We start from the raw sequence: 144179 nt of genomic DNA, 5'->3' as shown, positions 1-144179 counted from the left end.
CTCTGACACAGCATATAAAGCATATGACTAACATCCATCATCTGTTTGTCCCTTCATTCCCTCCCCAAAGCCAGGATTTCACATGGCAGAACCTTTTGTTTTCTCTGGAGCAGGCTGACAAGTTGTCTCACCAATGCACAAGTCACCTTATTGAGACACGGCAAAGCTGAAATCAACTTTAAATTAGCAAGGCTGTTGACTTCACAACTCTCAACTGACAACTGGTTTAAAGGCAGCTCCTTCCCCACATACTTTTTTCCAACATTATCTGCATCTACTCCTACTCTTTGTGTCCCTCTCAGCTTGGCACAGGGATGTAAAGGATCAAAGCAAGTCCCCGAAGAGTCACATGTACATTCCTTTCCCTCTCAGTATCTCTATGCAATTAGCATAATCACTACAAATAGACTTCACTTGTAATTTTGAACCTGCTGGCCTCACATTGGATTATCCTATTCAAGGCTTTAATATAGTAGCACTCTTACATGAGACTATAGCAATGGTGAGGCAGAAAGTTAGCGTGTACTTCAGGAAACCAACTTTACTTCAATCCAAAGCAGCTAAATTCAGGAGCAAAGGGTTCTTCTACAGATCCATGGAGAGAGGTATGCTTCTCCAGAGAGCCAGTCACAGTCCTGATTTTATAATTTTATACACCTGAATTCACGCTCCTCAGTTAACAGCCAAACAATCCTTCCAACACGTTAAGCAAGGGAGTCAATCTCTGACTGAAATGGGACCTATAACGTTAGGTTCCAGAAGGTCTGAATGAGTTTTGGAATAAAACAGTAGAGAAGCACATTGCAAAGCCAGCAGATCTTCTGCATTTTCCAAGGGAACAATTACTGTGACAACAGCACATTTACGAGACTTAGACAGAAACCTCAGTATCTCAGTGCTGCCATAAGCTGCACTGAAAAAAACCCCAAACCCCATGACTTCAGGCAGCAGACCCATACTTTTGCAGCTGACTTTTCCAGTAAGAGAGCTCTCTTTATCTATAATGACACAGTGTAACTCAACCAAGTAGGTGATTCGTTGCTGGACTGGGACAGTGGGTACTCGTTTCTCTGGATGCTTTATAAGGAACAGAAAAATAAAACACAACCACAGCATAATTCCTGACTGCAGAGTTCTTTCACCAAGAAGGAGCTGTATTTCTCTGGCCATGAATCACCAAGAAGCTGTATTTCTCTGGCCATGAAAAACAGCAGCTATTTCAGCTCTGAAGTGTAGAAGCACTCAGACATCACTGCAATACAACTAAATGTGCAGACCCTGCTGGTTAGAAAACCAATTCTGCTGGCTAATTAGTACAGTACTATGTGCCAAAAAAAATTCTTCCAGGTAAACTTTTTACCTCTTACACTTCTTACAGTCACTTTATTACTGCTATGAAAGTTAGATTGTTCTACACTTGGAGCACTGCAACTCTCCTCCAATTGTTAATTCTACCCTGTACAGTCATTAAATGAATGCTAACTATATCAGATACTTTCTCAATGCCATCCAGTGTGTACAGGAGAATGCATGCTGAACATAATGCTTTAGAAATAAGATTTTCCACGTGCTGCTTTAAGCAATGGAACCTAAAGGAGTAGCTTCATGGTGATGCAGTAATCAAAATCCACAAGATACTCAGATTTGTGCCACCTTGGAAGTACGTAATGTTTTGCAAAACCTGTAGACAGTGTACTTTATTTTCTCATGCACAATGAGAATGAAGTGTAATCTATCAAGGCTTAAAATTAAACATCCCATATTGATCGTGCAATGAGACAGAAACTAGTCGAACTAGTTCAAAAGTCACAGGTCTTTTCTATGTAAATTTAGCTTCACTCCTAAAATCAACAGAGGAAATAAGATCAGCATTCAAACACAGTAGAAACATCCTCTTGAAATTCTGCAACACAGTTAGCATCAGAAATCTCCCAGGTGTGAAATGAGAAACTAATGGAGTTTGCTAGCAGTGAAAAGAATCCAACCTGAATTGCAGGGCAGGAAACTGCTGCCATTAAACATGCTGATTATCATTTTAGTGACATTTTACCTACTAAATCCTTCATGAACCATAAGAATACATAATGCTTTTCAATATGAGCACTGTATACCTATCAATTTCAGAATAGCAGAAAAAAATTACCTAAGGCCAACCTGTAAATGTGAGATGTGCTTGTGTTAAAAAGTGCTTGAAATTTCTGGTAATTATATACCTATTCTACCTATGGACAATCAGGACCTATTCCCTTGGCATAACAGTGCTCCAGTTCCTATTCCTGTATCACCTCCTTCTTCTTCAAGCCAGGCTATTGATAAATGCCCACACAGTATGAAAAGCCCCTAAGGATACCTGCATAAAATGCACTTACAGACAATAGTGTCCTGGTCAGCAAGATGAAATTACCTCACAGAGGCTTACAAACCTTCCAAGGGGGACATATTGTCCTAATGTAATAGGAGGCTGTGGGAACAAACAAGCTGAGAACAAAACAAGACAATTATACAAAAGCAACTTCCCAGCTAACATCTGAGAGGCAATTACAGGATATCGGCGTGCTTCCTGGCCCCAAGCTGAAGTGCCATCACTGTTTGTCAGCAATAGGGGAAAAGGAAAAGAGAAAAAGCATAAACAAGCATGGATAACTTAAAACTCATTCCTGGAGAGCCCCAACTGCCCAGAGGTCCTGGCTTAAAGCAAGGAATTCAGCTCAAAGACACCTACTTTCAGGCAGACATTTAATTGCCTTGAGCTCGGGGTCCACAATCCTATTTTAATCAGTGAAATCCAGTCACTGGAGTCAGGAGTGCCCTGCTGAGCTTCCTAAACACAGGCACATAGCACTGCTTGGGATGCCTCAGGCACCCGCCTCATCCCCAACTCCTGTTCCAGATGGACATGTGCCTCCTGCAGGTCCTGTTGCACATTCCAGGGCTGTGCGGACCTCCTCCAGTGCCCAAGGTATCTCAGATGGCACAAAAAGTTAAGAGCATTTGTCTTCTCTTTCCCATGCTGGGAGGGCAGGAGTTGCAGGCAGGAGAAGGAAGTTATCTCTGAATCAAGGACTGGTCTGTGGCATACAAGACAAAGGACTCTGAATGAAGGTTGTGTACATGTCTGAAACACTTCTGGAACACTCAGCTTTGTCACCTCAGCACACGCTCCCTATACACAGGCACTGAATTATAGCATGAGCAAAGCCTGGCTTATCACCCTTCCACAACAGCAACTCCCACACAGTAGGGCAAGTTTTGGAGAGCGCTCCAGGGTGTCATCCAACACGTCTTCCAGAGACCACTTACACCACCTAGAAACTCCTCAGATGATGAAGTCCAGGCCAAACACTGGGATGTGCCTCACAGCAGGAGATGTCAATGCAGACTTCCATATCCTACGTGTGCAAGACAATTACAGAGGATACAAGAACTACACTCAAGATTTTTTTTCTCTCAGGTTGCCTTTTTTTAACTAAAAATGCCAAGCACAGAAAGTTTCCAGACCTTCAAAGATAATTCAAATAACTTGTTGCTTACAGAAGCGAGAAGAACACTAGCATCTTTGCAACATAAATCTATTAGATAATTTTTCTAGTAGTGAGAAAACAAAGAACCTCAACCTTTGCCTTCCTCACCACAACTTAGATTTGCTTAAACTGGTTTCCCTTGCTGCTGTGGAAAAGACTCTGAGAACCAGCAACAATTCCTGCACAGGCGAAGCACGTGTAAGCTGTGCAGCACCCTGCTGAGCTCTTCTACAGATCACTAAATTCTTCTCCAGCCTTCTCCAGCACATCCATGTCAGAGGCTGTAGGAGCAGAGGGTGCTACAGCACCAGCAGGCTTCGTCTGGAAGGAACACTCCTCCCCTCTACCATGGTGAAAAGCTAATGAGGGCATGGTGGGAAAGAGGAGAGCACCCTTCTCACCACGCTTGTGCTGCCCTGGCTCTGCAATGAGAAATGAGTGTTTTCACCAGCCCTGGGCTCCACAACTACACAGAAAATCCTTCTCAAACTCATGACTGTTGGCACAGGCATGGGATTAGAAAATATAACATTCGTCACACGGTATAAGAGTTGGAGAATATATTCTGATTTGGAGCCAGCTTTACTATCATTTCAATGCACATAGCTAAGAGGTGACTTGTACAGACTGATGAGTAGCTTTTCAGCAGTTCTCAGCCACATTGTCCCTTTGCAAAACCAAGCCAAGTGTTCAAAGGACTTTAAAAAGAATTTGCAGGTTGCAATCCTGAACTCGATCCTATATTATTAGGTGGGCATCTAAAGACAAAGTGTAGCACTACCAGCTGGCTTTGTTAAAACACCTGTAGATCTACTTCCCAAGTTTCTCGTTGTACAGATCACCAGGAATATCTATACAGAGATTAGATTCCTTCTTCGATGCCAGAAAGACACGTCCAGGCAGGACTCACAAAGGCTGATGCATTATTATGTTTCCCTCTCAGTTGGATTAAGCCACAATTTAACCAAGCAGAGGGGTTGATGGTTGCTCTCCCCTCCTTGTCAAGGTGTTGTCAAAAGCTCCAAACAAAGCTTCCAAAATAAATGCTATTACAACATTTTCAGGGTGTCGGCACACCCCTAAACCTCATAAACCAACAAGAGGGTTTTTGTTCTCTTGACTGAAGGCCAAGTGTTTCCATCTTTCCCAGGCTCTCAACAACACTAGCAAAGGTATCCAACCATAAATCAGACTGCCTACTAACACATTGCAGCATGGTATGCAGAATGCAATTTGTACTGGCAATCAAAAATAAAAAAAGCATAACTCTATTCCATATGCATTTCTATTAAAAAATAGGCATTTTGCTTTATTGCAATAATTCTGAAGAGGATAAAAAGGACAATTTTAGACCAAAATAAAGCTGTATACATAAGAGACACATAAAAATCCCTCACAAAATCCAACCATCATCGAGGAAGAAGTCCCAGATTTTAATTCCTTTGTATGCTTGAAATCTGTGATGAAGTTAAACATAGGAGCAATTAACTTTTGTACCAGTAACACATAAGCTTTACTGTGTATACAATTAGAAAACCTTGACAGCTTCCTACAGAACAGGCATTCCCACAGGGGCTTTTAATTTCTTTTAAGTACAAGTACCTCTTGTGAGGAACAGAAAACAATACACAAACTTCACGACAGTTTGAGAAGCAGAACACAGCCTGTGGCAGACTGAGACTTTTTTAAACCTTTTCGGTTTAGAAAACTTGCATATACTTCTAGTTTTCCTTGATTTTCACAAGTAATATAGCTGCAATAACAACAATCACAGGTACTTAGAAGTCACTAGCAAGCTGCATACTCCATACATTTTTTGTCTTTTAAAGCAGAAAACATGTTCCCAGTTTAAACTTGCTCAACTAACTCTGTTTTCTAGGGCTAAAATTTTTCCTGTGTGACGTGAGACACCATTTAAATACACAGGCAGGATTTGTCTGTGTTTTGCTGATAAAGATAACATACCTTGAACCATTAGCATTAAACTGAATGTCTCTTACTTCAGGAAGGAAAACCATTATTTTCAAAATTGATACAGTATAAGCATAAATTTAGAGTTACTTATTTTGGGATAATTTCCCCAACAGCAAAATCCTAAGGCTGCTTCTGACAACAGGAAAAAACAACATTATTTTGTTGGAACTACTGACAGAGATGTTCCCTCTTTGGCATTTGTAATGAAATTCACCTTGCCTGGGTTGAACCCACAGCACAGGTAATATTACTGTCCTCGGAAGAAGCTTTAAACTATGGAAACCTGTTCTTGATCGTTACTGATAAGAGAGGAAAAATAAAAGTTCTGTTGAATCCAGGCTTTAGTATATTCCTCTAAGATTACAGGTTGCTGAAACACTGCAGCCAAACCAGAGAGATTTATTTCCCCCCCTTAGAAATAATTAGGGAAAAAAAAAAAAAAATTAGAGCAGAGGTAGGCAACAAACCTATCTTTATATTGGACACTAATTGAAAAAGATACAAAACTAAATAAGTTTAGGAAAACATTAACCTTTAATTATCCTGTGAAAATCCATGGCTGTTAAACAATCATCCATATCTGATACTTACCTTATTATGTGCCTTAAGTAGAACTGAGTACCTAGCTCAAGGGAATCCCTGCTTAAAAATTAAACATAAGTAAACTGAAGTACAATACAGCTTCATGATTTAAAGGCATACTCTTAAGTACAGTCATGAAAAAAAAGTCATACTACAGCATCTCATTTGAGATTGCATTTAGAGAGACCCACTGTTAAGAGGACTGAATCTATTAGCAGAGAATGCAGCAATTCCTGCCAAGCTGCTTGATAGAAACCAGGCACTGATATAACCTAATCTGTACAACTTCCCATTAGCAATACCACTTCCTAAAAGGAAGGCATTAAGGTTGAAGGGCTCTCACAGCAGTCACCACGATTCACTATACAGAGCAAAGCAAATCTAGCAGAATTACTTTTCTAAAAGGTAAAATGGTCATCCCAAGATGCCTTTCCAAATCAGAATTACTTAGCGCTTCTTACCAGAGACAGACTTGTAGCATACTATAGAATTTGCAAGTAATTTAGTTATTTACTTTTTATAGGCACTCAAATAGGACCTGTTATCCAGTCACCCTCCTTCTACCTGAGCTCTTGGCCATGCTGAAGGTAACACTGCTGTCACTCCTGGTTTAGATAAAGAGACCTCAGTGCTCACTCAGTGCTGTGGCGAGAAATACTCTGGCACAGCACGGATCTGTATTTTTATCTCTCCACAATCTCACTGAAGACTACAACTTTCTTTTATACAGCTGAAGTATCAAGTTTTAGCATGCAGGCCATAACACCAAGCTCTTAGTACTCACCTCTCCTGAAACTCAGATTATCAGGAAAAAAATGCTCCTCTCTATTAGCCTTTTATTATGAAATAGCTATTCATAGATTCCTGAAATACCTGCAATTCTTTTCATTCACTATGAAGAAACCCTTACAAAGCCTAATGAATTGCAGAAACATTATACACTAACAAAGGCAAGATGCTTCAAGAAACAGGAGGAATGTTCATCCAGCATCACACAACACTGAAGAAAATGACAGAGGAAGTTAACAACGTTAAAACAAGTATATTTTTATTAAAACTTCCCATAGAGTATATGTAAAATATATAAGATAATAATAAACAGAAATAATAATAAAGATAATAAAAATATAATAAACAGAAAAAAACCACTATAATTAATGCACTTTCAAAAACTGAGCAGTTCAAGGTGAGTTATGGGAAAACAGTGAAAAATACAGGGCTATGGTAAAATACTGTTGTTTCTGTTTACACGTCATAAGCTATAAATTATACTTTCTGCAAAGGCTGATGAAGCAGGGTGAGGTGGTGAGGTGACACGCTAGCAGAAACCCCCCACTGCAGATTATACTCGGCTTTCAAATTAACACAACACCTTTGTTGAGGTGTACTCCCTTGGCGTATCTGAGAGGAGAGTGAGGTCCAAAGCTGGAGCTTCAATTGGAAAAGGGGAGGGGGAAAAACTTCCTCTGAATATTTTGCTTTTATCAATATTTTACATCAGGTGTCACACACCTCAAGGGACAAACACAGGTAATTTCAACTACTGGCACCAGCCAAGTCATTGCATCAACACGATGTAGAAACCAGCTTCCCCAAGACTCATGCACAAAGCACAGCTGATGGAATTTTGGTCAAATAAAACAGAGCTGCCAAAAAGAAACACACTTTGCCATGCAGCCCACACCAGTTTCTTCTGCTTTCCAAGACACGACCCTCCCTTTGCTGCTGGTGAGGCAGTATCAGAAGGCCAGCCTTCTACCATTGGACAGGCCTGTCCACAGAAGAAGCAGATACTATAGCAAGCACCTTCCACAGTGCTTCATGGCCAGGCCAGGGTTTGCTCTGCAATGTGTGAGCACTCAGGTGCAGGTTGCTGCCTGCCAGATACTCCTTAAACAGGAGGAAGATCTCACTAACAGAGAGCAAAAGAGGTGTCATCATCTGAGCTCCAAGGCTGAAGTAGTATGAGAAAGAGAAAGATGCAGAAAGAGAGAATGGAAGGAAAGTATATACAAGGGGAGGTGTAATAAAGGTGTAATTTCCCAGTACAGCTTCTCTTCAACAGAGCACCTCACATTTTACAGAAGCAAAAGCCACCTACAAGCAAAGATAAGCAACATAAAGGCTGAGCAACTGCAGAAACAAAACATGATTAATTAAACTGTGACTGCAGAAAGGTTGCTTTTCATCGCTAATACATAACAGGCAGATAAATTGTGGTGAAAGTCCTATTACATGGAAATGCAGACACCTGGGAATTAAGTTAGTGGCCAGACCTATTTTAAAACACATTCATCTGCCAGACCTAATGGTCTAACGGCTTTGCTAAACTCCCCAGGACAGAGCAGAACTGACTATGGGCTTTGGAGGTATGAACTCACTGGACTCACCACAGAGTACGTGCCCGCACATTCTGCCCACTCCCCAGTCCAGGGGACACAGGAGTGAGAACAGTTTCAGCAAAGTACCCCACTCCAATAGACCAGACCCCGTCTGTGCCTGATCTATACAGGACATGAGACCAAAGCATCTCTGGCAGAATGAGAAACACTAATAACTTCCAAGAATGGTGACTGTGTAAGAGCAGAATTAAAGTCTCAGTCCATGTGTAACATGTGGCATCAACTTTGAAGGACTCAACTCTGCAACATCACTGAAGTTCACATGCACAACCTCTGCTGGACCAGCGCCTACACCTGGTATGAGCTGGCCAACTCAGTGCTAAACCAAAGTCTACAACTGCAGATTCCCAGGCATTACAGTGCAATTCCAGTCTTTGCAAAGATCCACTCCTTGTGCCGTGTAGAATATCCTCGAGCAGGAGCAAGGCAGTGGCCCCCCAACAGCCTGGGCTTCAGCCAGGCCTCGGCTGCAGAACCAGAGACACAAAAGATGCCACAGGTTTATCCCTACACTGCTTAGTAATTTGAGTTTGGGGCAGGGGGAGGATTTGGGAGGAGAGGAGAGCAGCCAACTGTCAGTTACCAAGTAAGAAAAACAAAACTGCTTCACAAGTAAGTATGATTATGCTTCCACTGGGATGGAAAGTATTACTTAACTGAAACAGGGACATCACACGTGTTGTGCTTCAGTCACGCTGAGGAATGACAGGTAACAGAACTACACAAGCAATGACCACCACTGCTTTCCTTCATGTAAGGCACAGAAGAAACACCCTTTTTTCCATTTAGCATGGTGGAAACTTGTCAAGATTCACAGACTTAGGCCATTTCAGTTCCCTCTCTGAATGGTTGACTGAAATAAGTGAGCCACTTGTACAGGACTCTTTTCTGGAGTTACTCATCGTTCCCACTGAGACAATTCCATGCTTGTCTGCCGTGATCTGCATCCTCCCTCTCAGCTGCATTCCTAACTTTAATTGCCAAACACAGCACATAAACTTCCTTCGGTACATATCATTTGATTTATTTTTTATTTTTTAAAAGAAGCAACTGTTCCTAGGACAAACTTCCAAGGCAACCAGCTGCCTCTTCTCTGCATTTGTCAGCTCCTCCTGCTCAGCCTGAGTCTGCAGACTGCTCCTCCCAATGCAACACCTGGTGGGGTTTGCTTCCTTCACAGTCTTTTCACCAAGATACGGTGCTGAATAAAGCAAAGTCAAAGTGTTCATGCCATTCAGTGCTTATACTGAATTTTGTACCACCCTTTCCTCCCTCCAGCGCATTAGAACTGCCTACACCCTTTTGTAAGTTTGTAAATAAATAAACAAATCTCCAGCATGCTCAGGCCTGTCTTGGCTCAATCCAAAACAGTGAAACCACTATGTGGAGCATTTTAATGGAGCAAACAAACCCGTTAAGGAACACACCGGGTCAGTTCTGGCCCAGTATCCTGTTAGCACTTTTGGATTAGGGTTTGTCCACAACCTGTGATTCTGAGCTTGGACCACCAGATGCCCCCACACATGCCTCACTCACAAGGAGTCCCACCAGGGAACACATCTGGCCTTGCTCTGCATGCTGAATTTGGAGCATGAGCAAAAGTCATGGATTGCAACCAATTTGCTATTTTTCCTTTCTTTTTTTTTTGTGTTTGTTTTTTTGTTTTGTTAATTCAGGCTGTAAAGGACTGCTCTGAAAAATACAAGTTCTCTTCATTTTTGTTTTATTTACTTATTTACAACTCTAAAGGACATCATATATGTTTGCACTTTAAACACCTACGATTTTTTTTATTTGGCACTCTTAACAACTAAGAGGTCCCAGAAAATGAGGTAGATGCAAGAGTAACAAAAAAGTAACACATGGGATCCATCTAACTCAAGCATCACCACCACACTCCCGAGACAGCATCTATTATGCATATGAAACACAAGTTACATATGTACCAACTGGAGCCCAGCTTATAGCTGTTACTACATGAACTGTAACGCAGTCACCCGAGGTTTTATTTAAAGGTGGACAATCACCAGAACCTGAAGAGAGCCAAGTGAGCTGATGGATCAACCACTATTTAGTGTTATGCAACCAAGACATTTTCTTCAGCAGCATCTAGTCATGGAGTAAATTAGAGACTGGGGTTGTCCTAAATCCCAGCACAATAAAGACCATCATCCAGTAGAGCAAAGCACACACACTAACTGATGTTGACACCTGCAACAAGGAAACATTGCCAGCTTGACCTCTCTACCTTGATGCCTGAAATCCTCAAGCCTCCTGATTTAGCTTGGCTTCAGTCACTGAGGCCACATGGCCAAGACATGGCCCCTGGCCCACAGGCAGACCTCACTTGTTTTGCATGGCCATCACATACCAACAGCAGGGCAGTCCAGACCCTCAGTTACAGGAAGAGGAAAGGGTCAGTGGGGCCACCAAGCAGGGACACACTTCCACATGGCAGCATGGGGCTCCCAGCTGTGTGCCCTGCCCACCTGCTCCCCAGCAAGAACACAGCTGGCAGAACCAGGGAGTCCCTGCATCTCCCCAGTTGTAGAGGTACCATGAGGGGCGCGGGGCACAGCTCTGCAGTAAGCTGGCAGTGGGTCTCCGGCAGGAGGGCTGCCCACCCCGTTTATTTGCTTTGCTTTCAACCACGACAATGTTAATTTTCCCCACAACTTCAGTGGCTGCAAGGTCAGCCTTTACTTCACCAAAAGCAGAGGGGTCCTTGGGTGCCCCAAAATGGCTACCATATCATCCTTAGGGCACCTTGCTCCCCAGGTGCAGGATGGCAGAGGCTGAGCTGGGAATGGGCACGTGTGTGGAGACACGGCAGCCCCGGCGCTGCTGCTCACCCACAGCATGCTCAGAGAAGCCACGGCCATCCACTGTACTGCACGGATCCCTGCTGGCTACGGGATGAGCTATGCATTTGGGATAGCCCCAGTTCCTATTTCCACGGCACTGAGATGGCTACGTGCAGCTGTAGGACTGAACTCTGTTTTCTTCAGAGTAAGAAACTTAAAATAAGTTTGCTGCCTGAGGGTGGGAAAGCAGCTCATGCTATAAAACAAGAGCCTTTTCACTTTGTTACTGGAGCTTCTAATTTAATGTAACTGGGGTAATGGGTAGCCAATTTTAAGCGTGTGGTTTGGTTTAAATATTAACCGGTGGTACATAAGGCTTCATTCAAAGGGTAAGTTCAGCTGTATAGCAACAGTTTACAAAACAAGTGTAATGCAGCGGAGAACTGCATTGTAATTACACCCTTGGAAGGTACTTTTAATCCTCTAAGTTTCATATGCTGTGGTCTCTTTAAAAAAATATAAATAAAACCTCACACAGAACACACTGACTGAAAAGGAAATTCATACAATATCTGGAGTTCCTTATACAAAATTGCTAAGAAGCGCTGACTTTTTAAAATGGTAAAAGCATATAGCTAAATCCAGCTCCATAATCCAGGCAGATCATGCTGATACACAGAAATCTCTGACCTGCTAGGCAACTGAAACTTTTACATTTGAAAAAGTAAAGTCCCTAACTTGTTTTGATTCCCCAAGGCAGTTCTGCAGCAAACCGCCACTTAATGCACCAGCAAAATACCACTTAGCAATCACTTCTTTTTAAAAGGCCCAGCAGCGTATCCCAAGCTGTTGTTTGAGGCTAGCCTGCTAGGCCCTCACTGATCATGGTAAAATCAGTTACACTTTGGCATGGATCTTTTATTTTGTTGGGTTTTTACCTAGTCTGTTGTTTGTTAACAAACAAAACAACACATTCTGGACAATTCTTGTTAGTTCCCCCTTGTCCTGCCTGTTTCCCCCCTTGGGAACATACAACACTTTCATATAGAGGGAATTTTACTCTTGCCATTAAAGAGCCATAACGCATACAGATTAATTACTCCTTTCCTTCTCTGTAGAAAATCCTTCATTTGCATGGCCCATGGTGCCCTGGAAAATGGCAGCCATAGCACCCCCAGACTTGTCATCCCTTGACACTAAAGCTTTATTTTAGTACTGCCTTCCTACTTGCCTCTCACAGACTGTCTAGTCCTAAAAACACACCTGTCAATTCTGGATGCTTAAGCTTCAGAAATGAGTATATTGACATTTAAAAACTGACTTTCCAAAGAAAAAAATGTGTTCAGAAACTCAGCTGTGTGACATGCGTAATATCTACCTAAATTCCACATTTTGGTAGATCACAGCGTTGCTTGAACAGATGATCCATTTCAATCCTCCCTGCAAAGCAAACCAATTCACGTCTCTAAGAGGATTTGTCCTGGCCCTTTTCTGACTGCTAGGAAGTGCAAGATACCCACATCTCAATCCAGACTCGGTGACAAGCACTGAAAAGGGAAATTCCAACCGCAGGCAAAAAGCAGCAGGTGGGAAAGATGTCGCTTAATGTGAAACCGTGCAGAGAGGGCAGGAGAGAGATGCCTTCCCAGCTGAAGCTGCCTCCTGCAGAACCTCACTGATCAGCCAGGAATGACTGACATTTAGCAGCTAATAAATATTTATTAGGTAAAAGCTAAATAAGTTTTAATAGCTCATATAAAATATTAGCTAATTTTCATCATATAAGTAAGCATGTTATAACCATATGCACTGCGATCTACAACCTTGATCTTGGTTAATTCATATGCTGAAAGCTCTGAATCATATATAATTTCCAAAGATAAACCAATAAATACAGGTACTTTATTTCAGGTACTCCACTTACACAAGCATCACAGAGCAGCAACTTACTTGTTGGCACTACAATAGGAGCTAGAAATTTATTAGGTTATGCTGAATTATTAACATATCAGCAATACAAGATTTATATTTTCACATCAGTTCAGATGTGAAATAACACAAGGAGTATTCAAGTGTTTTCCACCTGAATAGTTTGCTCCATCCTGCCACTATATCCCACTTTTCCAAGTGAAAGTGGTCCCTCTGCTTTCACAAGAGCAGTTTTAGTGACAGGCCTCCACTTCCCCAGATCAGGTGTTTTTTTGGAGTCCCACAAATAAATCCACCACCATCTTTGCCATCACTCTCACACTACATGCAACACTTCCATGCTTCCCTGATGAAGCACTGGTTTGGAGGAGGTGAGCATTGCTGAGGAAACGCAACTTCTTCAGCTCCTGCCACTTGTGCTGGGAGCAACAGTGCCAGGTACCTGCTCACTCTCCATCAATGCTTTGCTTGGCTGTTAGGCAGAGTACAGTGAGGAACTGACTGTAATCACACCCTTCACGTAATGAAAGAAAACAACTAACCACCAAAAGTGGAAGGAATCAAAAGCTACACCACATGGGTTTTCTTAGGTTTTTTTCCTCCTTTTCAAGGAAAGTTGCATCTCTTCTGTTGCTGCAGCCATTCCAAACCACTCACATTTTCTGGAATGACGTTTGCTGGTTGTGAAAAATTACAGGATGATTTTGAGCATGTAAAGTCATCCTGTAGCTTTTCTCTCCTCTTTACCTGTGTTTCTTTGTCTGACTTTCACTATGCCCTCCATATCCGCAAGAGATCAGCAGCAGCAGCAGCTCAGCATTACTTCATCCTCTCTACCAAATTTTCAGCAGCGGAAAGTTTGACATTTTTCATTAGTTCAGGGCAGATCCTTCCACACCGGAAATAAAAAAGCACAAATAAACTCTGCTAGCAACAGTTTCAGCTGAGAGGTAAAAAATTAATAGAAGCTGGTAGTCTGCTACCTTTTCCTTGACAGGAAATGCTGAGACACCACTACTGGAGTTCTGGGATACACCATCCCTAACTTCTGTTATTATACTAGAAACCCCGTGCATTTACTATGCAGGAATCCAGACCTTTATCATAGAATTTTAAAGTAATTTTAAAGTCATTAAATATGAAGAAAAAAAAACAACCAACAAACAAACATACTTGGATTTGACATCTGTGGTGTCAATGACGGACTGACTGGAATTAGAAACACACTAAGGAGAGCATGAGGGGACAGATCCATAGATGTTTTCAAAATTAGGCACCTTACCAAAATACATATTTACTTGTTTGACCACGACACTGCCAAAAGAGACACACTGTCCTTTGGGAAAATGTCATTCATTTCACAACTTTCCCAAAAATACTCTTTCTTATTCCTTTATGAACACCTTAACATACAAACACGGGCATAAAAATTACAAGAACAAACTTAAGAGTCACAAACAGCCAGAGTTTCTTAATAATGAGCTGCTTCTCCCAACATCAGAAAAAATAAATCCTGCTTCGCTTGGCATGCCAGTATATTATTTTAAATAACTATAAGGGCTGAAAGTCCCCTTCATCTCCCAAACCCCAAAAGAAAATTAAGGAGTTATTTCCAGAGCATGTACTCAATGACCATCCAGAGAAGCCTATTCATTTTGGTCAGGCTTCACAAGTCTTGCACCACACTTAATGAACACACTGCCTTCTTCTGATGCCTCTCATGCTACCAGCAGGATAGCATTAAAAATAATTATGGAAAAAGAAAACAAATCAGCCCTAAAAAGTTAGTATTGGAACACTTTTCCTTTCAATTTCCTTGGTGTCTGTTTCTTCTCCCTTGGAAGAAGCTGTCACCTCATGCAAAAGGTCAGCCTTACAGTTTCAGCCTCTACCTAAATTGTAAGGAAAAAACCCTCAAGAATTTTGAAATGGAGCCATACAGGATCTCTGCTGCATGAGTGGGGACTTGGCACACCCCAGCCTCCCTCTTGCAAGGGTTCATGTTAACTAGTCCCCCTGGGAAAGCCTGGATGTAACCATGCCTGTTGGATCCGCCACTGCACAGCGTTCTGCTAATGGAAGATTTGTTACCAGGGCACCTAGTGCTCCAGACCTTCTAAGAATAAAAACCATGAGGTACACAAGCCATCTGTCAGATACTCACACTTCCTCACTACCAAGCAGTTTCTCATGCACATCTCCCAACATGGTCTCCACACAGCATAGGCTTCCCCCCATTTAGGTGCAACTTGGAAAAGGTAAAAGGCTAAACTAGGTGCTTTGAAATAACCAAGCAGCTGCAAGCCAGGAAATGCAGAACTCATGGTCTACCAATACCTTAATTCTCACCCCATTTCTTTGCCCTGTTGGGAGTATCAACACTGCGCAGGGCGTACCCTCAACTCTGGAAACATTTCATGCCACTGACCACAAATTAAGTGATACAGACATGCTGTTCTATATGCTGGAGAAGGCTCTGTGGCCAGGCAAAGTGGAGATTTCCAGTTGCACTGGAAAGAGAGGGCTGTGTGGAAGGAGCCTCCTGCAAACCCTGCAGCTGGAGACTGCCCACCTTCCCACTTGCTGCACCTCCACCTGCCTCAGGATTTTCCAGCCATCTCTTAATAACAGTGAAATTCCTGGTGCATTTTATCAGATCTATGTGAGTCAAGTTTAATCAAGATTATTTTCTCGGAGTCCTTTCACTCCTTGTTCTTGCATTTTCTAAGCAGAAAAGAGATGTGGCAGTTGGCACGTAACAACTAATGCTACACTGAGTACAGTAAGGCTCAACAACTGGATCACTCCTGCCTCCCCCCGCTGCAATTTTTAAGCTCTCATCTCTCCTGTCTTCACAGATTTCAGCTTCCCAGTTTGACCTCCCTCTTCCTGATGCTGTCTGTTGTAGCAGACCCCTCCATAAGTGCCTGGGAGAAGGTCCTTCTGCCTTGAAGGAAACCCAGGCTTCCACCCTCTGACTACTCAGAGAGCATGCCTCTGGCAATCCAAAAACTAAGCCCAAGACTAGTTTTCTCTGAAAAGAAGCCTATTAATAAAAGACTTTGTACCAGAGAATAACTCCTAAAATTTTAGTCACAGTCCCACAAGAAAGCCCTGGACTAGTGAAACTCTTGTGGTCTTCATTTATCTTATTCACATAAATCTCTTCCCCTCACACACTTGCCCTTCACCACTGGAAACACACTGCACCCAAAAAACAGCAAAGTATTTTTGTATTTATTTTTTTCTCTGGCTAAGACACCTACAGGAGGTTTTGTTTAAAATTAACTGGTATTATTAGGAGTGAGGAATAAATAGAGCTCAGAGAGGCCTCTCACAGTCTGCTCCTCAAACACGCTTCTCCCAAGAAGCACATCAGGGCTATTAAAAGTAGCATCTCCCATTCTTTCACTCCCAACTGTGTCAGCTTAAGTAGCCAAAGAAAGAGATGGTTACTTAAGGGCAAGTGTAAATACCTCAGAAGGGGTGGGAGTGAGAAAGGATTGTGGTTAGCAGGTTACTCATCATGCAGGGTATGGAGAAGTGAGCATCCAGACAGCAGCTGCTGAGCCACAGATAATCCCCCGGGGCATGCTGGAGCCCACCCTTCCTCTTCCTCTCGTGCCATGCTCAGCACCTACTGCTGGTGCACAAGCATCCCAGAGAGAAACTGCTCCCCTCCCTGCCCTGCCTGCCTTGAAATGTTCATTGCTACAATCACATGCCCATGCTCTTGAGGTAGCAATACTCAACATTTTCCCCTCTGGTATCCATGGAAAGAGATTAGCACTCCAATACTTCATTAGACAACAGTGCTAAGTATTCCACCAACTTGTGGAAAGAGTAAAAGCACTGAGGTTAATGTATTTGGTAAGGCTCCGTTGAAGGGATTGGGATATTTTGTTTCAGTATAACATAAGGAAAGCAGCTGTCACCTTGATTACAGTGCCCTCAGGAACCTGATACTTCTCCAACTAATCCTAACTTCAGCTCCCCTCACTCTCCATTTGAGCGGGCAAAGTTATTGACCAGGTAAAAAGTGAAATGGTGATTTGCACAAATACACGTTTTGAGGTGATGTTGTAGGTCAGAGGAGGAGCATCAGCTTCATCAGCACCTTGCACCCACCTTTCCCGTTCTTCCTCAGTCTGAGAGGAGAATACAAAGGCTCCCAAGAAAACCAGAAGAGCAGAGAGATGCCAAACTTTCCAGTTTGGCTCCACACACTCACTTTCCAAAAACCAAAGAGGACGAGGGATGCGGTGCTCAAATCATCCACATCTGTTTAAACACTTGGCTTGCATGCTCCAGTGCTGTCAGACACAGCTGATGAGCCAAAGATGGATCTAGGATCCCTGACACAGGGACTCTTTTCCACCCCTGATCAATCACCTCCAGGTTTTTCCTTGAACTATGGTCTGGCCCAGATGTGCCAACATCTCCTTCCCACCAAGAGTTCTGCCAGTATTTCAGTCACTCCCAACCATCTCCTCCCCACTGCCCTCTTTTTGCTGCCATGAGCTGAGCAAGCAGGATTCCTGAGGGTGGGCAAAGGACCAGAGCAGGCCTAGATTTTCATCTACCTTTTCTTCTGCTCTTGGATCTCGTACTTGCAACATGAGACTGAAGTGTGGTGCCAATGCTAATAGTTACCTGGCTCGCATGACAGCACAAAAGCAGCAGGGAAGGCAAAAAACCCCCAACAGTCTGAGGTGGTAAGCACAAGAGGTGCAGAGAAAAGGAGCAAATACAGAACTTAAGATACAAATTACAATTAAGTGCACTACAGTTACCATGTACTGCGCAGTATTGCTCAGAAATATCATTAGCACAAGTTGAAAAATCCACACTGAACAAAAAGCAACATTTCTGGTTGGAAACCTGTAGTCTTACACCACCACTGCAGTGATAATGGCTTGAGAAAACACACAAGTGAGAAGTTAGGCAGAATTTAAAAGCCCTCAGTTCAGGATGCTTTGTTTGGTTTTATCTCCTGATACAAACAGGCTACAACTACACAGACAATAACAGAGCACTACCCTTCACTGCAGTACACTCTATCGTACCACTGCTGAAAGACTCCTTTTTTTCCCCATTTTCTTTTGAAGACAAAAGTTCATTAAGACATAATATCATCACAGCTGCTTTGATTTATCCGAAGAAAAATCAAAGCACTTATGCTATTTGCTTCAGCTGATAAATGTACAGGGCTCCATGGACAATGCTTTATAATTTAATGGTTTATTTAACTGGAAAAGAAAGAAAACTTTTCTTTATAACCTGCTTCACATTTTTGAGATGTTCACTGAAACAGGACTTCAGTGTAACACAAACTCTGTACTTGTATACTCAGAGCCAGCATTGCACTTCAGGCTTTGCAATTAGTCACAAAAAGACCCAGCAAATTTAAAACAAAACAAAACAAAAAAGTCTTAAGGAAAGCTAACTGACAACTGCAAAGTGCAGAAGGGCCCGCCTCTGCGTAACTGAAGGTCATTTCTGTTAAGCTGCATGCTATTTTTACCACCTGGCTTGTAACGGCTGCCTTTATCCAAACACTCTGTGGTAAAATATATGCACGTGTAGGGGGTGAAAACTTCATCACTGAAACCTTCTGCAAGACATTAGGGGAACGACGAAGGCTCACACGCTTCTGCAGTGAAATTAGGCCAGGACGCCTTTGAACGGCTCCATCTGAAGGCTGTGCCAGACTTCAGATCAAATACTTCTCAGTGCATTAGAGCCAACGGCTTAAAAGATGAACTTCTATGCTGCTGGTAATTATTACTAGTACTGTGCACTGTTGCCTCCCTCTCTACCTGTGGATAATTATAAATAGCCCACATTTTCCAGTCCCTGACACAGGCCACTTGGTTAACAGAACTTCCAAAAACCATCCTTTATAACCAGGGGTCACGCATTTCAAATATGATGACCACATAACTTCACACAGATTGAGAAACTATGACTTGTCCTGCACATACTCTTGTCTAAACACTCCCTGAATAAACATGCATGGCTAAATGACATTAGCATCATGGTAATTAATCATGTGAAGCTGGAAAGTGCCAAGCTGGTGATTAAAATGCAAACCTGTCTCTGCCCTCTGGTGCCTTTGTACAGCCCTGAATCATGCGGCCAAGGAGCATCACTGCCACCAGCTCCACCACCATTTTGCCCACCTGCAACACAGCCAGCCCTATGGCTGATGCTTTCCTCCACAACAGATCCTGCTCTTGACGGGCTTCAGGGCTGTCCCCAAACAAAGCACAGTCCAGTAACCAAGCTGAGAGGGCAAAGGCCAAAGAACTGGTCCCGGATACATAAATCAGTTAAGGAATGACCAAGGAATGAATAATAGAGCCTACCAGCCCCCCCTTCCATTCAGTCAAGTTTATGTAAATATAAATTATAAATTTCATTTAAAAATTAATCTGTAACTTAACTATAACAATGTCCAAGCCCCAAATCTGAATGCTTCAGGGGGCTAGAGGGGGTTACACAGCCCAAACAGTAACTCTGAGGTCCAATACACCTTGTGGACTGGCAGTAAGAAAATTGAGACATTCAGAATTTTATGCCTCTAAAAACTCAAAACCTTTTTTTTTTTTAAGCTCTTAAAAGTCGCAGCTGAGTTTGTTCTAGCAAGCTTGGTTGTTGGGAAGGTTGTTAAGATACACAGAAACATCCACCTCCAGTTTCCTACCATTCCTTGTTTTGCACTCCTATTAGGTGACACTACTAATTGTACAGCTGCTACAGCTAGCTGCCAGAGACTGCTCTAAGGAGGCTTTCCAATTAAGTTAGCTGAATTAAATAACAAGAGAGAGAGATTAGCTTTTTCTGTGTATCTCTAGGAAGCCACAGAGAAATTAAAAAAAAATACTCTTGCTAATCCTCCCTCAGGACCCCTTCATCTCTGATCACAATACAAAAATGCCATGTGAGCTACTCTACTACATGGGAACTGTGCCAGCTCTGACTGTCTGAACAGCCACAACCTTCATGGCAAGGAATCCTACCTACTTTTTTGGAAACTGACAGTGTCTGCCAGAAGAAGTTTTCTCCTCAGCCTTCCTCAAGATTCCTCAAGTCAAATACCTGTACACATTTAAATCAGTGGAGACAAGATCTTCAGATGTTATGTGAAACAGCAAGAAGTAATGTGTTACGACAGAGACTCCTATCTGTGTATTATAGAAGGATCACATTTTTTCCCAAACTAAGACTTTTTTGTGTCATAACCCAAAGTTACCTAATTCCTCCAGTGCACATACAGCAGATCAGAAAAAAAAACAAAACAAAAATTATAGGCACATGACCTTGGTAGCACTACTAAATATTTACAAGCCCAGAAGACTTCTCTAACGCACAGACGCAATTCATGGTTCTCAAAAAAAGTATCAGAAAACCTTCATCACTACTAAGTTTATCTGGATTTTGGTACACAATAATTCATGCCACCAGACAGAAGACAAATTACAGGTGTCCACCAGAAGAGACCTACAACAAGATACCAAGACACCAGCTCTTGGTTAAGTGGGAGACATACAGTCAAGAATGCAGCAGTAGTGAAAGCACAAAACCCCAAACCAGCCAAGGGTAGAATAAGCTTTTCAGGATTTGAGTCACAGTAAGAACAGGAACAAAAGGAAAGAAAGGTCATTTCCCCTTTCTAATGCCCTACAGTAACAAAAGAGAGAAGTGGCATTTTCAGCACAGCAGTACAATTAAGAGCACTGTCTCAAACCATTTTAGACCTGATGCTCCTGCATTATCAGGAGCTCAGAAGTTCCCTCCACCTAGTGAGCCCCAGTACTGTGGCAGGGCACACCTCTGCCGCCCCAGCCCAGCAGAAAGGCTGCTTATCACTGACCCTAAGCCTCGGCAAAGGCACAAAGATCTTCCCTTGCAGAACATAGCTCTGCTCTTCAACTGGGCATGGCTGCTTGGGCTAAATGCCACCAGAGAGAAAAGCATTTGATATGCAACACAACTGGAGACAGTCATACTCAACTTTAACATCCTGTCTCCTCCAATAACTTGTACCTGCACACTTTAAGGAGACAGGTCTATTTTTAACAGGTGGCCATGATACATACTTCTTTCACCCCTCAAATCCTGCACAGCTAGAACATGCAATGAGATTTCCAATCATTATTCAGTATGTTGGAAAGATGGCTGTTAAATGGTATCAGTGTATTTTTATATAGTCAGTTTTCAGAGTTGCCAATTGTTCAACACCCTCATATCATCTCCAAACTCCAACAGGTGCTCTATGCCACTCTACAGGGAGGACCACCACTCCTACAAGAGCAGAAACTATCTCATGGTTTGCCACAGGGCTTCCTCACCGACCTCTCACAGAAACACAGAATCCTAGGGGTTGGAAGGGACCTTGAAAGATCATCTAGTCCAACCCCCCTGCCAGAGCAGGATCACCTAGAGCACATCACACAGGAACGCGTCCAGGCGGGTTTTGAATGTCTCCAGCAAAGGAGACTCCACAGCCTCTCTGGGCAGCCTGTCCCAGGGCTCTGTCATTCTCACAGGAAATAAGTTTTTTCTGATGTTTACATGAATGGTGTGGTGTGGGGAGTGGCCGGGCGAGGTGCAAGGTGGGGAGGATCGCGGCTGCAGGTGAGGCTTTGGAAATCTGCCTCACAGGCATCGCTGCAGAGCCCTGAGCCGCTGAGGGGCCCCGAGAGAATTAATGCATCTTTGGACTCCTGAAGGAAGAACTTTCCTGATGGGACCACTTTCAAGGGTGGAGTGAAAAGCAGATTCCCAGAGATCCAGCACTGACGCTTGAAAGGCATTCTGTGTGTTCAGAGATGGAAAAAGATGAAAACCAAGCTGGTTTCCTGGAGAAGGGAGGTGGGAAACACTTAATGGAACTTTATTACTGTGGAACCATGTTTTAAGTGCTTCTCCTAGACATCTTTCATAAATACTCTAGGTACTAGCAGGTTGATACGATTTGAAACCTGGCTTATCAAACAGTTTATACTGGAAGAAGACTGCTTGGAATATGACATTTTTGTATTGTTTCTGAAAGTCTACCAGAAAATTCCATAGACATCTACATGTTACTTCTTAACTCCACATCTCAGTTCAACTACAACAAAACTAGTTTTTGAAGTGAATAGAACCAGAGCCCTTTTGGAAACTTCTATTGAACATGAATCATGGAGAAGAGCTTGGCTCTGAGATGCAATTCTCACTCTCTGTCAAACCCTCTAGAAACTTCTGGAGACCTCTGCTATGTTTTCATGCAGCAGAGAGACGTGTCCACCAAAGCATTTTGGTCAAATTTGGACTCGAGGGTGTCGGTTGATGAAAAGCTCAACATGAGCTGGCAATGTGTGCTTGCAGCCCAGAAAGTCAACCATGTCCTGGGCTGCATCAAAATAAAGCAGGTCAAGGGAGATGATTCTGCCCCTCTACTCCACTCTTGTGAGACCACACCTATCCGGTTTTGGGGCCCTCAGCACAAGAAGGACATAAAGCTGCTGGAGTGAATCCAGAGGAGGGCCATGAAGATGATCAAGAAGGCTGAAGCAACTCTGCTATGAAGACAGGCTGAGAGAGTTGGGGATGCTCAGCCTGGAGCAGAGACAGTTCCAGGGATACCTTGTATCAGCCTTCCAGTATCTGAAGTGGCCTAAAGAAAACTGGGGAGGGACTTTTTACAGGGGTGTGTAGTGATAGGACAAGAGGGAACATTTTTAAGCTGAAAGCAGGTAGACTGAGCTTAGATTTTAGGAAGGAATTCTTTAGTGTCAGGGTGGTGAAAGACTAGAACATGTTGCCCAGGGAAGTTGAGGATGCTCCCTCCCTGGAAGTGTTCAAGGCCAGGTTGAGTGGGAGGTGTCCCTGCCCATGGAACTAGATGATATTTAAGGTCCCTTCCAACCCAAACGATTGGGTTGGACTCTACGATTCTATGAACAAAGGGAGGGACAAGAGCAGACATATCAGAGAGGATCCTGGGAAGGCATGGAAGGAGAGATGGAAGACCTCATCAGGTTATTCATTCACATGGCAGGAAGTACATAACATTTTAAATTCTCTCTTGAAACATTCTTAGTCTTGAGGCCACACCAGTCATGCACCCAGCTGCTCCCCGAGTTCACCTCCCAATCTCCATTACTTTAGCAGCACTGCTTCCTACAGCTTTGCAAGACCATTACAGTTACAATTCTGAAATACACTTCAAAAAATAAGGATGGGCCACTTCAGCCTGATCTGAAAGGTGACAAGTGACCTCCATTAGTGTGGAAGCACCTCTGGAGAAAATTATGCTTTATTATGGTTAATCAAGCAGGAACAAAACACATCTGACGACATAACATTTAAATACAGACAATACATTCTGGTTGCTAACCACAATGCTCATTTCTGAACATTTTGATTCAGCTCCTGCGTATACCACAGGCTGCTTGACCTTCTGCAGTCCCTCTGTCTCCTTGCCATTAATAAGAGCACAAAGTACGTATTTATCTTCATGCTTAGAACTCAAACACAGCCAAACAGGTTTTTATTTTAACTTTCCCAAATGAATTTACCTTTGGAACAAAACAATTTCACTTAAAAGGGAAATTTTTTAAGTTGTTTAGATATAACCTAAAAATAGTTATTTCAGATGGAGAATCCAGCTCAGGCTTTAGTTAAGCACAGCACATGTAACACACTAATAGCCTATCTACAGACAAGGCCAAGTTCTGCAGATTCATCACCACCTTATTAGTCATGTCACTTCAAATGAACCCCCTACTTGAGACATCAACAAAAAATGGTGCAAAAATACTTGTTGCAAATGCTTGGTAAATGCCAGGTTTTCTACTACTGCAATAAGTTTTCCAGTATTTTGTATTTCTGCCTAAATATCTTGTCTGCTTTTAAAAGCATCCCTCAGGGCTGAGCTAATCAAGGAAGCAACATAAATACATAGAACTGTCATTATTACAGGGTCAAACACTGATGCAGTCTTTACTCAAGAGACTGCAAATTACACTTCAATGTGAGCAAGAAAAACCTTTTTCCCAAATCACTGAATAGTGCCATGTAACCTATGAATAAATTGCTAGTCCTGAAAAGATTACAGACAGCAGTTTACTATAATCTTGTAAGCATCAACTGAAGATAACGAAACAACGAGCTGTTTGTAGAGCAGCCTACAGTAATTCTCTCATGCTTGCTATACAGTATGGAGAAAAAACAACTTGCATATGGACCCAACTGCTTGCTCAGGACTTGTGCATCCTCCTGCAGATGCAGCAGCACAGAGACCATCTTTATGTCTTGCATTCAAGTAGGGTCTTACATAGGGCCTTGAATAAGCCTGCCAGTCTCAAACACAACATTTCTGTTAAAAATCATAGCCAGTCAAGTCTATTGAGAAAATAAAAGAGTACTTTTCCATAACTGGACAAGAGCCCTTTGTTCAGCCACCAAGCCTTACTAAAGCCTGTAATTCTTAGCTATAAGGAAAATGTTTAAACTGGTCAATGGCAAAAGTCAATTTGGTGAGCTAATGGAATTAATAAATGCCATCCATATGCCTCTGCTTGACATTTTATAAAGACAATTGGCCATGAAGAGGAGAGCAAATGGAGAGCTCTGCAAGCAACTGGCTGGTCCACAGGGAGCTCAGCTGTTGCAGAGAGAAACAAACTCTTATCTAGATTCCCTGGCAAAACTCTGTGCTCCCCACAGGGATGGCAGGTAGCTTTCCACCATCCTCTCTGGAGGCATTAGATGGTAATTGTATATTTAAAATGGGGCTTCTCGTAACTCACACCTCTGCTAGCCAAGAAATCAGGCTTAGACCTCTGCTAGTCAAGAAATTAGGCCCTGATCTGGTCATCCTGAAATTATGTCTAAGATTAGGACCACAGAGACTTATATCCATCACAACTTAAAACAAATGAAAGGCTTACAGCTCATTCTCCAAAGTCTACCATCTTTATCCCATTAGCTGCAGCAATTGCCTCAAACTTACCACAGAGGTATCATCCGCCCAAGAACCACAACCCCAGTACCTGACTTCAAACCCCAAGATACTTGTTTCAACTTGTTCCTGAAGACAAGGCTCTCACCTACTCCTCAATTAAGGATCTAGAAAAAAATGCAGAGAAAATATCTCTGCACTTTAGGCCTGAATATTAAGTCAGTTCCAATGCAGACCTCGGGGTAAGATACTAAAAAGAGAAGCTGCTTCAGTGTTTGATCTCGGGTCAAGAATCATCTGTTCTTTAGTTTTTTTTAAAGATAAGCTAACCCAGGAGAGAAACCTATTCCCAGAAAGTGGCTCCTGAAAGCATCCACATATGGAGCAGCTTCACTGCAGCACCAGAATCGTGATAATGGAGACTGATGGCAAAACCCAGAGATCCTCTGAATTTCCAGTGCATGGCAGAGCAGGCAGCTGTTGAATGGGAGCACCCAGATGCTCAGCCAGAGCAAGGGAAGCAACCATGGCAGATACTGCTGGCTGATTCCAGGCACTGCCAAGCCACAAACAGCAATGGATGGATATTTATTAATTCTACAGTGAGAAGAAAAAGCTCAAGCGAGTTGGAGAAGTGGGAAAATAAATCAAGGCTAAAAAATTCCCTACTTTTTTTTTGAAATTTGCTTGGCAATGCAGGTTTAACACACATAGGAGACACATGCATGGCACATAAATCTGAAATGCCATCCATCTCTTCAGCCCTTTTTCTCTTTTCTTGTCTAATTACTATCTCCAAAGTCTAGATGCACTAAAAAAACCCAACAAACCAACATTCCTCCTCTCCAACACACAATTTTCCAAATTCCAAAAGCGAACTAACCACTAGAAACTAATCAGGAAAATTACAGCATCATGCTTCTAAAATACTAAATATTTCCGAAAAATGTACCAAAAATTATCCTTGGACCATCCTTCAAACTATATTTATGCCAACAAACCAGTACTCAGAAGCTTCCAGAAGAACCAGAAAGACCACCTGGTAAACACTGATGGCCCAGTGCTCTATTTTACTGAAAGCTTAAAAAACAACCCCACACATGCATTGCTGATATGAAGCAAAGTCTCCAGACTCCAGAAGCCTCACTGAGGAAGAGGAGAGGGGCAATTAGCCTTCTGCTAGGAGGGCAGCACCGTGACGCTGTGGTACGTAGCATGACCTCCTAGCCAGCAAAGTTTCCCACCATGCCCTTGGGGTTGCAGAGAGGATTAGACCATCACACAAGCTCTGGAAAACCATTCGTCCCACTGCTGCGAACCAGGATGAAACAGAAAGGTTTATCAGCCTCTTCTGAATGGGAGCTGACACATACAGCTGGATGCTTGGCGCTGCTCCCTGGTGCTATTAAAATCAGCAAGAGCTGACTCCTGCTATCATCAGCACCAGACCCAACCTTTTAAAAGGCACATTAGGCCCCTCACAGAGTTTGCCTTTTCTTTCCAGCAGTTTTATGTTGCTCTCTTTCTCCCTCCTAAAAGCTAACCAGGAAACCTTTAAAAGGTACCTAAAAAGCACATTTATTTTTTTGTCATTCAGCCAAGCCTGAGTGAACTCCCTACATCTTTCCAGGCCTGCCAGGTTTACTAGTCCCCACTCCAACTCAGCATCTCACCTGTGCTGCCCTGATGGCAGCAAACCACCTCACAAGCCCTGGCTATGATCTGCCAGCTTTGACATGGGCAACACTTGCCACCACGCACAGGTTGGCATGAACAGGTTCAGCTTCCCCTCGCTGTGTTCCCACCATGTTCCCAAATAGCTGTTCCCTCAGGGGTGCTGGCACAACACACCAGAGCACATCTGAAGTCCAACAGGCCATGTTAGGGCACACAAAGCACACACCCAGCATGGACAAACCCCTCCCAGGTTCAGTGACAGGTCTCATTTCCAGTACATTTTTAACACAGCTCTAACATCTACTTGGCCCACCCAAAGATGTTTGCTGGTTACACCAAGTGAACACAGGGAACTCCCTGCTTTAGGAAACAAAATCTGTTGCTTTCACTTCCCCAGCTCAAAAAAACTCTGGATAATTTACTTCATGAGAAACAAGATTTTTACCTTAAAGCTATGCCAAGATAATGATAAAAAGAAAGCAGAACCAAACAAAGGGGAATAAATTTAGAACTAAAACCATTTGACAGTACTCTGGAGAGCCAGCAGGTATTTTTAAGCATCCATTCAATTTTCTCTTATGACCAAGACAGCCTTCTACAGAGACGACAGATTTGCCATCTATCTTTTCCCAGGGACTGGTCTACAAAACCCTACTTCAAGGGACCACGTAGCTCCTGCACAGTGAAAGAAAGAAAAAAAGGAAAGAGAAAAGAAAGGGGAAAAAGCCACCTTTCCTTTACTTTTCCAACCTCTCCACAACTTCCTGGCAGTAGTGAGGGCACCACACCAGGGCCAGGCTGGCTCCCCCTGCCTCACTCTACCCCTGCCCCCCAAGCCATGCTGGCCCCGTTAACCCTGAGAACCTGCCTTCTGAGCTGCTGCGGCGCCTCCATCCTGAGGCAAAAAACCATAAAACTTAATGCTTTACTAATTACTGTGGCAGTTTAATAGTTACTGCACCATCAGAGAACTTCGTGATAACAGCATTTCTACAAAATTAAAGCATATTGTACCTCATTAGCCAAGGGTGTTTCTGCAGTGCAGTCGCATTTAGCGGAAACAGGAGTTGGTGTTCCACACAACCCTTTTTTAATTAGTCCTGAAGAAAAGTGTTTTGCACTTGTATCCTTAGAAATCCCTAATGATGAGCCAGGTTTCACGAAGGCTGTGACTGGGCTAATTTATACAATAGCCAGGCGACTTCAAAAGTTAACCCAAGCTAGTGACGTTATTTAGTTCAGTGAAGCGGCTCATTTTAATTGGATTAAATTGTCATGGTTTTTTAATTTCATCCCGAAACCTCAATTTATTATTTCCTAATATTTGCCCAAACACTGCAACCGTGTCATATGCATGCCCCCTTCCCTGAAGACAATCTCAGATCCACCGATGGAAAAGCCTAAAACCCCTGACCGGCCTTTCCCGGCTCCCTGCCGCGCCAGGGTGGGAGCGCTTCGCCGGAGAGTGGCTTTTTCCCAGAGGTACAAATCCGGGCAACGGAGTTAATTGCAGCGAGCAGAGGTCCCCGCTTCGTAAACACACTGTGGCTGGGAAAAAGTGTAAACAGCGGCATTACCCCGAGCCCCTCGCAGCGAGCCCGCAGGGGCCGGGCCGCGGGGCCAGCGGCGGGGTCGGTCTCCGCAGCCGGGACGGGCGGCTGGCTGGGAGCGCGCAGCGCTGCGCGCCCGCGCCCGGAGAGGCAATGAACCCGAAGATTGTTTAGGGGTCCTGACTACGCAGCCAAGGCAAGTTACAGCTTTGTTTGCCTTTCCCCCCCCCCCCCCCCCCCCCCCCCCTCGTCTTAGCAACGGGCCGGGTCGGGTTGATTTTACAAGAAGAGGCTCCGGGGAGCCGCGGAGCCGTTCCTCGTGTGCGGCCGCTCGCACACGGCGCGGCCCGGCGGTTCCATCGCGGGGCCCGGACGGGTACAGAGCCCCGCGGGATGCTGCGCCCCGAGGGCTCCCGGACTCAGCCCCGCGGCCGCCGGGCAGCCCCCCTCCTCTGAGGAGGCAGGGAAAGAGGCACCGAGGGGGCTCCGGGACCGGCAGGCGGCTGGGTCGTCGCGGCAAACTTTCTGTGAGGCTCGCTGCAGGGCGGCAGAGCGCTCCGCTTGGCTTCCTGGGTTTTTTCTTTAGGGGCAGGGGGTGTATCTTGTTTTTAGAGGGTCTTTGCTGTTTGCAGAGCGCTCAGCTATCAACAGATGCCCCCGCCAACCCGCCCTCCGGCCCGGCGATGCCGCGGGGCAGGGCCGGGGTTGCGCGCCCCGCGCTCTGCAGACGGAGCCGAGACGGCCGCCCCCGTCCCGTCCCGTCCCGTCCCGTCGCGTCCCGTCCCGCCGTCTCCCCGCTCCCCTCCGCCCGCCCCAGCACTCACCGGCTGCCCGGAGGCGCAGGCCACGAAGCTGACGGTGAGCGCCAGCCACACGCCCCGCATTATTCCCGCGGAGCCGGCGCGGCGGCGGCGACCACCTGGGCCGGGCACAAAGGAGAAAACCGGGGGGCGGCGGCGCTCGGCAGCGCCCTCCGCCCGCCGCGCTCCTTCCGCTCCTCTCCGCGCTCCGCTCCGCCGCTGCCCGGCGGGCCCGGTGCTGCGCGGCGCTGGGGCGCCCGGGCTGCAGGCTGCGCGCTGCCGGCTCCGCCGCCCTCCTTCCCTCCCTCCCTCCTCCTTCTCTCCTTCCCTCCGCCCCGAGTGCGCGGCGGCGGCGGCGCGGCTCCCAGTTAAACCCCGCAGAAATTCCTGCAGGATTACAACACAGATTGGCAGCTCCCCCAGCCAGTGGAAGGAGGCGGCGCGCCACCGCCGCCGGCTCTCGCCCCTCGCAAATTCAAGCAACTTTCCCCCCCCCCCTCCTTCCCTCCTCCTCCTCCTCTGCCGCGGTCTCCCCTCTCTCGTCCTCCCCCCCAGTGGAAAACATGAGCAGCGCCGCGGGCCGACGGAGCCAGGGTTAGCCCGGCATAAAATCAGGGACGTGGAAAAGCTCCCGCTTTTCAAGGGAAATCTGGCCGCGGCCGCGTGTTTTTAGCGCTCTGCCGCCGGATTTCGCATCGCTGCTCCGGGCCACCCTCCCGAGTTTGACCGGTGGCAGCATCAAGTGTCGGGAAAAAACAGGACGGAGGAGCTATAAAATGACGGGGAGAGGGGATATCCTAAAATACCAGCCCATTTTGGATCGCCTCTTGGCTTTCTTTCCCAGCATTCAATGTTTTGGACTTTTCTCCCTCAACAAGACTAGAAACTTGAAGGGTTGAGGAGGTGGCAAGTGTGAGACAGCTGTGATTTGCACCTAGTTTCATGGATGCAGGAGCTATGTCTTCAAAATAAATATTGCAGGAGTTGACAGACCCAAGAATGTGTGCTCCAGAAGCCAAAACAGGAAGTCCTGCTGCGACTAGTCCATCGTATTTCTCAACTGGGGAAAATGGTGGTATTGCAGAGCTCAGGAGCCTATGCCAGCACGTTTCCACTGCTGAATGTGCCCATATATTACATCAGTCATTGGACATGGGAAAGGAGCAAAAACCAGGAAAGCAAAATATGTCAGTCTCTCTTGCAAACTATCCCTTGTGATTTAATTCAGAAGGCTGCAGGCAGTGCTTCATAGCCTGAGTCAAGTGGTCACAAGGACTGCAATGGTCTTTTGTTTTAGAAAAACCTATCCCTCGAGCAGGACCCTGGCCCGGAGGGGCCAAGAAGAGCCCAGGGAGATTCCCTGGGCAAATATTTTTCCTACACACATGTTTTTCCATGCCCTTTGCCTTTCTTGCCCTGTGCTCTGTGGAGTGCTTTGGCCAATGGGTGGTGGTGAGATCCCAACTGCCTTCTGTTCCCACTCTGGTTGCCTTCCTATCAAAACAGGAATCCCATGTAAGAAAATAAAATCAAGTTAATTTAGCACAAGCAAACACTCACCCTGCTCCTCACCTTCCTGACCTCTCCCAGGCAAATGTGCACCCCTGGAGACCCCTGTGCAGTGAGGGTGCAGTGGCTGGCTCTGTGCTGGGAAGTGGCAGGACCCTTGCCCCCAGAGGGGTAGGTGGCCATGCCTGGAGTGCTCTTATCTGCACACAACCCAGTCTCAGGAACGTGATACCCCTCAGCAGTTACCACACTTGCTATTTCTAGATCCACCTTCCGGACATGCCATGCTGTTGATTTTTAGGCTGCATTCCCCACTGAAATCTTATCAGATATTCCATGGTCTTCTCCTCGTGGATGTCATACACAGATTGTTTAATATATTCCTTAGATTAAACAGATTGTTTAACAGAATCCTTCTCTTTTGCAGTATGTTGCAAATACTTAGGACCCAATTCTGTGTATCCTCTTCCTTGGTAGACAGCAGGATAGAAATCCAACTAGGCTACAATTCCTGCGCTGTTTGATGTGGGTGAGGGAAATGCAGTGAAGCAAAGAGAGGAAAACTCTGGTTGGGTCAAATCCGTAGGACCTCACATAGGCACAGGGTCTTGCAGGCACCCCCGTCTGCAGGGATGAGAGAGATAAAGAGGTTCCAACTTGCCCCAAGTCAAAGCGGAAACCAGAAATAGCATTCCTTATGCTGGCAGGATCCTTAACAGCAGGAAAACAGAACACCACATTAAAAACAAATAACATAAAAGACCAAATGTGAAGACAGAGAAGCTGACTACAGGAAGTATCCTAAAGATTGTCAGACAGCAAGGGGCAGGTGGTTTACTACAATAGGGTGTTTTTTTCAGCATTCAGACCTTTCAGACACATCTTTAACAAGTAAACCAAGATCACCTTTTATTTCATGTTACAATTCAAGATTATGAGGGATTTATGTACTTGGTAGAATCCATCAAAGACCAAAATACCAGCAAAGGGAAGGCCTTCCTCAGACAAGTACAAGAGCAGATAATGGGCTCCTCACAGACCACAAATGTCCATACAGGCAGTATCTCTGAAGGACTCAGGGCTAAGACCAGCAATACCTCCAAATGCCTAGACGCATCCTTAAACCTGGGGTGGAGGGGGACAATCTCTGATGCCAAGCATGAAGCTAAGCAAATACACTAATACTAGAAGAAGCAGAACTGAAGACCAGAAGTGAGATGGATGATTTGGAAAGATAGGAATGAGTGTGAGGAGGAAAGAAAAGAAATAAACCTTGTAGGCCACAGAAATAACAAAAGTTTGTCTTGAGACCAACTTGTTGCCTCCCCACACTCCTGGAAGCACTGTAGTGCAGTAGAAGCTTTTCCACACACGGTCCCAGGGAGAATGGCTGTGCTACCTTATCACAGCCAAGTGCTCTGGCATTGGCTCCTCTTGTCAACCTGATTTTATAGGGACAGAGGCAAGCGGAAACCCCAGTAAAAAACTGAAACCAAGTGTTTTTAACCTAAAAGAATAATGTCATGAGAACTGCAACAAGAGGGTAATAGGAGTCAGGCGATGAGACAGGGCTGCCAAGATAAAGTACCTGGGTGTTTCTGATGCAGACTGTCAGGCAGCGATCACTGCACTGCCTTTGTGCCACCCCGAGAACCCCTCAGCCCTCCAGTAGGCACCAGCCACCTGCTCACAAGCTTGACACCAAGTCAAACCAGGCTGGAGTGGGATTAAAGTGGGATTAAGGGACAGACTTCACCAAAGGCCATTTAAAAAAAAAAATAAAAATCTGCAATGTGTGCTGGAAGGATCCGAGGGGACTTTGTGTGTAGTGTGTGCCCTGTGGTTATTAAGTATAGAAAAACCCCAATTATAACCCAAATGTCCACCAAATTTGAAAATTCAGCTCTGGGTCTCTCCTAAGGGGAAATAAATCTTCTGGATTTGTACTTTGTGTTCCTGGCTCTGGCTCATTTGCACTGTGCAGTCAAAGCACTGAGTGACTTCACACAAACAGAAACATTTCTGAAGTTAGGAGTACCTCAAAGCACAGACAGGCCTTTGCAGGACCCTTTTAGTGGGATATGCCATGGACTTACTGGAATTTTAGGGAAGAGCCATGGTTAGGAAGAGATGGGAGCTATGCAAAAAGCAAGCTTGGAAATCTTGAGGAAAATTATTTCCATTGTACAGCTGCCAAGGGACCATTAAGGATAAGTGTACTTAACAAGTTCCCAAGAACTTCCCAAGCATTCATCTCTGCATGGCCAACTCCTCCAGGTGACTTGCACAAGCTGCAGGGCTAAGGAAAGAGATTATATGAGGAATAGCTAATAATGCCGTTTCTCCATTAAGATTTGGCCAGTAATACAAGGAGGACACTCCTTGTACTGTGCCCAAAGCATCAGTGAGCACAGCAAAACCCTGAGCCTCACGCTGCAGTCAAGCAGGTGATGAGGTGGCTTTGGCTGGAGCTGACATTTGTTGTATAAATCATCAGTGGCAGTGCTTGCACCCAGGATGGAGATCATAAGAAGTGGCAAATTTTCCCAAATTACTCAATTAGGAGTATAACCTGTGAGAAGGAAGAAAGCAGCTGACATTAAATCTGTTTGAATCCGTCCTGGCAATGGTCTGAAATAAACTTGCTGAAATATGTCAGAGAACAGTTCAGAGTGAGATTTATTACTGTATCCCCAAAGTTCCAAATTTTATGTTTCTAATTTAGCAACAACAAAACTAGCCATCACTTCTATTGAAATGTCTGACTAAATATTTGCAGGTGCAGTCATGTTCATTCTGTATTATAAGCTGAATTCAGGGATGTGTTAGGATGGGACTGGTGTTCGTGGGACCATTGAACCGCAGGAGAGGTGGCAGCAATTTTTGGTAACATGTCACTCAATGGTTCTTTTCCGCATCAGTTCTTAATAGTGTAATTATATGAACATGCAGACTTCTTCAACAGGCTCTTATTCTGTGGATACCTCTTCTAAGCATCCCCCAAATACTCTGGGACATCTTTGTTTCTCTTTGATTCAAAGGCCTCTTCTGCTATGCAGCTTCTGAATCATGGAGTTCTGCAGGTTATTTATATTTTTTCTATCTATCTGTTTGTTCTGGTTAGATATGAATACAAAATATGTCTCTACAGAAATGGGTGCTTTTTCATAGCTAGAACAACAGCATGGCAGGAGCTAAGGGCACCATTAAGCAACCATTGCTTGTTGTGTCTTCTGTGGCACTGCCAGGGCCATACAGTAGTATTGTATGTTGTTTATAATGTGGTGTGTAGCTTTGGTCTGTATTTGAATGCAACAGAAAGTCTGAGCTTGGCCTGCAACTTAGCTGAGCAACAACTGACAACAGAAGACTTGCAAACGAAACTTTTTTGTTCAATTTCTCTGGAAAAAGGATAATGATGAGGAGGGAGGTGAAGTAGGACAGTGAAGACCATATGTTTGTCCCCTGCGTGAGAGGCAGCCTGGAAGGAAAAATGCAGGCATTATGGGCAGAGCAGAAGCAGCAGCCTCCTCAGGGACAGGGAGCAGGGTAAAGCTGGCCAGGAGCAGCCTGGAAATGGGGCTGGTTTGTGTTTGTCACTGTGGAACAAAACGGGTGAGTATCGATACAAAGGCACACAGAGATAAACCCTGGCTGAGGGCTTTGCTTCAGCAATGGGTGCTGAGGGGGATGCTGTAGGCAGGGGGGACCTGGAATTAGCCAGCTTTCCAGGAGACTTAGGTTCAGAAAGTCATTATTCCTGCCTAGAGGGGGACATCTGAACCAGTCACTCATCCAGATTCAAAGGTGGCCTTAACACTTGACGTTAAAGCTGGCCTGTGACAGTGCTCCTAGAGCAGGTCACATTCCCTGCCATTCGTCAAGTCCCTGGAACTTTTAAATACATGCCCCAAGTGCCTTGCTGATTTGAGGGGTCTCTTTTCCAGGAGAGAAGCCTGCCAAAAACCAAAAGCAAAGAGAATGATATAATACTGACAGTGAGCGACACCAAAAATTCATGAAACTTGACTAAAGAAATTCTACATTCCCAGCTTTGGCTCTGGATATTAACTGGCGTAAGAAATTCAGTGTTGCTTTGTGCTGGCCTCCTGAAAAAGGTACAATTTACCATTCTGCCATTCTAGCCAAGGCTATTACATTTTAAATTTTATATTTTTTTTTTATTAGAACAAACTGTACCTTAAAATAGAAAAGATCATTCTTTATCTCTGAAAGTTTCATTCAGAGTCATGGCTCAATATTTGCCTGAGATATTTGCATACCTGGAAACATCTCATATGTGATGATCCCTGCAAATGAAATGCATTGTTGATTTAGTTTATTATCCCAAAAGATGGTATCGTGGTTAAGGTTTGTATGTGGTACATCAGGAGAAAAATATGGAAGAGTTGAATTGAAATGGATTTTCATTCTGCCAGGTATACTGCTGAAGTTAATGAAAGTCAGTTAGACATACATTTGGCTGCTGTTGCTACCTGAATAATACAAGTAATAACTGAGACATCTATTCAATTCCTGATGAACATGAGTAATTTCCATTATCTTAAAACGTGTAGGAGTTATGAATTATAGGTGCAGAGATTGCCCAACACTTTTTCATTATTATATCTTGTTGTCAGTTGCTTATACATTTGCCAAAGTTTAATGCATCAAGCTGAAATTTCTTATGCTGGATATCAGCCTCCGGCTGACTTTTATTTGTTTTGTTTTATTTTTGTTTTGCAAGTTTTATCAAGAATGGTGCATCTGTATCCAAGAGCAAGGTTAGGAGCAAGTATGTTATTTTGTCTATGTTAAGCCAAATTCTTTCAAATATTTCTCTGAGAAGACATTTCACCTCCATGCATGGAAGCAAAAAGCAAAAATGTGGCAAAAGCAGTCAACCAAACACCAGAAATTTGCTTTTCAACACATTTGGGAAACTATTCCCAAATTTGGATGATGTCTAAGCATTACTATCTTTGCAGCTTGTACATGCTCGGTAGTAACTTGTTAAATTCTGACATCTAAAAATCCAGTCTAGGCCAGGCATGTTCCAGCTCAGAGCCACAGAAATGTCTCTGTGGTTGGTCTCCAAATAAAAGGGCTGGCTGTAGATTTCCTCTCAACACTTGCAAGACAAGGTCTGCTGTGTGTGCCTGCACAGTGAGTGGGGAGAGGAGGGTAATTCATTTACTCATGGAGGAATAAAGAGAAGGGCAGTGGCTGTAGAGCTAGAGAGTGGAGAGGAAGAGGGGGGATACAGGAAGGGAGCATCATGGTGGGAGAAGGACAAGAGTGAGGGCAGAGGAAGGCATTGTCACAGAGGGGCAAGTTCCAGGGCATAAGAACCACAGTCTGTGATCCCCACAGGGGAGGGAGGAAGGCAGGGCGATGCAGTGCCTGGGGTGGCTGGGAGAAGGGGTGGGAAATGGTCCTGCTGAAGACAAGATGTTAACTGCCCTTCATTGGGCAACTGTGTTCTCAAAATGACACCACCAGATGTAAGGCTCCACGTTTCTCTGCTGTCAGCAAATAGCGATGGGGAGATGTCTGTCTGCCCCAACACTGCATTGGCTGATCAGCATAAATAATGGCCTGTGTAGTGAGAGATAATGTTGTCAGTAAGATCCATGCAGCGTTTTGTTGCAGAAGTTGAAAGCTATGGAGAGAATGACAAAGACGACTGTAATTAAAGATGGTATCAAAAGGCATTAGCTGCAAGGACAGCTTTAACTCTGATGTTTCTCAACTCCAAGCTCTTTGCTTTGTAGCTGAAGTGTTTTTATAGCAAATGTTTTCTTAATGCTACTCTTAAAATATAACACATGACATGTCATACTTGGGTTAACTGATTTCTGTTTGGCCCTGGAAATTTGTACCCATATTATTGTTTGCACACATTAAAAAAAATCACTGGAATTAACTGATATTGCTTATAAGCTCCTGAATTATGGGAGCAAACAGATACTGCAGGATTTGCCAATATGTTATACCGAGCTAAGGTTAGCCCAGATTTGTGTATAATTGATGAAAGTATGTTAAAACAGTATCTGTTACCTCTTGCCTACTAATACTTTATTGTTCAGATATAAACATAAATATATTTAAAATAAACATAAATTCCAACAGCAAGTGAGCATCTGTCTATGTCAAGCCTTATCACAGTTGTTTGGGTTTTTTTGCATTTCTCTTTCTCTCTCAGTTGGTGTTTTTACCTTCTCAGGATGGAGCTGGATCCAGAGTCAAAAGAATAAAAGATGTGTTCAGGTCATAAAAGTTTTAGCATATTTATTCCAATCTCAGGGTATACATTCTCTAAGCATCAAAACAAATTAGCTTTCAGTACAAGAAGAGTCTTTGGCCTGGCTGTCTCTAAGAGGAAATGCAGCTGGACTTTTCATGCTGGAGATAAAAGCTTAATTTTCATGTTTCAAGCTTTTCTTTTTTTTAAATGTCATTGCAAACTCATAAGGTATGAAGACATTGCTTATTAGGCGTGAAACAAAATAATGACCAATGTCCCTCAGTGCCTGTAGAGCAGCCTCCAGGGAAGTCTGACACACAGGTGAGAAGAAACCATCGCCATGAGATGCATGGTGTGGGGCTTCCCCTGGCTGGAGCATTCTCATTTTGGGTTTCTGAAGTCGAAGGGTAGTACACACATTGTCCATAATGACCAGCTTCCTAACAATAGTAAAATAGGCATTATGTGGTGCTGCAAGCAAAGGACAAATTCTGAATGAGAGAAAGTAAGTTCAAAGCATGTGATTAAATAATGGTAGGCTTAAGGTCTTAATTCTCCTCTCACACTATGTAAAGCAGGAGTAACTCAATTGTACTCAGTGAAGCTACAGAGATGTAAAATGGCATCAGAGGAGAATCAGGCCATTGTTCTCTGCAAAACTCACTGATAAGACATTAATTACTAAAGAGAAAATGCCATCAAAAGGATTTTAAATGCTTTGCAGAACTCAGGAGACAAACTCATTAAGTGCTCTGTCGTACAGGGAATTAGTTCCAAATTTGTGAACGCAGAGAAGGCAAATGCTGCACTACAGATAAATGGATGGTGGTTTTGAAAGCCTTCTCCGGAAGGCCTACTTTCTTTCAGAGAGGGGGCCAACCCCACCCATTACATCTAGAGATGTGAAATAATTCCAGATAAAGTAAATCACCCTGAACCTTGGTCTATCTCACACACTGAATCTCAGCCAACTGCAGTTGTTTAAGGTTTGTAAAAGTTCACTGGACTCTGTTTCCTGACCAGCCTGTCTCCCTTTCCTCCCCTCCGCTCCCAGCTCTCGTCTTAGGTCAGGCCAGCTTGGAAGCAGAAAAGCAAATAGCAGTCTGGCAGCGTCATGTGTGGTCTTTCTGACTGAACACCCAGTTCAAGTGCTAGAAATCTCACTGGGGAAAACCCCAGCCCTGGGGATATGATCAAGTCTATGGTAAAATTCTCATTAGATCTCTCCAAGGGCAAGATTTTACCCTCATCCTCAGGATAGTCCCCAGATAGTTTTGCAGACCCTGGTTGCTGAGATTGCGTGACAAGTATTTGAAGCTTCTGATGTCTTTTTGAACAAAAATCCCAAGCAATTAATTCTCTATTAAATCCATCTAGGAGGAGATTAAGCTTAATATACAAGAAAGAACAGCAGAGGAATTGTCAGTGAAATGGGAAAACATGACCATGTCTCAGGGGATGGCTCTCTGTACCCCAGCCACCACACAGGCTGTGTCCTGCTGGAGAACCCTGGGTGCTGATACTCTCAGTCCAGCATCCTGGAGGTCTTGAAGGCACAGCTTTACCACAGGCTTTAGCAGTGATGAATAGGATGAATAGTTTTTCCAGCTGCCGGTTGCTTTGGACATGGGCAAAAGCCCTGCAACAGGGCATTGGGAGTCAGGCTTCTTGTGGCTGAGGTCCACATCCAGCTGTGTGATGGAATGTGGGAAGTGGGACAAGAAAGAAGATGCACTTGTCATATGAGCCAGGGGCAAAGTGAGGATGCCAGGACAATACGTGCCTAACACATGAGCTGTGTGCAACACTGTCCTGTGATCTGATGGGGTGACTGTGTTTCTGTCACAGGATCTGCATGAAGAAGAGAGTCCTTTCAAATGTCCCCTACATCCCAGCTCTTTCTTATCACCGTTGTTCAAACCCAGCCACTCGAAGCAGGAGAAGGTTCAGGCTATGTTCTTGCCATCACTGCGTACTGATCACACGTTGGGACTGCTGACAGGAGCTCAAAAGGATTATTCACAGTCCCTTGAGCTGCCAAAGAGGCCATCCACTGCAGAGTGGCAGGAGTGGTTCCCTGGCTCACGGGAGGACACGTGTGCCAGGGCAGCAACGGCCTCGGCTGCAGGACCTGCCTTGTCATCCCCATCCAGCCCTGGGCATCTGCACTTTGGATTTCTGGTGCCAAGAAGATTGACATATACATAGCCATAGTAAAAGTGGTTGTGGTAGCACAGTCCCACCCCTCAAAACAGGAACAGCTTGTTCATTGGCCAGAGACTGCCCCAGTCAGTGGATGGTTTGGCTGCACTTGGTTGGAGTGTTGTGGCTGTCAAGCCTGTGGTATAATTCTGAGCAGCAGTGCAGATGTTACACCCACAATTATTTTTTTTAATCTATCCTTCTCCAGTCAAGAAGATCAACTCTGATCAAGTGAGTGTGACCACACAGGCATGTGGGCAGGGTCACCAGAGGTGCAAAGTCTTAGACACAAAATGGGGAATGACCTGGAGGGTGTCCCCCTGCTCAGTTGGAGGAGGGTAGAGGTTTTGGTTGTCCTGTTACAACAGTAGCATTAGCTGTGGGTGCCTCTGTGCCAGGCTCTGTTGCTTACTGGGGTGGCACCTGCCCAGGCTGACTGCAGGGGGTTGAGACCATGAGTGACAGGGAAATCTGTGCCATTGGCTAGCAAGATTCACAGCATGAAGTCCTTCAATGCAGGTAGCCACTGGCTACCTGGAGCACATCTGACCTGCTCCGTGCTGTGTGTAATCCCTGGAGGCAGTAAGAGTACATTGGGATGGATCAAAGAACCCAGAGAAGATGTGAGCCAGAGGAGTCAGCCTGGTTCTAGGCTGTACCAGAAGTCAAGACAAGGTCAGGAAAAGGCTTAGAAGCAACCACAAGGGGTTTATTTCGTTAACAGGTGGATTCATTGCAAACACTGCCTGGGGTAGCCATTTATTGTGTTAACCCTCAGCTCCAAGGCCAGTGAGGACAGTGGCGTTATCCAGCAGCAGGCCAGGGAGGGGGAGAGCCCTAGCAGAAAGAACATATTTTATTGGAGAATGGTATATTTTGAATCCACATTTACAGGGGACCTCTTTTAGTAATAAATTTATACTAATCAGGGAAAATCTTAGAAATCTCCTTTTACTGTTCTTGCAAAGGCACCTTTTAAAAGCGGGCCTAAAAGTGGATTAATAATATATAGTAAAAAAGAACTAAGGCAGCCAACAGCAAAGTCATGGTTGCACTGCTGCAGTGTCCCACCACTGGGCATCAACTTGCTGGGTCTGCATCCGTTCCAGTGTTTTGTTCAAATGCTGAATTGGGAGGCATAATTAAACAGATTCTGATGATGGTTTTTAACACATGCCAGCTGGATCCCAGCCAGTGTTGAAGCAGTAACATTGTGCAAACTCATGGTCAATGATGACTTTGATCTTTGAAGGGCTTTGTAGTGGCGGAAGGAAATGGGAGGATAGAAGGGAGGGAGAAGGGTGCAAGCAGTGGGGAGAAAAAAGAGTAACATGCACTGGAGTAGGAATTATCTCCTGCACCTTGATGAAGGCAGTGGGTGCTTTCTTCCTTCCCCTCTTTCTTTATGTGAGGCAGGAGGCACAGTCATAAATGTTATCATAAAGGCCCAGTTTTGTTAATGGCAACTCATGTGAGCAACAGAAGTCCCTTGAGTATTCCCATCTGTGTCCCATTGGGATTGCCCTCTGAGTGACTTCGTCTGCACACTGGCTTTCAGTAGCTGGCCCTGCCAGTATATTAATATGCAATGGGCACTGGACAGGGTTGGAGTCCTGCATGATAGACCTGAGCCTAAGGTGAAGAAGACATCTTCTGTAGCCAAGAAGATCATAAACACACGTGCTATCGAATCATCTGCTTAGACATTGCCTGAAATGCTACAATAGCTCTTTAGGCACAAGGAGAATTGTTGCTTCTGTCCCACAAGGTTCTCCACTTAGATGTTGCATAAACAAGGATCAGGGATAATGGACAACAACCACTGGCAAGAACGAGCAGAGAAGGATGGTTCTACGCTTCTGAACAGTTACTTTAAATTTGGTATTAATTTCCTGTGTTAACAGTTAGCAGCTGGCATGAAGGAGAATTACATTGTCCTTTTTAAGTCTTAGAGATATACAGATGCTCTAGGTAGCTGATGTTGCTGATTTTCAGGTGTAATTATTGCTGTGCCATTGTCAGCAATGAGCCCATGTTCCTGAGCTGTGTTGGAGGCCTCTGAATATTGGTGTGCTCTCTATCAAGTGAAACTCACTTCAGAGATCGCAGCTGCTTTTACTCCAATATTCTTATGAAATTCTTCACAGAAATAAGATTGGCTTGGCAAGTGCAAGCTGCAGTGCTTCTGTATTGGCACAGGAAAGCTGGAAAACCTTCCTAATACCTTCACTTTGGGAAAAAAAAAAAAAAATCTTTATTTCCCTTCCACATTCTTCGCTAATGTTAGATGATGACACTCATGGTTTTTCCCTCTTTCTTCTTTTCTGTAATGAAAGACATTTTTGATTCATTAAATTCCAACTCTGTAAGGACACATTTAGGAGCCATGGGGTTTTGGTGTAACTCCTAAGAATTTAAAAGAAAAAGTCCTTAATGAGTTCTCCTAGCTTTTGTACTCACAAAAGATGCTGTCAGGGAGAATAACCTTTATTTTAGTTCAAAGCCTCCAGCAGATAACTGAGTTAAGTAACTAACCTTGCATCAGCTCAGCTCCCATAGATATCAATAATCATCTATGCTCACTCCTCACCTGCTCTAATCACAACATGAGGCAACTCAGCATGAATTCTGGGGGGAGTATTTTAAGCTAAAGCATTTCCTCCATGACTGAATGCCGGTAGTTCAGTTTTGTATCTGAGCCACAAGAAAACAATAAGCTGGAGAAGATAAGCATGTTGTTTACAGGATAGTGCCTGGCCCTGCTATGAGGAGACCTTGAGCTGGAATGTAAGTACAAGCAATCTGTGAATCAGTCTTGCATTTTATGCCAGCCAGGTCCTCTGTGTGGACATATTTAATTGATTTACAACTGACTAATAGCAAAGAAATTGATTTAAATTAATTCTAAAGCAATTTAAGTGTGCACAAGGTAGCTCATCCTCTTAATTAAAAATCCTATTGATGAGTGCAGGTTTTGTGTTTATACAACATGTATTGCAGCGTTCTTCAGGTAGCACACCTTGAGGTCTAACAGCACAAATGGCCATGGCACTGAATCCTCCAGAAATACTGAGAAGTACAAGTGCCACGCCCTGAAAAAAACATCCTGGCAACAATGTTCATCGTGGGCTTAAGGTAAGATAATTTCCCAGGTGCCTCTCCAATATGGCTCACACAATTTGAGCGTCTTTGCTCTCTGCTTGTGTTTGGATGTGGAGGCAGGTCTGCAGAGACACGCTAAAGGACGGCAGCAGAATCTCAGAGGTTCTCCCTCAACATCATGGAGACCCTGCTGCACTTGGTCACCCTGTGGCCTTGCCCAAAGAGACCCAAAATCACTGCAGGTCTAACTAAAATGCACAGTCTCCTTGTCGTTCTTTTAGTGCTATAACAAAATCCTTGCTCAAAAACTAGGAAGGAGGAACAGCTCTTGCTGCTGCAGCAGGAAGGACCGAAGCAAGTTGGCAGCCACTGCTGGAGGAGCAGCCTGTTCCCACAGTGCTCTCAGCTCTCAGCTCCTGTCAGGCCCCTGACAGAACAACAGGTCTGAGTTGTTTGCACCCCACAAGGAGCCAGGAACCGGGCCTGCAGCACAGCTGAAAGGGCTACTCTGCTTCAGAGGTTGCACCAGTGCCTTTGCTCTGGTACCACCTGCTCCTGGGATGCTGCTCCTGGGATGCTGCTCCCGGGATGCTGCTCCTGGGATGCTGCTCCCAGCACTGCAGGGAGCCCCTGGCAGTGCAAGGCTGTGCTGCAGCTGAGATATTTGCCACCTGCATTTTTAATTGGATTTTTTCCCAGATGAAAAGACACATGTGCACACATAAAGGTGATAATGCTAAAGAACCACCTTACAGGTCACTGAATGACCTCAGCTTTCACTGACAAATGTAGAACTCTCAGCTTTACAGTAACAACAGAAACCAATAATAAATGCAACATCCTGTAATGGGCACCTGCTCTAACTGCAGTAACACAGCAGCCATCAACAGTACTTCCTGCACTTGCTCTTCTGGGATTGATCCTCCACCTAAAATAATGACACCTTCATTGGTTTGGGACTGCAGGTGACTCAGTCACAGCATGGAAAGGCATTTGTAGGCATTTATCCATCCAAAGCTCTTTTTCTACAGCAAAGTGTATTTTTGCTAAATTAAGATGTTAAGGCAGGAGATCTTGGTTGGAATCAAGGACTTGTTTATGTGCAAAAGGGAAACAGGTCAAGATAACTAATCTTTTACAGCCATGTCCAGTGAAGTCCCTCTCATGCCAGCCAGCTCTGGGGGATGGATGGAGGGAGGACCTCGTACTTGGGCAGAGGTACAGGCACAGTTGTGCTGCACACAGGCAGCTGAGGTGTCACCCTGGGAGAGTGTGCATGGCACAGGCAGGGGAGTGGCAGGCACATGGAACATAAAATAGTCTTGCAAGAGCTCAGCACCTGACTGGGAGTTCTGACCTCCTGCCTTGGCTCTGCCATGGGCACCTTGTATGAGGCTGAGCCTTCAGGCAGCCCGGCTGCAGGTGGAAGGAACAGGGGTGGGAGCACTTCTCCATTGCATGGGAAGAAATTGGGATGGCTCACTGAAGACTGGGAAGCTGTCACATAGCAGGAGCAATTCAGACACAATAAATATAGCCCTGCTTTGTTGAAAGGCCTGATATGTAGGGTACTTGAAAATGTTGTCCTCTATAGATAGGGACTCACCTCTGCATCCCAGAGGAGAGCTAGACCAAGCCTGGTAAGAGTAGCATTTCATTACAATTTTCCTTATGCGGTGAAGTATTATTTTCCGAAATACTTGATTAAACTAGTCACAATTTTCCTTGAAAAACAAGATTACTGCTGTCCTTTCTTTTGGACTGCTGCTGTGTCCCTGTAAAGGTGAATGGGAGTTCCTAGGAGATCCATAGCCATAAACAGACCTTGCTTTTTCAGTTGAGTTTGATGGCTCGCAAAAAGTTGCTCCTCCCTTAATGAGCCTCTGGGAATCCAGTTGTGTATTTTTTTCCGAATCTGTGATGCACATATGTATCTATCTGGCATCCTTCCAAATCTTTTCAAAGATAAAATGTGAGATGAACATCTGGTTCACACTATTACGATCTTTATTAAACACTAATGTCTTCTCCAGAAAAGCACCATCTGCCACAGCTCCAGCCCTTGTTTTCCAACATGATTTTTTCTTCAGAAGTACACAATGAAATAAATCTCCACCAGTTAGAGTCCCCAGAATTTCCTGAGATGAAAAGGCATAGTGACAGTAGTAGGGTCCCCGAGTTGGTTTGATTCAAAAATCCTAAGTTATTCTTTAACTCAGTAAGAAACCATATTATCAAGGATACTAGTTCCATTTCACATTACAAAGAATTCTCTTAAGCATTTTGATAAATCCATTGCCAAAGGGTTTGGTACCTTTTCAAGTGCTTAGAGCACTGCGCCTGCAAGTCCTGATAGTCAAGATACAGATTTTGCAGAATCTCTCTTGCTTCTCACAAAAACTTTGGTAAAGAGAGACAGCGTGTTAGATATTTTTAGGAAGTTAATTTTCATGCCAGTTCAGTCCCTGTATTTATGTCCCCTGTTCTTAAGCCCAGTGGTAGACAAAGGCCAAGGGAGAAAACAGCTCTGAGCTATCATCCACTCACCTTCTTCAGAGGCAACAGGATTCCACCCATTTCCATCCATGGTCAGGACACAGTCCTGAGTCACTCATGTCTTTACATGACATTCAGAGATTCACCTCACTCTGCTAGGGAGCTTAAGTGTCTAAATGGATTATAGTCTCCTGGGCTGTGAGGCCCATTCTTGCCCATTACTAAAGCAAATCTAAATAAATGCTATTAAGAGGCTAAATTCAGTTTGCTGTCTCTTGGTGTTCCAGCATCTCATCAGTAAGAAGCTGTGTGCACATCACTCTGTGCCCAAGGAGCACCGTATAACTGATGACTTCAAAGGGCTTCGTAAAGCTCTGAGTCCTTAACATCACAGCTTTCAGCATCGGCGGTACTTGACTCCAACCCCTGCAGTCAGTCCTGCCTGGAGAAGACAAGGCTGAATGAGCATGTTTATCCTGATTTCAACCCCCCTCAGGTGCTGGCAACTGAAGAGCTTTGCACAGAATGAGCTGCTGCGAGGATCAGTGTTGGTTTTTAGGCTACAGGAAAGGAGGGAGACCAAGATGGACTCAATCCCTCCACCTGTAGTTGACTGAGGGTCTGACTTGACAAACAATGGCCAGGCAAGCTCTGCAGGGAGTCCTTCTCAACTGCAGGCTAGGAGAGGTCACTATTCAGAGGTCGCACTGGAATGGGCTGCCCAGGGGGGGTGGTGGAGTCACCATCCCTGGAAGCATTTAAAAGAAATATAGATGTGACACTTAGGGACATGATTTAAGCACTGAACAGGTAGATTAGGTTATGGTTGGTGGATTTAGGTTATGGTTGGACTTGATGATCTTCAAGGTCTTTTCCAACCAGGATGATTCTGTGATTCTGTAATTCTAAGGTCCTTTCTGTCTAAAGAGACTCCCAAATTCTGAATCTGTACCCGCTGAATAGTTCATGTCAATGGCAGGAGAGAGGGCAGATGAACTCCACCAACACCACAAGAAGATGTTTTCCTTCACTGTGATACCCGAGAGCAGCGCCCGCACCCCCAGCTCTCTGCAACAGCAGCATGCAGCTATGCTTGTATTCATAAATTCTTGCTGTAAAATATATTTAGCTGCCCCTGTACCTGTACTTTGTATGTTCAGGCACCAGCAGTGCAGCATAATATGAAAACAGGCAGGAAGGCTGGGCCTCCTGCCCTTCTTTGCCAGCCTGCTCCTCTGGGGTGCCTTCCCTGCCTCTGTACCTCTCACAAGATTTTGCTGGGGTTTATGATCACAACAGCAACCAAAGGAATAAAGAAGTGTAACCCCACCATGATACAACTCCCCAGGGAAAGTGTTATGGGCTATTCTACATACTATACTTCAAAAATTGCATGTTTCTAGTCTGGACCTGCTTCTTTGAAGAGTGTTAGAAAGATGTACCACATAGTGACAATATACTAGAAAAGGACTATGCTGCCTTAATGGAAATCTGAGATTGATGTCAAACGTGCTGCTGACAAGATAAGAGTGCTTAAAGGAAAACCCTTGGGATGTATAAATGGTATAGGGGACTTTCATCAGAGCTATGACCTAGTGGGTGGAGGTTCACACTTATATTAACCTCACAATAAGTTTCCCAAAAGTGAGGGGTAAACAAGTAGAAACTGAGATTAGAGAGTGGGTGAGAATCATTCGGAGCCAGAAATGCTTTCTCACACCATGGTGGAGGTGGGGAAGGTACAAGTGATGCTGACTTAAGGGAAACTGGAAGTTTTCCTGCAGAGGTTCCCAAAATCTGTACACCTGAGGGAATGGAAAGGTTCAGGCTCCTGTGGAAATGGCTGCCAGTAAAAAGGATTCAAGGAGACCCAGGCAGGCTATGGCTGTTGTTATCCAAGGGACAAATGACCTTTTTTAGTGATTTCTGGATCTCAGTGGTGTTCCCACTCAGATGGTCCTCACTCTGGCCCTTTGGTACCAAAACCAGACCCTGAGTGTCCCCAGGAGGGCAGCTGAAACCATCACACCTCTCCTGTTGGACATTGCCTTGCCCTTGGTGCTGCCCCTCCCCTCCAGACACTGTGCAGTTGCAGAGCATTCCCAGAAGCTTTGTTAATTATCCCAGCTGGAAATGTGGTTGAAATCCCAGTGGGCACAGTGCAGGGGTATCTTTTCCTGCTGTGTACACTGCCTAAAAATTCTCCGGTTGCTCCTCTGGTGATACATCCTTGCCAAACTGCTGGGGGTCTCAGGCAGCACTGGGAGAAAGGACTGACCTGCTTCTAGAGCTGAAACATAGGCAAGTGGGAAAATTTGCTTCAAGATCACTGTACTTGAGGTTGGTACTCGCAAAGCAGCCCAGGGCTACTGGGCTACTGCACAGACCATCACCCAGCTGGGTCCTGTGAAAGAAGGGAGGTCAGAGGTGGAGGTCACCTCTGTGTAGACCTTCAGGTCAGAGATCAATCCCATGGCATTCCTTAAAAAAAAGAAGAGTGAATGTGTAACCTCGGTGATGTCACCAGAATTCCTTCTGACCATTAAAGAAGCTGAAATAGGCATCCAGATCTTTTGGAGCTGCTGTGCCTGGGAATTACCTAAGGAACATGGTTGCATGGCTGCTACCAGCTGATGAATTACCACCGCAGTTTTCTATAGCCCAAGTGGGAAAAATGTAATAAAAGCCAAATTCCTCAGGACTCATTTCACAGCAATTTTAACTTTAAGCATCTCCTGCACCCAAGCAGGGCAGGTACAGAGGCAAACTCAAGGCACAGGTCATGCAGTTGCATAAACACAACTTCCAGCAAGAAGCATTTCCCCAGAACCCATACCTATCGCCAAACACATGCACAGGCTGATGAAACCCAAAGTGACAAACTCTGAACGTGTGCACTGAGTCAGCTGTGTGACCTGCTTCCATGCACTGAGCCAGGAGATTATGGGAACTTGCTGCACTGGATAATTCCAGCAAGGTACAAGGAGTTTTATCCCGCTGCCCAAGGGCAGTTTGATTACTCCGTACTGCCTGTTGCAATCCTCAATCAGAACGTTTCACTACATTCAGTACTCTACATGGGAACATCTGGCAGTTTACAGCAGAATGTCTTGTAGCTTTTAATGCCCAAGTATCTGTTTCCTACAACCTATTTTCATTTTACTGAATAGAGACCCAATTTCCTGAATTTTTAAACAGTCTTGCTAACATAATCAAATTACCATGATTACTTGGCAATGATTTCAAAAAGTCCTGAAAGTGCTGTTCCAACTTTGCAGTGAATTCCTATTACATGTAGAAGATGCTGTAAACACTTTAAATAAAATGCTTTTAATTCAATCAGAAGAGTAAACAGTGTTTGGTTTTAGCTATTCAATGTATTTGAGCCACAAGCATTTTTCCAAGTGAGTGACTATGGGGGTTTGTAATGCAACTCCAAGCAAACACTGAGAATATAAAATCACACTTGTTCAAACAGGATTAGAGAGTTTATTCTAGCAGAGTTTCCAAGAATTTCAAAAAGAAAATAGCTTTTTTTTTCTTTTTTTTTTTTTTCTTTTTCTTTTTTCTTTTTTTTTTTCTTTTTTTGTCAGGGAGGTGGAAAATATGTGATGTCTGGTCAGTGATTGTGCTTGGTAGGATCTCAGTGGTTCTGTGCAGCCCACACTCATCCTGGGCAGCAGGGCAGGGATGCCATTCATTTTTCACAGTCTCCCAGCCCTCTGTGGCTTGCTCTGGTTCTGCCTTTGCTCAGCAATCACTGTCACTGTATTTTTTTAACACAACCTAGAAGCCAGCAATGAACTAAAGCCTATTTCTGGCATGCACACAGCAGTTGATGAAGAACCTAACTTTTTCACATTTGATTTTGCTGGCTGTGTGTAAGACATGGTGGAGGGGTTTCCTTGCCCTGACATGTGGGTCAGAGCCACACAGAGGACACAGTGCCCCAGCCCCTGCCTGGGTGATAGCTCCCACTCGTATGGCCTCATTGCTGAACCTCTCCCTGAATCCCACCTCCCTCAATATCCCTGCCCATGCTTCCTGGTACCTTTTGCCAGGATTTCCCAGCAAAACTGTGCTGGAAGTATCTAAAAGCACAGGGTGAGCATCATCCTTCCTCTGCTTTCAGCTGTGTGGAAGCGTGTGGTGGCTGGCTGTGCTCTCCCCAGAGCCCTGCTCCCCAAGGCAGATGTACATCAGAGGGGCTTTGGAGCTTCGTAGATGACCACAAAACCTTGCCCTATTCAAAATACTAGTCACTGCAGACTCCCAGAGAAGTGTTTCTTAGGTAGCACACTCCAGTTTTTCCATTAAAATAAAGCAGTTGATGCTGGGGGCAGTGACTACTGCTTCCCAGATGGTGATTGCCAGGTCAGTTTGTGACACCCCCTCCATTTCTTCACATGTATTCATAAGTGGTCACTGAATCACTTGGACAGATGATTTGCAGGTTACAGGTTGTGTGCAACCTTGTTTTGTTTCAGCAGCTCCCTATTCAGGACTTTGTTGTGCGACTGGCAATTTAAGTGACACAGTGTCATTTCTGATCCCGGATTAGATGGGTGAAGTTTTTTAAACTATTGAGGCGAGAATGACAGACAGAAAACAACACCTTTCTGCTGTGAAGATACATTTCCTCTACAGTTCATCAGACTTCCATGGGATTTTTGTTGGCATCAACAGTGGTTCAGATACTATCAAAATGTCAGTCAGGTAATTCCATCATTTGTAGCAAACTGAACTCAGAGTATTAAGAGATATATATTAAAAATGTAGATTTCTTTTACCAACTAGCCTTATGCGTGTGCATGTTTTAGGGACATAGTTTCATGGTGAATTGTGCAGCGTGCTGGGTTAATGGTTGGACTTGATCTTAAAGGTCTTTTCCAACCAAAATTATTCTGTGATTCTATACATGCATACACATTTGTTTAGGGACCCCATGTGGAAGCACAAATAGAAAAATAAACTGTTAACCTTGGGGAAATAGGGTGTGCATGAACAGTTTCTAAGTTTTATTGTGAAAATGTATTGCACACTTGGAGTACTGTGTCCAGTTCTGGAGCTCCCAACATAAGAAGACATGGACCTCCTTAAACGAGTCCAGAGGAAGGCCATGAAGATGATCAGAGGGCTGGAGCACCTCTGCTATGAAGACAGGCTGAGACAGTTGGGGTTGTTCACGTGGAAAACAGAAGGCTCCAGGGAGACCTTCTGTACCTGAAGAGGCTACAGAAAAGCTGGGGAGGGACTTTTTACAAGGTCATAGAGTGATAGAACAAGGTGGGAACATTTTTAAGCTGAATGCAGGCAGATTATAGAACAGATATGAAGAAGAAATTCTTTAGTGGGAGGGTGGTGAGACACTGGAACAGGTTGCCCAGGGAAGTTGTGGATGCCTTCTCCCCGGAAGTCTTCGAGGCCAGGTTGGATGGTGCTTTGAGCAACCTGATCTAGTGGGAGGTGTCCCTGCCCATGCAAGGGGGTTGGGACTAGGTGATCTTCAAGGTTCCTTCCAACCCAAGCCATTCTCTGATTCTATGTTCATTTTTCAACCCCTCTTCAAAGTTTGAAGGAAAGCTTAGAATCATCAATTACGGATTTCTGAATGCTGCCCTGATTTAGTTCTTGGTTAGCAGCCCCAAATCCTTGGCAGAAAAAACCCAGAGAGCTTAATTATTATTTATTGTTGATTTCCTGAAAGTTGATGTTTAAAATCAAATAATGTTTAGACACTGTGGTATTACCTAATTATTTCTGCTCTAATTCAGGACGTAGAAGGTGCTCTAGATGATGAAAATTTATGTTATCATTTAAAGTTATTATGATCAATAAAAGCCCTGTTGTAACATAAAACCAGCCATCTATTGGATATTTCCAAAAAATGGTGATATTGTTTCCAGGCACTTTGGAGCAGGGCAGCAACCCACTGTGCCCCCTCTTCCCACCAAGGTTTGGGCAGCTCCCTTGTGAAGCAGGATTTTGAGGCTATGGAAAAGCAGAGCTTCACAGTGAGACCTCCCTGTAAGTCCTTCCCTCACCGCAAGACCCCCCCAGCACATTTTGGGGATAACAAAAATGAGTGTTTGGATGCATTTTCTTTTGAGGTTTCCTTTTCACCTCATTGATGAGCTCATGATCACATGCATTCAACCAAACTAGGAAGGATGTGCTGAAACAGGGAAAGTGAATATCTCCGCTGGAAAATTTAGATTCTGAACAGTTACCAAATATTTTTGTCACATGAGTGGGAGGATTTCCCCATACAGCTTGCAAGATGATATTGCAGAAAGGCTACGTATAAGGGTAATATTAAGAAATAGTCATATTTTTAGCAACCTTTTAAGCAACTGAGCAGCTGGAAGTAAGGAGTGAAAATCACTCCCACGTGACTCATGCTGTAGGATCTGCTTTGTAGGCCAGAGTTTGGGATGCTCTCTGCTACCAGTAGCTATTTCTGCAACCAGCTCCAGTGTGACACCATGAATCATTCGTCACCAGAGTGTAGTGCATTCTCATCAGTGTGTAGTGTTGTCACGACTTCCTTAGAAACCCAACCACAATGGCAAAACTTTCACAATAGGATCTTGACATGTGAGACTGTGTCTCAACCTGGAAAATAGCCTTGTCCCTAAATCAAATGTCAAGGAATTCCTTGACAACTATTACACATCTGGCTGCATGGCATTCCCATGGCACTGGGGAGACACAAGAAACAATGATGACAGAGTGAGTTAAAATGAGATAATTTCTCTCAGTCGAAGCTCTCATGCAGTTTTTCAATCAATATTTCTGTTCTATTTTTATTAAGTAAGCGCAATCGAAATGAACAAACAAATGATTGAGCATTTTGGAAATGGTTTTCAAAACTTTTTAACCAGCTGATACAGTCAGTTATTTACAAAATATTGAAGCAATAAGATTCTCACTGCATTTCTTGAGAAATGGAGGGTTAGGATATTTATGGACTTTATTTTTGTCTTATCAAAACCATGACTCCTCCATGCCAATTTCTCCCAGCACTGCCTGTTCTTGCCATGCGGGGCTGCAAGCAAAAGCTGCAAATGGGACCACGAGCCAAATTCAGCTCTTCTCCCATTAGACCCATACCCTGGCCACATCCAGGTCCTGTATTCTCCTTTCCGTGCATCCTCCTTGCCAAGCCTCTAGCCAGAAACCCTCATGTAGAAGTGGGTGTCTTGACACGACTGTGTGTGCCACGGTAGAGAGCAACAGGCAGTGGGCAGGGGGAAATGTGCAGCAGGATGAAACCTGCATGTGGCCCCTGCCATGGTAGAGCAGTTACCATGTGGTAAATCGATGTGTAGGGAAGACAGAATAAAAAGGACCTGTTGGGGTCCAGGGCTCCAGCAAGTTTTTTGGTTACCTGTGACATGGTGAATTACCACCTCAGGTCCTTTTAAATGTGCAAATGTTAGACCCCTTGCATTCAGGTATTGCTAATATATTTTTTTTAGATGAAAGTCCTGGTAGGATAGGATTGGTACCATATCAAGAGTCTATAAAATAAATTAAACCCTCCTCTTCCACAGCAGGGTGTTTCAGTGTACATGCTGCCCACTGCTAGGGCCTCCAGCCAAGCTCAGTGACTCACTGGCACAAGAGATCAGTTGTGGACACTGGCAGCTAGTTAGGTACAGCTTGAAAGCTTCTTATTCCTGCCTTTTATCATTTTATCCATCACCTTCACATCATTGAGGCAGCATTTTATTGGCAAGCTTTGGCAGCCAGTAAGTAACACTGTGTATAAAAGCAGTATGAGTTAAGTGCTTATCATGCAAGTCAGCTGAGATTTCAAATAACTCTACAGACAGTAGATAGAGGCGGGAGATGGGCACTGGGATGATTGTTTTTTTTTGGTGTTTGTTTCTTTGTTTGTTTAAACTGCTGCAGGTTGTGTAGTTCATTTGCAATTAAAATGCCAAAGATCAAGTGGCCCCAGGAATACAGTCGTTTTCAACTGCAGCAACGAAAGACAAGAATGTTGAAATTTCAGTGAGTGTTATTCACAACCTCTTACTTAGCAAAAGAACCATGCTATTTAAAGGTAACTAATGGATAAAATATGAATAAAGATTAAACGAAAAAGGCTAAAATGGATTATTTAGAGCCCTTCCATTATGCAGAGTCCTGACATTAATATTTAGACACTCACGAACACTTACATAACCACAGTTTATATTTAATGGTCTTCTATCTTGCTTTGTTAACAGACTGACAAAATGTAATTTAGGACTATAAGCTGTGAGCCCACATAGAGAAGAAAAGCCAGTAATTCACATCATGCTCTGGCTTTTAAGACTGAGGAGATGATGGTGATTGTATGGCAGAATGCAGCTTGCAGGGCAATATCCATTCACATGCCATTCAAAACCCTCAGGCTACACGAAGCACTGCAGAGTGCATCATAAAAAAATCTGGGAAGAAAAGAAGCCGGGTTAGTTACAATTGAACTGACATGATGGCAAATTAATTCATAAGGTAAGGGGAAGAAAAGAAGCCCTGGTTCCATCAGCACAGTCATGCACCCACTGTCTCCAGCATGTCTCTCACTTCTTTTTGCATCTTAGATTCACCACTTCAGATTTTCTGCCCTTTCCTTGGTATAAAACTGCAGGAAAGGGGCAAAGCATCAGATCAGCATTTCCATGCAGATAGCGAAGCCAACATTTAAAAAAACCACCCTGTTTCGTGTTTACTAGGAAATCAAGGTTATGAGTTAACATTTGGTTTCTCCTGATCCAGCCTGAAGTTAATAATTATTAAGCCTGTTTTGAGAAAGGCAGGGCTAGGGCTTGACCCATGTTAAGCACAGATGTCACCAGCAGTTAGCCAGGACTGTACCTGACATGCTCCCCGGGGACATGGTGTGGGTGACAAGCTGGGGAGGTGCAGCTGCAGCACCTCAGAGCCTGATCCATCTCTAATTTGCATTACTGCAGTTATTTCCCACTCAAAGGCACTTCTCACCTGTTAACGTCATTAGCAGTTCCCTGAGGGAGACCCTGGACACCTCATGTGTGCTCAGTCTATTTTCTGACTTCTTCCTCAACTGAAATTCCAGTGGAGACCCATGGTGACTTGTAGGTCTGGCTCTTGGATACCATCTCTTGGGGAGTTCTCAGACATTGCTCCTCTCATCCTCCTCCAGGAGCTCCTCAGGGAATTGAGCAAGGCTCTGGTTCATTACCATCTGCTCCTTAGCCAAGCCACAGAGCCTGAGCTGCTGGGACAGCCTCTGTTGTATGGACCACCACCAGTGGCCAGCACCTTCTCCTCCTCATCCCATTTCACGAGTGTTCTCAGATGGAGAGTTTGCTTTGTTGGCTTTGCAATAACTGCTCTAGTCATCATCTTCCTCAACTGTGGCTTGTTCCAGAGAGGTCACAAGCATGATCACAGAATCACACAGAATCATAGAATCATAGGGGTTGGAAGGGACCTCGAAAGATCATCTAGTCCAACCCCCCTGCCAGAGCAGGGTCACCTAGAGCACATCACACAGGAACGTGTCTAGGAGGGTTTTGAATGTCTCCAGCAAAGGAGACTCCACAACCTCTGTGGGCAGCTTGTCCCAGGGCTCTGTCACTCTCACAGGAAAGAAGTTTTTTCTCAGGTTTACGTAGAACCTCCTGTGCTCCAGTTTGCACCCATTGCCCCTTGTCCTATCACTAGACATCACTGAGAAGAGCCTGGCTCCATCCTCCAGACACTCTCCCTTTACATATTTGTAGACATTGATGAGGTCGCCCCTCAGTCTCCTCCAAGCTCAAAGAGAACCAGCTTCCTCAGCCTTTCCTCATAAGGGACATGTTCCACTCCCTTCATCATCTTTGTGGCTCTGTGCTGGACTCTTTCAAGCAGTTCCCTGTCCTTCTTGAACTGTGGGGCCCAGAACTGGACACAATATTCCAGATGCAGCCTCATGGCAGAATAGAGGGGGAGGAGAACCTCCCTTGATCTACTAACCACATCCTTTCTAATGCACCCCAGGATGCCATTGGCCTTCTTGGCTACAAGGACACATTGCTGGCTCATGGTCATCCTCCTGTCCACCAGGACCCCCAGGTCCCTTTCTCCTACACTGCTCTCCAGCAGGTCAGCCCCCAACCTGTACTGGTACATGGGGTTGTTCTTCCCCAGATGCAAGACTCTACACTTGCCCTTGTTGAATTTCATCAAGTTCCTCCCTGCCCAACTCTCCAGCCTGTCTAGGTCTCTCTGAATGGCAGCACAGCCTTCTGGTGTGTCAGCCACTCCTCCCAGTTTAGTGTCATCAGCAAACTTGCTGAGGGCACACTCTGTTCCCTCATCCAGGTTGTTGATGAAAATACTGAATCCCTACATCTAAGGACAAACTATGTGACAGTCACAGGTAAGGGTGGCTGTTGGTCCAAGAGCTTCAACAGAGAGCTGGAAAATGGGCATGACAAGAGATGCTGGGGACTGCACTCATTTTGCACTGTCTCTTAGGAATCTGGCTGTCAGTGCTATTTGTGAAGCTTGCTCATTAAAAGCTTAACGCTGCTGTTAAACGGTAAAACTGTAATTTCCTTCCAATCTACTGGTGTTCTAAGAAGCAACACAGGTTAGATGATGTAAGGAGATCATCCTTTTAACATGACAATACACTGTTCTCGCCAGATACACTCAGCTGAGAAATTCTCTAAGCAACATTGTACAAAATTATACATATTCCTGTTAGTGAACATTTCTGTTGCTTGGGTAGTATGAAACAGGAGAATTGTTTAGGCTTTGTAAGGAAACAGTTATGAAGAATATCAGAAAACTTGCTATGTCTCTTTTCCTGTCGTTCTCTGAGGCTCTTGAAATAAACAGTAAATAATAATATTTATCAATAATATTTAACATTTACCAAGTGGTATATAATAGCATTGCTCTAGGCATGCTGTCAAACAGCCTTCTGCTGCTGCTTTGAATTCTCACTCTACGGTGTGCTCCCAGAGTTTTGAAGTAACCTTGTTTTAAAGAAATGCCTGCTCATGGTCTGCTGTGGTTGGAGGCTTCGCTGTGCAGGCTTGTACCAAAGCTCACAGATGCCCATGGAAACAACCCCCTGTTCTGGCTAATGGACTTAGGAACTGCCAAGGCATGGCTGGAATGAGCACCTTTGGTGATGGCAAAGACTAATTCTGTCCTTGCACCAGATACTGTACAGTGTCATTCAATTTATTTCAGTTTTTTGTCTCCATATTCCTGATGCAAGGTAGTCCATCAAGCATCAGATAACAAAGCAATGATTTGCAAATGCTGTGTGCCACAGAGAGACTTCTGCTCATTTCCTGTGAGAAACTATTTATTTTCTACAAAACCTGTAGTCTGGAAATTCAGGGGTTTCAATTGAACATAATTCTTTCAACACAGCAGGATAGCCACCATATTCCACACAAAACTGTCTGTAGTAATAAAAATACAGCATAAACTCCAAACCTCATAATGAAAATGTCCTCCTCTTTCAATTTTTTAAACCTTCTTCACAATAGTGATACTCTTCACTTCCCTCTCACTTTACTGGTACCATGAGTCCAGATAGATCTGCCGCCACACTGGTTTAATTTTCTTCTTAGAATAAAAATAAAATAAAATATAATAATAATAATAATAATAATAATAATAATAATAATAATAATAATAATAATAATAATAACAACAACAACAATAAAGTAACTATCAGAGATACTTGAGTTATCAACCTGCCAAAAGAGGACTTTTCCATGGTACAATGGCTGCTGCTTTCTTCTGTCAATCTTAATTTTTAACCTCACTCATCAATTGGGATGGGGATTATTTTGAGGTATTGCAGAGTTGGAGGTTTCAAGGATATTTGGTTTAAAATCTTCCTTTCCCTGACATCTTCTCAGTTCCCAGGCCACAGGGCAGTGTGTGGAGCAAGGAAGCCCTGCATGACTCTGGTCCCCACTGTGGACTGCAGAGCACACTCAAAGGTAAGAGCCTTCACTCTCCACAGGTGGCCTGAATGCCTGAGACTTGTCTCCTCTGAAGGTCCTGGACTCAGCTGGGGCATCCTCACAGCACAGGCTTGAAGCTTCACTGAGTGTATTCTTTGGGAAATAAAATAAAAGGGTTTGAATCCATGAACATTCTCTGAGTCCAATTCTTTAGGCTTCTGGTAGGCAATTTTCCCTTGGGTTTCATCAGGCATTTGTCTTGGTGCTCTCTGGGTCATTTCCTTGTCTTTACCCACTCATGTCAGGACTGTGGCTGGAGGCCAATCGATTCTCCGATGTCTTTGCAAATGAATTAAAAAATCATTTCAAATACAGTTGAGAAAGGTTTTTCAGGCTCCTGTGAACAGCCACCTTTCAATGCTAGATGATTCTGGCTCCAGATCTGTTCTGAGAAAACTGAGAATCCCATAAAATTGGTTAACTCAAGTAGGACTGAATGTGTAGTTGCTTTTGCTAATAAATGATGAATCTGATGATGGCAAAGTTAGCATTACCTGTTTTAATTTCCAAAATAGAAAATTAGATCGAATAAGAGAACGGAATGACTTTTCTAACACAGAAGTAATGGGCATGGATTTCCCCCTCCTTTGCACAGGCACGAAGTCCTGAGTGAGTGCAGGGTCAGTAAGAGGAGATCTGAAGTCACGGATTATGCTGCAAGCAGAACCAGGACTGTTGCAGCCAGCAGGACATTGGCACTCACTTCAGGATGTGTAGACTCTGACTTTTAGATGCATATTTTCTTTTAAAGTAATTGCATGCCAGCTAATTGTTTGTTTGTGTGTATGTGTATGTGGGCCAGATGAACAGATTTGTGGACCCCAGAGAATTTCAGTGCTTTCAAAGGATATGATGTAAAATTCTGTACACCAAATTTATTTCTTCCCATGCAACTGTGTACAATCAGTTCTAATAGGAACTAAACACTTCCTGCACGTCTGTTTTTTAATGGAATCTGCTAAGTTTTATAAGGGCCGTATTTAGCTGTACATCCTCTCAACTGTTAACTGTATTATCCTTTTAAGGAAGTCATTAACTGTTCACTAAATACTCTTCCTATAGTGGTTTTACAATGCATGCATGTTGAAATGTGGTTCTCTGTGAGTTAAGTAGTTCTTCACAGTAAAAAAAAAAATAAAATAGTGTGTATGTATGTGATTAGAACAAATGAGGAGAACCTTTATAACCTATGGCCCAATTAGTAAATAATTTCTTCTTGCCTGCCCTCCAACAGTTCCTAACACCAACATCATATATTTAAACAATTTCCCTTTTTTTTACAACTGATCCCTGGACCGTTGCTCATGTTGCCAAGAAATGATATTTTCAGTTACATTTTTGTTTCAGCTCGAAGGAGAGAAATTATTTTCACATCCTGACTGGTTCATCATTTGCAGCTGAAGCTGTTTTCTTCCTTGCATCAGTCTGGACTGGCTGCTACATTTAATCTCACACTGTTCTGTCATGCTTTCCATGTACAAAGTGGAACCATCAACTTGCAGCCTAAAAGGTCTATTTAAGATGAAGGGGAAATACAATGAGGAAGACAGAAAGTGAAATCTCCATGAAGAAGTTCACTGCACTTCCTCTTTATTAAAACAAACTGGAGGTTGCCCCTGACAAAGATGAAGTTTGTTTTAATGTAAATGCACAGTAAAGACCTTAATCCTTGAACCTGCCAAGTCCTGCTTTGTGAATTCAGCACAGAGTTTACATGGGAGTTATAAATCAGAAAGAGGTAGCACAGAAATAAACAGTCTGTACTTCCTATGGGATAAGAGCATAGTACTCTTCTAAACTGCAAGTTTGTTTTTTTGCTGTACCTCTTAGACACTTGAATAATCAAATGTCAAGAATCAAGAAGCTGCCTTCCTTTCTTCACTTAACCTGCATCTGCTTCCTTTACAAAAGAAAAAAACCCCTCAGCAATTCTTACTTTCCAACATGTGTGTTTTCTTCCTGTGGTTTATGGTTCTTTCTCACCTTTCTCTCTTTTTCTAGTCAAGACTGGTGGAAGCACATGAGGAGTTGCCCCCCAAAATTCAGGTGTTCCCAGGTCAGAACTGTCCTTTCCGACTCTGTGGGACTCGGCAGTCCCAGAGGTGGGCTGGCACGTAGGCTTGCACAATCAACCTTCTCTACTGTCCACTTCTCCGGGCTTCTCCTCCCATGGCAGTGGAAGACTGGATACAAAAATAAATGGCAGGAAAATAGTTATTCCCCTTATATTCTGGAAAGTTTTGTTGTTTGGGCTTTTTTCTCCTTTCTGAGTCTGGAGTGGAGAAGGCAAGAATGGATAGTGTCACAACCCCAGTGCAGCGGCAAAATGCTGAGATATGGACACACAGATAAGACCTGCTATCCCAGCTCACTGCCAACATGGATTTCAAGATGAAGAAACAATGGGATAGCCAGGAATGATGAAAACTTGACAATGTGTGTGCTCGGAACAGGCTAGTAATGAGCCTTGGAACGGTATTTGCATGTGTCTAAACAAGGTGGAGGAAAAGAAGAAAAACATGAGCAAGGACATCAACTGAGACCAGCCCAGCAGGCCCAGGTTTCCCAGCCAGTTCCCAGGCACATGGGTACTTACAGTTGGTGCCAGGTTTTCTCATCTTATGCTGGGATTCTGGCAGCATCGTGACCTCAGCCTGACTTGTGATCACTCTGCAGTGCTCTGCCCAGTGGAGGGAATGGGGGAGTGGGAAGAAGGCGGTAGGTCTTGTCTTCAGTCTGGCAAAAGGACACCTCATGTGCTCTCAGGCTATGTGAAGCCAAGGGACCACACCACATCCTTCTTTCGAAAACTGCAAATCCCAGGAGTCTGATAACTGGGAAAATCTAGAGTAAAACATGGAAAAACTTTTTAGAGAGTTTTCCCTTCATCTGCATTTTTAGGAGGCTTGACCAAGCTCTCAAGGTTGTTAGCCTAAGATTTGGCATCCATTTAAAAAATATTTATTTTCAATGTCCATATAAACAGGATCTTTTGTTCTTCCTCCCTTCTGAAAGAAAAAAAATAAATTGGCTGATAGGTTTCCAGGAAGCTAACACAGAGAAGTGTGTACAAAGCTGTATGTGTCCATTCCCCAAAAATCTCTGCTGTGCCCAGGTGTCTGTGGGACTTGGGCCTTTATGAATGAAAACAAGACAAATCCTTGAACCCAACATGCCTCAAAAGAAAGATCCCTGCAGGAATCATGAAAGAATAATGAAAACAAAATATGCCAATTTTTACAGAAAGTAAAGGGGGCGAAACTACTTAAAAAAACCAAAAACAACCCAAAAATCCAAAACCCAACGTATTTTCTTTTAGGAATAGTCAGAGCCTAATTTAAAAAAATATAATAATACATTTTGTTTTGCTAGCTGGGGAATACGTCCCTTGCTGCAGCAAAGGAAAAGGCAGGATGTGCATGTGTGCACCAGACACGATCTGAGTCACACAGAAGGGCTGTCATCGGCACGTTAGGCTTTCCAGGGGGATCCCAGAGGCCTCATTCACAGCCTGGACACCAGCAAACAAGGCCCTGTGTAAACTCCCTGAGACATGCACAGCCAATTTACTTTTAAGAGCAGAAGTATACAATGAGTAGCTATTGTTATACAGTAGGAAATGGATGCGAGGGTACGGTTTTGATTAAGGAGCCATTTACCTCCATTATGTGCGGGAATAAACAACTATTCAGAGAGAGGGGCAATGGGGTGAACAGTCTTTTTGGTGGAGAACTTCAGTCTAAAAGCCAAAATCTGGTGTTTGGGGTAAAGGCAGATCCATGTGTCATAAAGATGCTAGAGGAACTGCTGTGCACTGACAGACTGCCTGGCCAGTGCTCCTTGACCAAAGGCTTCTGACATAACTCCTCGTCAGAGCCCTGGGGAATCTGCTGACTTGGTTACAGGAGAGGAAACAAAACATGACTTCTTGCAATGGAGTAAGGTCACCAAGAGACTTTTGCAGTTTGTGCTGGGACTTGCTGTTCAATAGGCTTGTAAACGACTTAGAGAAAGAAGTGGGCAGGAAGGTGAGAACAATTTCTGACGATAGCAAGTATTCAGGATAGGAAGGCATCCTGCAGTCAGCGGGGAAGAGATGCATAAAACACGTGAGAGAAACTGAACGTACATCTCCTCGTGGCAGTGCTGGTAGCTCTAGACTGCCAATATCATGTTGTATGTATAAATACACTGTAAACCGATTTATTTCAGTTTATCTTTTAATTAAGTTTGTGTCTGTAAGCTGCAAAAATCAAACACTTCCTGGGGACTCAGAAGAGCAGTGCCGGATGCAGTGACATTCTTCGACTTTGAATCAGATCTCGTGGCTAGTGAGAAAGTATGATTAAGGAAGACTAAAACATCTGGAAAACAGCTGATGATGATGTCCCCCCAAGGGACACAATAAAAATATCCTGAAAGAATATTTTTGTTGTGGAAGCAAGGCCATCGTTGCACACAGAGAAGTAATTTTTCTTGGGAAAATAAAAAAATGTCCTGGTCCAAAAGGCTTTTTTCCCCTCTCCTCATTAAAATTTAGAAAAATATTCCTCCTTTTTCGGATAATAAAAATAAATGCTTACTAATATCTCCATTTTTAGACAGGCCAGCATACTTGGGGGATATAGTCACTCATTTAGTATCAAAGGCTCCTTTGTTTGCAGAAGCAGAAATAGCATTTTAACAACCCTCGTGGACACTTCTGCCTTCAAGCGTAACGTGTTTGTAATACAAAACTGCAAGTGATTCAAACGCCTTTGAAATCAATGTCAAGATCCGGCTCTTTAACAAGTGGCTGGAGAGGCTGACTCAGGAGGGCTGTGCGGGCTGTTGAGGTGAGTGTCAGCCAAGTCCCATCAGGTTCACCCCAGAGCTGCTCTGCTGGGCCCTGGGGCAGCTTAGGCGATGTCCAGCAGCCTTCCGCAGGACAGCCTGCTTTGGTCTTGCTTCTGAACTGGATGGAGAGGGAGCCGCACAGCAAAGCTCATTTCCACAAAGGAGTGACCTGCCACTGCCATCTCTAAGGCCTGAACCTATTTCCCCCCAGAAATATTTCCCCCCATCTCTGGCAGAGCCAGAGATGTGCTCTCTTTTGGCGACGCAGGGCTTAGATCTGCTCTTCTTGCCCCATGCTGCACAGGACGTGCAGACCAGGGCATGTCGGTCTCCAGCACAGCTCAGCCTGGGACAAGGAACAGAAGCAATGGATGCTTGAAGGTGACCTAAGACAGCCTCTCACCATGCCACGCTGACAGAGCTCTGTTCATTCCCATCTGCACTGTCAGCACTGTGCCTGGTCTTCTCCCTGAAAGGTGCAGACATCCCCTCCAAGTTTTGATCCCGAGTGCTCAGTCAATCCAACATTTGCATCATTTAGCCACTCACAGTATCATCAAATACTGAGATGTATCAGGGGAGAATCAATACTCAAAGAACTCAGTCTGCTCAAGTTTTCCTCCAAGACCTGCTCTATGAAAGTGAAAATTAGATAGTGATGAGTTGTAGTAAATCCCTCCCATCAGGGACAGCACTGGACAGACTGAGAAATAAGAGAATGAAAGCTCTTTGTTTAAAAAGGGAACAGAGAGGAAAACTGTCTAGGTAATGCCCAGACTATTTCCCTAAATCCCATAAAGTCCAGTTCTGGAAGGCTCTGCACAGCTTTAAATACATTTTGTGGAGAAAGGTATTTACAAGTGTGGAGGTAACTAGAAAATGGGATAAGATGGTAGAGTTAGAGACTTTTTTTTTAATAAGGAACTGACCATATGGATGATGGAAATTTTACAGATCACAGATCTCATCTATCTGGACTTCAGTGAACCAAATGATGGGAGAACACAAGGGGAATTATTTGTTTAATTGGGGAAGAGAGGATTTGAATGAAAAGGAAAAAGAAATAGATAATGGAAAAGTATAAATGGTGAATTAAGATACTAGACTGAGAACTTTTATTTATTTGTTTGTTTGTTTGTTTCCTTTTAAAAAGAAAAATCTTCATAAATGGTTTTGACACAAAACACAGAAGTTGCTTTAAAAAGTCTGGTTGCCATGGAGAGCTCCAGAATACTGCCAGGTTGGAATAAGATATTGGATGGGGAGAACGACGTGACTCTTCTGAAGGCACAAGATGAGACTTAAAGAAGTGAAATGAAAAGTAGAAATGCAGGATTTCAAGGATTACAGATGAGGATTCCTACAATAAACCAGGAATTAAAAGGAACAGACAAAGGGAAAGATGTATGTGCCTCAGTTATTGTCAGGCTATTAATCACCAACGCCATGTGACAGACAGTGCAACAGGCAGTGAGACACTTCCAGTAGAAATAGTAATTGTCAACACAATTTTTCAAGCCACTGGTAAGATATGACCCAGAGGTATGTCTTCAATTCTGGCTAACAGTGGCCAGAAAGGATAAACTGAGCCCAGAAAAAGTGGGAGGAAAATGCAGCAGGACACATCTCACTTGTCCAAACAAGAAGGACTTCAGTTCCTGGACCTGAGTGCATGTTCCTGGTGCACCCTGACTGCAGCAAGGCAGGAGCTGGCATCAGCACCCCTCATGTCCCTGCTGGGGGTTCCACAGGGGTGAAACCCAGGAGCAAGGTCAGGGTGGACGTCGCACAGCTGGGAGGCTCCTTGTCCCAGCTAATGACAGGAATGACACCTCAAGAGCTTCCTGAAGAGCTTTCCCACCTCTCTGGCTTTCTGGCTGCCCCAGTCTCCTCTTACTAGACAGAACCACATGGGGCTGGCTCCTCCAGTGTACCAAGGCAAGGCCTGGGCAGCTGCTGTCTGTAAGTCCTTTTCTAGCCACCCGCGAGCATGGAGGTTGTAAGTCAGCTTCCTAGTCCAGGCAGTGGGGACAAAAGAAGCTGATGAGTTTTTAGAGGGAGCTTGATCCATTTAATAAAGGACTTTAATGAGTTGTTGGATCACTTTTCAGTGACCTGGGAGTCCCAAGTTCCTAGGAAACTATAGGTTCCTTATTTTTCTATCCATACAGTACCAGCTGTGCTCACAGAGGACATCTGGAAGCATCAAACAGCTGATTTCTAAACTGTTGTGCAGAGCTACAGAAATGCTGCCCAGTACTGTTTTCAGATACTAACCTTTGAGGATAGCATTTGGTCAATTCTTGCTCTCACTGTGGTAGCACTCCTTCTAATTCCCGAACTTGAGTATTGCCTAGTTCTGTTCTATTTCTAGGGTATTTTTCTTCACTTCTTTTACATTTCCAAGGAGGAAACCAATGAATCAAACAGCTTTAAAACAGCATTTTTCCAGCATGGCATTTTTCCAGTATGTCTTGTGGGCAGCAGCTGCTATTACCAGCCTCCTGTGTCTGTCTCCCTGGGATTCATCTTTCCCCTCATGGCAGTATTATGTTAGTACAATCCTGCCATTACTTGCAGTGTTTCCAAGGTGAATCAGGTACTTTTGGTGGGATCTCAGAAGCAGGCATTCTCTGTTGCAGTGATTTCTGGCACATGACAAGCACCACATTCCAATGTGCCAGCAGCAATTAGCTCTGCCTGTGCAGTTAGCCTCAGTAACAAATTAAGGGAAGTGAGAAAATGGCAAGGAAATGGGAGAGCTGCAATCCCAAATTTTTGGGTAGTCAGAGCCTTCTGAGATCCCACGCCACGAAGGTTGGGTGAGATATCTATTAGTAAGGCTGCATGACTCAGAGCTTCGGTCCCTCTTCATGTCCTTGTGCAGCTGTGCTGAAGTCTGGGACAGTTCACATTGCTCCACATACTTGGAGTTTCAGGATTTTTGCCCAAGTTTCAGTCACCAAAACGTAGTGGGAAATGTGATCACAAGAAGTCCGGACTTGGTAGTTTTCCTATTTAGTTAATAAGCCTGTTTATTTAGACTTAGCAATTTCCTGTGGTCTATGCCATGTTTCCAGAGAGGAAACCCAAGTATTGCTGTACGACTGCTGTCTACAAGTACCACCGAAGAAAGACAGTGTACAAGCCACTCTCATTTATTTCACAGTTAGGAAGTAATCTCTCTCCTTTGTAGTCATGAGCCTTTTACTCAAAGCTCTCCATGTACTTCCCCTTAATACAGTCACTTTCTGATGCTAAAATTAACGCTTCCTAGAAACTGATTTCATGCCAGAAGAGCTGGTAACACCAGTGACTCAGCACCACCTGCATACGTTGCTCTCCCAAGCCAATGCCTTGGCAGAAGGAGTCAAACTTGCCCCAGGTGCAAGCTGGCCTGGCACAGAGTCCGTTCCCCACCACCCCTACACATGGCTCCTAACGACTTGCTTTACCTTCAACTCCTCAGCATAGTGCTTGCACTGTCTTATCCCACACCAACGTATTCAGAAGAAGGACTGACTCAGCCTGTCCAGCTAAGCTGGGTGTAGGACTGATGGCCTCTTGGTTTCCAACCCCATACACCAGGAGTTAAATTGCCATCTGGCACTACACTGACATGAAAAAAAATAGCAAACTCTCAAAATCATGTAGTATCCTCTTGCTGTCCAAACCAAATCCACTTATGATGAAGAACATCATCACTCCACACTACAAAAATAAATAGAAAAGGAAAATTGAGTGGGATACCTTACAACTGGTTGCCAGTGCCAGGCATCTCAAGCTATCCCATCAGACCCTCTTAAAGCTGATTTCTTTAACAACGATTAAGTCAGTTGTCAGTAACCTGGTTAAAGATGGCCTGTGGGGCCAAGTTAAAACAGAGGGAAAAAAATTACATCAATAAAGGAAAGTGAATCCAAGATAATATGCATAGCAGCAAACAGTAAGAGACCTGGCTTCTCTTTTCAACACCATTAATGGTTATCAAGTTTCTATCTGATCATTGCAGGTGTGTGTGCACGATGCACCAAATAGTTGTAATCCAAGTTCTTGCTGTTTCAGCTGATAATGCAGGGGCTGGCAAAAGTAACCCGAAGTGCTGTGCTGTCCTCCCATGCTGCTGGCCCCATGTGAGCCTACACCCTCCAAAATACCGGGTGGTTCAGCATGGGTAAGTCTGGGAAGGGATCTGGAAAATATGTTCACAAAGTTGTTATTTAGATAGAAATTCTAATCAGCACATTTGTGGTTGGATTTTATCGTAAGCTGGGTATTTATTGTTTACCCAGAAAACTGACTAATAAACAGTTCTTACTACTCAGGGTATGCACAGTGTCTCCAAAGCCAAGCTATAGTCTGCATTTCTAGCCAAGGCTCTTTGCTGAGTCCTTTGCTAATGGGGGTTTTGGAGTGAAACAATCTTCCCATCCTTCTTTTAGAAAAACTGTCTCATAAGCCCTCAAAATCCCATATTCTCTCCTCTTTCCCCTCTTGTTCCCACACGGTATCTGCACATTTTGCACTAAGACCAGTGGTCCCTTGCCCATGGCAGCCAGTACTGATGAGGACTGATGGGAGAGAGTGGAGCAGTCCCCATATGATGGCAAAAATATTGCCCAGGTCCATGCACCTGAGGCCAGCCCCAGCCTTACGCACGCAGTTATAACCAAACAAGACACGTCTCAGTTAGCAGTGAGGTAGGAGGGGTTTAGCCCCCTAGAAACTTCATCAGGCTGGTGAGAATGGCCCCAGCCCAGCAGGTCCTGCCTCCATCCATCCCAGCAGATGCAGATAGCCTGTGCTGGCACATGGGCAGCTGGTGCAGCTCAGAGCTGGGGATAAGCAAGGACACCCAGTGGCCTAGATATGGGAGAAATATTGACAGATGGATGGACTTTAATTTGTGGAGCCAAGCTCTTATGCCAGGGTATTGAGGGTGATTGCACACTGTTCCCGCTTTTCCAGTTAGTCCAAGGTCATTTCATTGGAAAGAGCTTATTGCTTTCTCACATGCCGGTTTTGGGGGCTTACTTTGAAGTGTGGACTTGGGATGACTTTTAACTGGCTGTAAGGGTTTCCCAGAGGGAAAAATGTGCAGAGTCCAAAGGCTGTTGAGCGGCACTGTATGGATGCTGCTTTGTGCCGATGTGGCGTTAGGAATGCTATCCCACCACACACAACAGAACAGGTCATCTTTCATCTGCCCTTCCAAGACATCACAGCATTCTATCTCTGCTTTTAGCCAAGGAACAAACTGGAATAGTTCATTCTGGGAGCAGCCAGTGGCCCTGAAGGCTGGGGTACGGATCTAAACCTAAAACTTCATTCAGTGCAGAAGTCCAACTGAAAGGAAAGTGGCATTAGAAGAAATTTGTTCTGATGCTATCGTTGCTGTCTCCTTTTCCTCCGAGGCTAAGGATTTGTATTTAAGTTAACTCTACTTTTCAGACTGGCTTGTTGATTTAACAGGATCAGCAGGGGAGGGAAAAGCTGTAATAAATTGTTTCCCCATCCTTTTTTTAATAAAAAAAAACCCAAAAACAACAAAACCAAACAATAAACCAAACAAACTCTGAAGGAAATTGTTTTACAAACAAAAAATAATCTCCAATGAAACTTGGAGACCCATCTAGTCCCAATTTCACAGGGATTTCTGGAGCAGTCACTAACACACATAAAAATACCAGTGTAAAATGCTGCAGAGAATCTGGTTCTGGAAAATTTAATCTAATGTATATAATGAAAAGTTGTTTATATAAGAAAATTTTAATATATATATATATGCATATAAGATTTTGAGACAATATTAATGCCCAGAATGTTAAAAGGTGCCTCACCACGTCTATTTTATGCAAGAGGAAAACTGAGCAGTGATTGCTAGCAGCTTCCTCATGCTTAGGTCTGAAATCACCTCCACTCTGTTCACGGATGCGTTGGGAGACATGACTTGAGAAGGTGTGAAGCAAGACCTGGCTTGTAAGACATTAGCACGTATTGACTCCAGAAGAGAAACTACAATGACAATTAAATTTGGCCATTGACAGTGGAGCAGCTAATCACTGAAGCTAAAATCAGATTACCCAAAATGAAAGTCTGTTGCTTGGCTGCAGCTGAGTTTCAGATGTTCCTATTGTAAGTGCACTGAGAGGAATTGCAATCCCGTTATCCAAACAAGGACCAAAAGCCCAAATCAAATGACAAACAGATTAAGCAGTGTCTTCCCCCTGTCCCCTCCACCACATGTGCTCATTTTGCTGCTGTACTTGGAGTGGGGCACTGCCCCTCCTCAAACACCCCCTGCCAGGCGATGCCTGCACTCCCCACCAGCAGCATCCAAGTCAATTCACAGCACCCAACCTTCAGCTCCAGTTCAAAAGATGATGTAGATGTAAACAGAAAAGCCTTCGTATTTTGCCTGGTTGGTCTCTTGAGCTTTTCCACTCTTTGTGTTCACAGGTTGGTCGCAAGATTGCACTTAAATTCAACAAATTTTGTCCTCTGCTGGACATGCGGGCTGTGGTCAGAGGAGGTGCGATATCGTGTTGGCAAACATTTGGGCTCCTTGGTATTTTTGTAAATTTACTAATACTCATCTGAAGTTTGCAGAGGGGTTTAACTGAAAGGTTGAAAGAATATTTGCATATTGTAAATCTAATAATCGAGGAAGTCGTATTTCGCTTAAATTTAGGAAAAAGCCAAAGTACACTCTAAAGAAATCACTCATAGATTTGAGGCTAGCAGTGAGGTAATAAAAATAGAAAATTATGTACACAGGACCTATTGTGGTGCAGAAACTTAACCTCAACTTACTGATTGAGGCAGTTCTTGTCCCTGAATTAATATATGCCTACAAGTGAGTATTTGTTTTAGGAAAGTTAAATAGAAAGGCCATGAATAAATATAAAGGCTGAGATGAAATAGCCATCTGGACTACATTAGACCAAAATGTGTAATTGAAGCAAAGAGAGCATACATCCTTTGATCTGGTCACGCACAGCTGAAATGAAAGTAAATGGGCAATTCCTCTTATCTAATCATTGGAGAAGAGTTTGCAGCACATGTGAGTGAGAAGCACCACTGAAGGGCTGCAGCTGGGGACACCTCTGTGGCAGGAGGACCTCAAGTGTGCCAGCCACAGGTGTCCTCATGTTGGCTGCTATGTCAGGGACAGGACTTCAGCATAAGCCCTCCTGGGTTTATGCTTAAACTGCTATAACCATGTGTCCAGCCTCACCATCTCTGCCATTTCCATGGGATTAGCAGCAGAGCCATAGGGCAGGTCAAGCTTGAGCTTGACTCTGTGCTGTTGGAAGAGTAACTTCACAATCCCCTGCTCTGCCATGGCAGGGACATCCACAGGGTGAGCCAGGGTGGGCTGACCCAGTAGAACATCAGTCCCTTTTAATCCAATTCTGGTCTTGCAAGCAATGGCACAGAGAGAGGACACATACTGTCATCCTCCTGCTTTGAAGTGTCCTCCATTTGAATAAAGGTGAGGACATAGGGATGGGACTGCCAAAAAAATGCTAATTCATACTTCAAGTGCCTGAATTCTGCTTCAGTCTTTGAACCCAGGGCTCCCTTGTGGCTGGCACTGGTCTTTCAGGTGCACAGCCATACTTAGCATGAAGGCAAAGGGGCAAGGCAGAATTGAGGTCTTCTGAACAGATTTTGTAACCTACTGTTGAAATCCCAGCCAGCTCCTGAATGAAACTGCCTTCAGGAAGCTCTGCTTTCCTCAGCACTGCCACCTCCTTACCCAGGCAATATGCTGGCCATCATCATGTCAAAGCCTGCAGCCGGTGGCTTTGCCTCCTGGCCACTTGATCTCTTGGTCTACGATGTATTGTTGGTCAGGTCTGCAGACAGCCCTGATCCTAGATCAATAGAAATCTGGGTGGGTAAACCGAGGAACATCAGAAATTTTTCCTTGATGAAGATGACTCGGATCACGTTCATGTTACTAGCCTAGTGGACCACTGGGCTTTTCCAATAGAGCTGTACCAATATCAGAAATGCTTTTCTCCCATCTCAAGAAGGGCTCATCAAACTGGCGGGTGTGATTCTACCAGCATGGTAAGATCCCCAATGTAAGGACTGACATTTGGAGGCATGGGCATGCTGCTGAAGGAGTGTGGGGGGCCTTGCAATCAGGGCATAGCTTGGGGCCAGGAGGCAGAGGCACCTGCTTGGGGCCCAAGCAGGAATAAGCTGCCTGTTGATCTGGTGATGGGCAGCACATTGCCTGGTGAGGAGGTGGCAGTGCTCAGGGAAGCAGAGCTTGCTGAAGGCAGCTTCTGATTAGTTTTTTGCTCACTCAGGAGCTCGCTGGGATTTCAACAGCTGCTTCAACTGCAGCAGACCAAGCTGTCTCCTAGCAGATCCCTGTCTGGAGTGGGGGAAGAAGAAACCTGTTGAATCCAAGAAATCATTTTTTTAAGATCCCTTTGTCAACTGCCAGCTTCTTGAATAGCTTTTCCATTTCTCCCATGCTCCTTGGTTCTGTTCCTGTGGTTTAGTCGTGTGTTTAATGTGACGGGTTTTGGAACAGACAGAATGTAAAGTCAGCTCTTTTGTGCTGAAAGCAACAGGCTGCATGATAACCTCGAAACAGCTCTGTGGCCAACAGCATAATATTATCTAATAATTTTTCATCATTACTTTCCCAGCTCACATAGCAAGAGAAATCATTTGCAAAGGTTTACACACACACACACACACACACACACACACACACACACACACGCATCTTCTGACATGAAATATTCACTTGGAAATTTTTTCCATTCTTTTCCAAGCTCAAGCAGAAATTTCTTAGAACAGCTTGTCTGACTGACAGTATGTAGGTCATTTCATATTTTTTACAGGAGAGAGATGATAATTCCAGAAAAAGAGGGTGCCAGAGCCTGCTGATTTTGGGAGAGAGTAGGAAGCTTTTAAAAATGTAATTTTCAAATCCTTGAAAAATTCTTCATTGAGTGACTTCCAAGCTGAAACAGACCCATTTCAGCTGGCTCTGTCACGAAGTGGCAAAGCTGGCTGAGTAACTGAGAAATGAGTCTGATATGCCTACCTCAAAGCTACCAAAACTTGTACAAGGACTCCTGTGACATGCTGATCATGATGGATACCCTAACCATCAGTTGAGTGAAGGTGGGTTCTTCCTTCCAGTTAGTCAAGAAAGTCTGTATGCAAGGCCCTTACATCCAGAGCAAAGACAGTCAGACAGGGAGGGCAGCTGAAAAAATATGTTCTGCCTTTGAATAACAGCTCTGAGTCTTGACAGCTCCCTTATTTAAATACAATATCCAAACTGGAAAACAACTTGGAAACAGTATTCAGCCACAGGTTTATACACCAATGTCCTGTCTATCCCCTAACTGTAGGATGTCTTCCCTTTGAGCCAAACATTTTTGATAACTTTTTTTCTTTTTCTCTTTTTTTTGCTCTCTCTCTTTTTTTTTTTCCTTTTCCTTTCCCATTTGCATTTCACCACATCAAATGAGTAAAACTTGCACAAGAGTTCAGAGGAAAAGTGGATACCCCATATCCTGGGCACTCACACTTCCCCATGCAGCCTGGCCACTCTCCTGTACTGTCCATCTGCCAAGCAAAAGTGTCTCAAAGACAAAAAGCAAGGGGAAGATTTTGCTTGAGAAGTGGTGAATTTTTAGAGCAAATATTCATATTTGTCAGGAACAAAAAGTACAGTTTACAGCCACATGTGGCTGAATATAAATTAGTTTGGGCAGCAGAGTTAACCCGTATCCCTGCCGGGGAGGAAAAGATTTAGCTTTAACAAGAAAGCCCTGGTCGGATTTCTCCAGCTGTAGCCCCACACAGCCCTGGACTGGCCCTTTAGGTCACACCACTGCAACTTGCCACTGGCCACCTCCATCATGAAGGGGTTTGTAAAGAAAACACCATACCCTGGGACAAGGGGAAAGAAATACAGTTGAAGACTTTTCCACCACATTGCTCTCCAGCCCTGAATCCAAGCCCTCTGTGCCTTATTTATCCAGATTTCATCATGGTTCCATGAGATCAAAAAATATTGTCTGAAAATCAGGTCAGAGTGACCCATTTGAAACAGGAAGGGTGAAGTCAGAGGGTGAGGCAGATCTTTACATTGATAAACAAACACAATTGCTACCTTTTGTCCCATTTCCAAATGAGTTTCTCAAGGTCTGTAGTTTCTCATCTGGTGATGTGGCTTAAAGTTCCTGCCCCATCCCAGCTGTTCAAGAAGGTATTTCTGCTGGAGCTGGTGTCCCCTTTGGCTGTTCTCAGCTGTCCTTACCCAGCACTCACAGCATCACTGCCCATCCCTGGAGGTAGCTTGGTGGACACAAGACCCTGCTTTTTCCTGTAACCTCCAGCAGGTTTGGAGAGTAACTCTAGCCTGGTTTAAGGCTCTGTGGTAGGACTTCCATCACTGATGTGGCACTGTGCATGCCAGGGTTGGGGAGAGCCCATATGCCTGCGACAGAGGCTGCTTGTGCCACTTGCTGCCACCTTCCCCTTGCTGGGAAGACAAGGGGAGCCCAGGGGTCTCTCTGATGACATCCAAGTTCTGCAGCTTCCTTCACCATTTGGTAAGGACCAGCTGGAGATACTCAGGGCATGTGGTGAGAGGAGTTTAGCTGATGTGGACTTGCTAGCAGTCAAATACAGGCTGCCAGAGGAAAGAATAGGGGATAGAAAGGAGATGGAATGCCATCTGTCTGGCATTTGTCCTCTTTCCATCCCTTCGCATGTTACTTGTGTTGAGTTTCAAGGCTCTATGTGTGCCAGGCCACCAGCTGAGAGCAGGAGAGGCAGCTGGGCCATGACGCCCCGCAGAGGCGCGCGAGCTCCGCGGCAGGGCGGGAGGAGCAGGTGCCGTGCCCTTCCTGACTGGCTGGCTCCGGTGCTCCAGCCTGGCCAGCTCGGGAGGGCAGTGGCTGCTCTGCAAGGAGAAGGCATTCATGTTGCTGTAGGCTGGAGGAGCTGGTTTAGTCAACCCTGTTGAGCTGGTAGGTTTGATATTGCTGGAAATACTGAACTGTGAGATCAGCTGAGTGTCACAGGAGGCAGGTGCCAGCCTCACATTGAGCAAGTCACCCCCACTGAGAATCTGGGATTTGAAACAATTGGGTACACAGACTGTCTCCATTATACAGCAATATTCTAGGTCACTGTTTGAATCAAACCTAGGAAATCATGAGCATAAAGAGGTAACCTGAGTAACTTGGCCTTAGACTAATTCACTTAAATGGACACATGGATCCATCTCTGGTAAAACTCCTCCAGCTTTGGTGGCCTTATCCTAGGTCAGCAGCTGCCCACATCCCCATCCAGCTTGGTGACAACAGGAAAGGCTGGAGCAGGCTGAGACAGGGGAGCTTTTCAGGATATTCAGTCTGTCCAAAGCTGTCCAAGTTTATCAACTAGTTGCTGAAAGTATGGGCAATTCCTGAAGGAAAGGGGGAGACCTGGGTTCTGCGGGGTGCTGGAAGGCAGGTGTTTAGTCCTTGGTCCCTAGAGCAAGACAGTAAATACAGTAGGAAGCCAAGGAAAAGTTTTCCGCAGGGAAAAAAAGAAAAAGCAGCAAAATAAAGGTCAGCTTGCACACATGATTTTTATATTGAGATGCACTTGTCAGGACCCATGAAACCAACACTTCACTAAGTAACCTGAAGCCATGAAAGGCTCATTTGCTGACAGGCTCAGCCTCCTGTGGCTGCTGAACTCAAGACCTACAGGGAAGTACAATCATTTCTACTGTGCAAAAAACCACTGGGTTTTATCATAGCCTGCCACGGGAATGCAGATGCCTACAGATCCGGGGGTGTAGCTTGGATCAGTGGGCAAGCCTAGAAAATTTCCCCAAGGGAACTGAAAGCAAAAAAAACCAAACTCAACCTTCAAAGGCAGCTTAGCAAGGGAAACAGATCCCACAAGCTGATTTCTGCAGGCACTGCTTATCATGCTGGAGGTTTCACACTTTAAAGGCTCCCTTCCTCTACAGTGCTCACACAACATCAGTCTAATAATATTTCCCCAGTGTCAGTCATTATCTTCCAGCCTCCCATATTTCTTTTCCAGTTCATAAATGCTAACTGTTTCTGGGCTCTTCTGCAGTCATCTGTTCACATTAACATCCAAACAATAAATAAGTCCAAATCATTTTCCAAGGTCTGTTTTCCCAGTGCTGTCAGAATTTTTTAAAGACACTTCATTAAAAAAAAGGTGAAATTAATGGTCCTGACCTATGGGCAGTGATGCCTATAGCTCAAGGTGAAGGAGCCTGTGCCTGCCATTCTCTCCTCTCCTCTTCCATCTGCTCTGGCCTCTGTCTGTCTGTCCTGCCACAGTTTGTCAACCTCCATCCTCTGGCTTCCAGGCAGCCAGTGGGCTGGCAGAACTGGCATGTGAAACCGAGTAAAAACCCTCCTCTTCACCCCTTCACACACATCCAGGTGTGTGCACACAAACAAAATGGGACCAAACACAAATACTCAGTGAAAACTCATAATTTCAGGCTGTTTGTTTGTTTGTTTGTTTTCATCTGGCGGTGCATGTAGTAGCCCTGATATGTTCCTTCTTTTCAAAATGTCCATGTGTGAGTGTGCAGGTCTGCATGTCTGCAAGTCATCCTTCCATTAAATAAAGTAGAAACCCCACTGCTTTGCATGTTATTTTCTTCCTCTGAGGAAGAAAAACTATACATGAAAAATAGTAATGTTTGGGGTGATTTTACCCAACCTATTAAGAGCTATACTTCTGACAAAAGACAAATTGCCAGCATCTGCAGATGGCACAACAAAGAGGACCTGAAATGTCCTTTATTAGCATGTAAGTTGGCTCAGTAAATTATCTTTTTTCTTTTTTTTTTTTTTTTTTAATCTTTGGTCCCTGCCTATCCAGTGCATAACCATATGCAGCAACAAAATGTTTGCTAAATAAAGCTCCAAGCCCAAAGACCCCACACTAGTTAAATTAACTGAAGTAAACAAGCAAAAGCACCTAACTGGAGCTAATTATATAGCTGCCAGCAGCCTGGCTTTTAAGCACCTTAAAGGTGAACATTTTAATTACTTAATGTGCGTTATTGTTCTCAAATTAGTTATGGGGAAAATAACATTGATCCAGTCTTTTTTTATTATTATTTTTACACACCAGAGTTGTAAGGCAAGTGGCTTTGTAAGGGGATTACACATGTGTTAATCCTTCTTAGCTATGATAAAGTTCTCTGCTTCCTAGGGAGATTGTTTAACCCTCTTCTAACAGCTGCAGCTAGCACCTAAAGAAAGAGACTGGGGAAGATGAATTACAGCTTGGAAGAGTTGAGAAAAGGAAGAAAGAAAGAAAGGTTTGCCTCTTATCTTCTCCCAGGCTGAATATTGCTTATCATACTATCAGGAAAACTGGCTCAAATTTAGCAGGTTCTGTAAGAAAGCAGGTGAAGATCAGGTTCATTCAGTCATGGATGCCTTAATTTCCTTTTTAACCCCGTAATGGGCTCATAGTATCAACAGCATCATACAAGCACACTGTGCCACCGGGAAGAGGAGCAACCGAAATAATGCTCATCCCATCAGATGGGAATTATCCGTCGCTGGCGGTCACTGCTTCTGTATCTGGAAAAGAGTGTCACACTGTGAGGACCAACAGGGAAGAGATAGATGGTTCAATCAATGGAGCAACAAGAGTCAAGGATCTGGACTCATCCCTTGTAATTTAGATGCTTCCAGGAGGTGCTGCAGTGAGAAGGCTGGTGTAGCTCCATGCCTGCTGCTGGTAGAGAAGGCTCCTTCAGAAGTCACCTGAGGCTCCAGAGGGTTATTAAACCATCCACAGCCTGCCTTGCTCTTTGAAGGTGCCTACTGAATGTTACTGAGTGACAAGGAAGCCTATGGGGACTCTGCATATAATTTATGCTCTTCTGTTGATTGTCTCAACTGGAGACAAATCCAGGTGTCCTGTCCTGCTGCTGGAAGGGGAGAGGCAAAGTGATACAGCTGCCAAGGGAGATGGGTAAAAAATAACTGTGAGCAAAGCAGCACAGAGGCTGAACCAGATTGTCACCAGGACACCTCTGTCATCTGCTGAAAGCTGAAGCCTTGTGGGATCACATTAGATGGAAGGATAGAGATGAGACAGGAACCCAGCTCAGAAACAAAAGCTGTATTTTGCTTTTTTTTTTTTTTTTCCACATTAAAATGGTTGGCATTCTCCTATCAAGTTCAAAAAGTAATTAGTCCTTGATGAAAGAACTGTGACATGTCAAGGCAAAAGAGCATGGCTGATGGAAGAAAACACTAGGGCCTGGACAGGCCTGAGAACAGTATTTAAAGAGTAGAAATTAAAACTTCTTAGCCTGCTACAAACTCACTTGGATCATCTGCTCCTTTCCTCTCACTTTAACAAAGCAGGGAAAGCAGAATGACACAAAGGAGATCAGGCCACCCAGCAATTTTAATAACATGCAACCCAAACCACAAGGGCCTTAAGGTCCTGGTATTAGTGGCAGGACTGTGAAACCCACTTCTACAACTTAGTTTCTTCATGTAGGTGCAGGAAGGCAACACATGCCTGGGCATACAAACCAGCAGCAAACACGTTTCACTGCAAAAACAAGGAGTTGCTCATCAGCAAAGAAGAAAAAGTTTAAATTTATGTGGTGGCCAAACTCCTACCTTATCCCAGCTTTGGCCTCTGCAGACATCAAGGTCTCCAGAGAGGTGATTGATGTTTCAGTGCTTGGTGCGCCAAGTGATTTATAGCAATGTAGTTTTGAGTCAGCAGTTGCTTGGAAATGCTGTGGTTATTTGGTATGGAGTTGTAGCCCAGGTACTTCAACTGGATTTCATGCCAGTTTTAACAGCCAGTGGAACACGAGGAGTATGCACAGACATCTCCATAGCCAAGCTAATGAGAGCTAAATCTGAAAGATTCACTGCTGAACAAGACACAGGAGGACTGTGCTATCAGCTCACCACAGCAGCTTTTCTCAGAAAAGTCCTCTGAGAACTTGCTAGGGGCCAGACAGTCAGATGAGCAAGAGGCAAGTGTTGGTCATCATGGACACCCACATTAAGGACAACCTTGCAGTAAGCTGAGAGACAAAACTGATTCTGGCCCATGAGAAATGGACACACCTGAGAGAAGCAAAAGGTTCAAAATAATCTGATCCCTCAAGATGGATGTGGAGCATCTCAACAGAGGATGTGGCTCTGCAGGGAGAATGGGGACAGCACCTGTGTGTACCCAAACAAGCAACAAGAAGACCATGAGACCAAAACACTGTTTATAACGTTATTTGCTTTAGAACAGTTCCAGCTGTTATTTTTTTAATATACATGGGGGAACAGTTTTCCAAATTACTCAGATTTCCCTTTGAAATCAGTTCTGATTCAAACACAGGAGGGTAACTCCACTCCCGACCTCTGGTTGTTGTCCCTTCTGCAGCTCTGTGTCAACCAGGATTGCTGGACTTGGTGAAGTAAGAAGAAAGTGAAAAAAGCTGCCTATACCATCCCCTGGGAAGTCAAATGTACCAGGCTATGAGCATTATTAAGAATATCAGAGAGCTGCCAGGTTGGTTGACAGCTGTGGTGCTCCATCATGCCTTGGAGATCTGGAGATCTCCTACTTCGTGCTACACGTCGACCTACCTTCAGCAAACACTAGCTTTAAATCAACAGCCAAGATATTGGTCATGAAAGCTCATAGGAAAAGGTAGGTAAATTGAAGTAAGCCAGCAAAATAAAATGAAGATCAGAATATATGAATGGAGAGGGGGAGGGAGTGTCATCTCACTCCCATTCCCTCTTTGTGTAATGTTTGCATTTTTAGGGATTAAGAGACATCGATAATGCTCTTGGATTTACTACAGAAGCCCTTTTTTAGCAAGTCCCATGATAATTTTATGGTAACAGCACAGGAACTGAAGATCTGGAATCTTACTCTTCTCTTTGTCTTCAGCTTCCTGAGGAAATGTAGACAAGTCAGTTACTCTTTGTCCCCATTTCTAATCTGTAACATGAACGTACTGGCTGCCTCTGCCATCAAGTTTGCAATGTCCTATGCATTGTTTCAAAGAAACGCCCTCAACATGGAGGCAGCATGAGAAGAAAACTCTACAGCATGAAAGCTCATTACTGGTAATCATGTTACCATCCCTGTGAGAAGCACTGGGACTGAATGAACGGCGTGTGCTGCCGAAACCTGAAGTCAACAAATGGAACACTTCAGCCACAGAGATATTTTGGGATGTTTAGAGAACATGTCACCAGGAAATTGCAATTCAGGTCTATCTGGTTTCTCCACCCCAATCTCTGTCCTGCTATTCCAAATGCATTTTAAATGTGGGCAAATGGAATGCACAGATCTGGATTTGGGATCTAAATATGGCAAAGTCAGCAACTGGGCAGAAATAAGAATATTTTAAAAGCTTTCAGCATCATTATGCGTCACCTAGTGCTCATACAGCACATACACAGGGGGGAAAAAACAACCCTAAATGTCTCAGCTAATTTAATAAAAAGTCTTGGTTTTCTTCCAGATTCTTTATTAATGGACATACATTTTCTTTTGAGGTATTTTTCACTGGTTTTTGTTGCTGTTGTTTCTTTTCTCTCCAGTAAGAGTTTTCTAAGAGCATGCACTGCAGTCAGGCTACAACAAAGCCAATACAGCTTTCCACGGGTGGTGACCCTGTAACAGACCTGGACTGAGAGGAACAAGGGCACCATATTTCCTCCTGCAAGGAATGAGGGCTGTGATTTCTTCTCTCAGTTGGCCACATGCAAGTAAAATGATCTGGGGTGTTTTATTTTTCCTGCAAGCCAACAGGAACTTCTCAGTGTTAACAGACAGAAGTCATAGTAATTGACACAGGTCAGGTGTCCTGTGGAGATTTGTGACTAACAGGATTTTCCAAATCTTAAAAAAAAATGTTCTCAATGGCTCCTTCTGGAAAAATGGGAATTCTTTGCAGACAGTATGAAGTTCTGAACACTTACTCAAACATACTGAACCATCCTAAACTCTGAGGCACATAAAGATGTGAAGCAATAATAATCCTCACACAGTGGCTTCCCTTTCCCAAACAGGCCAGCAGGGATGAGGGAGGGGTTCATCCAAGCCAGCAGGTAAACTCACAGCTTCACTGCTACAGCCAGAAATGCAGGCGAGCAGACAGCAGGGGAGACCATGGCCTGATCCAGCAGAGCTCCCAGGAACAAAATCAAAAAAGCCATTTCAAACAGGAGTCACCCGGTCCCACTCCGATGCCCTACACAAAGGGCAGTGGGAACAGGAGGAAAGCCAGAAGAACCCTGCCCAGAGCTTCATATGGAAGATCCTTTGGAGAGAGTTGTGCTCCCTTCAAACGGGAAGGTACTTAAGACAACAAATTGGTAGCCTGTGTGTTTGGTAAAAACCAAAATAGAAGTCTCTCACTCTTGCTCTCCAAAGACTAGAGCTATCATTTAAGGTTTTAATTAAAAGCCTTCTCAAAGCTACTAATTTGATTTTATTTTGCTTTGGTTGTTCTGCAGCAAGTTTGACAACATGGGCACTTTGCAGGCCTGTGTGCACAGCACATGTAATTAAAGTCAACAGGAGTTATGAAGTCTTGAAAACCGAGCCAGGCCAGTTAAAGCCAGCAGCCCAAAATTAGAAGCAACATTTGAAAATCCAGGTCACGTTCTCCGTGTGACTGTGTTAGAGCATCACCTAGGGGCTGCCACTCACATTGATGCCTGTTGTCCTGAGTGTTATGGAGGAACATACAGACTTGGATACTTCCAAATGCCCAGGCATACAGCAATTACTGACAGAGACTACACTCAACCAGGCCCTGAGCATTTTGTTGAGAAAGGTCACCTAGGAGATATATATGTATATACACACACACACACAAGTATTTTATGCATTTTTTTAGGCAAGAATCACCAAAATTTTGAACTGGAAGATACAGCAGTTGTAGAACATACTTTGGATCACAGCCATAGGAATGCTACTGCTGTAAATTCCCCTACTCTGAAAAAACATTAAATAAGCCATACAGCTATTTCATTATCATCTGCAAACTGAGATCCACAAAAACTATGACAATTAATCCCATGTGTATGCTCAGTATAGTCTGGCACTACATTTTTGTTCATTATAGGAATTTGATGTTTACAATTTACATTCTTTCCCAGACTTCCTCCCCCCCTCCGCCCCCCCACCAACTGAAGATAAAACTCACTTGGTCTTACCATAACATAATTTAGACTGTTGAGGGCAGCAGGACTGCTCCTTTAGGAGGCACACCCACAGGTACAGCATGGATAGAGGAGTGAGCAGGCTTACAGAGAGCAGACCATGCACCTTGTTGGGCAGAAGCTGGCAGGCTGGTTGTCCTTGTGCTTTCAGCCCAGCGTATGAAGAGCTTGTGGCTTTCTAGCCCCTTTCTTTGAACAACAACCTATCTTCTCAACTCCTGAGGAGGCACGTTAAAAGCAAAAGGAAATTGACTAATGAGGAGGATATGTTTATCCAAAACACATTTCCAAGTAATTCTGAAACTGCACCTTTAGGACACTACCTTAATTTGTAAAAGCAGGACCAGCCCCTGACAGGATTCCAGAGAACAAAACTATGTGGTGGCAATGGTAGAAAAGAAGGCAGAGCAGACCTGGAGGAGAGGGAGACTGAATATTGCAGCAGGCATATTGAGCATGTGAGGCTTAAAAATCAGCTCAGACATCTCTGGTTTAACTCCAGCCCATACTTGTGTAGTCGCTGGTGCTCCAGCATGGTCAGATGGAGAAATACCAGTGGAAAAACAGTGGCACAGAAGAGTAGTGCTTAGGCCTATGGGCACGTTATCAGGATGCAGCTGAATGCGAGTGCTTGGACATCTGAAAAGAGGAGCACTGTGCTCCTCTCCCTCTCCAAGGGAAAAAATGAGCCGAAGCAGCAGTTCCTTAAACATGCCATATAGGGGAGAACTGGCTTAGTGTGTCCAGGGTGAATTTCCATGTCAGTGACAAAAACTGAATTAACTGCAGTAGGCACAGACACCAATACCTAATTCAGTGAGTACCATGCCAGCTTCTGGCTCTAGCTTCCAGTCTGTGTCAAATCACACGATCAATAGAGCAGACAACTCGAGCCACAGGACAAGGTGTGATGCGCCGATTGCAGCCCCCATTTCGTGTTCCCTCGTGCTGCTTGTGGGGAGGAGGTAGAGAAATTGGGAATGAAGTTGAGCCCAGGAAGAAGGGAGGAGTCGGGGGAAGGTGTTTTAAGATTTTGTTTTATTTCTCATTATCCTGCTGATTTTGATAGGTAATAAAAGAACTTCCCGAGCTGAGTCTGTTTTGCCTGTGACAGTAATTGATGATGATCTCTCCCTGTCCTTATCTCATCTCATGAGCCTTTTGTTATATTTTCTCTCCCCTGTGCAGCTGAGGGGAGCAACAGAGCAGCTTGGTGGGCACCTGGCATCCAGCCAGGGTCAACCCACCACACTCACCTCTCCCACCCAATAGTAAAACAAATCCAAAAGGAATAATTAACTTTAACACAAGACTTTCCATGTATACTAGAGAAATTTCAGAAGGCATAACATAACTGTTCCTATTATCAGATCTGCTGCTTCAAAATAATAAATTACAGCAAAACCTCAGTGTGCACTGTAGGCTGCTCAGGAACCACTGCATTTGTCAGCATGCAATTACACAAAATAAAAGGTAACAGCTTCTAAAGGCAGTATGTCATCATTTCCTATGCCTTGCAGGTACAGACAAACACACATGCTGGTGACATGGATTGATTTACTGAGTTATTGCAAAATACAACACTTTGCAATCAAAACAGGGCAAGTCTATACAAAAACTATTAAATACATGGTAACATCTGTGTCCTCTTATGATAACAAAGTAAAAAATATTAAAGTTTTAACAGCTGGAACATCAGATGATGATCTTCACAGAAGAGTAACAAAAGCATTGGTTGAAATCACACTCCAAATATTTATTTAGATGTGGTGTATGATCTATGCAACAACTTTAGTACTGGAATCCAGTACTCAAAGCTAGCTATGGTTCACTGTATACCTGCATTTTAAAACTTCCCATTTTTATTTCATCCACTACTTAAAGTTCTTGCCACTACCCTCTGCTTATATTTTGCTGCCCCAAATTAGCCTTCCTTCAATGACTGACATCAGTGATGGACAGCCTCTGGAGGGCCAACTGAGATCTCTCCACAGCAGCAGGGGAGATCCCTAGAGGACAGAGGAAGGAAAGAATATCAGAAGCAGGAAAGTAGAAATGAGAGGCAATGACAGAACAAGTAGTGAAACACAGGACAGTGCATCCGTGACCGTTACAAAATACTGTTCAAGCAGCAGAATTCACACATGGATGCTTGTTGCTAAACAGCTCAGTGATTTGTCATTGTAGGTGTTACACACATGCAGAATTCAGCAATAGCACAGCAAATGGTAAAATTTGGATCACTAATTTCACAGCAGTGATCAAAAGCACCTTTCCAATGCCTGCCAGTGCAAAGTTCAGGGCCAAAGATGATGGGGCTGAAAATACAGTTGTCAGTCAGTGGAGGACTTGTGAGAACACATGAATTCCAGCCAGAATTGCTGACAGAAGATACAAAGTGCCATTTTCCAAGCAGCACTTGAATAGTTTACTCGTCTCCTCTCACTGTGGCCATTCCTCTTTTAAAGTAGTAAAAAACCCCTAAACAAAACAAAACCACCAAAAAAACCCCCAAACAAACACAAAAAATAAAAGTTAAAATACATTATGGGAAATATCTTAAAGATGTTGTCAAACAACATTTCTTCCAGGCCAATCTGTTGTAATAGCATACAGAAGTCAGCTGCCAACAAGGCAATGCTTTGTATTTGCCTTTCCAATATTTTTAGGGTGCAATTCAGCAGTGTGAGCACCAGGTCTGCATTTACAAAATGTGTGCTTGTCCCCACAGGCAAGTAGATAGTGTACTTCAGAACCTGCTTACACATGTAAGCTTTGTATACATAGCTGGTATGTATACACCTTGCAAGTACAGAACAGGCTCTCACCTTTGAAAACCACAGTATTTGAGTATCTAAACCATTAGGTTTCCAATCTCTTGCTTTGGTATTGACTAAATAGGAAATTTACAGTGTCATTCTTCAGTCTTACACAGACCAAGTTATTAACCATGAAAACAAAAACATAGTAAGTCTGAGTATCCATAGAGATCTACAAATACATTCATCAATATGTAGTAAATTATGAATGAGGAGACAATACATAGAATTGTTATAGGATGAAAGAAAAACAAGTAGTTACAGGGAAGCCTGAAAGTCGTCTTAACATCTTTTCTCATGTAACACTTAATGTCTCTGAGGCAATGATGATATACCAGCTTCTACTATGTTACTTCCCACGTTGTACGCTTCATGTTCGACTGAAAAACGGGGATGGGAAATGAAGAGCCTCCGAGGGATTCAGCAGCAACACTTAAGTGCATTGAAAACATTGATAATCTGTGGCACATAGGAATTAACGGATTATATACGAGATTTTTTTCTATTTACAGTATCCCACATTTGTATCAAGTCTCTGCTGCATTATTTTAGTACTTAGCCTGTCACAAATCAGAGTAACATTATTCACAGAAAAAGGAAATCCCATTTGCTCATGAAGACTGGCTACTGGGTATTATTTACCCTTGCTTAAGCTATATATCCATCTGAACCCCATGAATAAAAAATTCTAATTGGCACAAAAACTTTTTGATAACTTAATACATACTGATTGCTCTTGATTGTTTACTTTTTGACTTAATGATTAAGTTCAGTGCTGGAGAATTATCCACTTTGTCAGAATTGATGCATCTAAAAAAACCCAAAGCAAAACAAAAAAACAACCAACCAAAAACACACACAGAAAACCAAAACCTGCTGCAAGAAAGAGTGGCTTTGCTGTTGGGTATCTGGCTGCATAATAGGAAGTAGCAAAGTAATGGGGTATATCACAATAATACCATTCTGCCTCTCAGACACCAAAGACTATGGCAAGCCTTCACAAATAATTATGTTTATAGAAGTAGTAAGCAACTCAACTTCAGCAAAAAACTGCCTTATCACCAGGCTCAGCAGGGCATGAGGGCCTTCAAAGCAGCTTCTGTTATCAGTCTGAAGACACTGGGATTTCTGGTTCCAACTAAGGCAGAGTCAAATGAGAGGGGAGTGGGAAGGAACATTGTACACAATCTGACACTGCTGAAAAAATGACATATTTGCACTTATGAATGCAAAACACACTGCAGTAAAGGAGGAAAAGCAACTGAATTACATGACAACTGTCTCTGCAGGCAGAAGGCATGGCCCTCTACTTTGCAACAAGTTTTCATGTAAGTATTTTAAAAACTCAAAAGAAATGGAGTATGTAACAATTAAGCAGAAGGACAACACAGAACAAAAGAAATGTGTTTGAAGGTCAATTTCATGTCCTTTCCAAGAAACCTGGACACATTTCTTTGTTGGTAAAACTCTGCCACCAGGTCTAAAGAGCCTTTATATAAAAGCAAGCAGATGGATACAAGTATGTAAATTCTAAACACTTACTAACCGTTGTTTATAAAAGTTTAGTTGTGAGACTGAGGGACAGAGATGCTTTTAGTCAAAGAATTGCATACTCCTCTAGAAAAGAACAAAAATAGAGTAAAACAAAACAAAAAAAAATCCAACCAACTATGCCAACTGATTATCAGTTTACTAACCTTTGTGTTCAGGTCCTCAACTGAGACATAAAAAATGCACTTGAAACATCTGAACATAAAACCAGCTGCACCTGCTATGACAAAATTGTTTTTCTTTCCAGCACATGTTCCATTAACTTCTGGTGCCACATGCTGAAGAAACTAGATTTAAACCAGTGAATGGCAAGTGTCAGCAGGCAATGATTTGCTATACACTAGTGGCTCCATCTTGATCATCCTTTTCTTCAACACCTCCCTTTTTTAACTTTTAAATTTAAAAATCAATCTTCCACTTGGAAATTCAGAGCCAGGTCTGATTTTCTTTGTCACCTCTGGTTACACTGTAGGATATCTTCAGAGAGCATTCTTACTTCTTGCTGATTCCATTCGTCACTTTTGATTTGGAGTGCCTATTCCTCCTCCTAGATGAATGGTTTTCACTATTGACTGCATGTTTTGGTGGACTATTGTCAGTACCTGCTGAGAAATAAATATCTTGTTACATATGTACATATATTTGACATTGTCAAGCTCTTATTTAAAAGACAGTAAGGCTTTCTAGAGCTACAATGTTTAAGTATGGATTATTTCAGGCCAATACAAACCGGTTGGTACTTGTACTCCATCTAGTGGCCTATTTTGTTTTTAAAAAAAAGCAACTCAAGACCTGTAAAATCCTCCCTCTTCCAAAAAATTCCAAGTTTGCTATAGCAGAATGTAGTGGTGAAACATCTCCATTTTAAATGACATCTGTACCTAAATCAGCCACATTTTTATTATTGGCAGGTACTACTATCAGAAACCAAGAACTATGCAAGCAAGGTAACATATCCTTGGAGGAATATATTTCTTGTTTTCAGTTTTCCATGTGACAGCCCATGTTTGACTCAGAGAAAGCAGAGACAATGGGGACTGAAACAAGAATTCAAGAGCAAAACATGAAAGAAGCTGAAGTTTGTAAATAATGAAGTGACAGAATGACAAAGATTTGCTTGGCCAGATTTCTCCAGCATATATAATGGGAAAACATTTCAAGTGCAAGCAATTTTTCTCCAAAACATAAAAATCCACAAATTTACTGAACTGAGAATAAATTAATGTCAGCATCCAGAAAAACTGTGTATGAAATATAAAGAACCTCTGCTGTAGGTGCTTTTCAAGCATATGATAAATAAGAAATATTTTTAATGAGATAAACCCCTGGGACATAAACTGTGACAGAGTTAACTTCCAGGTGTGAATCTCAATAATTGTTCAATAAGCAAAACCACAGTGAAGAATTAGCAGGAAAGGCAGGTAACATAACCTGTGTAGGATCTCTAGTGTAGGGATAAGAAGTCACAGGAGGCAGCTGCCCTTGCTTAGGACAAATAAAGCTGCTTATGACCATCAGTACTGCATTTACTAGGCAAGTGTCAGTAAGAACACAAGCTCCAGAGCACATTCCTGACTATTTCTTAACAAAGCAGGAATAAAAGCACAATTCACATTCAAATGTTTCAAATCAAACATGCAATGTTCAGATAGAAAACCTGTCTGCAAGAGTGATGAAATGCATAATGGCCTAAAACTACAAGAATGGCCTGGAATAACAACAGAGAAAAACCCAGTTCGCTCATTAAAAAGTAAATACATTTCCCAGAGTTAGAAGAAAAAAGGCAGTAAAGCCAAAGAGCTTTGCAGATTATTTATCTGTATAGCTCCTGTAGGAATGATTAATTAAGTCCAGTTGTCTCCAAGGCACATTTCTCAAGCCTCACTTCCCAGTGCTGAGCCTTAATGCTACCACTTCAAGAACATAGGTGTGTAAGTGCCAATACCTCTACTGAATTTAGAATGAAGCCAGGAAGCATCTGGACTGTATGGGCTGTCTTCGCTTTCTGATAAAGTCTGCAAAAACAAGAAGGACACATGTCATTGGGATGCTGGCTCTTGTGATCATTTGCTATTAGATGTGCACACTGAAACTGTGACAGAAATCCTTATAAAACTCTCAGCCAGTACTTAGGACTTTGGCTGTCTATGTTAGAAGGTGTATCATTGATGGCACAATAAGAACTCACCAGTTGCCACGTGAACTGTTGTGTAACCAAGTATTCTTAATATTCCTCTAGCATTCCACCTGTACAATGGGAACATTAGCTAACCATTCATCCCTGAACGCTTTGCTAGAATTACAGCCTCATTTTGAGTAACTAAGAGGACAGCATTCTTTAGAAACCACAGTGTAACTTGGGATCTGTCCAGCACCTGCTGAATTCAGAGTTCCTTCTATTGACTTCAGTTAAGATTCTGGACCATCCCCTCCCCCTCTCCCTCATTTATATTAGCTCTGGTAAAGAATTCTAATATCTAGGGGACTTGTATTTTTAACTCTGATATAAAACAAAAACAGGATTCCTAATAAAGTACCTTTTCTCGATGGCCATAGTATTCTGCATACCAAACCATACCATATAAACACAGGAAAGTTGTAAAGGCCTAAACAAGGGAGGAAAAGAAAAAGAAAAATTTATCTGTAAAGCTTTTTCCAAATTCCTTGCTGGTTCAAGGTCTCAAGAATTCCTGGACATGCTGCATTCAGAGACTTTTCTGCTCTATTTCCCTCTGCTTCTTTTGTCAGGATATGCAAGACTTGTGCTTCGACTTCAAGGTACGTGTAGATTCTGCCATCATGGGGATAGGCAGACCAATTCTCCATGGGAGCATGAGAACACATACACATCACCCACATACATGCAGGACACACTTATAATTGTTGTCCTCACCCAGTACAATCATCACACAAAGGAAGCTGGTAGGTGCTTGTAGGTATATTCTCAAGAACAACCAGTCTGGGAGAAAAAAAGAGTTCTCCTCCTCCCTGCCCCATGCTTCAGGCAGGGTTACGTGTTTGCTTTTGTGGTGCTCTGACCTGGGAAACAATTCAATACTTTTTGTCTCTGAAGTCTCAGAAATAAAATCATCATGCTAAATAAGAGAGCAATAAATTCTGACTTCCTATCATCTGCCCAAACTATGTTCCCCACTAGAAGGGAGAAGTATTTATCTGTCAGCCCATTATAAATGCCTTATTTTTTGCTCACCATTAAAAATGTCTTTGGCATCGGAGTTAGAAGTTTGGCAAGACAAACATCCATTTACTGTAATAAAATGGGCATTTCATGCTGCATTTGCAGTAATCACACTGAAGTGCAGCCCTGGGATAGGCTGTGGAGTCTCCTTTGCTGGAGACATTCAAAACCTGCCTGGACACGTTCCCCTGTGATGTGCTCTAGGTGACCCTGCCTGGCAGGGGGTTTGGACTAGATGATCTTTTGAGGTCCCTTCCAACCCCTAGGATTCTGTGAAGTACAAAAAGTTGCAGGCTGAGCAAGAATGATCTGCCTGATAAAGCAGAGCTGTTTGTGTAGCTGTAAAACTTCAGTGTGAAACAATATGCATCACTTATTAATGCTATTCATTAACTCCTGTTCCTTTCCAGTAGGCACTATAGGAAGCACCTGCAAAGTTAGCTTCAATTGAACTGACATTTTCTCTCCTAAAGGCAAAAAGCCCTATAACTAGGTGTTTGCTTCATTGTTAACCACTGGTAAAGTGGCTATATTCTGCTACATCAAGAAATTAGAAAAAAAAAAAAAAAGTAATTCTAGTCTTCTCAAAATGTGCTTTAAAAGATCTTGCATTTGCTCTTCCTAGGACATGCACAAATCCCTTTACCAGCATTCCCCCACAACGATCCCCTGCTGTCAATGTTCCAGAGAGGAAGTTATTTAGATGCTTTCAAAGCATTTGTCATGCTTTATGTTTCACATGAGAAATCTCACTTACCACACAGAGAAGCCAAAACACAACATATAGTATTTGTGTTTTGGAAAAAAGATCCTGTCCAAACTTTATGCACACAATAGCTTCAAGGAAAGCAATAACCCTGTGGGTAAATGAAAGAGGGGGGAAGGGGGGTGGAAAGTGGTTATAAACACTAAGGATTTAACTCACAGGTTCAAAACCCAGACCCCAGAGTGCCAGCTCTGAAGAAACAGCACTCTGTAGTGAGCACACACCTCCCCACCACCACCATTAGCTGAAATTCTTGGGGAACTTTATTTTTCCTCTATACTTGCCTTCAGCATAAACAGCATCCAAAAAGTGATCAACTGGCAGTTCACAATTCTATGAGCCTCTGCTCATCGGGGGAACAAGCAACAGTGTGTGTCAATAGCAGAGAACTTTTATTTATACCTACCACTGTGCTTCAGCCCTCACCAGATATAAATTTCTTTTCCATGCTGAACAACAAATAGACTCCCTGCTGGGTGAACGAGAACTGTGCTTTGGGTATTTCTCCACTGGATGTAAATTTACTACAATTTTAAATAGGCTATTTTGTTTCCTTCAGATGGATTTTAATAAGAAAATTGACATGAGACAGTACTTAATATTCTCTGAAAATCTATGCGTTTTCTCTGCTTTATGTGTAAACTCAGGTCCACACTACAGTATTACAGGATTTGTAGAGAAATGTGAGAGGAAAAATTGCAATATTTAGTTTCCTTTCTGGCATTACAAGAATCAAAACAAGTATCTCCAGCTCTCTACCCATTATCAGATGTTTTCATCTGTTCAAGCTCAAAGCTATGGAGGCTTGCCTAGCACTCGGTGTGGAACAAGGGGTTATGGATCTAAAGTTTCCATCAACTGTCATGGAAATATGTTTAGTTTGTGCAGGTCCTGGACACAAAATTACATCTTTTTTCACAAATACAAGTGTAGAAATGTGACTAGTGCAGCAAAAGTGTAGAAAAATGACCTTTCTCAAGGTAAAGCAAGTAATGAAGAAAACTATTACATTTATAAAAGTTTGATACTTAACTTGTTCAATAGTGATTTTGTGGTTGTGCAGGAGCACATGCATGAGCACTCCTCCTCAAATGCGTGCACACTCAATTAACACCACATCAAGTGCTCCAGTCTCCCAAGCTAGACACTGCAGGACACATTTCCTACCAGCACTCTCCACAACCACAGAGCTGCCAAAACCAACTCTACTGCCTGGCAGACAGGACCCAACTCCCTTCATGAAAGAGGGAAGAAGGATGTGTGCCTGGCTTAACCACAGGCATAGCAGAGATGGCCCTGGTGCAAATAATAAATTACAGCTTTCTCTGTACCATCTAGTGTGACTTGCAGCATGATGAGTGGGGCCAAAACTTGTGGAAGCAACACCTCACTGACCAATACTGCAAATTAATGAGCTGCATACTAGTAAAAACTAGACAGCAGTATTACACTGTTACGAACTATTCTTCATTCTTGGTTTTATATTACTCTTACTGATACAGCTGCATATTAAAAAAGAGTTAAACTGAACTACAGCAGTGGGAACAGAAAGACCACCATCAGGAAAGAAAGATATGGGGGTATGATATACTTGAAGATATAAACAGAACAACAGGCCATTTTCAACAAGGACTCAAAAAATGATACAGCTGGTTGCACTGCTTTATACATTTGCTCCATTATCCTTGTCAAGAATACTTGGGATACGGACATTGTGCAGTAAGACAGCTATGACAGTTAAAGTGGTAAATCAAAAGGTAGAAGAAAGCGAACAGTGAAAGGTGTTAGTGCCCTGCTGAAGGGTAATGAGAATACTAAAGACTAAAGATGAGTAAACTAAAGACAGTTTTTAGTAAATCAAAATAGTCTTGTAACATCCTAACAGATATTCCTTTTGGAAAGGCTTCATCTTAATGAAAAGGGTGCAACTTCCACCTGTTGCTCTGCCCTTATTCATGCCTTACAACACTTGCATCTGTTGAAAGTGATGCTACAGTATACATTAAGTAACAGAGGACAGAGTTTCATGCTAACTAAAGGCACTAATTTAATTATTCCCATGGTTAGGCTGTTGCAAATTCAATTTTTGCCTTTAGAAGTGTATTGTGATCACCACAGATATGAATATTCTATATACTTGCTTTTAATTGCTTTAGAACTTATATTCTGGATAGTTAAATTACTGAAAGAGTGCTGCTTTTGCAGCAAACAGGAACTCCTGTTGTTGCTCTGCTTTTCTAGCACATTACAGAAGCAAGCAGTATCAAGCAGAATACTTAATCCATGCACGTTTCCCACAATTAGATCAGACTGTAGATTAATGTTCTATTGCAGTCCTTGTTATGCAATCATAAAGAGATACTTGGACATCTATTTAGTGATATATTACATTAGTATGTTCAGTGACAGCTTTGAACCAAGGATTATTATGGTTTCTGCCATTATGGTTTTATTAACAATTTTTCAGAGCCGGAAGGCAAACACTCAGCATCATTTTTCCCCTTAGTTTGCAAAAGAATATGTTCACATTCTTTCTCTTGGAGGAAACAAAAGTTCATATTTCTTTCTTCATAATGCAGAACTTGAAAATTCTTCCCCCAGAATTATGAAATGGCTTGAAGTGTGTCTTCTAGAAGACTACAAAATTACCATCTATACTTGAAAAAATTTCCCTTTTTCATATAAACATCTTCATTCCTAAACAATTTAAATACATATTTCAGTAACATGTCTGTATTCAAATGCATATCTCCAAATTATTAAGTTGATCTGTAACTACTAATATGCTTATGCACAAACAGAGCAAGGTTATTTGATTCTAACTGTACATTAAGCAGTCAACTGTGTGATTAATTAGTTATCTTCAGTACTCCAGCACCATGCATACCAAACTTAGAAAGACAGGTTACTCTGCCATGGTCATTATAAAAAAATCCAATGCCTTTTTAAGGACTGTGTATGTTACAGACTCTCTTTAGGAACTATAATGCATGTTTCAGAGAGGATGATCCTCCCTAACTACAGAGGCTTAAGCTTACAGAAAATAGTACCAACTCCTACTCAGTACCAGTAAAACTAAACAAGAACAGATTTACTACCTTTTGTATGTCCACTGGATGTTACAGTCATGAGCTGAAGACGGAAATAGATCCATCCAGGAAGGTGAAAGAGGTGAATATTTAAGCCCAACCAAACCCAAGGAGACATGTGTCATGTTCTCCAGGGTACATTTAAAACAAGAGTAGAAACCCCTCCAATTACATCGCAGCATGCTCTGCTGTCATCTCAAATATTGCAAAGGGATTTGGATTACAGTGGTGAAGTGCACCTGGAAACACACCTTCCAGCCCAGCACTGTTCTTAAAACTCTTAACATCCTGAGACTAAAAGTAAAAATGAGAGAGCATTGGCACTAAATTAGATCTGAGTATTTTATGCCTCATTGAAATGCTATTCCAATTTAAAATAGTAATAGATTCTTATATTAAACATGGAAATGGTTCAGAGAATTCTGGAACTAAGACATAGACTAATCTTGGCAAAGAGAATGAAAAGGTTGTTTTAAGTTAAAAGCATTGCCATCAGAAATTAGCTTCTTTAATAGTTTCTTCAAGTATATATTTTATTCTTTTTCCTTAAGATGCAATTTAGCATCTTCTACATTTTCCCATTAGTAAGCTTGCAAGTCATAAATCAAAAGGGACAAGAACTACTTTGCTTATTTATAAGCAGCTTTTACAACACTGCAATAGAATGTTTCAGGTTTCCAGAACAGTACATTTCAGTCAAGCCATCGAGAGAAGGAAGTTTCCACCAGAGAACTCTCCTCCAAGAGACGTGCTTAAAAAAATTGTAGCCAAGGTAACCGTAATTCATAGATTATTCTTTTCTCTCTTCGAGAATAGAGTAGAAAGAGCTGATAATGTCATTTGTTTCACTGTCTTCTGCTGTGATTTTACCAGCAGCAGCAATGCCCTCCTTGACAGTCAGGTATTTGTTCCAAGGACAGGCAAGCAGTAAGAGGCAAAAACTTTATCCTTCTCATCTGTCTCAGAACATGGGCAGCAAGGCCAATGCTACTCTGAATGAGCCTAGCTTTACCCTGCAGTTTCTAGTTCTTCCTTCTATTCTTCTCCTTATTCACTTTACTTCCCATGTTCTACCTCCAATTCCAGAATTTTCCTTTCCCCTGAACTTGTGAAAAAGACAATCTCTCCATACTAAAGCTCTCCATACATATTCTTCATACTAAACCCAACACAAGACAAGGGCTGGCTTCATGCAAAGCTTGCTCCTGTGCTGGACTCACACTTAACACCTATCCAAGTGTTTCAAGAATGCAGCAAGAATACTTACCCAAAAACCCAGCACTGAGTTCCCACCCTCTTGCACTGTGTATCTGTGAGGTATGCATAGTATTGCCTGAGAAGGGAAACAAAAGAATTCTTCAGTGAAGCTGAAAGTCCCCAGAGTATCTACATTTAGAAAATAAGCTGATGTTACACTACACTAGAAATGAAGTGCTGATGGTTAAAATAATGTGCCGTCATGCTGGATGTCTACCAGATGGCTTTGATTCTAGTAGAACAGATAGATTTTCACATAGATTGGATAGCTTGAAACAACACAGAAATCAATCCTGAGAGCAAAGACTGGAAAAGTACCCAAACTAGTAGGCTAAAAAAATCTACTTATTTTTCTCTTGCCTCTCTGCTGAATCACCAAGTCTGTCTAGACAAAGTGCAACAGCTTTGAAAGAATTAGAGAATCCCCCACTTTTTCAACAGTTTGTCTTTTTATTAACAACTGCATTTTCTTGAGAGATGTGGGTTTGAATCTTGAAATTGATTATGGCTGTTCCATATATTGTGTGAGTGCTCTAACTACTGGCATGTTTTCCTCAAGAACAGAGCAGAATATCTCACTACTTTGATAACAATCTGGAGACCATTCTGCTCTGTTGTTGATGCTTTTTATGTTTCCAAGTGTTAAGAGTTTAGAGAGAGGAATTCTAAAGAAGTGGGACCAAAGTTCCTTTTCTCTGTCATTGACTTTCACTGACAGATAAGGAAGACAAGTGTCATTAATCCAACAACACCAGGGCTGTTTAAGAATGAAGACTCCTACAGGCTGGCAAATGCCATAAAAGCACTTAAAAGCTCACCTATATAGGAGCTTATACGATGCTTAAGGTTAATTAGTTAACTTTGAAATCATTGCACATAACTCGAGACACAAACAGCTGTATTTTAGGAAGAAACCAATGCACTGCTGTCATTTAACCATCAAAAGTAGTGTTGCTTTACTCATGAATGGAAAATTCCCTGCCTCTAACTTTAAAACTGCATTCTGTCTACCTCCAGCTACACCACAGGAAAAAACAACAAAACTAATGGGTAACAATGTGGAATACTGTGCATGGAGCAGGTTAGTACTTTCTACACAACTGTCAACACTGCCTATATCCTGCTCTGTCAGTCAATACACAGTAATGCTCTATTTTTTTTTCTCATGATATGCTAATATTTCCTATAGACAAACAGAATTAGGAGCTCAGTTAGAAAAACCAACAGCTCTATTTTTCCTCATCTACGCTTTTGTGAGCATCTGTCTCATCAACTTGGACACTTTCACCTGTAGTCCTCAAGGATAACGCATACAGCTAACTTGCAACATGGGCAGATGCTATACAAATAGAAGATGGAACAGACTGGTTCTGCATCCCTATGGAAACATAAATGTTTGTATACATTTTACCTTATTAGTTTACTTGACAGAAAATACACCATTGAAAACTGATGATTGTTTTGCTTTTCGTGATGGCAAAATCATGAATTTCTTGAAATGTGCTGCACTTACTCACAAACTATATGCTGTTTTTGGGTGCCCAGAAGTCAAGCTACTTGAAACTTAAGAAAAAACACCATGGTAACAAAATTACCTCACAGTGGGTGCTGTAATGATTCCTATGAAGAGGATTCTTCCCCAGCTTAAAGGATGGCTTGCTTGGAACACAAAGATATGTTTCAAAAAGAACGTGTTCAACTCAGTCAGCTTTAAAAAAAAAAGAAATAAATTAGTTAATAGCATTCAACTTATGTAACTCCTCATGAGTTATTACAGAAAATGTGAAAAGATTAACATGGGAAATAAAACAAAGAAGGAAAACTATTTATGCTCTATTATAGTCCTGCTGGCTGGATTGAGGCCCTAAAGAGTCTAGGACAAACAAGGAATATAGTAGTGAAACAAGAATTCTCCCCTAGACACCTTGATGAAGATACTGGCTCTCTTTCCAGAAATTCATCAAGGGATGATAAACTAATACAGACTGCAGAGGTCTTTTCATAACTTTCATACCCTAAATCAGGTATGAATGACTGAGGCAAATGTGGTAGAGGAGTAGAAAAGATCATAAAAAAAAAACCCAGAACCATCAAACACTTCTAGTTCTCCTTTTAAAGACTAAGTTAAGCAAATTAATAAAAAAGGTTTTAGAGAAGTCTGCTAGCATTTGCAAGACTAAGCACCAAAGCAGTTGGGGCATATTATGGAGTCTTTCTGGATCAAAGCCAGAATTCTGAGAATCAGTGATCCATCCAACAGTCAATAGGAAATGAAAAAGCAAAATCCACCAACAAAACCAAAGAAAAAAACCAACCAACCAAAAAAAACCCCGACACCCACACCCCCCACTGTTTAGCAGTTTTCAAAATTTTACCAATTGCAAAGAGCAATCTGATGGCCAGTACAGCAATCTGTAGCATTTGGGCTTTTTTCCACAGCTTCTGTAATTACACTCCTGAACTATCATGTAACTCCTGTGAACAATGCCCCGACCAATTCTGTATTATCAATTCATTTAACCGTGTATTTCAGTGACAGACATACACACACTCTGTTAGAATATCTTCTAGCCAAACACAGCCACTAAGTAACTGATCTGATGGCAGCTTTGATTTCATAGAATTTGCTTCTTACCTGCCAAATGATCATGAAAAGGTAGATTCCAGCCACTCTTTGAAAGGAAGACTTAGGGTCAAACCAGCGGACATAGGTCCAGCTGGCAGGGGTGAACTGTAATACAGCTCTTTTGATTTTCCCTGTGGTTGTGTGAATGTCCCTGGAAAAAGAGAATGACTGGAGTAAATGCAAGGGAAAAGGAAAAAAAAACAACCAACAAAACAAACCACAAAAGAAAAAGCAGCAGCCAGTAGCAGTTATTGATGTCTCAGAACAATCACACTATTTTGCTGGACAGCAAAGACCTTGACAGACACAACTGTGTACCAGGTAAGGGTGAATTAAGAAATGTAATCTATTAAGCATTTCAGTCAGGGTGCATTCTGCTATGAAAGCCCAGTCTCCTCTCAATCAGTAACTAACTACAAAACATATCTATCATTCTCTTCATAAAGGAAAGAAACAAGGATGGCAGCTCTGCAACCCCCTTGGGAAACCTAGGGGGTGTTTCTTCCTGGTGTGTGCTGCCATCACTCTTACGCCAAAGATTCCTTGTTCTAGAGCTCACTGACATCAGTCCTTCAAGAATCTGTCAGATTCATTATTCATTTATTGTATGAGTGACTGGCTCCATGGGTCTGAAAATACTGCATTCACAGCATATCCAACCCCTGCTGTTCTGCTGTTAGGTGGATGCAAACCTTCTGGAGAGACGTGATACCACCATTAAAAGCTAGAAGGCTTTAAATTCACTTTCAAAAGAGGATGTGAATGGAATTTCATCTGACAGACTGGTTCTTGGTTTTGACAACATTAATTCTGATGAGCAACAGCATCCAAAGGACAGGGAATCTTAAGAAACACTCAGTTTCCTTTTCTGAAGGAGCACAAGTAGGGCTAGAAGTCAGTTTTCACCCTGGCCCTTCTGGACAAATAGGGAGATTCAGATTTTGTATTTCTGATACTTGTGTTCTTTCAGGCTATTCAAGGCCTTAGGGCATCTTAGGTTACAGGAAACCTTTTAATCTTTATAATCCATGCTTACTCAGCAGAAAAAGAAAACCAAAGGGCACATGCAAAAGATTCTCATTCTATACAGCTCCTCTTCATATGAAAGGTCAAAAAAAAAAAAAAAAAAATCTACTCAGGCATTTAAAAAAAACATGAGGAAAAACTATTCCACATAGACAGTAAAGACAAGTCCTGCCATAGATATTCTGCTGTTTTAACTTTCAGTGAACTCTCTGTAAACAGAGGGACCATCAGCTCTACAGTGCTCATTATTGCTCCTGAATTGAAATGCAGGAAAATTGACTTGAGACTATAGGCTGGATGGTTCTCAGAACAATTAACAACTTTGTGAGTAAGAAAAGAATGGAGCACAGAAGTTCACCTAGGGTAGGAATCTGAAAGTCAAGATCTGATCTCCTTTTCCATCTCTCAAGGCAATTTGGCAATTCGTTGTCCTTGATCCTGTTCCATCTTTACCATTGGTAATGTGCAGATAACCACACTTGATACCAATTGGCCGGGAAGTAGGCAGGAGGGGCAAAATACTATGGTACAAGCTGTACCTGGACAGCCAAGAACTGACACTTGCTAGGCCACAAGCTGTTGCCTTTTTGCATTATAAATACTAATTTATTTTGCAATTACTCCATTTATTTTAGCAAGTCAGCAATGGGGTAAGGCAATTCACAGCACAGGTACAGTCAGCCTGATTCCTCCTTTGCAATTACAACTAGTGCTGACAGACTACCACACTAATGCCTCATCAGGCTGACCCCAAATCTAGTTTAAAAGCATTGTATAATGAGAAAACAATTAAAATTTGTTTTTTTCACTTTCTTCTTCAAAGTTTAAATTGAAAGAGCTGAAAAAACAGTTTTACTACTTTATATTTTCATTTGGCATCATACTTGTAAATTAGACTGCAAAGGAAAACTGTATATATATCATGATATATATATATAAATGATAGATATAATTTTTACAAATATATGCATACAGTAGCATTACTACAAGATGTACTTTCAACATTTAAAATAAATTGACAGCATTTTTAGCACATGCAGACTGCATGCTATTTGTATACCACATGCATTTTATATATGCAAAGAAGGTATACTTCCTAAGGAAATGAATTATAACATTAAACAATGTTTATGAAGCTTTAATGTAGACCTACTTGAAGCTTGCCCAGTGATAGGTCCTCATCTCCAAGAAACGACAAACTACCATGCCCAACCAGATGCCACCCCCGTTACAAAGCAGGATGTCCAAAATGACTTGATCCCACCAGCATTCAGCAAAATTAGGCAGAAGGTGCATGAAGAAGAGCTACAGAATACAGCAAAAAGATTCTGGGTGAGAAACAGCACAGAATGCACACAAATTCACTTTTTAAGTAGACATCCAAAAATCAGCTTTTCAGTACAGATCAAGGACATGAGCCCCAGTCAGTGAAATTCAATTAACATCCTTCCATTAACTTCAGAAGGTCTCTGAAAGATCCACTCAAGACATCAGAATTTCCTTATCACCATTCTCTGTTGAGGCTACACTGTGTGTCGTGCAACTCTTGGCCTCTCAAAGATGATACACGGGCAAATCACAGAATCACTGAATCTTAGGGGTTGGAAAGGACCTCGAAAGATCATCTAGTCCAACCCCCCCGCCAGAGCAGGGTCACCTAGAGTACATCACACAGGGAGGCGTCCAGGCAGGTTTTGATTGTCTCCAGTGAAGGAGCCTCCACAACCTCTCTGGGCAGCCTGTCCCAGAGCTCTGTCACTCTCACAGGAAAGAAGTTTTTTCGCATGTTTACATGGAACCTCCTATGCTCCAGTTTGCACCCATTGCCCCTTGTCCTATCACTAGACATCACTGAGAAGAGCCTGGCTCCATCCTCCAGACACTCGCCCTTTACATATTTGTAGACATTGATGAGGTCGCCCCTCAGTCTCCTCCAAGCTCAAGAGAACCAGCTCCCTCAGCCTTTCCTCATAAGGGACGTGTTCCACTCCCTTAATCATCTTTGTGGCTCTGTGCTGGACTCTTTCAAGCAGTTCCCTGTCCTTCTTGAACTGTGGGGCCCAGAACTGGACACAATATTCCAGATGCAGCCTCATGGCAGAATAGAGGGGGAGGAGAACCTCCCTTGATCTACTAACCACATCCTTTCTAATGCACCCCAGGATGCCATTGGCCTTCTTGGCTACAAGGACACATTGCTGGCTCATGGTCATCCTCCTGTCCACCAGGACCCCCAGGTCCCTTTCTCCTACACTGCTCTCCAGCAGGTCAGCCCCCAACCTGTACTGGTACATGGGGTTGTTCTTCCCCAGATGCAAGACTCTACACTTGCCCTTGTTGAATTTCATCAAGTTCCTCCCTGCCCAACTCTCCAGCCTGTCTAGGTCTCTCTGAATGGCAGCACAGCCTTCTGGTGTGTCAGCCACTCCTCTCAGTTTTGTGTTTTGCTGAGGGCACACTCTGTTCCCTTATCCAGGTCAATGATGAAAATATTGAATAGTACCAGTCCCAGTACTGACCCCTGAGGGACTCCACTAGTCACAGACCTCCAACAAGATTCTGTCCCATTGATCACAACTCTCTGACTTCTTCCTTTCAACCAGTTCACAATCCATCTCACTATCTGATCATCTAGACCACACTTCCTCAATTAATCTACAAGGATGCTGTGGGAGACAGTGTCAAATGCTTTACTGAAATTAAGATAAACCACATCTACTGCCCTACCATCATCTATCCACCTAGTCACTTCCTCATAGAAGGCTATAAAGTTGGTCAAACATGATCTCCCTTTGGTAAAACCATGTTGACTGCTCTTAATGACCCCCTCATCCTTGATATGGCTAGAGATAGTGCCAAGAACAAGTTGTTTCATCACCTTTCCAGGGATGGAGGTGAGGCTGACCAGTCTATAGTTACCCGGGTCCTCCTCCTTGCCCTTTTTGTAGACTGGAGTGACATCTGCCATCCTCCAGTCCTCAAGCACTTCTCCTGTTGCCCACAACTTAACAAAGATGATGGAGAGTGGCCTAGCAATGACCTCCACCAGCTCCCTCAGCACCCACAGGTGTATTCCATCCGGACCCATCGATTTATGGATGTCTAGATTGCTCAACTGATCCCTAACCCAATCCTCAACTATCAAAGAAAACTCCTCCTTCATCCTGACTTCCTCTGGGACTTTCTGGAGCTCCAGGGATCTGGGGCTCCTGAGGAGAGTCTGCAGGAGTAAAGACAGAGGCAAAGGAGACATTCAGTACCTCTGCCTTCTTTATATCCTCTGTCACCAGGGCATCCACCTCATTCAGCAGTGGGCCTGTATTGCCTCTAGTGTTAGTTCTATCTGCAATGTATTTGAAGAAGCCCCTTCTATTGTCTTTGACCTCACTAGCAAGGTTTAGTTTCAAGGAGGTCTTAGCTTTCCTAGTTGTCTCCCTACATCCTCTGACAACAGTCCTGTATTCCTCCCAAGTGGCCAGCCCTTACCTTCCATGATCTAGAGATTCTTTTTTTCCACTTGAGTTTGCCCAGAAGTTCCTTGTTTAACCGTGCAGGTCCCTGGCTCCTTTTCTTGATCTCCTACCCACTGGGATGCTCAGAATCTCAGCTTGGAAGAAGTGGTCCTTGAATGTTGACCAACTATTTTGAGCCCCTTTACCATCTAGTACTATGTCCCATGGGATTCCCTCTAACAATTGCTTGAAGAGGCCAAAGTTGGCCCTGCTGAAGTCCAGGGTTGTGATCCTGATAGGTGCATGCTAAATGCATGAAAGAAGCAAAACCACCACATTTCTTGGAGGAAAGAGGTGTTCTGTGCTTTTAAAAATAAATTGTAGATAAACTTTTTTTTTTTTTACTTTTTGCTAAATAGTATTAAAGAAGTACGTCTTCTAAATCAGTAACAAGATTCAGTAAGTAGAATGGATGCATTTGTAAAAAATGCCATCAGACTGAAAAGCTGGCACCATCTGTATATATCAAAACATATTCAGTCCCCTAAACATTTCCCCTGGAAACTGAACAAATCCTTCACCCCCAAGACAATCTGTTCCCTTTGAATCCTGAACTTCACTGAAGACCACTGTGAGGTATTAGGTAAGGCAATTAAATGTATTTACAGGTACATTTGGTGAGTTTACACTTTTGATAGAGTGAAGACAGACAAGTGGTGAGAGTAATGGCAAGATACAAACATAATTTACTGACAGCTAAAAATGGATTCAGTGCATCTCATTCTCCTTTAAGAGAAAATAATTGAATTCTCTATTCTACAAGAAAAATCACAGCAACCTAAAAAATGGACTGGAAATGTTAGCTGTAGACTGCAAATCAAGACACTCATGTGTTAAGCAGTCCCTTTGGAATACAGTCAAGGAGACGCTTAACAAAACACATCACAAACTAAGTAAGATTCTTACCTCCACAAAAATAGCTCAATTTTTATCAGTTAATGTACATACACTGTGCCTGTGGAAGTTTATTGGCATGATCTTGAAAGAAAGCAATTTTTGTTAACAAATGCATAAATAAAATATTGAAAAAATCAGATGTGGGAAAAGGGGCAACAAGAATGATTTCTATATACAACAAGAGTGAATACTGGTCCATTTATAATAAATTACAGGGACTGACACTGACAGCTCCTTTGAAAACTCTTGCAAAAGTATTATCAAAACAACTTGTTTTGCTTTGGCAAGTGTAATGGAATTTCAACTTGTAGAAAAGAAAACTTGAATTCCTCTTCAGGACCAAGCTATAAAATGTTGACCATTATGCTGATAACAGTTTCCTTCTCATGTTTTAAATTAATTTAACCTGAAAGAGGCACTAGGCTATTAATCTCAATCTGCAATAATCCAGCCAAAATCATGTAAGACAGCAAAAAACAGAGCACAGGTGTAAGCCAGACCTTCTCTAAGGCACTAGCTGTTTTCTCAGAATGAGAGACCAAGGGCTGCCTGCATCCCAACTTTAACCTGATAGTAAGGAGCATAAGCCAAGTGTTCCATTTCAGAACACAGAGCCAGTCAAAATTCATTAATGCTAACAAGAGATGTACAGCTAAATCCCTACATAACTGCCCTGATAACTTCTGTAGGTTTCTAATGACTCTCCTGAATTCATTAAAAATCCATTTGAGTGGTGATAACCTCTGTATATGTTGAACCTTACCCAACACATTGTCTGTTCCAATAATATGCCTTTCAACAACAGGGAATACTAGACACCCCATATGGTGTCAAATTGAAGATGATGGTTTTGTGATGATCAACTGAATCGTAAGAGTGTGTGAAACAAATCCTAATTTATTCTTTTCCAGAGGGAAAAAATTACTACAGTAACTAGCAAAGTTGTGTTGTTTTTTCTTGTGGATGGAAGCTTGTGAAACTTAAGCAGTTTCAGAATAGCTTAAAAAACAGCATATACTTCAGTGCCACAGAACAAAAACATGTTTTGAAAAGGAACTCATGGCACCAGTATTTTCAAACCCAGAAGTTTAATTTTAGACAACTAAATCCCTATCTGTGTTTCTGAATTATAAATGCCTTGTCAGATGAGCTGAGCATTCTCAAGACAGCAAGCTCTAAAGAAAACTATGATTTTAAAGACTAAATTCAGGTGTTTACATCTACACTTAGTACTTACAGTGTGACTGGTTAAGCTATGCTGTCCCAAAAGCTGATAAAAAAATAGATTTTTCTTTCTTTTATCTGAATTGTCCAATCCAACCATATAAGGAAATTAAACTGGATTTTAGGTGACATCTTCTAATAATCATGCTCTAGGTTACATGCAAATGAAAATATTTAGAGTAGCAATTACTCAGCTTGAATTCTTAAAATAGATCTAACGCTAGGGACCAGCAGTCCAACCAAGAGTTATCTGACTCAATCACCCAAACTATCAGACTATTTTTTTTTTTGCCAAAATGGGATTTGGAAGTGTCAACAGTCAAATGACTTAAGTGAGTTCTTGGGAGAACTGTGGTAAAGCTGAATAACAAAAATAAGTCAGTGATCCTCCAAACCACAGAGCAGTGCATGTGAACTAGCTCAGATACAGGTCTAGTAAAAAAAACATTTTTATGTAAGTGAGCATGAATAAACTAGGCTTGTGGGGCACAATTTGACAAAAGAACTGGCTATGCACTCAGGCCTCATGACAGAAAACACCACACTGAATGAATGGTGTCTTGCCAGTCCATGTAGACTTCTCCTCATGGGTCTTCACACCCTCCTTAGGGATCCCTCTGCTATATTTCACTGTACAGTATGCACGACTATACACAATGTGTAATACTCTTGTGTTTGAGGTTAAGGAAATCATGACAGTAGATCACAGTTATTGCAAAGTGAAAAAGGAAAATCTGTCTCAATCTGGGAATATTAGTCAACATCTGACATAGCATGAGTGTCCATGACCGTAACAGCAGAAAACCAAAGTATGGATGGCACTGACAGGTTGGCCTTGACTTCTCTCCTGTTCAAGTATTAGTAAGACACTTAACCTAAACCCCAGCTTGCTGTTGTCCACTAATGCAGCTGCACCAATTGCTCAGCATTTGGTTTACAAGGCTTAAAATGTAAAGCTATACTGAGAACTACTGCGTCACCCTTCTAGTAAAATTCACACTTTCCCACAGGAACAACTTAGGTCTTACACATTTGCTTATAACTAAGCTAAATGGGTGGCCTACCTCAGTGAGCTCCCAGGTGATGCTAATGGTCCAGCACAGCCCGTAGCTGCGGATCAGTAAAGCCTTCATAGCCCAGCCCCAGAAATGCCCAAAAGCAAATATATCAAAGTGGCTGAGGATTCTCTCCCATGTGATAACATGACAGTTCACAGCATACTCCTGTTAATGGGAAAAACAAACAAACCAACCAACAAAAAAACCTCAATGAACTTCAGAAACACTATAATGAAGAACCTTCTTTTTATCCAGTACAAGCCCAAAATTATAAGGATATTAAAATATGCATTATTCTGCTTTCCTGTCCTTCTAGACTCTGCAGGAAAACTTTCCATTCTAAGAGTCAGTGTCATCACAGTACAGTATTTCTTAACATGATAGAGGAACAGCAGAAACAACATCAATAATAATAAAACCAGCAAACAATACTCCAGAAAATAGTTATTTGCTTTTATCTAGGGTCTTGATCTGAAATAACCACCTTTCCCCATTTTCATGCTGTCTGGTGTTCAGATGTGGCTCACCAATGGCTAATCCTCTCTAGTTTGTGATGTCATGTTACTCATCTCAGTGTTCATTTGAGTATCTTTGGTGTCTTATTTCTCCCCAGAATTTTCCCAGAAAAAAAATCATATGGAAAAAATGCAGCCACAGGGCTGAATTAAAAAGGAAAAAAACAAACCAACAATCAAAACAAAAAAACAACAAAGGGAACTTGCAACTGTTCCATCACAGATGAGTGGTAGATTCCTTAAGAATATTATTTAATACTCCAGTCATCAGTAATAAAGGAAATGTGTTCTCTCATCATGTACAGCGAGTGCTAGAAATCACTGCACAACTAAAAAAAAAAATAAAAATCTGTATGACATCTGGAGGCTGCATCTGTGGAGTTCTCTCTCACCACTGGGCACAAACTGAACTATTCCCAACTGGAAATACACATTTAAAAAAAAAATCTCTGCTCTCCAACCCTCCTAAAACACACATTGCCACCTGCAGGCGACAACACAACATTGCTCAATGTTGATGAATGTGGATTACCTTTCAGGCCAGTACTACTGCTAATCCTGCACAAGTAAGCCACAAAGAAGCTGAAAGCTGGCAGAGAAAGATTTAAAACCTGGTCTCCACAAAGAGAAGAATACACAGTTTCACACAAATACTTCTATTAGGAGGAAGGTAAGTCCCACTACAAAACTGTAAGTAACCCCTACTGCTGGTGCTCCCTGAAGTGAAAGCATGGTATCGCTTCTCAAACATGCCAGTGTTGCTGTTGGTCATTCAGAGAAAGGTGCACCACCTGTTCTAAGGATGGCAAAGCTGCAGCTTTAGTGCACGTACCCAAAGAGATCTGAAACTGGCTCATTTGCCAGCACAAGAAGCACTGAATTCAGGCTCCTTGTTACACCATGATATCTGAAATTCTATGTGAATACAATGAGATTACTCAAAAAATAAGCTTTTTTACAGGGCACTTGCTTTTCTTGCTCCTATTTTTACTGGGGCTCCCCTTCCCCCCTTTAATTTTTACAGCTGCAGCTCTGCCAGTCAGACAGTGAAATATGTTCCATTTTCTTTTATACTCAAACAATTTTGCCAGTCCCGTGCAAGAGACCCGTGCAGCCCTCATTATAGTTGCAGCTCAAAAATTTAATCCAACCTTAAGCAACAGTATCAAGATCACTAAGTAGTACACAGTAAGTTTCTGCTGACTGTTAAGAGTCAGGGAATCTGCTGTACTGTGGTCTGTGCCAGTAGTAACACTACTCCTCCCCTGACTTGAATCTATTTATTTCTAACTTAAATGACAGGAGAGGCAGGTGAATCTGTCTTATCAACAGACTCCTTGTCTCAGCTCCCTTTTGTTGCTCAGCAACATTACTAACCTCCAAGCTCATGCTCTATTTAGCAATGTGTCCTCCCACCACCCTCACAGCAGACTGCTCATGCCTCACTACCACGGGTCTCTTGCAGAGCAGCAAGTCACAGACCCACTGTGGCTGCTGGAGCTGCACAACACGTGCTGCTGATCAGCTGAGGTGCAACATCCGAAGCATCCAGCTTTCCCAGCAAGGAGCCTGTGTGCAGCCCTCACTATCAATCAACTAAAGTAAGCTTATTGCACTGTAAAGATTTCCATTCCCTCTTACGTGCCTCAGAGCAGGAGTCTGCAGCCGCTGCCCATTAGGTGCTGTGCAGTAGTTTGCATAAGCAGTAAATTGCTATTTGCCAAAGGCAATCAGTGTATTTCCTTACTCCTGAGGCATGAGTCGAACACCAGCACCTACCATATGACAGGTAAGCATGGTGTGCTAATGCACAAACCCAAGGGCAAGGAAGTGTGCCAGTTGGCTGGTGGGCAGTAATGTGATGGGATAGTGAAGAGGACAAGACTGGTAGCTCTTGTTTCTCCATGCAGTAATCTTCTTCTGCTTGGTGCTCAACTGATCACATCCTCTCTTGCCTGCCTTCCAACATACCTCACACACTTTTTCCTGGCCTCCTTTTACTGTTTCAACTCCTTGTGCCACTGTCCTCAACTGAGGGGGAATATTATCTGTATTGAAAAGTCTTAGCAAGCTGCTCACCAGGCAGAAGAACAAGCCTGGCTTTCCATGCAACTCCAAATGATGGTCTACAGAAGTCATTTCCCACTGGTAACAGCATCAGTACTTAGCTTGGTGACTGGAATCCAGCAGAGCCCTGCAGTTGCTATATCTGGTTTTCCACATACTCAGTAGCATGCCAGTCCTGCATTAAGCTCAGATCAATAAGGCAAGACCACAGTTCTTTGAGGGCAGCATCGTGGCATCAAGAAAACTGATCTGGGGGACACATACCACATACACCTCATTCAGATACTACCTTGCTATGACTATTTTCAGTATTCAGTCTCCTATCTATTATTTAAAGGAATCCAAAGACACCCCATTTTTCACAATCCCAACTTCACACTCACCTGAACATTTGTATTAGCAATAAATACAGGGAAGACTGTTTTTCACACCAGTTTTTTTTCAATTTAAAGAAACAGCACTTGACACAAAAGGTTTGTTGAGTCTGTCAGGTATAGGCACAAACTTGCAGACCTCATGCCAGCAAATTTAGATGTATTCCTTCCCACTCATGTAAACCATGCCTGAAGTATCCAAATTGTCCAGTAAAGTGCCATGGATACATACCATAATATCTGCTTCCCTTGTGGCATATCGAAGATTAGGATCCAGCCAGTACATCACAGCTTTTACCTGCTCAAAGTTAAGGAAGAGCACGAACACCAGGAACAGAAAATAGAGCACACTGAGACCTGCAAAAAGACTCAGCTTTAAAATCATGTTCACTCACAAAACTCCTTGGGACACAGAGAGTCGAAAAAGCTGCTTTCAAACTGTTGCTCTATACATGTCCAGTTTGCACAAATGAGTTTTCTACATACAGTGGCTACATGCAAAACAGCTTAAGAGACACAAGTCAGATGGCAATCTCTGTGCACTCAGCCCTCCCTATCACTTCCTATTTCAAGTGACTATGTGCTTGACTGCATGAACCCAATCAAAATGGAATCAGTCTAATCAGTTTAGATGTGAGTAGTACAAGGCTGTGATCAGGAAGCTCTTTAGTAAGAGATCCACTAGGACGCCAGGACTGGATTAGCTCTGTCCCTTCAATTTAATAATCCCACCTAGCAATTCTGAGATATGCTGGCAGTACAGAGTAATTACAAACTAATGCATGCTTGAGTTGCTTTTGTGAGCTGGAATATTTGCTGTTTGAAGCTTTTAAAGATAAAGATTATTATTATTATTTGTTTTCACACCATTATAAATTATGATACACTACTGCATTTGGGTCTACTGCCTTTCCCCTCCCAGTGTCTGAATATGATTTTTTTTTTAAATAAAAAATTTTAAGAACTTAAGAGTCCTACGTGTAGCTCTGTGGGTAGATAAAGCTGCTGTTGTGGGCATATCTTTACATAATTCACAAGTTCACAGATGTCTAAGATGATGTTTGGAAGAGGCATATAAATACTAACACCATTTCCATAGTCTAGCACTCAAACTTACTTGTGTCCTGCAGCAATGTCACGGAAGGCAGAAAGATTAATGGGAATAAACTTAGTATCTATCAATCATCCAAAATAAAATACAGCAATTCCAAAAAAGATATTTTAAACTATAAACAGAACTCACATGTTATTAATCCCCAGTGTATGCTAGAGAGCAATTTCCATTCAAGTACACACACATGAACAGAAAGTACATACACTGTCCTCTGCAATGCCTCCTAAAATCACCTCAGGTAAACAGATGACAAAATACTAAAAGAAACAGCCTGTAGGCAAGGGTGCATCCTGAAATGTTGAGAACACACTACTCCGGCCTTTCATCTATTGAAGAGGTCTGAGACATCAAGCATGGCTAAACAGCCATGCCAGAAGCAGCAGAATTACACAAGGAAAAATGCTGCTCTTGATTTCACATGCAGCCTTTTCCAGTACAGGGAGGCAAGCTCAGATAGTATTAACATTGAGAATGACCTTTAATTTACATTTGCTGAAACCAGAAATGAGCAGTAGGACGTGTGTTTCCTAAACTTCACAAGGAGCAGGATTCTTTAACAATTACTATCTAATCAGCAGTATCTTCTCAATGTCAACAGATGAGTAATCAGCTACTTTGGGAGGCAACGTATTTTTAGCTATATAAGGCGGCTGCATGGAGAAACACTCAGTCCCCTCAAAAAGAAACACATCAGCTTTTAAATCAAATGTGCCTAAGTCTTTGCAAATGTGCTTGAAATTTAGGATATGATCTGTGAACCCTGAATTATTTCAAAATAAAATTCCTAATGGTTTTGCCATGTAATTCAGATGTCTAAGAAGTAGGATTTCACTCAGTAAACTGCTTAGTCATTAGAATTGTTTTCCAAACTATGAATGCAACCAATATTTACAGATATTTTTGCTGACACTATAAGTAAAGAATATGAATATATGTGTTAAGAATATTAATAAATGTATGCTAAGCTATACAATGATACAATTTAATAAACATAAAAAGGGATAGCATATTTTGCCAATAATGAAAAGAAGCACCCTACTAAATTAGATTTACTTAAAAGAGTATACATGGTAGCTATAAAAAAACCAAAACCTTTTTGGGGTGGGAAGAGACAGCAGTTGGAAGGGTGTAGGGGAAGCAGATTAGGAAGCACAAAGACAAAACAGGATTTTAACAGAGTATCAGAATGAATTATCCCTTTCTGGTGCTTAAATTTACAATGTCCTGACACAGAGTAACTACAATGACATTCCCAACATAATTAAGAACAGATTGCAAACAACTGTTGAGAACTGAGAGGGAAGGGACACTCAAACAAGTTTGATGCACTATTATGTTTAATGACAATTCCATTCTTCTGAAAGTTAAAACAGCCAGTCCTGAAGAGACACTGAAAAAAGTCAGAAACACAACTTAAACTTACCAAAAACCATTCTCCATATTGCAGGGTGGGGACGTGTAAAGGGTCCTGCAGACAGTAAACAAAAAGCTTATTAGAAAACACATCAATAAGAACCATGTCATCTATATTTCAGTGTATCTCATGAGAATTTGGCATGACTACAGATCAATTTTCTATCAAACTATGTAAAATACCTGAATGTTGGGGTTCTGTGTTAAAAAAAAATAAAGGTAACATCAGATTTCAGAGAGGAAAAAACAGACTGCCAGTTAGCAGTATGTAGACAAAATTTTCAATTATTTTAATGGAGTTTTCCCCAGAAGAGTAATATGCTATTTGTTCAGCAGACACTGTATCTCAGGTGTCACTTGAGGATCTCTTGATCTGGTTCTAGACAACAGCTCACACTTGGCTTGCTCCCACTGAAGCTATAAAGTCAAATTTCTGTGTGTTAGCAAAGAAACACGGTGCTTAGCCTTCAGATGACCACGAAATGTTAGTAAACAGGCCTCCTAAAACCTTCAAACTGAGTATTATATATTTGAAAATATGTAAGATATCTATACTCTTTACCAATGTCAACATTATTTACTTTAGAGCCAGTGATTAAACTGACTATTGGATTAAAAACCTCTCATTTAATGTGAAAAGCACAGAAGTGAAACTGGAAAACCTCTGAACATGAATCATACATTTAGGTAACAAGATGTAGCTGACAAAATATTTTCAGCATACACCATGGACTGCTTTTTCAAACACCATATGCATAAAGCTCCTTTTCCTCAGACACTCAGTTTTTCAGGGAAAAATAGGGAGTAATGATTTTTTAAATATGAGAAAAATACATTCCCAACTCTGAACTACCATGCTGCCCTGAGCACAATCACTGTTTTCTCCTGAACAGTGCCAATCCTGAGACAGTTCAGACTTGACCCAAGAATTATGCTCTTGTCAACAGTAATAACTAAAAATTAAAAATAAAAAAATAATTTTTTAAAACCCCATAAAAATCAAAAGCTAACAAGAAGACAGCATTTCCTCCACAGAATTAAGTGCCACACAAGGGCTTTTACACATTTTACTTTTTGCACTTTCTGCTCCTCACGCAACTCCCAAAACTTCTGTCCAACTCAAATTCCTATTCAGCAAATGTGGTTTTACACTGTTGCATGACATTGACCATCCCTAACTATTACTAGCCTTCGAGAAGGTGATGTACGTAAGGTGTTATATTGCTGAGAGTTTGTAGAATGAGGCTTCTGTTGAAACACACTGAGGCAGACTCCTTTTAAATATTATTTAAGGATCTGGCAGCACCACTACTTAGCAATCTGAGCTGCGACTGTGCACCTGCAAACAGAGACACTGATTCTGAAAACCTGACTTCCTCGTTAGATACAGACAAGCTATAAATAACTTGCATTTTACCGTTATCTGCACTCAGTATGACTGCAACCCATTTTTAGACTGTTCGTTAAAATAATTTAAAAGGGTAAAGAAAAAACATTCAGAAGTGGTACTTAAAAATAAATATAGTGGCAATTAAGAGGCATTCACATGTTACAAAGTGAAGTATAAGCAGTATAAACCTTACTCACCATTAGGAAAAGCTAGAACACTGATGATTAGAAAGAAGAAAATCACAGAGAGGATACCCCTCCAAATATTATCCTCTGGGACAGAATCATCCCTGAAGAGACAGACAACATCAAAGTGTTAAAGTGCATTATAAGGATGAAAGGGAAAGACTCTGAAGATATCATATTATTTAAATAAAGACTACATGGAAATAAGTATAAGAAATAAGCATGGTGGTTATCTAACAAGTAAAGACAGTAATTGTGCTGAATGATTTTCACTCTGCAATTCTGGGTACCTCTTTCTTATATGAGAGTTAAACATATAATTGATACATGTGAGCCACAAGTCTTGCTGGAAGTCAATGCAGAAGGAATGCCTAAATTTAATAAAAAGTGAAAAAAACAAAAATCTTCTTGCTTTAGGGTTCACAGAAATATCATCAAAAGTACTTTTCACATCAATCAGAGACCTAGACCAAAAACTCTGGAAGCCTGAATGCAGTTCCTAGGTTTCCCTCTGCTCTTTTGGTGCTGCTTGCAATCCCCTTCAGCTCCCTTGGCCTGTTGCCAACGCCAAATGTCTGAGGTGAGTGCAGAGAGTGGTGAAATAAGTATTACAATCAGCCTTTGGAAATAATGATTATACAGCTTAGAAGACATGTACAAGAGAGACAGAGAAAAACTTTAAAGAACCAGGGAAAAATAACAACTTGCTTATAGACCTACTAAGCTAAAGCTCTGAATAAAACATCAGGTATTATTTGTGCTTTTGTCATACACTATAGCCAGAAGAGAGACCTAAGAATTCAGTTTGGAATGCCAAGGCAAAATGGACTGAACATTTCTTTCTTGTCAGGCAGGTAGAATAGGGTGTACAGCAGCGAGATTAACAAAAAAAACCATCAACACCCAAGTCTTCTAAACAGCAGTCAAGCTTTTTAAGATACTCCAGTAATACAAATAGAAACAAACTTCAAACTATCATAATATGCACAGCTAATATTTCCTAATGTATCACCCACTACAACTCAAATTACAGTTTTACTATCTGGGTAATTTAATCTACTTAGGATCAGTTTATCTGTTTAAATATATTCCCTTATTTATTCCAAATTCATTATATCAAAAAATTCCCAGAAAACTTTAGAGGGATAAAGGTCTTCCTGGCAGAGGATCTATCGCATTTCTGGACGGGTCAGTAAAGAATCTGTGACAGCATAAATGTGCTCCACATTAGATATTTGCCACAGCTATTAAATATTTCTCACTTTGCCAAATTATTTCTGTTTCCCTCAAAATTGAACCTTAACAGCTCCACAGCAGTCTTTCATCATTGTGAGGCATTTAAGCACTCTGCTAGTTTAACTGTATGACAGGAAAAAGTACATTAAACATGAACGGTTTCTCTGCAGGCCTCAGGGACTCCCCACAGCATTTTTTTTTTTTAAACCAGCTCAGTCCAGATTCACCAGTCATTTTCCAGCAGCCATGCTGACAGAGGATGACACCAGCTATGAACCCCAAGTTCCAGAGTTTAACTCTGGCTCCCTTGGCAATCACAAGAGCCTCAATGAATCCAGCGCAATTCTCAGCCAGAGCCTCAGCCTCCAATGGCTTAGACACCAAAGTCATATTCTTATTTTAACATATGCAATTAATACACAGGCACATGCTGTCAGGGGTTCAACAAAGTGGGGGAATGGTTTAGTTTGTGTTTTTTTGTGTTGTGTTTTTTTTTTTTTAAGAGAGAGCAGATGAATAGTGTCACATCACTGTCCAATTCAGGCGCAGTGAAAGACACTGTTATCACTTAATTGTTGTGCCAGCTGGGCTGAAGTGTCTCCACCTTTGTGTATCAGGATTCCTAGTACTATTCAGATTCAGAAAAGCTGTGCTAGCCATGATGGCACCACTTCCCCCAAAAGTCAACACAGATGTTGTATGTGGTGTTAAACTGCATTTCATTCCAAGTGAGTGGTAGAGGCATTTCATTTTTGCTTGCAGATACCTTTTAAAAGGGATAGACAACCAATCTTCTTTCTAGAAACAGGTAAAAACAGGTAGGAGCAAAAGACTCGCTACTGTGTGCTGTTTAGGATAAGAATTAGCATGTCTGCCTGGAAGAACTGTTTTGGAGAATGCTAAAAGAAACAGGGAAGCAAAAAACTTTCGGAGGAAAGACACACAACAAGCTGCAATCAGGAAAATGTGCTAAATCATCTCCTCACTTAGCCTTAGGAACTTTTATGCTGACTGAAATACAAGTATTCATGCAGCAAAAACAAGATTTCTAATGCTAGCGTGGGAAGACAGATGAAAATTCTCCCAATTACATCCACTTTACCAGCACATTTTTCAACTGTGTGGCTTCTTGGATAAGATATAATTTTAAAAAAAGAAATCACATAATAACTCCATAACTTTTACGTCTCCCCTGCTTTTTCCCCTGCTCCAGAGCACTACATTACACCAGCACATTACAAAAATGTAAGCTATTTACAACCTTATGTAAGCTTATTACACCCTTAATTTTTTTTTTAAACGAGGATACTCAACTGAGGAAAAAATTGGTAGGACATTATATTTAGAGCGTGTTTGGGGAAAAAACGTATCTTCCATAAACTCCCCAAATCAAACATAAATGAACAATAATCCAGGTTCATCAAGCCCATTAATCAAGAGATGTGAAAGACAACAGCACTACATCCTCATGGGTCTTACTCCTGCTTCCATAAACCCCTGCAACTTCACACCAGAAGCTACCAGTCACCCTCCTCAGTCCTGTTGTTGCACTCCACAATATCCCTTCCAGCACCACCCACCCTCCTGCTGGTTGCCTTTGGGCTCAGAGAAGGCCACATCCCTCTCTTCAGGGAGGAAGAAGACAGGGAAAGCTAGAGTCACTCCACATCTCCACTCCAGGGCTCAGCCTGGAAGCAGAAGAGCCCGTGTTTGGCTCATTCAGCAGGAAATAAAACAAGGCAGCTGCAGCCATTGTCAGAAGCACCAGAAGGATGTACTTTCCCACTTTAACATGAAAAGTTAAACACACATTTCTTGCTCTTGATTATCAGTATTATTGCTACCTGAAGATTACTGCTTCCTGAAATTCAGCTTTGTCTTTACCTGCCAGCTCAAAGACAGTGAAAGCTGCTCTCAGTGATCCCAAGGCAGACCCCATGTTATGGCTTAATACATTCAAGGGAAAAGGGTTTTTTTAAGTTCATCTGAACCCCCACCTATTTCTGACATAAAACAATTCTAGAAGAGACAAGAAAGACTTTGAGGGAAGCAGAATTTCCTCTTCCTATGCTGAAGTTCCTGAAAAAATAAATTTTACTTAAAAACATCAGTATGAGTGTATCATAGAAAATCCCCTGCTTAATAAATTGACCAGGAGAGCTATGGAACAATTGACAGCACAGAGGAAGCAAAGAATCACTTGTCACACCTTACTGGGAAGTTCACAGTGCCTTGTACCCAGGAGGTGGAAATAAGAACAGTCATTGGAGGCTCAATGCAATTGCCTGATAGGAACATCAAAACCAGACCTGGAAGAACATTCTGTAAACATGTGGGGAAACATTACCTCCCTCTGCTTCTCAAAGAGTACATATGGTTTGGGTAGTGGCCCAAAATAAGGCCACAGGGGCAGCATTCTGGTATCACCTAGGAGATTTAGGAAACTCCTGCGAGAACTGGAAATAGCAGAAGAGGAGAGGGGAGGGGAAAAATAAAAAAAGAAAATGAATTGCAAGTAGCTTTCACAAACCTGAGGAGAAAGAGAGAAGAGTTAAAGAGAAGGCAATGGGTATTTAAACACAGGAAGTGAGGCAAGGCAGAGACAGACAAGGGAAAGAAAATGAAACTGAAGTTAGAGTCAGAAAGCCAGCAAGAGAACTGGAAAGAAAAGATAGCAATCCTCTTGGAAAAATGCAAACAAACTGCCCAGAAGTGAAGTAACATTCTTGGGGCCTAGAAGACTCCATAGTTCTGAAATCGCTACTTGGCTCATCCTGTTTCAAAGATTTAACAGCAAAATTCCTTTCCTCCCCCAAAGGTGAACGATAAATTCCGTTAATCCTTCAGAACAACGTTCGAATGAGAATACCATAGTAACTCCCAGGTTTGACCTAAATTAGCCCTGTAGTGTGAAAAGCGATTGGGCAGGGGGAGAAAGGACAAGAGGAGCACTTGTAGCAAAGGTATCCGATTAAGCATTGTACCAAAGCATAGAAACATGCCTTTGATTTAAGGGTTAAGAAAGGATCCTTGAGACATCCTACCTTAGCTTAGATCTTGTTACCTAAGTAGAACAAGGGATGTGTTCACCAAAAATGTCTTCCTTGGGGCCATACACAAGTCAAAACAAGAAAAGGCACACCTCAGACCACTCACAGGTACACTATTTCATATTTCCCTGTGCTCCTTTCTCATCTCAAGCCAGGCTTGACCATTATATTCATAGCTGGTAAAAACCACGAATTTGGATTCTTAGAATAAGACAGAACATTACACACTGAATACTACATTAGGCCTAGGGATAAATAATGATGTTCTGTCAAAATGCAGAGTTTAACCAACCATTGGAACCTGAGAATTGTGTACCTACAATGTCACAAAAGTGTAAATGACCCCAAAACACGACACACAGCTCAGCCAAATTCTCAGGAATCACTCTTTGCCCAGAGACAAAACAATTTAGCCGAAATAAAAGATTGTGTTACCACCCTCACAGCCCCATTCAGTAGGAAGCAAGAAAAAGCATGCACAACTTAGAAAAATACTGCAAGATGCTCTTCAAACTGCACTGCTATACCCTTTGTTTACAAACAAGGCTCCTGAAAATGACTGTATCCGTTTCCAGCTTTATTTCCATGAATGACTGCAGCAGCGAAGTCCACAGAGCCGATCCCGGGGTGGGGAAGGATGTGGCCAAGTGTATCAGCACTGGGGCCTAAGCCAACGTGTGACAAAGTGTGCTGCACGAATACGATGACACAAAACAGTCACTCCTGTCCACCGACCACTTGGTAAATTATCTACGTGAGTGATGGCATTACCGAGCTTCTTGATAATCTAATAAAAGCCATTTTTGGCAACTGCTGGAAATACTCGCCCCGGTGAAGACTTTCAACAGAGAGCCACAAAACGATCAACAGGTTCCCAGGAAATACAGCAGAGGAGAACACCCGCTCTCCGCGAGGGCCCCCCGGCAGGGTGCCCACCGGCTGGCGATGCAGCCCCCCGGTCTCCACAGCACACGGCAAATCACGGCCCGGTACCGCACCCCCGCCAACCCGCCGCCGCAGCACCCGGCCTCGCCCCGCGGGGAGCGGCCCCGGCCCCGGGAAGCCCCTCCGCCCCCAGGCCGAGCACCCGCGGCACCGCGGGGGCCGCGCACCTGGTGAAGGCGAAGGCCATGAGGCTGAGGATGGTGAAGCTGAGCAGGGTGATGGTGTGCGGCCGGTAGAAGAACTCCAGCGTGATGTCTTCCACCTGCTGCTCGTTGATCATGCGGAAGTGCAGGCGGTAGTTCACGTCGTCCTTGCTCAGGGTCCGGCTCCCCACGCACGACGCCATCTCGCCCCCTTCCCTTCCCTTCCCTTGCCCTCGCCTAAGCGCAGCTCTGCCGCTCCCGGGGCGGGGCGGGGCGGCCCGAACCGGCGCGGCCGACACGGCTGGCACCGCCCGCTGAGGTGACGCTGCTGCGGGGGCAGCGCTGGGATGGAGGGGCAGCGCTGGGATGGAGGGGCAGCGCCGCGGGGCTGGGGGGGCAGCGCTGGGATGGAGGGGCAGCGCCGCGGGGTTGGGGGGGCAGCGCTGCGGGAGGAGGGGGCAGCGCCGCGGCCGCCGTGCCGAGGGGCGGAGCTGCCCTGCCGCCCACGCGGTGCGGGAGGGAGGGAGGGAGAAACGGAGCAGGGGCGGGGGGAGGCGGAGCCGCACCTCCCTCGCTGAGCAAGCGGTGGGAAGGTCCCTTTGCTGCCTGCCCCCCCACCCCCCGTCCCTGCTCCCGAATGGTCTCGCCCGAGCTGGCCCGGGGGTCACGCGTGCGGGCCGGGCCGTGCGGGGCAGGTGAGGCGCTGGCGGGGCCTGCGGGGCGGGGGCCGGGATCGGAACCGGGATCGGGACCGGGGCCGGGCGGCCGCCCTCGCCCTCCCGCGGGCCGGGGGCGCTGCGTGCGGAGCCGCGCGTCTTCGCGCAGGCCTGATGCCCAGGGTGCCGGCCTGGGGCGGCCCAGCGAGGGCCGGCCCAGCGTCCCGGCTTCTCCCCGCCCTCCCGCCGCCCCGTGGCGGGGTGTGCGCGGAGGGTGCGGGCCCTTGAGGGGGGCTGAGGGCCCTGCTGGCCGCTCCCGAGGGAACGGCTGTTCGGGGAAGCGGGCTGTGGCGTTCAGAGCCGGCTCCTCTCCTCAGCGGTGCCGCCTCTGGTTGTCGCGCGTTTCAAGCCGCTTCCTCATGCTTTGTAGCGAGTAATTTCTGCTTTAATGCTCAAGGGGATTAACACTCGCGCTCCCAGCCCTGCGGCCGGGGCGAGGTAGCGCCTGCGTTGCTCCTCAGGCCTTTTTCTCCCCGCAGGATGCTGTGCTGAGCTGGGCGATGGCTGTGTGGGCCGGGCAGGCCTCCCGCTGGCGCTGCCTGCTGCCCGCGGCCCGTGCTGCCGCCTTTCCTGGGAGGCTGCGGGCCCGCGGCAGCACCGCGCCGGCCTGTCGAGGGTTTCCCCCTCTGGTCCTGCTGCCCTGTAGAAAGGAAGTTCTTGCGTGGAGATTGCAGGCATGCAGGCACGTGTCTGTAGGAAGCTGTTCTTCACCCGACAGTGCCAAGGATGAATCCTTTTCTTCTCCCGAAAGTAACTTGCCTTCACCAGCGAAACAGGAGCAAGTAAAAGCAGAAATATTACCTGACCCAAATGCAAAAATACTGTATGAAGGTAAGAGACCTTAGGGATACCATTTCTCCCAAATTTCCAAATGGTGTTTTCAGTATGTATTACTCTTGGCTCTTCTTTTTTGGCCTGTGTATCTAAATCATTTGTCTGAACTTCACAACTTTCACTGGTTTTTATCCCAGTAGTTATCACAATTCCTGTGGTCCCTCTAGCATATAAAGAATACTTTCAAGCTGAAAGAAAACGTTTGGGGTAGATATGTTGATCTGAAGCTGCTGTTTGAAGGCCTTTTCATAATTTTACGTGCAGCAGCTGAGCATTTGCCTTCCCTGCATAGATTTTCTGGTGCAAAACAAAGGGGTTGGTTGGATTTTGGTCAAGTTTTTTAAGTCGGGGTTGGGGGAGCAGCTCAGGCTCAACGGCCCAACCCAGCCGTTTGAGTGATTGGGGGTGAACATCAGGAGGCAGCAGTGGGAAGCCTGCTTAAGCACTGTCCTGCTGAGAAATGCACATCCAACTGTCTCTTGAGGAAAGGAGTTGGATACAAGGTCACCTTGGTGTTGTTACCCTGAGGAAATTGCCTCACTTTTCTGCACTTTTAGATCTGAGGGTGAAAAAAACCCACCAACCTCAGAAAATAATTCTAGTATGCTGAGGAAACTTAACTCTGGATTACTGAATTGCCTTGTATGTTCAGATTCAGCTTTGAGCCCAGCCAACTTGGATCCTACAGAGCTTATTTTTGGGGTGGCTCAGAGCTGCAACTGAGATCTCTGTGTTTGTGCAGCTGGGTCTGGATACAGTGCTGCACCAGAACTGACAGGTCAGCCAACTCCTATGTGTTTGCACCTGCGGTGCAGTTTATCTATATGCCAGATTTTTATTTGCCAGCAGACTTAGTGTTATGTATGTGTGTGTGGAGCATTTTGCCCAGTTGGCAGTGTATGTAATGGAAAAAATGTAATTACTAACTTTTTTTTGTAACTTTAGGTGAGTTGTATCAACCTGATAGGAGGTTTGAGGAGCTTAAAGTAGCAAAAAAAAAGAGCATCTGTGCTTCCAGAGTGGACCTTGGTGTATATTTGTTCAGTTCTCAACAAGTTGAAAGGAAATACTTGATATCCATAGAGATTCCTAGAGAGTTCTTAATTACTGTTTAAGGTGTAACTGTTGCTAAAAACACTTTTGTTTCTGAGTCGTTGAGAAGATGTGGCAAGACCTTCAACAATTATTGAGCTAGTCTGTGCAACCCTTCCTGGAACATTAGGATCATCCAACATATTCTGGAATTTATCTTGGTCGTTCTGGTGTGGCTTTGTTTTCTTGACATAGAAGAGAGTTACCCCACTCTCTAGGAAGTCATTGTGCAAAGGTACAGATCCAGAAAATCCCCATACTGAGTTTATAATTAGGTCAGCAGTCGGTTTCATAATTGAGGTAGATGCTAGCAGTCATCCTGCAAACAGTATTTTTGATCTAGCTGCTGTATACACCTGTCATTGGAAAAATAGAACAGTTTAGGGAAATATATTTTTGAAAGATGCTGAGCTCTGTGACTTGCAACACTTAAGGGAAACCAAGCATAATGGTGTTTATTTGGAAACCTTACTGAGCAGGAAATGGAGCTTGATTTCTTTAGCTGTTAGAGGTGGTGGCAGTCAGCAGCCATTCTGTAATGGATAAGACATGATAGCTTGGTTGGAGTTGGCTGTGAAATACCTTCAAAGTTAAAACAACTGTGGTTCAGGCGTCAGATTCAGAAGAGACACAAGGTAGTGGGCTCGTCAGGTTATGAAAAATAATAATTGCAGTAGCCTTTGATCTGGAAATGATCAGGCAGGAATGCATTTGTGGAGACGTGAAAGAAGATTCTTTTTCAAGAAAGTGATGTTATCTGTTGTCTGCAGTGATCAAGGCAATAGGCTGAAGGCAGGTTTACTGGGTACTATACTTAGATTGGGCTGCCTGAGCATCAGAGTTGATGGACACTGACATGGAGATGGAACAGGGGCAAAAACTGGGAGTAGCGTCTATATTTTCATATGTTTTCAAATAACAATAGGTTGGCTGTTCATCTCATGCACAGTATTCTTGCATTTTGAAATATATTTTTAGAGATCTGTGTAGTATATTGTGGCAGCAGCTTTGTCTTTCACTAAATGCATCTGGGTCTTCTATATTTGTTCCTTAGACTGGGATGACATCTCACCTTCATCTGCTTTGGAGCAGATTTCTGAGGAAGAAGCTGTGCAGATCATTGCAGAACCAATTCTTCCCCTTCAGTCTTCAACGCTCCGAGATTATGTTGATCACTCAGAAACTCTGGCGAAACTTGTCCACCTAGGTATGTGTGATATGATGTGGTCTGCCTGCATCTGAGGCTCTGGAGATTCAATAATTCATGTTTTAATCTTACTGTAAATTTGAAAATAGGAATAGTGGCTAAGGGCAGCAGAATGTTATCCAGGGTAAATGGAAAAAGAAAGGGGACTGCATGATTCACTAGCAATGTCATATTAGTTGAAGACAGGGCTGGCTAGTTTTTCTCCCTTAGTATATGCTATAAGGGGGCAGGTCCTGCAGCTTCTGGAGGTGGGGAGCACTTCGTGTAACTTGATTGGTGTCTCTTACTTTGGACTGGCTAAGGATACTTTAATTTGCTGCAAAAGAGATTACAGCTCTCAGTCCTTAGAAGGAAGGGGAGTGGTTCCTGTGCAGTCTTGAAAGTGGGGCAAAGTGAACTGGAGAGGCAAGGAGAAAGGTATGGAAGAGGACATTAGTTCTCACCAAAAGCACTTGGACTGTGCAAGGCTAGATGAATTAAGGGTTACTGGCAGCCTCCTTGTTTCCCGAAAGTGCAAGAAACACTAGAAGGAGGTTGGAGAAATAAATATTTGAGAAGGGAAGATCTGGTTCTGTGCAGTAAAAATGCCTGTGTGTGAATGAAAGGCACTTCACTGCAAAACTGTCCCCTTCCTTTGCATAGTGGAGTTAGGAATTCCTCACACAGGTATTTCTGTGCAACAAGAGTAGGTCTCTACATGTGGCACATGCTAGTGTACTTGATTCCTCACATGCAGGATTCACTGCACATGTCTTCCTTCAAAAAATAAACTTAGGAAAAGCAACTAAAATGACTGCTTGTTTTATCTGGAATCTTTCTACAGTATACCAGGTGTTGTGACTTTGCTGTGCTGAGCAACTGAAGTATGCTAAATCAGTGCAAAAAAAAAAAAAAAAGTCCTGTAAATTTCACCATGTTTTCTTGAAACATTTACAGGAAGTAGGGGCTGTGTTTAATTAAAAAAATACCTAATTTTGTTTGTTGTAGGAGTTGACTTATCCCAAGTGGAAAAACGTCAAAAGGCAGGTCAACTTTTACTGACTTTGGACTTTGAAAAAGATATAAGAAAAATACTTCTATTTCTTAAGGATGTGGGTGTAGAAGACAATCAGCTGGGATCGTTCCTGACCAAAAATCCGTATATCCTTGCTGAAGATCTGGAAGCTTTAGAAACCAGGTAAGCCTTTTAAATAGCAGCAGGATATTAAGCCCGTTATCTTGAAGATCAGGTTTCCCAGTTGCCTTAACCTTGTATGAACCTGTGTTGCTGCTGCTTCCTTCCTTACTCGATCCCTGGCTCCATATTTCTGTGCCTTCCCATCAGTCAGCATTAACTGGTGGTATCAGAAGTGAATGCCCTGATCCACCTGAAAACTGTCCATTAACAAATTTCACTGGTTATCCCTGTCTCTGCCACAGAGGAAGCAGCTTGTCATTCTAGGTTGTTTGCTAAGTCGCTCTGTCATCTTAAGATTCCAAAATGTTGGTTCCTGAGGCTTTACCTAAATTTGTAACCTCCATTTGTAACCAATATTAATCTCTTCAGTGGAAGTGCCTTGAAACCACTCTTCTAGAGGATATGTCTACCCAGACCTTGTAAGGTCTGCACTAAAAAAAGCAGACCATATCTCTTCTGTGTTTATTTCTAATAGCAGTAGAAGATTTTGGTGACAACTTTTCCTGTGGTCCAGCTCAAACTGAGCAGAAGACAACAATGAACTAATTTTTGTGTGTGGTCAGAGTTGCAAGGCCCTAGACTGTTCCTCAGTGTCACCCAGCTTGTCTGTGCATAAGGGTAAATACCCCTCTCTCAAGAAGATTTAATATTTTAGACCAAAGCTTATTTAGTTAGCTGCCCTGTGGAGTTTGGTTTTTAGTCAGTTTTTTCTAATGTTATTACTGTATTTTCCAAAAACACCAAGGGTGGAATTATTTCTCTTTTTCTTTTTTAGAGAAAAGTCATTGTGTTTATGGGTGTGGCATGGTCTAAGACATTATGGATAGCAGCAATCCATTCTTCTGTTGGAAATCAACCCCTTTTATTCTCTTTTGTCACATGGGTGTGCACCTTGCCCACATGAGTGCAGATTTTGACTTTTCCTTCAGTCAGCTAGAGTGCTGGACTTCATCCTGCAGTGATTGAGATGCCTGTGCTGATGCTGGTCAAGTTGTGGTTTTATGCTTGTAACTGGCCGTGTCTCTTCACAGAAGCCTGTCCTTAGTATTCTTGCATTGTTAACTTGGGAGGACTATTTCTAGAGCTTTAAAGATGAGGTTTATATTTGTGGCAGAAAGCCTTTAACTTCTAAAGAAAAGTCCTCCTAAAGTTAAATAACTGGAATTAAAATCAAGATCTTTGGAAATAATGCGCTGTAGTAATATAAATATATTGTTTAAAATTATTCTTAATTCTTCATTTATCTGAAATAACTTAATGTAGGTATTGAACCCCTATTTTCATTAATCCACAGTCACTTTTTGCAAAGGTGCTTTACCCTAGAGGAATGGTGTGGTGACTTGTAACTGCATTCCAGTCTTCCTCCTTGTTGGTTTATGGGTACAAACAGCTGCTCTGTATTCCTTTGCCAGATTTTTGCAGTTGGGATCCCACTGAGACATGAGTTTTCAGCTATCAGCACCAGACTATGGGGTGTACCTTTTTCTTTTTTTTTTTTTTTTTTCCTTTTTTTCCCTTATCTGTGTGTGTTTTTTGGTTGTTTGTGGGTTGTTTTTTTTTCACTTAACCTGTGACTTGAAGTCAGAGATCCTAACTTTCTTTACTCATGTATCATATCTGTTTCATGTGTACCTATAAGAAGTTTGATTCTGAAATGGAATTACTTATTCTTTTGATTCATAATGCCATTAGGTGTGTTGATCATAGAAAAAAAAAATGCAGGGAAATGGACTTTTAAAATTATTCCAGACAGGCTTGCAATAATTTAACAGTTCTTCTACAGAACAAACTGTGTGTGTGTATGCACTTTGTAATGAACTCAAAACATCTTGTTCTTTAAAAAGGCCAGAAAAGAAAGTCTTTCTACTTGGCTCTTGCACATAGTAGCTGTCCAAGACAGAGATCTGAAAATACGGCTTTTTGGAAACAAACACGTTAGTAGACTCATGTCTAACACAGACCTGACTTTTCTTCATTCTCCTCTGTTCTTCCATCCTCCTGTGCAGTAAGCGGCCTTTCAGGAAAAAAAATATCCAAAAAGAACCTTTGTCATTTTTCAGCATTAATTTTGAGTCTAGATGTCAGAGTTGCTTGTACTCTTCTGAAGAGATTATTTTTTGCTATGATAAACTCTAACATTCTAACTCCCCTGTGAAGTCAGATTTTCAGTGACTGTACTGTGGCACTGCCTGGTTAGTAAAGTAGGGGCTGAACATTTTCTGCAGCTTGATTTTCCCCCCCCCCAGTAAGTTTATCTCTGGCTCTGGTGAATGCTCTCCTGTAAGCTTTAAAGTAAGTGTACCATGGCAGGTGTATGGCAGGCTGTGAAGTGAATGTGTCTGATAGCTGTCTTTTTAAAGCTGAGTATCACCTTTGCATAAACACTTCTGTGCAGATGGACATGGTATTGGTTACATCACTCTGGAATGTTTTATTGCTATGGATTCCAGGTTGCCAGGAAACAAAACACAAATTTCAATAGATTTGGCATTTGGCTTCAGATAAACACTGTAAAAGTCAAAACATTCCATAATTCATAACAATTCTGACAGTTGCAAATCAGTGTCTGCACTGCAGCTGCACCAGATGCTTTGTTTTATGGTATTGTTAATGATGACTTAAAACTGTTAACATGCTACATAGAACTGCTGACCCCTGTAACAGAACGAGAGCTAACACTCTCAAACTTATCTCAAACCTTAGTCAGGTTACACAGTTATGCTTCTTTAATATATAAGTTTCTAGAATCAGGTTATCACAGTCTTCCCATCCCTCTTTTAACCTTCTTGCCTTTCTAGGATGCAAATAAATTCTTCAGATGTGAATCTTAATGACTTGTTAACAGAAAACAAGTGAAGAGGGGTCAGGCCAACCAAAAGGTTTTATTTTTAATCTGCCCTTTTAGGTATGTTCCTAGAATGCTTGGCAGTTGTGCCCTTGAAAAATTGACTGGAAAATGAATAGTGTAGCCAAGCTGCAGTATTCAAAATATAATGGGATAATTTTTGAAGGGCCATTGTGTATTGTTATGTTCTGCATTTCTCCCCCTCCAAACTCCTTGTCTCTGAGGCTCCTGCAGCCAATTCCATCAGTGTTACCTGGAGCCCAGGTTGCTACATTCTGTGTTGGGATGGCTGCTGCATTAGGGAACTTGTCCTTCAGAGCTTGTTCTTTGATTTTCTATCTAGGGGGTTTTGGCTTGTGATGACTTCACTTTTAAGGGTTTGTGGAAAGAGGTCGTAGTGACTGGAAGGTATTTTTAATCTCCACAAGATGAGATTTAACACACAGCCTATCTTTTGCTGAATATCTGCTTCTGCAGAATATTCTGCAATTTATTTAGTATCTTAATTACTGCCAGATAAATTCAGTTCTTGTATGCTCTTAAGTTCACCTGGCAGCAAATACTTCTGAATCTGCTTACCTATAACCAAAGCAAACCTTTTCAAATTGTACTTTTTTCTTTATTTTTTTTGCTAAATGATGGCATGTGGATTAATCATGTCTCTATTTTGTGGGCTGTATTTCCCCCCATTAAGTTTTTTGGAAGCTGTGGTAATAATCTACTGCTAGTAGTACTTGAAATAGGATTTCACTTTCACTGAATTCAAAAAAGTTCAGAAAAAGTTTTTACTTGGAAAGAGAAAAAAAACCAAACAACTCAAAACTGTTAAACATAAAAACTTCGGTCAACTCCTCCTTTCTGACAGCCAGGTATTTTGAAACTAAATCCTTGGACCAGTGACTGAAAGTAGGAACCTATTGTAACAAAAGTAACTTCAGTTGATTTAGAAATGTCTTTGGACAGTGTCTCTACAGATGGTATTGTTGTATGATATTTCTACTCCAGTGCTATTGGCAAAACAGGGATGTATGAGATACACTACTCTGTTCTTTCAGCAGTAGAAATGGAATTCATTAAAATAGCAAAAGGCTGTATATGTCTTCTTGTCCATACCCTATGATGATCTATTAATATGTTTGCAATCTAGGAAACAGGCTGGTAGTTAAACATAGGTTAACATAGTTATCTGCTTAAGTACAGCTGGGAGGAATTAAAATCTGTCTTCAGTATTGACATTCTGCTCTGAGATTTATTTTACTTCTAATTAATTGGAAGGGATGGTATTTTACTTTTATGATAACTACAGATTTCACCCTAATTATTTTTGGCAGGGTTGCATGTTAATGCTAGAACATCTGTCTGTTTATAAGATATCACTGAGGAATTTAAGCATGTACTGAATAAATGGAGGCAATAAAATTTTCATCACTGGGTTGTTTTTTTTTTTTTGTTCTCTTTCTAGAGTGGATTACTTAAAATCAAAAAAATTTGGTACGGCAGAAATTGCTCAGATGGTCTCAAGAGCTCCATATTTGCTGTTGTTTTCAGTGGAAAGACTGGATAACAGACTGGGTTTCTTCAAAAAGGAACTTGGCCTCAGCGTAAAAAAGGTAAAGATTATACACTGAAGTCTTTTGGTGCTTTGTAAATTAAAACTGTAAGGCCTTGGAACACAAATACTTTAAGTGTTTGGAAGCTATTCACAAACATTAGTGACATTTCCAATGGTTAACACTGGGTTACAGGAAGGTAACATGATTTTAACAGTCTGTAGAGGTAATATGGACATCTAACATTCAAAGGTCCTGAAATACAGTTGCAGATGATCTGCTGCAGGTTATTTTTAAAAAAACATGTGTGTGTCCATTTTTATTATGCGATGGGTCAGAGGACTGAATCCATAGCTGAAACAGCAAGCAGCCTTTTTAACTGTTAGAAAATTAATTGGCTCTCCTAATCTCTTCAGGATACTGTAACACACTTAACTCATTCATGAAAAAATAATCTAATCTGTGAATATCGTATCAAACTAAATGTCAAATCATATGCTCAGATCACCAGGGCTAAGCCCTGGATTCTCCTGTGAGAGTGCTTACCACATGAAGTGCTTAGGAGATACTTAGCACCATGCTTTAGGATCTTCAGAGGAGGTTGTAGCTGGAGTTTGTCAGAGTAAGTGGGCAGCGTTAGTTGTTCCCTGCAGTAGCTGGGGATTGTAATAAGTGTTACGTTTTAAGTGGAAATAGGTGTTCTTCTGTTGGCTTCTACTTTCTGAACAGTTATAGCTGCTGCAGTGCCTGTTCCTGGCCTTTCCAGGCTTGAGATAAGAGACCTCTCAGGAAGAGGGTTTAGTCATGGCCTTCTACTGAGAGCTAATTACAAGTAATCACATAGCTTAGGGATGTGGAATAATGTGTTGTATTGCTGTAATACTGTGGTCTAACCAGATCCCGAGGTAGACAAATACCACTGCAGCTCAAAAATCCCCTTATAGTCTCTATCAAGTAGTGTTTTGTTAACTTGTTTCTTTTTTTTTTTTTTTTAAACTTGAGCACTGAGAGTGATTGGGCACTTGAGCATGTTTTCCATTTTTTTGTATGCATTTTACTCCCTCTTCCTCTCTGTTTCCCAACAGCTATGTTATTTTCCATACAAACATATTTGAGTAACCTTTTGCAGCTCAATACGTTGCTGTTTGCTGTTTCATGCAAACTCATCTTTGGGGTAGAGATAAAATGAAATGCAAGTGAAAGTGCATCCCTCTTCCAACTGGAAAAAAAAAAAAAAAGATAGTGATCTCATATCAACTTCTTCTTTCACAGATCAATTCACAAACAAGCTTTCACTAACCATCTTTCCTTTGTGTGTTTTCCCTAATTGTAGACAAAGGATCTGGTAGTTCGTCTTCCAAGGCTACTGACTGGCAAACTGGAGCCTGTAAAAGAAAATCTCCAGGTGAGCTTATTAGTAGATACTAGAAGTGTATATTGTATATCCACATGGTTTAAGAGTTAACAGAATACAACTCCTGGAGGACAATCCTGTACAGAAAGATTTAATGAAATAATTTTAGTAAAGACACAAAATAACAGAGCATTTTGCTAAACATTTTCTTTTCTCCTATACCTTGCAAGCTTATAGCATACACGGAGCAGTATCTTACTCTGTCTTCTAATCTGATGTAGGTTAGAAACTTTACCTGTGTCCCTTCCTGTCAAAAGTTGCTATCTGATGACACAAATTGTTACTCATTTCTTTACACTGAAGGAAAAATAGGGCCTGCTTGCTCCTTTTTTTTCTTAATTAATATGTTTTTTTGCTAACTTGGATCACCATGAGGATTTAGGAGCAAGAAATGTGCAGTTGATTATTTTCCTCTTGGCAGGTAGCTAGTCTGCCAAAATGTGCATTTGACACCTATTGTCTGATAGCAGATGGTCATTATTAACAACTGTTGGGTAAATAACTTCAAACCCACAGGGACTCCTTTCTCCTTTGAAAGTGTAACTATGTATTGGTTTAATTATTGTGCTCTAAAGCCATCTAGGCCAAAGAGCATGATGTAGTGTAACAATTTGTGAAATCCTATTATCCTATAATGTGTAACTATGAATTAAAATATATGATTTTTAGACAGACCCGCTGTTCTGAAACTATTAAACACTGGGAATCTTCCAATCTGAAATGTGTGTGTGGTAAGGGAGGAGACTGGAAAGTAGCAGATTGTTCCAATTAATAGTGCTTTCTTTTTAATGAATATTGTTTCCACAGGCTAGGGATTTGGTATATTATAATGAATGTGGTTTTAAAATCCTCACTTCTATATGATTATCTTGTCTATCTACCAAAAAGTGTATAGTGTAGCATCCTTATTTTAAACATGTTCTAGAGTGAGAGGAAGGATTTTTAGGTCTTCACTATTTGAATCTACTGATAACTTAATAGCTGCAGCGTTCCAGGAGCTTGGATGTCTCAGATTCAGCACCTGGGTTCAGACCTCTATGTCCTAAGCTGGTGCTGGGCAGAGAAACCATATAGCAGCAGTTCAGAAGTGATCTGGTGGTGTCCCTCATTATGAGTGGCCTGTTACTTAAAACCACCCGTGCAGGTGATACTGGTTGTCAAAAGATAGCAATCATGGACTAAATGAGCTGAAGAACAGCTTCTTGCATCCTCTGAAGGTTTCATCAAACACAATTAGAGATTCATTGACAGGGTAAACTGGAAAGTTTGTATTAACACTGCTTGTTGTGGGTATCATGCAGAGTATGTTGAGTGTTGCTGGGGTTCACACAGTAAGGACATCAGCAGATGTGGTCTAGAGAGTCACTGAATATGAAGTATGTTTGCTGCTAACTGAGCACAGTCAAAGCAACTTACATTGAGCTCACCATTAATGTCAAGAGAGAGTTGGTCCATTTCATAGAAAAGGAAATAAAAGCTCAAGATTCTTGCCACAATTACCTTTATAGTGGAGCCAGCTATATATATCTCCCCTGATTTAACATCAAGTCTTACTCTCAGTTGTGTATCTTAATGCAGTAACTTAACCCCTGCCAATTCCAGGTTGGTGGAAGACCCCAGTGAAGTGCAAACACATCTCTTCATACTTGAATGCTGTCTGAGTTGTTTAGTATTTCTTGTGATGCTCAAATATTTATAAAGCAGATAAGGAAGAACCAGGAGTTGAGAGGTGTGATTAAAGTCACCTCTAGAAACAATTCCCTGTAAGGATTTGGAAGTCCTAAGGTACTATCAAAATGCAGATTCTCAGCCGTTGACTTTGTATTTGTCAGGCAGTTTTGGAAAGGAGCTGCAGTCTTGGCATATCAAACTGAAAAAACAAAAAGCACTACCTTTTTGCCAGCTGAAGTACCCGAGTTGGATTTGAAAGTCTGGTTATGTTGACTGGCAAGCACACCCACTACATGACTGAAAACAAGCTGCTTGTAAATGTCACCGGAGGATAGAAGAAACGGCTGAGTTACCAGACGCTTTTGTATGCTGAATTCCTTTCTCAACAACTCAATGGACTGCTTGCCACTCTGCACTTTGGGAGGAGTACTCATGATTTTATTGAAAAAATGTGTTTTATTTTCCTTTTGGGAAACCATAATTGAAGATGAGGCAGTCTCTGAAAAAGACATCTTACTTCAGACATTAACCAAATGTAAAATAAATTGAATGCACCTCATATCATACACATCATTTTCAGATTCAACAGACTTTAGTTGGAGACTAAAGGACTGAATTTATACTCCTTCATATAAAAATAAAACTTGGCTACATTAGCAAAAGAAATAGTGCATTAACAAAAGTAATCACTAGCTATTTGATTGCTGTGTTTTACAGAGCTCAACAGCTCTACAGCTAGAAAGTCGGTCTCTTTTGACAGCTCAGTATTGAAACTGATAAAAGACTCTTGGGGGAGAATTTTTGTGCTAGCAACTGCCACGTGTACTGAGGCACAGCTTTTTTTGTTCAGATCTCAGATAAGCTGAAAAATACATAGCATTTGCAGAAGTCCTCTTTACTGCAGGATACTATGTAAGCGAATTACACTTTAATCCAGAAAGATGAATAATTTGCACTGTCTAACTTGAGAGGAACTGGAGGGGCAGGTATTATTGTGGGTGTTATATGTTCTTGCCTCTGTGTGACAAAGTGTAGAAGAATTTTGCATTAGTTTATTTCAGTGGCATATTAAACTAAGCTGTTTGCTGTATCTGGCTTTTGAAGATAAAATTGTTCTCTTTTTCAGGTTTGTCAGATTGAACTTGGTTTTAAACATAATGAAATTCAAGAGATTGTGTTTAAAACACCCAAGATCTTAACTGCAAGTAAGAAGAGACTCAGACAGACATTTGACTACTTACACAACATAATGGGCATTCCCCACCACATGCTTACTCGCTTTCCTCAGGTGAGCTGTTAATCTGGGAGTAAATTTTAGGTTCTCTCTTTTCACTAGTTTGGTGGTGAAGGTGGAGCCTCACTTTCTCGGTTGTGATTACACAAAAGTAACATAGTTACATATAAAAACTGTCATGTTTAAGAAAGTTGTATCACTCCCCGATTCCCTTTGTGTATGTACTGCAGTATATTGTATTGAAACATTTATTTAGAATTTAGACAATTTGTATATAAATATAACCTACCTGATGTTTGACATAAATTAAGAGAAAAGATGCAAATTATTTGTTTTCACCCTAGATTTTCAGTTTGTCTAAAAAATACTCTTATTTTAGATTAATCAGTTGGAACTTTAGACAATGTAAAAGATGCATCCCTTTCTTTCTTAGGTTTTCAACTCAAAGCTATTACGGATCAAAGAGAGACATTTGTTTCTTACATTCTTGGGAAGAGCCCAGTATGACCCAGCACAACCCAGCTACATCTCTCTGAACCAGCTGGTATCCTTGCCTGATGAGGTGTTTTGCACAGAGATTGCCAAAGCTTCTATACAGGACTTTGAAAAATTCTTAAAAACGCTTTAATTAGTAACACGTACAAAAAATAGAATTAAGTTATGAAATAAACACATTTTATAAAACTACTCTTCTTTGTGGTCTCAACTTCTTAATTACTGGTTTAAACTTATTAAACATTTGTAGGGTGTAATGTTTCACAGTACTATTCTTTATGGTGACTTACAAATATATTTCAGAAGGATTAAGTGAATATATGTTGTTTGTTACTAATACAATCCTTGTTATTAATTGCTAATTTAATTGAGAGTGATACAGCACACTAACAGAGAAGTAAATTAAAGTGGAATCTTCTTTTGTTTTTCTTTCAATAATTTCAGAGTTTGGAGAGATGAAAAAAAACTGTCTAGTGACTTGTTTCATGTCTCACCCTCTGTCTTGCCCCCTCACTCTCGCTCCTAAAAATTAGAACAAGATAATGCAGTAGTGAAGAAGCGATATAATTACCTGCTTTTATCAGCTAATACTGGTATTCTTTTCCTTGTATGGTAGATGGAAATACAGTTACATATATGAAGCCCCTCATACAAACAGTAAATTTTCAACAGGCTACAAAAGTGTTTCTTTGTGAAGCTGGCTGCTGAAGCAGTGTAACTGCTGTGCAGTGAAACGTGGTTTGATGAAAATCAGCAAACAGAATCTAGGCAAATTATAAAAAGAAAATAAGATCCTATTAGATTTCAGAGATGTTCTATAGTTTTATTTTAAGTCACTTTTCTCTTCCCCTTGTTGAAAAGGGGAAGCAGTTTTTCTCCACCCCAATTAGATTTGTGTGGCTTTGGTATATAAGTAACCATACGAAAAGAGGCAGTAGTATAGAGTTAGTTATCTTGCTCAGTTAGAACAACTGAAGTAAATGCTAACATTAGGAATTGTGGGAGTATTAAAAGTACTTAATCCTATCAGTAAACAAATTGCATTAATCCAGAATTATCAAATGCTTCATGGTGTGTTTGGTCAAAGTGAAGAAACTGACTAAAGCCAAATGCAAACTGTCTGATAGTTTATTGTTCAGAAGTTTCCATTCTTTCTGTTGAAATAGTTCAGGAAACTGAAATCCAGATGTTTTCATTTGGATTTAAGCTTATTTAATGAAGAAGTCTCAGGGTTTTAAAAGCTTAGTATTGGAGTTTAAAATACCAGTTTGAGTCATAGTGGTGTAAGCCTGAAGAAGATTCTGTATGCAGACAGGAGAACAAAATTCAAAAGGTTAACTTTCCCTAATAGGTGGGAAACAGAGTAAGGTGAAAGAGGCATTTAAAGAATGAGAATAGTAGTGATCGCTGGATCACAACTTGGGTCTTTTATCCAAAATAAAAATTTCTAATTTTAATTACATCACCCAGGAAAAGGCATGTTGTCAGAACAAGCAGGGTGCAAAACAATTTACTGAGACTAGAAATAGTAAAAAGCCACATTCATTGTCTGCAGTATGTATCTGAGATGCTCTCTTTTGTCTTCTGTTCTCATGTTTCCCACTCTGCGGGTCTGGGTAGATGACTTGAAATCCTGTTTTTGGTCGAGTTGCAGAATATTAAATCTAAAGTGGTAGATAAATACTTTCCCCATTCCTTCCGTTCAAATAAAAATATCCATTTGATATGCTTACTTAGGTTTTGACTGTATTAAATGCTAATAACAAACTATAATCTTCAAACAATCTATTAAAAATTACTGTTTCTAGTAAAAATTCATGTTAATAGAAAGTATGTGGGTTCACAATGCCAAAGCAAAGAGTTTAGTTTTGCAGATTTACTCTGCTGTCCTTGTAATGATCTGTATTAGCATGTGACAAACCATTATAATATAAATTATACTGAAGAATACATATGGTCTTTTGAATGTCTTAAATGTTGAGGTCTTAACTGCTTTAATATTTTTAAATGTAAAAATCATTGCTGCCAGAACTCAACCAGTTTCTTTGAAATGTTAAGTGTGTGAGCTTATGCCAAAATAGCTTCCCAGAAATACTGTGAAGAAAGGAAGCATGAGATTTTACGGGAGTGCTAAAAGGAGAGGGGAGAGAGCACACATGAACTTTTTGAGAATTGTGCCAAATACTTTTTGGCTTTAAGATGAAAATAAAAAAAATCTATGGGAGAAATGTTTGGCCTAAAATTACCAAACTTATTGTAGGCTGCTGTTCTTGATAAGGGCTGGCAGCCTTTGATTAGGCACGTTGGTTAATGGAGGCTTGCTGGGAGCAGCAGGGCAAGGGCACTTCCCTCTCTGAGCTGCTTGTCTGCAGCCACGTGCTTTTGTGACCGAAATCGCCTACTCTGCCAACGTTTCTAGAATCATTCCATGTACTTACTTATTTTAAAATGCAGTGGACCATGTCTGAACCAGTTGCTGGGGCGAGGCACTGCTTGCACCTCAGAAACCGGCCCTTCACCGGGCAGCTGGGATGCCTGAGCAGAGGCAGGTTGCTGCTGCCTTCTGTGCCCGGCTCGGTGCTTTGCTTGCGGTGCTTTACAAGCGGACTAGTTTTAGGAAACACCTTCACCCCTCGGTTTGACGCTAAGGTCGAAGGAGCCTTCGCAGCACCCGGTTACACCAGCTGCGTTGCCTTGATCGGTGGTGGGTCTGAGGCCCGTGCGTGCCAAGATGAACTCTGGAAGCCCCAGTTGCGGCCGCGGCCAGACGGGTCTGCCGGTGAGAAGGGGAGCAGGGCTGGGGCCGGAGCGGCGGGATTCCGCGCGCTGCGGCTCAGGGCCAGCTTGCGGGGCGCTGTGCGGGCAGCGCGCTGTGCTGCTCTGAACAAGCGTTACCGACTCTAAAACGGGGCAAGCGTGAGGAAAAACCATGGTTAGGGGCACGGAGCCCACCGCGCGGGCTCGGCCTCCCGCCGCCCTTCCCGCCCGCGGGCAGCTGCGTGAGGGCAGCCCGTGCCCCGCAGCAGTTACCAGGGAGCTCTGGCGCCGGCGAGACGCCGCGGCACGGGCAGGCCGGGCGGGAGGTGCAGTCTGACCCCGGGGCCGCGGGGCCCGGCCCGGGCCCGCCCGCAGCCCCGCACGGCGCGTGCGCCAGCGCCGCGGCGCCGTGGGCGGGGCCGCCCCGCCCGGCGCGTGCCCCAGAAGGCCGCGCGCCGCGCCGAGGTGAAGATGGCGGCGAGGGCGTCAGGTGCGGGGCCGGGGGGGTGTGGGGCCGTGCGGGGCCGGCCCGACGGCTTCGCCGTGCTGGGCTTGGCCGGTCCGCGCCGGGAGGTGAGGCAGGCGGCGGGGAGGGAGGTCGGGAGCGGGCGGGCGGTGTGCGCCCGCTGCGCCCGCTGCGCCCGCTGCGCCCGGTGCCCTTGACGGGGCCGCGCCCGCAGGGGACGTGTCCCTGGCGCGGCTCTGGCGGGCCCGTCTCCTCACCCTCCCTTCCCTCCGTCTGAGCCCAGCGGGGACAGCCCGGCTCCGGCAGCCAGGTTCCCTGGGAGCGGTGGGGCAGGGGGTGCTGGGCGGCAGGGGAGGGGCCCTTGGGCTGCTCCGGGGGCCTCCGCGTCCTGCCCGGGCACGGGCTGCAGGCTTGGTTCCTCCTGTTCCTCCTTATCAAGTCTTAAAGTACGAGGGGGCAGAGCCCGGCGAGGCAGTGTGCTAATGGCATCTCGTTGTCCAGCGTGTTATGGGGTGACGCAGGAAGACAGCCGAGTGAGAGGCATGCGAGACTGCTCACCCTGGCTGCCTTGCCCATATCGTGCTGTTTCCGGATGTCTAGACCCCTTATCGAGTTACTTTAATGTTATTTGGTATTGTGTTGTACTTGATTATACGGACATTACGTTTTATTTGCTATCCAAAATCACAACTAAGAAAATACTAACATTCTATATGTGGTGTGTTTTTTGTTTTTAAAGTAAGTTTTTGGAGGTGGGGTTTTTTTTATGTTTCAGTGTTGACTTTGGCAGCTCTTTGGGAAAGAAGGCTGTGGAGTAGTGCTTAAGTAACTGGAGAGCAGAAGGTTAACAAGATAATGATATTCTGGTGTTGACATCGAGTTAACCTATAGTGACAGATACAAAATTTAGATAAATTATTTGAAAAGCATGATGGTTTTGCTTGATGTGAGACATCACATTTTTAGCTCAAGTAAGAGTTCATAGAGCCTAAAACTGTTGGTGGTCTCTTTGGCAATGAACTGTTAGCATTGTTCCAAGTCTTAAAACAGCCTAATATTCAAATGTAGTGAAACACAGGTCAAATTATTGCACGTAGCAAGCCTTCGTGCTGCCTCTTCAGTGTCAGTTAAGAGATACGGAAAAGCAGAGAGGCCAAGTCATGTACGTTCAAATTCAGACTTGATGTGTGGCATTACTGCATGTGAAGGAGGCCAGCAAATACCTGCGTACTGTTGTAGTATGTGTAAATGTTGAATTTTTGTCTTGCTCTGCCATTGATGGTGGTCACATTCAGTTGCAGGAGGTGGTCGCCTGATAGACAGGATCCGCAAGTGGTATTACAATGCAGCTGGATTCAACAAACTTGGTAAGTGTTTCATTGAGCTTTAAAAACTATGCAAGTGTAACAATATTCAAACTAGTCCTGGTTCATAACTGATGTATGTACATGCAGTTTGGCCTAAGTTTTTTTTATCAAAACTAGCCACTGTTTCTGTAGGGAAAAAGTTAGCAATAGTTAGTCACCCCGGTTGCTACCTAGTAATGAATCAGTGACTTTTCTGTTATTTCAGTGTTTGCTCTTAGTGAAGTAACTTATAACAGCTAAGATTGAGCTGGAGCAGTTGAAAAAACTTTCACCAAGCAATCCTGAAAGTTTGATTATTTATCTTTTCCCACCAAGTCACTTTCACCAGCCAGCATCTCCTAACCCAAAGCCTGCCCTTGAAGCTGGAGAGGTTCTCATGGATAGCAGTCTGTCTGTCTGCAATCCTTCTGCAAAGCATCCAAAGTGCAAAACAGGATTTAATTAGTTCTGCTCTTTGTATCATCATAACTTCACTTGGTGTCTCTGTGGCCTGTGCAGTGGTGAAGCAGGTTTAGTGTTTCCTTAACTAGAGGAGGTTGCTTTCGTGGTGTTGTCTTCAGTTTGTGCAGAGTTGTTACCAAGTTTGTTTCAGCTGTTTAGATGATAGAAATGTTCTTGAATGACAAGAGAATCTGAATATTCAGAGGCTGTAATTTATTGCTGACTACAATATGAGTGAATAATTTAACGGAAGTTAATATACCTGCCCTGAGGAAGTTGGAAAAAAAAACCTGTAAGACAACTGTAGAGGAATAAGATGAGGTCTGTCCTTCAGAGTTGTAGTGCTTAGCCCCTCTTCTTGTATCTGTCTGTTGAAATTCTTTAAGTCATTAATACTTTTTGCCACTTTTCTGGGAATGCAACTAAAAGCAAAGGAGAAATACCACCTAGTAATTAAAGTAGCAGCCATGCTCCCTGTGCCTATGAAACTGCTTTGAAGAATGTGGATCAAAAAGTTTTCTGCTTTACTGGGATGCTGCTACCAACTCACTTACATGAGATCAAGACCTTTAACCACAAGCTAGAAAGTATAAAATTGTAATTTGCATAGATCTTGGAAAGTTACAAAAGCAACAGTTTGTCCTAAGTTAATACTTATTCAACCAACCCTGCTTTTAAGTATTTCAGGAATTCTTTGTTCCACAGTGTGGGGGTGTACTTTGAGAAGACTAGGTACTTCTCCCTGATTTAACTTCTGATTTGTAGTGGTGAGAGAGAACTAATTTGCACACCAACATGTAGCTTCAGGTTTCCGTAGCTTAATACAGTCAATGAAGATCTAGTAGTTATGTAGAGTGGAGTTTAGAGAAGAATTCTTCAGTACTGAACTAGTTACATCTGTGGTTGACTGGCTAGTGAATTCAGAGCTCTTTAACCCTTTACCTAGACAGTCATATTAAATACAGATATAAAGTTAGTCCACCCCTCAGATCCAGAATAGTTATTGTTCTCTCTCTATATACATATACTCTTATGAAACACATTGGATTAAATGCCTTTTTCCCCCTATTCCTCCTTAAGAAAGAGAGTAAAACCAAGTAAATTGAATATGTGAAAGCCATAGAAAGAGTTTATTCTCTGTGAGCATTTACTGGTTCTCTTCTCCTGGATTGGGTTGTTTTTTCTTCATAACTTTGCATTGAAAGGGTTTTGGTCGTGTTCTGTAACAACCTGTATCAATCCTAAGTCCTACTTAAGAACACTTATTCACTGATATTGTAAAATCTTCTTGGTACAGGACTAATGCGAGATGATACCTTGTATGAAGATGATGATGTAAAAGAAGCACTGAGGAGACTTCCGGAACATCTTTATAATGAAAGAATATTTCGCATAAAGCGAGCACTTGACTTAAGCCTGAAACATCGGATCCTTCCAAAAGACCAGTGGGTGAAATATGAAGAGGTATGTGTACAGAGTGTTCCCAAGGTGCAGGTGTTAAATGGCACTGCTATGACTGATCTTTGGGATTTTCGATCTATGCATAAAGAGATACATGCTTATGGTCACTTTATAATGAGTAGATGAGTGTGTAGCTCTTAGGATAGCTCTGGAAAACACAGCTCTTGAACACTGTTTAAAAATCTCTGCTTTTCTGTGGAAATCAGAAAAGTTTACTCCAGATGTCAAAAGCTTAAGCTACAGTTTGGAACCATAGCATGTAGTTAGCCATCCGACAAAATACTTCTTCTAATCTATCAGATAAAGAAATACACTGTAGCTGGCTTGGAAATTCTTATAAAAGGTCTCTTGCTTTTTTGAGTAATTTCTTAATTTTATAGAAAATCTCGATGCAGAGCTTTTATTCATGAAGATACCAACAAAGAATAATTTAAGGGGAAGTCTTGCATGAAAAAAAGTATTGTCTTGTGATTTGAGAAACCAACTACACCTTCCTTTTCATATGTAACAAAAATTTATTTTTCTCGTAGTGGATTGATTCACAGACTGTACATTACTGTCCATCTTGGCTTTCTCCAAGTTATCAGGCAGAGAAGAATCTTATCACTAAATTTCTGACTATAGGGTAGTGCCAAGGGTATTATGTCTCTCTGTATAAACAGAGGCTGTTTCTTGTGGTGTTATTGGTAATACTTAGGTAATTGCTTCATTGAATAACTGATTGTGTGGTTCCTTAAGCAGCAGTTTGGTTTGTGTTAAACACAGTCAAGGTGCTCCACTTAATCCAATTTTACAGTGCTGTTTAGAAGTTAAGTTCAAAATGCATTTCTCCAGAGTATTATAGTTGAACTTTGAAGTAATTAAAGTGGATCTTGTACATTTAGGTATCTGCCAAAAGAACATTTTTCCTAAAGGTATAGCTGGAAGCTTGTTAATGTTGGTGAGCTATTAAGAATTAGTGGTTGCTGCACTAAAGAATTTGTCATTGCAAACCTGGCAGACACAAAGTTTACCTTTTCAGACTACGTAAAGTTTTGTTTCTATTTTTTCTCATTAGGTTGTGTTTTAGTCAAATCTGAGGAGCAATGAGAGACACTTAATCTGTAGGAATAGCCTGAGATCTTTCTGGACTTCTCTTTAAGTTTAAACACATTCTCTTCTTTTTTCAGGATAAGCATTATCTTGAACCGTACCTAAAAGAAGTAATCCGTGAAAGACTCGAAAGAGAAGCATGGAACAAGAAATAACTATTGAACTACTTCATGCAAATACCCACGTATTTCTGATATTTTTAAACATTTGGTTATAGAGGTCTACAGGGAGGCAAATGTGAGTCTGAGGAATACTGTTTCAGCTTGTTCATTGAAACTATTCATCCAACTAAAATAAACATGTCAAAGTATAAAATCTACTTGGAAGAGTTCTTTGTAAATGTTAACAAGCTAATGTTCAGATCTTTCCTATGAGCATATACATTACATATTAGCTTAGCAGTATGCAGTCTTCATTCCAGCTTTTTGATTCTTTCTCTTTCCATAGTACAGCTGTTTTCTGCAGTTGTAGGGTTAGGTAAGAAACATGCATGTTTGGTGCTAGTCACTCTGTTAAATTTAAAAGGGAGTGCTTATTTCCTTCATCACTTCTCCCTGAAGACAGTGATGCTGGCCTAGTGTTGATGTTTCAGTGGCACCACGAGACAGCAGACAGTAATGTTCTGTGCATCTAAGCACGTGTGTATTACAATAATGGAAAATACACATGATTCCCTAATCACAGAATTGGGAAATACTTCACTAGCTTTTTATACCAGACACATTGTTAATCCTTAAAAGACTCTTTTCATATAAACCATAATGACTGTCTCACTTAAGATTCTTAGGACTTTTTATGCTTTTAATGGGTAAAAGTGCTATGCTGATGTGCTATCAGTAGCATAATTAACTTCCCATGTATTTTTTTTTTATGGCCTAAAGCATGCTGTCTACAGTAATTGGTATCAAGCCTATTAAACTATCAAGCCTAAAGGCACTAGAGATACACATGGAATTCAGGTTCTGCTTAAAAACAAGGAATTCAGTTGTATCCAGAAAATACCAGCCATTGGTGGCTGCAGACCTTGAGTTTAGTCTTCCATCATTTAATGGCAATATTAATTTCAGACACATTTTGGTATGACATGTGAAATTCAAAGCCTGTCATATAGCTTTCTGAAGTGTACAATCGTGTGTGATAGTGCCAAGGTTTGTTTTTTAGTTTTTGTTGTGCATGTTTGTCTGCCAAAGGCAAGAATCCCTTGACCAAAAGCTAGAGCAGTTTTGGAAAAAAAAAAAAAACAGAAATATGGAGCAAACAAGGTCTGTAGTTTCAAATTGGTGTGACCAGAAAAATCCAATACTGGTTTAGAAGTTAGAACGGAAACAGACTTTTAGCTTTGCTCATCACTCTTATTAATGTTCATTGCTTACATCTGTAGGATGGATTCAGTGACCCCTGGGTGAAATTTTTATTTCAAAACTTCTCAGCCTGATGCAGTAAAACACAATGCTGGAAAAATATTTTAATCACCAGTACTTCTTAAAAGTCTGCAGGGAGTTTATATTAAAAATGTATGCTTATATTAAAAATAAGATTTCTTTCATCTTCCATAGTAAAATCTTGAGTTTGAAGTGTATGTAGTTTTATATATTTTTGAGAACTTTCTATTGTTCCTCCAAGAGACAAATAGAGTCTGAAGTTTCACACTTCTATTTGTGGAATTATTAGAATACTTAATTTTTCTAATTAGAACTGTTTCATTATCTCTAAGAATTATCTAATGGAAGTAGCACTTGAAAGGCATAGCTGGTCAAACTTCTACAAAATCTAGTGGTGTCTGCTTATGTGGCCTTAGGTTTGGTTTAAGATAAATGGGGTTCAAAAGTCTCAAAAATTACTTGGTTTAGAGAAAAGGGTTTTGTTGGTGTCAGACACTTTAATGCTGACCTTTGAGCAGACTGCAAAGCAGCTGTGCTCCAGTTGGCCTAAAACACCTGAAAACACTGACCTCTTTACGCTTAAAATTTGAAGAATCAGAGGTGTTTAGCAGAAGTCAATGGAAGGGTCTTTCCAAGTGATCTTTATAGCAGTTCAAGAGGGGGAGAGAAAAGGAAGCCATGTCAAGAGCTTGTCTGTTCACTGAGGCTGAGACTGTTTTGACTGCTCTCATTGAGATGTGTTTTCAGAGGCTTCTAACTTGGATTGATAATTTTGAACTTTACTTTTTAAATTTTCCCACAACGTGCAGTAGCATCCTGTCAAAGGATTTTGAAAAAGGTCAATGAGTAGTGTTTAGTTGTATCTTAGAGTTTTATTAGTAAAGAAAATTAATTTTTTGCAAAGATGGGTGTGTATTCTTTGAGATGTTAGGGAGAATGTAAAAGCAGTGAGAAACACAGGGAGAAGGTGAGTGTAAGAGAGGGATATCTTTTGCATGGGAACCAGGAGCTGTAGCAGCTTTGTCTTAGATACTGTAAACTCTTGCCTAGAATATGTGGTGCAAGATTTGGACGCTGGTGTTACCAGCTAAGAGATTAGCAATTTGGAAGACATTTCGTATTTCACCCTTTGGTGTTCCTCTCTGCACACTGAGCTGCCACCATTTATCTGTAGCTAGAGGAAACAGGAGTTTTCTTGTATGAAAGATCTGAATCCTGCTGATGACAAGGTGGAGTGTCAGTGTGATTCCCATTTTTCACTTCTTACTTTTATCCTTAAAATATGTGTTCTCCACAGATGGGAAGGAATGGACTTGCAGCCTCTGAATGATCAGGATCAGGATTGTTACCTGCATAATTGCCTCGTTTTGAGGAAAAGCTTGATAACATTAAAGGGGGGTTCAGGTTCCCAGAAGTGAAAAGATAGTTTGATGATGAAGGAAAGAGCATTCTGGTTTGGAGAAGCGGATTTTCTTCCTCGTGTTGTTGAGAAGTTCTTCAATAATGCTGAGCAAGACACTTGGTTCACATAAATCAAGTATTTTGCTAAATGCTTCATTTCTGGTGCTGGGGATTACATCCGCTGAAGTGCAGAGTAACTGCATCTATATCTAGATTCTGTAGACCTGTTCTGAAATTATTAGGTGAAGGTGCTGGTATTCATCCCTACACATACTAGATACTACAGTTGGTGGTACCAGGAGCAAATCTCACAGGGATTCTCATAGATTTGGAAAAGACTTCATAGCCCTTTTTCCTCTGATGTTGTGTAGAAATAGTTACAAGGAAGCTGATACCTTTGTGGCCTGTAAGGTGTGCAGTAAGCAAGGCTGAGCTGGGCACTGAAGACAATTAAAAAGAACTTCTGAAGGAGAGTGTTCCTACTGGGAAAACTGCAAACCTGCAATCTAAGGTCGTATCATAATACACAAGGCAGTGGTGCATTTTCCATTTTCTAACGACTTTGAAATCTTCATTAATGTAGTTTTTTGAATATAAATTCTGTACAGATTACTGAGGTCTTTTTGAAGTACGAGTTCACAACATCTTTAGCATATCTAAATGGTGTGTCAAATTAAGAGAGTCTGTGAGTTGGTATAGCTAATCCTGCAGTTTGATGGCAGTTTTAGCTTGAACTAATTTTCATCACTTTTAAGTGAACCTGTGCTTTGTTTGACGTTCTTTTATTAAATACATAGCGATAAAAAAGTATTCTTATATTTCACTGAAGATCATGTTTGTTATGGCAGACTGATTTCTTTAAATTTTGAATCAGTCAACCCAGAAACAATGGATTTTTTTGCAGCTCTGTAACAAGAAACATATGCTTGTTTTACATCCAACTTCCAGCTGAAGGAGAGCTACAGCAGATATAAATCTCAAGAATTTTGATGAAATATCATGCTTGTCATTATAATGGAACTGTTTTACCATTAATATGGTAAACACATTCCTACTTGAACGGTTTTCTCTCTAGATAGTAAAGGTTAAAGATTATCTTCAGGATTTTCCCACAGTGCTGCTGCACCCTTGCAGTCACTTTTCATGGACTGAAACTTTGGCTGGGGTGAGTGCAGTTGTCTGCAGGGCAGACAAGCAGAGGCAACCTGAGCCACTGCTGCTCTGTGGTGAGAACAGGGCTGGAACATGATGTCCCACCTGGTATGCAGCTAACCTGAACATCATGAGTGACTTGGCCTCTTTTAGCCTGTCTAAGGTCCAAAGGGCTAAGAGCTTGAAAAATCTGTAGACAAATATCTCTGTTTTAAACAATTTGGGTTAGCATCTAAGTACCTTGGAAGAACCAGGCCTGATACCAAAACCGTTTCTCCAATCTCCTCTGCAAACCGTGCGGAGCTGTAAGATTTCTTCAATGCAGTTTTGTAAATCCTTCAGTGTCTCAGAGTTCTTGGCTTGCTGAGGACCTTCATGCTGGTGGTGCTGGGGACTGGATGACAGGCTGGTCTGACATCCTGAGGTGCCAGGAATCGAGCACTTCTGCTTCCCTGGCAAGATGGGTGTTCTCATGGTTTGCCTGGAGAAGGAGGCCTCTATGCCTCCTGCTTGCTGGTGATTTAATCATGGGCTCAATTCCTTTTTTCTTCATGCAAAGGTGTAGATTGACACTTCCCGTCTCAGTGAATGCTTTAGTTCTCTGATTAACGTGTTTACTGGAGTGTGAGTGGGGCTGTTAGTCCCTTTGGCTGTCTCTGTCCTGCTTTAGAAGGTGTAATTGACTGCACCAGGGAGAGCCCCTGACATGAATAAGTTGGTTAGAACTGTTTCCTAAGCTGCTTCAAAGTAAGGGCAATGCCTGACTCCACCTGCCTAGAGGCACTTGCCTGGTCATGCAACTACTGCTCTCCAGCTGATTGTCTTCAGTCACAGCTTCTGCCCCACTCAGCTCTCTCCTGTGGTACCTGAGCCCTGAGCCAGCCCTGGCACCTGGACCAAGGAGTTAAGCCAAGGGCTTCAGTGAGGAACACAGGGTGGGTGAGGGATTGGGATAGACCCAAGGTTAGGAAACCATGTGCAGGGATTTGGAAGAAGTGTAGGGAAAATAAGTTTACCTCAATCTCCTTTGCCTGTTTTAGGGGTGTGCAGTGAGATTGGGGCATTTGTGTGCGCACCAAAGATGGCTATTGGGAAGGGTAAGAAAGAAAAACATGTGGTTGGACGTGTTTTGGGAAATGGGATCACTGAGTAGGACGGTGAAGAAGGAGAGGCATGTGGATGTTTAGCAAAGGCCAGGGTGCTTTGCAGGCCACTGCAGAGGGTGATGTCAGTGTGTCCTGAATTTGGGAACCCCAAGTTCAGGGCACTCCTTGAGGCTTAAGTTTACCATAAAGAGCATTTAACATTGAACATCCATTGAACTGGATCATAAGTGGAGCCCAAGCTCCTTGTCCTGTCTCCAGAGTGCTGGGACATGATCTAAGTGTCCATTTCCTCTGGCCCAACCTCATCTGTTTTCCATGAAAAATAGAATGATTTCAAGAGGATGCCCCAAAAGTGGCAGGACAGGGTTTGGGGTGCTCGCATCTCTGCAGCAGAAGAAGAGCACCAGATCTTTTTCTTTCAAAGCCCAAGCAAGTGCTGGAATTGCTGCTGCTCTTTTATGAGAGTCTGCTGCTTCAGTTCCTGTGCTGGAAAGGTATCTGGGGCTTGAAACCTGATCAGAAAGAGGTGCCTCAGCACAGCTGGGCTGTTCTCTCCTAAGCAGTTCCTAAAGCAGTTCCCCACTGGCCTGTGCAGATCTGGTTCTTTGTATCTAAATCTTCTGGATTGCAGAGGGACGCTGGATAGTGAGGCACGGAGTTAAACGCTGCTGCGCTCAGTATTACAACACCTAAGCCCTTTTATGAAGCCTCATACTCCCACTGCGGCCCAGCAGATTGAAATGATTGTTTATAAGCAGCAAAGTTTAGAGTCCAAAGCTCAGATCTCTTCAAGGCACTTCAGAGAGGTTTTTTTTGTCTGCAAGTTGTGCTCCCCAGTGGAGTATTAGCTTAAAAAGATGCTATTATGAAATAGTCATAAGAGCAGCTAGATGTGTTTGGTTTACTTCAATTAACTAAAAATTCTTCAAAACCTAAATGTTTCTCAGCTGCAGTCTCTCCCTCTGAAGAAGACAGAAGGAAACCCCTTTAACTTTCCATCAGTGTAAATGCAGGTCTCCACTGATGCTCGGCACCCAGCCTGCCTGCTGGAGCTCATGAGACTGTCCCAACAGTGTGGAGGTGGCTCTGATAAAAAGCAAAATGTATTCTGCTGCCAGGTGAGGTTTGGCTCAGCTTCCCTCTGCACTTTGCAAAAACCCAGGTACTAGAGGAGGGGTGAGATCAGCATTTTGGAGCTTTATGGAGGCTGCCTAGAAGCACTTAGGCTGTAGCAGGACCTGGGTCTGCACTGGCAGCAGAGATATTTTATTAAAAAAAATAATAATAAAAGAAATTCCAGATAAAAGATAACACACCATCTTTCCTTTCAAAAGTACAGCTGTCTTATTGAGAGACTGCTATTCCCATTGTAGGACTGGTGGTGTAATTATGACAGATTAGACATTTAGATCTGTAGTTTAAGATTTGCACATGGTAGCCCAGGTTCACCTGACTCACCCCAAGGAGCGTTGTTATCTGGCCACTCCGCTGCCCAAGTCTTGAGGGCAACTTCTGCTGGGAGAAGCATCTCCTGCTGGAAGACTCACAGATCTGCAGTCATTCATTAGTGCTGGTTCTTGGTGCAGAGCTTGAGGTACAGTGTGCCTGGCTTTGCACAGCCTTCTTTTTATCTGATCACGGGCTTCTGCTGTTTCTCATGGAAAAGGAGGGAAGTAGTCACATCCACCCATGGAGCTTTGGGAGATCTCTTTCACTAATTTTTATACTTAGCTTTTCATATGTATATTGATCTTCTTGTGGCTGGACACATCCAAAATGGCCATTAAAGCCTTGATACTTTAAAGTGATTCAACAAGCTACTTCAGAAAGATCATGAGGAGGTATGCTTTGAAAGGGAACTTCTCCTCCAGCTGCTTCGACCCAGCACTTTGAGAACACGTAAGACACAATAAAGCACGTGTTGACATAAGTGAGCTTCAAAAACCCATTGGATTATTTTGAAGGAGTATAAACACACGTGGGGAGAGTTATCATCCTTCACCCA

The 144179-nt window shown here is 42.6% G+C and overlaps 4 protein-coding genes across 11 annotated transcripts in view; 2 read left to right on the top strand and 2 right to left on the bottom strand.

Moving 5' to 3' along the window:
• The window catches only part of SDC2 (syndecan 2), a 58238-nt gene extending 28713 nt beyond the window's left edge, over positions 1-29525 (bottom strand). Inside the window, exon 1 of the mRNA XM_051610355.1 lies at positions 29217-29525. Coding sequence (XP_051466315.1) covers positions 29217-29276 — 60 coding nt within the window. The 5' untranslated portion in view covers positions 29277-29525. The remainder of the gene's footprint in view (positions 1-29216) is intronic.
• Positions 29526-81398: 51873 nt separating this feature from the next.
• PTDSS1 (phosphatidylserine synthase 1) lies at positions 81399-115644 on the bottom strand. Of its 7 annotated transcripts, none has more exons than XM_051611062.1 (15): positions 115339-115643; positions 109953-110044; positions 108376-108420; positions 106071-106195; positions 102889-103047; positions 97345-97496; positions 95175-95316; positions 94135-94247; positions 92550-92615; positions 88185-88284; positions 86766-86834; positions 86174-86243; positions 84725-84833; positions 84224-84294; positions 81399-83815 (listed from the first exon to the last, which is right to left on the bottom strand). In XM_051611062.1, exons 1-14 carry the CDS (start codon positions 115515-115517, stop codon positions 84240-84242), a joined length of 1476 nt encoding a protein of 491 aa, XP_051467022.1. In that variant the 5' UTR covers positions 115518-115643; the 3' UTR covers positions 81399-83815; positions 84224-84239. The 7 variants fall into 7 exon arrangements, with proteins under 7 accessions (XP_051467022.1, XP_051467023.1, XP_051467024.1 ...); XM_051611063.1 differs by having other exon boundaries at positions 81399-81867; XM_051611064.1 differs by having other exon boundaries at positions 81399-84294; positions 84725-84830; positions 115339-115644.
• A 248-nt stretch (positions 115645-115892) lies between these two features.
• MTERF3 (mitochondrial transcription termination factor 3) lies at positions 115893-129741 on the top strand. Of its 2 annotated transcripts, none has more exons than XM_051611480.1 (8): positions 115893-116009; positions 116510-116861; positions 119011-119163; positions 120151-120340; positions 124648-124795; positions 126069-126140; positions 128947-129108; positions 129488-129741. In XM_051611480.1, exons 2-8 carry the CDS (start codon positions 116531-116533, stop codon positions 129680-129682), a joined length of 1251 nt encoding a protein of 416 aa, XP_051467440.1. In that variant the 5' UTR covers positions 115893-116009; positions 116510-116530; the 3' UTR covers positions 129683-129741. The 2 variants fall into 2 exon arrangements, with proteins under 2 accessions (XP_051467440.1, XP_051467441.1); XM_051611481.1 differs by lacking the exon at positions 115893-116009 and adding an exon at positions 116058-116403.
• A 2963-nt stretch (positions 129742-132704) lies between these two features.
• Positions 132705-137452, top strand: LOC127381197 (cytochrome b-c1 complex subunit 7). The gene is made up of 4 exons (XM_051611152.1): positions 132705-132796; positions 134068-134139; positions 135878-136044; positions 137211-137452. The coding sequence occupies exons 1-4, from the start codon at positions 132778-132780 to the stop codon at positions 137286-137288; spliced, it is 336 nt and encodes a 111-aa protein (XP_051467112.1). The 5' UTR covers positions 132705-132777; the 3' UTR covers positions 137289-137452.
• Positions 137453-144179: the final 6727 nt, after the last annotated feature.

This window comes from Apus apus, chromosome 2 (genome assembly GCF_020740795.1).
Source record: "Apus apus isolate bApuApu2 chromosome 2, bApuApu2.pri.cur, whole genome shotgun sequence".
Classification (NCBI taxonomy): domain Eukaryota; kingdom Metazoa; phylum Chordata; class Aves; order Apodiformes; family Apodidae; genus Apus; species Apus apus.
The sequence above is the reverse complement of the archived record's forward strand: the minus strand, read 5'-3'. Positions and strand labels throughout refer to the sequence as shown.

Coding starts and splice junctions, on each gene's coding strand:
- MTERF3 (XM_051611480.1), top strand. CDS start 116,531: ATGGCTGTGTGGGCCGGGCAGGCCTCCCGCTGGCGCTGCCTGCTGCCC. Junction 116,862..119,010: donor TGCAAAAATACTGTATGAAG/GTAAGAGACCTT, acceptor TTTGTTCCTTAG/ACTGGGATGACATCTCACCT. Junction 126,141..128,946: donor CTGTAAAAGAAAATCTCCAG/GTGAGCTTATTA, acceptor TCTCTTTTTCAG/GTTTGTCAGATTGAACTTGG.
- LOC127381197 (XM_051611152.1), top strand. Junction 134,140..135,877: donor AGCTGGATTCAACAAACTTG/GTAAGTGTTTCA, acceptor TTCTTGGTACAG/GACTAATGCGAGATGATACC. Junction 136,045..137,210: donor AGTGGGTGAAATATGAAGAG/GTATGTGTACAG, acceptor TTCTTTTTTCAG/GATAAGCATTATCTTGAACC.
- PTDSS1 (XM_051611061.1), bottom strand. CDS start 115,517: ATGGCGTCGTGCGTGGGGAGCCGGACCCTGAGCAAGGACGACGTGAAC. Junction 92,616..94,134: donor ATTACAGCACCCACTGTGAG/GTAATTTTGTTA, acceptor TTCCCTTCTCAG/GCAATACTATGCATACCTCA. Junction 86,835..88,184: donor TGTTTTGGCTTCTCTGTGTG/GTAAGTGAGATT, acceptor TCCCTTGTTTAG/GCCTTTACAACTTTCCTGTG.